At 44.5% G+C, this 121,896-nt stretch overlaps 2 protein-coding genes across 8 annotated transcripts; both read right to left on the reverse strand.

The window, feature by feature from the left end:
- Positions 1-4,865: 4,865 nt before the first annotated feature.
- On the reverse strand, positions 4,866-50,328 carry matk (megakaryocyte-associated tyrosine kinase). Of its 3 annotated transcripts, XM_033047239.1 has the most exons (14): positions 49,880-50,328; positions 40,867-40,988; positions 32,032-32,094; positions 28,149-28,262; positions 26,713-26,828; positions 22,007-22,226; positions 19,375-19,468; positions 18,221-18,286; positions 16,322-16,421; positions 14,055-14,139; positions 12,901-12,974; positions 11,149-11,344; positions 9,269-9,355; positions 4,867-5,377 (listed from the first exon to the last, which is right to left on the reverse strand). In XM_033047239.1, the coding sequence occupies exons 3-14, from the start codon at positions 32,038-32,040 to the stop codon at positions 5,195-5,197; spliced, it is 1,344 nt and encodes a 447-aa protein (XP_032903130.1). In that variant the 5' UTR covers positions 32,041-32,094; positions 40,867-40,988; positions 49,880-50,328; the 3' UTR covers positions 4,867-5,194. The 3 variants fall into 3 exon arrangements, with proteins under 3 accessions (XP_032903131.1, XP_032903132.1, XP_032903130.1); XM_033047240.1 differs by lacking the exon at positions 40,867-40,988 and having other exon boundaries at positions 4,866-5,377; XM_033047241.1 differs by lacking the exons at positions 32,032-32,094; positions 40,867-40,988; positions 49,880-50,328 and having other exon boundaries at positions 4,866-5,377; positions 28,145-28,259.
- A 6,332-nt stretch (positions 50,329-56,660) lies between these two features.
- On the reverse strand, positions 56,661-118,467 carry LOC116989659 (zinc finger RNA-binding protein-like). Of its 5 annotated transcripts, none has more exons than XM_033047244.1 (21): positions 118,332-118,467; positions 113,561-113,639; positions 96,968-97,223; positions 91,478-91,552; positions 90,199-90,322; positions 87,874-88,110; positions 87,140-87,384; positions 86,062-86,244; positions 82,538-82,772; positions 80,749-80,930; positions 78,532-78,651; positions 75,568-75,713; positions 74,958-75,099; positions 74,111-74,298; positions 68,231-68,402; positions 67,311-67,452; positions 66,897-66,994; positions 64,923-65,018; positions 63,832-63,943; positions 62,473-62,570; positions 56,661-58,851 (listed from the first exon to the last, which is right to left on the reverse strand). In XM_033047244.1, the coding sequence occupies exons 1-21, from the start codon at positions 118,450-118,452 to the stop codon at positions 58,669-58,671; spliced, it is 3,234 nt and encodes a 1,077-aa protein (XP_032903135.1). In that variant the 5' UTR covers positions 118,453-118,467; the 3' UTR covers positions 56,661-58,668. The 5 variants fall into 5 exon arrangements, 4 of the variants coding, with proteins under 4 accessions (XP_032903135.1, XP_032903133.1, XP_032903137.1 ...); XM_033047242.1 differs by having other exon boundaries at positions 91,478-91,555; XM_033047246.1 differs by lacking the exon at positions 113,561-113,639 and having other exon boundaries at positions 91,478-91,555; positions 118,332-118,434.
- Positions 118,468-121,896: the final 3,429 nt, after the last annotated feature.

Genomic DNA, 121,896 nt, shown 5'->3' on the forward strand with positions numbered 1-121,896 from the left:
CATTACAACCCTTGTCTGACAAGGGCCATTACAAGCCCACCCTGACCATAGCCATTACATACTATGACCACTATAAACCCAACATGTCCCTTCTAAACAACCTGAAACGTCACCCATTCCTTCTCTTCAGGGATGCTGCCTGTCCCACTGAGATGCTCCAGCTTTTTGTGTCTATCTTCATCTTAAACCAGCACCTACAATACCTACGACACAATCTAAATGCCGACCTGACCTGAGCAGATTTGAACCTGACCCCATTCAAGTACTTATAGTTTTTTCCAATACCTCACCTAAATCAATCATTGTTGCGAATGTAACAAACTCAGGCATTCGCACCTTAGGCTCCACATTTATCTGTTGATCTGTTTGACAATGAAAGACCAAGAGTGGATCAAGGATAGAGGTCGCACACTCGCATTAGCAAGTGAACCATGCTGACCTGGGTAAAACCCTGAACCAGCCAGTACAGCATGGCCTATCCCCATTCTGACAACACGGTGGCACAGTGGCGCAGCGATGGAGTTGCTGCCTTACGGCACCAGTCCCTGGTTCGATCCTGACCACGGGCGCCGTCTGTTAGGAGTTTGTACGTTCTCCCCGTGGGTTTTCTCCGGGTGCTCCGGTTTCCACCCACACTCCAAAGACGCACAGGTTTGCAGGTTAATTGGCTTGACAAAATTGTAAACTAACCCTAGTGTGTGTAGGATAGTGTTAGTGTGCGGGGGTCGCTGGTCGGCGTGGACACGGTGGGCTAAAGGGCCTGTTTCCACGATGTATCTCTAAACTAAGCTAAACTTTGGATAGGGTCTTGAGAATGGGAAAAGTTCAGGTTAGTGGCAAATCAATGAACCACGGCTGCATTTCCAAGAGGTACAGTCAAAAGCTTTTGTTGCGTGCTAACCAGTCAGCGGAAAGACAATACATGATTACAATCGATTTCATTAACTTCAGGTAGCATCGATATTCTCTCTCTCTCTCTATCCCTCCCCCACCCAAGTCGCACCAGAGAGCAATCCTGAACCACCATCTACCTGATCGGGGACCTTCAGACTATCTTTAATCAGACTTTACAGGCCTCTATCTTGCGTGTAATCAGACTTTACAGGACTGTAAACGTTATTCCCTTTATCCTGTATCTGTACACTGTGGACGGCTTGAGTATAATCCTGTATAGCCTTTCCACTGACTGGACAGCTAGCACCCAACAAAAAGCTTTTCACTGTACCTCTGTACACGTGACAATAAAATAAACTAAAACGAAAAAACTAAATGATCTCACAATGTCAGTGCCGAACATAATGCCAAGATGAACTCGTATCTGCCTGTACATGAATCATATTCCTCCAATCCCTGCATCTCCATGCACCCCTGTTAACTTACCCCTGACCCAATGATTAAACAACACACTGCTGTGCCAGCCTCATTTATATTGATGCCAAGACTGCAGCTCAGTTAGACAGTGCCACTCCATGAAAGGTTAGTGTTTCACATTCTGCACCACTCCTCCAATCTAACCGTGGCTCTCTCTGTGTATCCGTCGGACAGCTGACAGACTCACGATTAAATTAATATATATATATATATATTTACTTTCTAGATAGATGACTGCGGACGGGGCCAATGGTGGGGACAATATCACGTCCCTAATTTACCATTTAATTTGATAATAAAATAATTCCGCCGGTCCTGGCTCTCACATTGAAAACAATCTTGTATTCTTTACGTACAAGGATTAGCGCAGCTGGGGCTTAGATTCCAATCAGCACTTGTATTCATCTCAGCTATTCGAATGGTGATTGAGTTTGTGTCTAATCCCTGTATTACTCTTCTCCATTTACACAGTGTCTCCTGAAGTCTGCTACTTCCCCAGAACCACTCCTGGAATTCCTCTTTGCCTCAGCTGCTCCATGGGGTGGAAGATTGCAACCTTCACGTGGCCCGCCCTGTTTCGATGAATGCAATCAACCCGGCGTGCACAAATCAAATAAGAACAAATAGAACAAGTTGTCCAACAACTTTAGGCTGTGCACGGCACTGCACGCCATACGCAAGAAGAAGTAGCTGCTCCACAGCAGAACTCCAGCAGCTGGCCTGTTCACCAGACCCCGGCCGACATTAACACAGAGCAATGTCTAATGTGTATTTAATCTTAACTCTTCAAGCTTGTACTTTTTATACAATCTGTTTACAATCTATCGCACCTTGGTCACTCCCTCTTCTCCCCTCTCCCATCAGGCCAAAGGTACAGAAGTGTGAAAACGCACACCTCCAGATTCAGGGACAGTTTCTTCCCAGTTGCCATCAGGCGACTGAACCATCCTACCACAACCAGAGAGCGGTGCTATAGACAATAGACAATAGGTGCAGGAGGAGGCCATTCGGCCCTTCGAGCCAGAACCGCCATTCAATGTGATCATGGCTGATCATCCCCAACCAGTACCCCGTTCCTGCCTTCTCCCCATATCTCCTGATTCTGCAGTTTATGTTAAAATGTATTTTGTGTGTTTTGTTGCTTTTTATTGGCATGACTGTACGGCGAATCAAATTCCTCGTATGTTGCAAAACATACTTGGCTAATAAAGTATGATTATATGATGATGATTATCTTTGATTTAAACCAACATATACACTTCCTTCCATCACACGTTATCCCAGCCACAGGTTTGGTCATCAGGTTGTGTGAAGGTTGTCCATGTCCCAAGCTCCTCCTATCCCTGCGGCCAGAGTGTGGCTCCCATCATGTGCACTGTCCTTTAATTGTCACTAGCCTGGGCCTCAGCTGCCACCGTGTCCTGTCCCTTCTCCAACTGCGGCACAGTTCCTACACGGGAAATATTACGCACCGTGTTTTCATTTCTCCTGTGCCTTGTATCCAATTATTATTGCTTCCCGCAAAGTAGCGTTTCCTATGGACATAAGTGATAGGAGCAGAATTAGGCCATTCGGCCCATCAGGTCCACTCCACCATTCAATCACGGCTGATCTATCTCTCCCTCCTAACTCCATTCTCCTGCCTTCTCCCCATAACCCCTTACACACATACTAATCAAAAATCTATCAATCTCTGCTGTAAAAATGTCCATTGACCTGGCCTCCATGGCCATCTGTGGATTTAGACTGAGTTTACAAGTGACTGGTGGCTTCCAGATTATATAGATGGACACAGAGAGAGCTGCAAGATCATGTCAACATGCTTTATTGAACCAATCAACTCTGCAAATCACGTGTGTCTCACTGTGCATGTCATGCACATATATAAACACAAAATGCTGGAGTAACTCAGTGGGACAGGCAGCATCTCTGGAGAGAAGGAATGGGCGACGTTTTGGGTCGAAACCCTTCTTCAGACGTCTGAAGAAGGCTCTCAACCCGAAACACCACCCATTCCTTCTCTCCAGAGTTATTCCAGCATTTTGTGTCGATCTCTTTTGTTTTAAAGAATAATCTGCTCACTGGGCAGTGTGAGTCAATGTCACTTGCACACGTATTCAGCGAGCCTTGTGTTAGAACAGTCAGCTGGGTCAATGTGTAGGAAGAAACTGCAGATGCTGGTTCATACCAAAGATGAATGTGAAGGTAAATTTGCTGATTGCAGGGAGCAATGAAAAAACACCTTACTGGTGGGATAATGCAATTCTGTAATGAGTCCAGGATCATGTCCTGTTCAACTCACTCTATCCCCAAAACAGGACCAGTCCTGGGAGCAAAGTTTGCAAAAACAAATGAAGCTTCTAAAAAACAGATATTTCATTATAATTTGTTTAAGAAGGAACTGCAAATGCTGGAAAAATCGAAGAAAAAAAAGAATGAAATCGTAATGAAAGGTAGATATAAATGCTGGAGAAACTCAGCGGGTGAGGCAGCATCTATGGAGCGAAGGAATAGGTGACGTTTCGGGTCTCGATGCTGCCTCACCCGCTGAGTTTCTCCAGCATATTCATCTACCTTTCATTATGATTTCATAACTTTCAAATTTAGCTCCCCACGTCACAGGTCGGTTTCCTTATTTATGCAAACACCCAAATACAAATTTAAGAAAGAAAATATTAGGCTATCGTGAGGATGAACCTGGAATGATTGCTAAATGGCTCCTGCAGCTTTATCTGTCAATCCAGCCTGTGATTCATATGATACAATAGTCTCATCACAGTTTAATTATGACTTGAATTAGATGGATGATGAGATCACAAGTGGTGATGGAGTATAGCAACAAGTAGCCCAGACCCCACCAGATGATGACATGCTCTTCACACCAACTCATTGCAATTCAACAGCTTCAGGTAAATTACACTTAACACAATTGCTCTTCCATTGATACGGTTTGTAATGAAAACTATACAACGCCACAGTTTATGTTGCTTTTACAGAGCACCTACTACCCCACCATGGGGCGGCACAGTGGCGCAGCTGCCTCACAGCTCCACAGACCCGGGTTCGATCCCGACTACGGGTGCTGTCTGTATGGAGTTTGTACGTTCTCCCCGTGACCTGCACGGTTTTTCTCCGGGTGCTCCGGTTTCCTCCGATACTCCAAAGTCGTGCAGGTTTGTAGGTTAATTGGCTTCGGTAAAAATTGTAAATTTTCCCCAGTGTGTGTAGGATAGTGTTAGAGTACGGCTGATCACTCACAACAGTCATGTGTCGACACAAGGTGGAGGAAGGAACTGCAGACACTGGTTTACACCAATGATCGACACAAAATGCTGGTGTAACTCTGCGGGGCAGGCAGCATCTCTGGAGAGAAGGAATGGGTGACGTTTTTCGGGTCGAGACCCTTCTTCAGACTGATGTCAGGGGAGAGGGAGATAAGGAAGTGCAAGGTGTGAAAACAGGACAAAGGGGATGGAGATCAAGGAAAATGTAGAATATAAGATTGTTAGCTGGGAGAAGGTAACAACAAAACAAACAGATAAAATGTAGTCAGAGACAGAGAACTGGGAAGGGGAAGGGATGGAGAGAGGGGGTTGCTTGAAGTTAGGGAAGTCAATGTTCATAGCGCTGGGTTGTATGCTGCCTATTCCAGAATCTAGCAGGCACAAGGCATATTCCTGATCACTCTGTATAACATCAATGACCATTTATCCCGTATCGCTGCTCATTTTAATCTTAATTGCTGAAAATGATCCACCTGGAAATATTAGTCCAATAAAATCTATTAAGGCTATTCCAAATTGTCCTTCAAATAGTTTTTTCTTCAAACATATTCTGACTTCCGTCCTTCCTTTTCCATCTTCTCCTTGAGTTTTTTGAAGGTGGGCCGTTTGCCAGGGTCGTGTTCCCAGCAGTATCTCATCAGTTCGTAGACGGGGACCGGACACTTCTCAGGCGACTCCATGCGATAGCCTTTCTCCACTCGCTCCGACACGTCTGTCAGTGACTAGAGGGAAACAGAGAGAGAGCATTTTGTAATCCCGTTTTGTACCCAGGAGAGACAGTACAGGCAAGTTCACAAGTTATAGGAATGGAATTAGGCCATTCAGCCCATCACGTCTACTCTGCCATTCAATCATGCCTGTTCTATCTCTCCCTCCTAACCCCATTCCCCTGCCTTAGACAATAGACAATAGACAATAGGTGCAGGAGTAGGCCATTCGGCCCTTCAAGCCAGCACTGCCAATCAATGTGATCATGGCTGATCATCCCCAATCAGTACCCCGTTCCTGCCTTCTCCCCATATCCCCTGACACATGTGCTATTTAAGAATCTATCTATCTCTGCCTTAAAAATATCCATTGACTTGGCCTCCACAGGCTTCTGTGGCAAAGATTCACCACCCTCTGACGAAATAAATTTCTCCTCATCTCCTTTTATTGTCATATGTCCCAGATTGAACAATGAAATCCTTACTTGCAGCAGCACAACACAATATGTAAACTCACTGTGTTGGAAGGAACTGCAGATGACGGTTTAAAATGAAGATGGACACAAAATGCTGGAGTAACTCAGCGTGACAGGCAGCATCTCTGGAGAGAAGGAATGGGCGACGTTTCGGGTCGAGACTGAAGAAGGTCTCAACCCATTCCTTCTCTCCAGAGATGCTGCCTGTCCCGCTGGGTTACTCCAGCATTTTGTGGCTATCTTATCCAAACTGACTGTTCCATCTGACTGCTGGAAGGGGGAGGGTCAGTGACAAATGATGCAGTTGATGCAGGCTCCACTGGTGGTCAGCAGAGGGCAGAATGTGTGTTGGGGGGGGGGGCAGGATGTGACGTGCCTCGATATGCAATGGTACTAGTCTACATTGGAGCAAGTTGAAAAGCTGGAAAAGTTGAAAAACTTGCAGTTTGTTCTGAACTAACCAAGTAAAACAATTCACATTCAAGCTATTGAAACACTTCAAACTTCTCGTTTTTGCACCTGCAATGGGGACTGGCGGTTAGCATGAACGCCTTGGGCTGAAGGGCCTGTTTCTGTGCTGCATGACCCAAGAAGCTTGGAATTTTTTCAGGAAACAATGAGTTATGAGTTTGGTTTATTGTCACGTGTACCGTGGAAGAACTAAAAGAATAAGGAGTAAGCCATTTGGAACGGAGACAAGGAAACACTTTTTCACACAGAGAGTTGTGAGTCTGTGGAATACTCTGCCTCAGAGGGCGGTGGAGGCCAGTTCTCTGGATACTTTCAAGAGAGAGCTGGATAGGGCTCTTAAAGATAGCGGAGTCAGGGGATATGGGGAGAAGGCAGGAACGGGGTACTGATTGGGGATGATCAGCCATGATCACATTGAATGGCAGTGCTGGCTCGAAGGGCCAAATGCCTACTACTGCACCTATTGGCTATTGAAAAGCTTTTTGTTGCGTGCTATCCAGTCAGCGGAAAGGCAATACATGATTGCGGTGCTGGCTCAAAGGGCCGAATGGCCTCCTCCTGCACCTATTTTCTATGTTTCCTATGATTACAATCGAGCCATTCACAGTGTACAGATACATGATAAGGGAATAACATTTAGTGCAAGGTAAAGCCAGCAAAGTCCGATCAAGGATAGTCTGAGGATTGCCTGACTCAGCATATTTGAGCGGGAAGAGGCAGCGAGGATGGTTCCTGTCGAAAACGACAAGCGATGGGGGCTTTGTGTGAGGGACATTAGCAGGGCAGCCACAGAGCTGCAGTGTGATCCGACTTGTCCAACACACACACTAACCTCTCGTTGGGATTCTGCAAGGAGCGGCTCCCATTTAACAGGTAATTAAGTATCACATGGGGATAAAGGGAGGGGTCTGTGGGTGGGGGGGAGGATAATGGGAGATTACAGGCAGGAAGGTTTAATCCCACAGCAACAGGGCTGCCAAGAACATCGTGAGCCGAGAGAGTCGACAGGGCTGAGGAAACGCCAGCACATTCTACATGGCTTCTCTTTAACCCATTCACAGCACCATCTCCAGCGCCTCCAGAGATGTTGCCTGTCCTGCTGAGTTACTCCAGCATTTTGTTTCTATCCCTGGCTCTCTACTTGACTTCTTTGGGCAAAAGGTACAGAAGTGTGAAAACGCACACCTCCAGATTCAGGGACAGTTTCTTCCCAGCTGTTATCAGGCAACTGAATCATCCTACCACAACCAGAGAGCGGTGCTGAACTACTATCTACCTTATTGGTGACCCTCGGACTATCCTTGATCGGACTTTGCTGGCTTTACCTTGCACTAAACGTTATTCCCTTATCATGTATCCGTACACTGTAAATGGCTCGATTGTAATCATATAACCATATAACAACCATATAACAATTACAGCACGGAAACAGGCCATCTCGGCCCTTCACGCCGAACACTTGCTCTCACCTAGTCCCATCTACCTGCACTCAGACCATAACCCTCCATTCCTTTCCCGTCCATATACCTATCCAATTTATTTTTAAATGATAAAATCGAACCTGCCTCCACCACTTCCACTGGAAGCTCATTCCACACAGCTACCAATCTCTGAGTAAAGAGGTTCCCCCTCATGTTACCCCTAAACTTCTGTCCCTTAATTCTCAATCATGTCTTTCCCCAGACTGGATGGCACGCAACAGAATATTTTCACTGTATCTCGGTACACGTGACAATAAACTAAACTGAACAGTTTTATTGTCATATGCCCCTGAAACAGAACAATGAAATTCTTACTTGCAACGGCACAGTAGATATGTAAACATAGTGTGCAGGAATATAGACACAAAATGCTGGAGTAACTCAGCGGGACAGGCAGCATCTCTGGAGGAAAGGAATAGGTGATATTTCGGGTCGAGACCCTTCTTCAGAAGGGAACTGCTATGTAAACATAATACTCTGCAAACACCAACATAAACAACTAAATAAGTTCTGGAATTTCTGGAACGTAGTCGGTGATGGCGAAGGACATTGGCCAATGGGCCGTTTCCAAAATGGCGGCAGGCAGAGGAGACAATCGGTGTCGCCATGGCAACGGGCCTTTGCGGCCAAGATAAGGCTGCACTCTTACAAACTTTGAAACTATGCTGGCACCAGAAAAGCGTCTCGGTGAAGTCCACTATTACACTGCAACCGGTGCACGTTTGTACTTATCTATTCTTCATAAGTTCATAAGTGATAGGAGCAGAATTAGGCCATTCGGCCCATCAAGTCTACTCCACCATTCAATCATGGCTGATCTATCTTTCCCTCCCAACCCCATGTTCCTGCCTTCTCCACATAATCTCTGACACCCACACTGATTTTACCAGATTGTATTCAAAACAAAGAATCACTGTATCTAGGTTTGTGAAAATAAAGTTCCATTGCATCATTGATTTATAAGCAGACTACAAATTAGTAAAAGTTTTGTGTGATACTGCAAATATAATAATTACATTGACGTAGAAAGTGGGGAGAGACTTTGGGAGACAGTGCAAGCAGCCATTTGCCTTCCAATGGGCTCCAGTGTATGTTAGCAGCTGTTTTTAGAGAGGGTTGTGTCCTGTGGCACAGCGGTAGAGTTGCTGCCTCACAGGGCCAGAAGCCCGACGGGGTTCCATCCCGACTACGGGCGCTGTCTGAACGAAGTTTGTACGTTCTCCTCGTGACCTGCGTGGGTTTTCTCCGAGATCTTCGGTTTCCTCCCACATTCCAATGACGTGCAGATTTGTAGGTTAATTGGCATGGTATAAATGTAAATTGTCCCCATTGTGTGTAGGATAGTGTTAGTGTGCGGGGATCGCTGGTCAGCGCGGACTCGGTGGGCCGAAGGGCCTGTTTCCCCGCTGTATCTCTAAACTAAACTAAACTGCGGATACTAAAACGTGCCACAGTGCAGCCAGATTAACACCACTCACCAGTTTGGGGTAAGGTGCCCGGCCGTATGAGAACAGCTCCCAGAGGAGAATTCCATAACTCCAGACATCGGATTTTGTGGAAAATTTCTGTTGGAAGAAATCAGGCGACGTGTTACAGACATTCCCCCCCCCTGCGGGTAATTACACGCAGAATGTTCACAACATTATCACAAACACCAAGCCAGGAGGTTATTCTTAAATAGACACAAAGTAACTCAGCGCATCAGGCTGTATCTCTGTCGAGAAGGAATGGGTAACGTTTCGGGTCCAGACCCTTCTCTAGACTGAGATTCAGTGGGGGAGACACAGAGATATGGAAGGGTAAAACGTGAAAAAAAAACCAGATCAGAGGTGAAGCTGATCAAGGAAATGGAATATGGTTCACTGTTGGCTGAGGGGAAGGTGACAAGGAGGCGTGCAATCAGTAATATTCAATCAGAAGGACAGTGAAACTAGGGTGGGGGGGGATGGAGAGAGAGGGAAAGCAAGGGTTACTTGAAGTTAGAGAAATCAATATTTATACCGATGGATTGTACCCACAGCTAACAATGGCCTGTTTTCTTTATAAATTTTACTTTTTTGCATATCTTTCATTCATCTGTTCTATATTTCATTGGCCCATCCAGGACACATGACAATAAAATACACCTGACTCTTGACTTGACTCTATATCTCTACATCACCGTCGATATCTCTCGTTTCCCTCTCCCCCGACTCTCAGTCTGAAGAAGGGTCTCGACCCGAAACGTCACCTATTCCTTTTTCTCCAGAGATGCTGCCTGACCCGCTGAGTGACTCCAGGTTTTTGTGTCTACCTTCAGAGGATGGGATTGAGTTACCTCTGTCCCCACTGGCTCTCGTTCCCCAGTGACCCGGACAGTCCCGTCCACACACCACACAATGAATGGAGCAACGATCAGAAGCACCAGCACAGGAACCGAGCTAAAGCTAAGAGTGTTCCATGCCCCTCTGTAATTGGAGGAGATCCTAGATGAAGGGTTTTGAAAGGACACTGGCAGATTTGTATAGACTGAGGAGTGGTGATTGTGAGGTTAAGTGTCACCATTGTATCTCCCAGGTGCTGCTTTGTAGCAGGAATTGTCCCATTGATTATCGGAGAGTCTTGTCCTGTAACTCAATGTGTTCACAAGTTAAAATTAAAGTGAAACTTGATCATGTGTGTGGACCATGGACAAAACTATCTAATCTGACTGTCCCCTGTAGATAGATGGAGACATCAGTAAATATTGTGTGTCAGTATGTGTGTGTGTGTGTGTGTGTGTGTGTGTGTGTGTGTGTGCACGTGTGTGTGTGTGTGCGTGTGCGTGTGTGTGTCAGTGTGTGTGTGTGTGTGCACGTGTGTGTGTGTGTGCACGTGTGTGTGTGTGTGTGTGTGTGTGTGTGTGTGTGTGTCTCAGTGTGTGTGTGTGTGTCAGTGTGTGTGTGTGTGTGTGTGTGTGTCAGTGTGTGTGTGTGTGTGTGTGTGTGTGTGTGTGTGTGTGTGTGTGTGTGTGTGTGTGTGTGTGTGTGTGTGTGTGTGTGTCAGTGTGTGTGTGTCAGTGTGTGTGTATGTGTGTGTGTGTGTGTGTGTGTGCGCGTGTGTGTGTGTGTGTGTGTGTGTGTGTGTGTGTGTGTGTGTGTGTGTGTGTGTGTGTGTGTGTGTGTGTGTGTGTGTGTGTGTGTGTGTGTGTTAGAGCTGCCCTGTGATCCATTAATCTGCCGTTACTCACTGGCTGAGCCCACTTGTGTAAGGGTGGATGGTTTGAGTTGCGGGAGGCTGGTGCGTGGGGAGGAAGGAAAGCCTCCACTCCTGCACTGATCAGACAGCATGAGCCATGTGTAGGGGCGGCTCCATTCCACCCACCATGGCCTGGCCTTACCTGGTGTTTCAGCGCCTCTGGTGCTGTCCACTTCACCGGCAGCTTGGCTTGGTCCTGGCTGCTGGACACTCCTTTGGCCAGTCCAAAGTCACTGACCTTGGCCATGTTGTCATGTGAGACGAGGATGTTACGGGCCGCAAGGTCTCGGTGAACAAGCTTCTTGGATTCCAGGTACTCCATCCCTTCACAGACATCTCTGGCCACGAGGGGGGGGGGGGGGGGGGGGGAGAACACACAGTCAGTCTTTTTATTATTCTGAGATACAGCGCGGAAACAGGCCCTTCGGCCCAACAAGTCCACGCCGACCGGCGATCCCCGCACACTAACACTATCCTACACACAAGGTCCGTTTCTGCACACCTCTGTTTGATGTTTCCACCGGTGGGAGAGTCTAGGACCAGAGGGCACAGCCTCAGAATAAAGGAAGTAGCATTAGAATGGAGATGAGGGGGAATTTCTTTAGCCGGAAGGATGGTAAATTTGTGGAAATTGGAATAGACAATGGACAATAGACAACAGGTGCAGGAGTAGGTCATTCGGCCCTTTGAGCCAGCACCGCCATTCAATGTGACCATGGCTGATCATCCCCGTTCCTGCCTTCTCCCCATATCCACTGACTCCACTATTTTTAAGAAGCCCTATCTAGCTCTTTCTTGAAAGTATCCAGAGAACCGGCCTCCACCGCCCTCTGAGGCAGAGAATTCCACAGACTCAAAACTCTCTGTGAGAAAAAGTGTTTCCTCGTCTCCGTTCTAAATGGCTTACCCCTTATTCTTAAACTGTGGCCCCTGGTTCTGGACTCCCCCAACATCGGGTAATCTGGTACAGGCGTCAAAGTTTACGGGGAGAAGGCAGGGGAATGAGGTTCACAGGGAAAAGATAGATCAGCCATGAATGAATGGTGGAGTCGACTTGATGGGCCGAATGTTCTAATTCTACTCCTAGTCCTCGTGACCTTTCAATGACCTGAGACAAATCTCCATCAATGTCTTTTCACGTCACCTCCATCCTTGCGATGACGCTGGACTTTCTCCACAAACCTCAATGCCAGGCATGGGCCAACCATTGATTCCCACCCCTGGTTTGTCTCCACACATGCCCACCCATTCATCCGGTTATTCTGGGCCTTGCAACTTCATCAGTGAGTTGGAATGGTCCAAGCAAGAAACACGGGATTTAACGACATTTTGTTGGATCGTTATCTGCAGGAAAACATCAGTTTTCTCTGGACTCGGCACGGTGGCGCAGCGGTAGAGTTGCTGCCTCACAGCGCCAGAGACCCGGGCTCGATCCTGACATCGGGTGCTGTCTGTACGGAGTTTGCACGTTCTCCCTGTGGCAACGTGGGTTTGCTTCGGGTGCTCTGGTTTCCTCCCACACTCCAAAGTCGTACAGGTTTGTAGGTTACTTTAGTTATGGTAAAAATTGTAGATCGTCCCTAGTGTGTAGGATAGTGCTAGTGTATGGGGTGATCGCTGGTCAGCGCGGAATCGGTGGGTTGAATGGCCTGTTTCCGTGTTGTATCTCTAAAATCTAACAACTCGAATCAAAGCCACAAGCAGTGGGACGTTAGCCTGGCTCACTCTGCCTGCACTGTGGGTGTGGGTGTGGGTGTGAGTGTGGGTGTGGGTGTGGGGGGTGTGTGGGAGTTGGCATTTATGGAACTGGACCTGACATGCACCAACTCTGCAGCAGAGTAGGGAAGACAGTGCCGCTCGAGGATTGTGGATCGGAGTCGGATCTGGAACTCACAGCCCAAACTTGATCAGCTCTCTGGTTTTGATGACTGTTCTGCCTCTGGTTCTCAAGTAGTTGACAAGGTTCCCCTAGACAAAAGCAGAGACAACAATGTTTAGAGGCGATGCAACATTCCCACTGCCCATTCAGTTCACTGCTCCTCGAGTGTGTAGATCGCCACATTTCCTTCTATGGCAACATAGTCATTCAACGTGGAAACAGGCCATTCAGCCCAACTTGCCCACACCAACCAACATGTCCCATATATACTAGTCCCACCTGCCTGCGTTTGGTCCATATCCCTCTAAACCTGTCCAATCCATGTACCTGTCCTAATGTTTCTGAAACATTGCGATAGACCCTGCCTCAACTCATGTTCATAAATTACAGGAACAGAATTATGCCACTCGGCCCATCAAGTCTATTCCTCCAATGAATCATGGCTGATCTATCTTCCTCTCTCAACCCCATTCTTCTGCCTTCTCCCCATAACCCCTGCTACCCGTACTAATAAAAAAAATACTATCTCCTCCAGCAGCTCGTTCCATACACCCACCACACTTTGTGTAAAAATGTTACCCCTCAGGTTCCTAAACAGTGAGATACAAAATACTTCTCTGATGATGAAAATCCTTCGAGCCATGAATGTGAAATGAAAATGTAAGTGCTTTTTTATTTGTAAAAGACTGTGTGAACATTGCAGTTTAGGGGTTGGGTGGATGCAAGAAAAATATTCCCGATGTTGGGCGAGTCCAGAACCAGGCGTCACAGTTTAAGAATAAGGGGTCGGCCATTTAGGACTGAGATGAGGAAAAACTCTTTCACCCAGAGAGTTGTGAATCTGTGGAATTCTCTGCCACAGAAGGCAGTGGAGGCAGATTGACTGGATGTTTTCAAGAGAGAGTTAGATTTAGGTTGCAGGGCTAACAGAACCAAGGGATATGGGGAGAAAGCAGAAACGGGGTACTGATTTTAGATGATGAGCCATGATCATATTGAATGGAGGTGCTGGCTTGAAGGGCCGAATGGCCTACTCCTGCACATATTTTCTATGAGGTTTATTGGATTTTTTTTTCTAAAATGCACCATTACACGGGGCCCAGTCACTACACTGATCGATGGTGGACCAAATAGGAAGCAAAGGAGGGAATGGATTACAGAGTACATACCTTACTCATGAACTCAGTGACGATATACAGCCCCTTGTCCAGAATAACTCCCAGTAACTTCACCAGGTTCTTGTGCTGCAGTTTACTGTTTGAAAAGAAGCAAATGAGAGGGTCAGAACTTCCACTGTTGGCTCAGTTTGTTCTTTGACAAGTTTGGGTTTGAGTTTAGTTTATTGCTGGCCTTGCCGAGGCAGCGTGAGGTGTAGATGGAGTCAATGGAAGGGAGGTTGGCTTGTGTGATGGTCTGGGCTGCTACCATCACACAAACCAACCTCCCATCTGTTGACTCCATTCTGCCTCGGTCTCAGCTGGGTGTCAGGCAGACGGAAGAATATCCACATGGTGCCTGTTCCCATTCTCTACTTGATAATTCCATGCATCATGTACAAGATGGGATGGGAGAGAATTAGGGAACACTCCCAGGACCTGGTGATCCTCAGGCTAGGATATGGAGAGGATGTTTCCACTGGTGGGAAAGCCCAGGACTAGAAGTCACATCCTCAGAATTAAAGGGCGCTCTTTTAGAAAGGAGGTGAGGAGGAACTGCTTTAGTCAGAGGGTAGTTAATCTGTGGAACTCATTGCCACAGAGGGCTGTGGAGGCCATGCCAGTGGATATTTTTAAGGCAGAGATAGACAGATTCTTGATTAGAATGGGTGGCATGGGGAGGAGGCAGGAAAATGGGATTAGGAGGCAGAGATCAGCCATGATTGATGGCAGAGTAGACTTGATGGGCCGAATGGCCTAATTCTACTCCTATAAGTTGTGACTTGGTCGGACTTTACTGGTTTTAAATTGCACTAAACGTTATTCCCTTTATCCTGTATCTGTACATGATTACAAAAGGCTCATCTGTAATCATGCATCGTCTTTCCGCTGACTGGTTAGCACGCAACAGAAGCTTTTCACTGTACCTCGGTACACGGGACAATACTAACCTAACCTGCTTAGGGTGAAAATTGGGGCTGCTGCTCCACCTAGTGGCCACATCCAAAACTAAAACCCCACAGCACCTTCCATGACTTTGAGATTCAGCCTCTCATTAGATCTACTCCGCTTCGTACTTTTAATTCACACAGGAGAATAAGTTTACCAAGCAAGAACCTGCCAATCTCAACTTTAAAAATACCCAGTGACTTGGCCTCCACAGCCGTCTGTGTCAATGAATTCCACAGATTCACCTCCCTCTGACTAAAGAAATTCTTCCTCATCTCCATTCTAAAGATAGAGTCATAGAGTGTAGAAACAGGCCCTTCGGCCCAACTTGCCCACACCGGCCAACATGTCCCATCAACACTAGTCCCACCTACCTACCTTTGGTCCATATCCCTCCAAACCTGTCCTATCCATGTACCTGAGTAACTGTTTATTAAACGTTGGGATAGTCCCAGCCTCAACTACCTCCTGTGGCAGCTCGTTCCATACACCCACCACCCTTTGTGTGAAAAAGTTACCCATCAGATTCCTATTAAATCCTTTTCCCTTGAAGGGTTCACCTTGAAACTATGTCCTCTGGTCCTCGATTCCCCTATTCTGGGCAAAATATTCTGTGCATCTACCCGATCTATTCCTCTCATGATTTTATACACCTCTATAAGATGCCCCCTCATCCTCCTGCACTCCAAGTAATAGAGTCCCAGCCTGCTCAACCTCTCCCTATAGCTCACACCCTCTTGTCCAGAAAGGTGTATTGGCATGATAGGACTCTCTGTGACACTCTCTGTGTCTCAATGTCTCTGTGACTCTGTGACTCTGTGACTCTGTGTGTCTGTGTCTGTGTGACCCTGTGACTCTGTGACCCTGTGACCCTGTGACCCTGTGACTCTGTGACAGCATGAATGAGCATGCTGAGGAAGGAAGGGGGGAACTTCGAGGAACATATTTTATTTTATATTTATATTTAATTCTTTATTTCGAACAGAATAAAAGATTAAAAAGCAAGTGTGAAACAGCAAACAAAAAACAAGTGTTGTAAACAATATCTATAAATAAATGAAATAGTATGTGTCCGAAAAGGAGCAGGAAGAAGCCAAAGCTCATTAATTCCCACCCCTTATTCAACTGCTTATAATTATCTTATACAAATTTAGCAGCTATATGCACACCAAATTATTTACATTTATACACTAATCAAATATTTACAAAGCCATAAAAAAGAAGAGAGAAAAACCCTCATATACTATACAGTATCTCTTAGTCATATATACAGCCCATCACCCTATAATCACCCTTCCCAATACAATCAGTATAACAAATATCCCACTTACGTCATGACAGACGTTTCCTCCAGGAAGGACTGAGCCATGACATCGCATTTGATGTTCTTCACAGCCACTTCCTCCCCGATGTACTCAGCTTGAAACACAGCTACAAGCAGACAAAGTGCAGGTCAGACACAAACCAACCTCCCTTCCATTGACTCCATCTACACCTCACGCTGCCTCGGCAAGGCCAGCAGCATCATCAAGGACCAGTCTCACCCCGGTCACTCCCTCTTCTCCCCTCTCCCATCAGGCAAGAGGTACAGAAGTGTGAAAACGAACGCACACCTCCAGATCATCATCATAATAATAATCACACTTTATTAGCTAAGTATGTTTTGCAACATACGAGGAATTTCATTTGCCATACAGTCATACCAATAAAAAGCAACAAGACACACAAAATACATGTTGTTCCTGCTTTCTCCCCATATCCCTTGATTCCGTTAGCCCCAAGAGCTAAATCTAACTCTCTCTCTTGAAAACATCCAGTGAATTGGCCTCCACTGCCTTCCTGTAGCAGAGAATTCCACAGATTCACAACTCTCTGGGTGAAGAAGATTTTCCTCATCTCAGTCCTAAATGTCCGACCCCTTATTCTTACACTGTGACCCCTGGTTCTGGACTCCCCCAACATGGAGAGCACTTATTGAAGACTTTTGAGGACAAACATTTATCTGGAACTAGCTAGAACTGATGGTCTGCACCCCAGACTATTCAAGGAGTAGATTTAGCTCTTGGGGCTAAAGGAATCAAGGGATATGGGGAAAAAGCAGTAACGAGGTACCAATTTTAGATGATCAGCCATGATCATATTGAATGGCGGTGCTGGCTTGAAGGGCCGAATGGCCTACTCCTGCACCTATGTTTCTATGAACGAGTTGCTCAGCCTGTGAGTAATCTCGTTCAGAATGAGGTGGCAACCAAGGGGAATGAAGATATCAAGAAAGAGCTGTGACAGGAGCTAATGAAGATGACTTTGCACTTCCTGAAGTCCAGTGTTAGACTTCCAAGTGTACATATTGTACAAGGATTCTCATGGAGAAGTGATATGGGGCAGGACAATGTGAAGATATGAAGCCTTGTGTCACAATGCTGCCGAACGACTGCATGAAGTGGGGAAAGGGACCGGTACAGGAATGGATCCCGTGGATCAGGAAACTGAACGCTGCTTAGACACAACATGCTGGAGAAACTCAGCGGGTGGCAGCATCTATGGAGAGAAAAGAACCTTCTTCAGACCCAAAATGTTGATCCATTCCTTCTCTCCATAGATGTTGCCTCACCCGCTGAGTTACTCCAGCATTTTGTGTCTACCTTCGATTTTACCAGCATCTGCAGTTCTTTCTTACACAGAACGCTGCTCCAGCACTCTGTGAAACGTCACCTATCCATGTTCTCCACAGATGCTGCCTGACCCGCTGAGTTACTCCAGCACTCTGTGAAACGTCACCTATCCATGTTCTCCACAGATGCTGCCTGACCCACTGAGTTACTCCAGCACTCTGTGAAACGTCACCTATCCATGTTCTCCACAGATGCTGCCTGACCCGCTGAGTTACTCCAGCACTCTGTGAAACGTCACCTATCCATGTTCTCCACAGATGCTGCCTGACCGTTCATTGGGGACAAAATTAGGAATGTCAAGGCAAGAACTTCAAGGAGCAGCAGCAATACAGCACCTCAAAAACCAGCTGCCCACCCGCTCACTCCAGCAGACACTACCTGCCCCATTTATGGAGGTCTCTACGTCCACCTCATCAGTCACTCAGTGCCCACCACCAGACCATTTGAAGTGAGGCACCCTCAACCCTGGGCCACTAGCTCAGACCGAGTGTGGAACACAGATACACAACCCACCCACGGAACACTCAATGAGCAGGAAGCAAATCATTCAACACTCACCTCCAAACTCCCCCTCGCCAATCTGATCTCCTAATATCAGCTGTTGAATATCCAGTAGCCATCCAGCTGTAAGAAACAAGGGCCAGAGTCAAGGAAAGACAAGAGCATCTATTTAAATGTGACAATGAAGCTGGACACGGAGCAAAGTCTCACCGATCTGTGATTAGTTTACGTTCCAACAGGATTTGGGTTTACTGTGCAGTTTAGTTTACCTCAGTGCGTAAACAGGCCCTATGACCCATCGATTCCACGCTGACCAACGATCCCCGCGCTAGGAAGACCATTGACAACCAATACTCAACTCAAACTACCAGCAAAAAGTAGTTGAGAGTTGAGATAGTTGGGAGGCATCTTGTACACATCTCATATTTTATTTAATTCCCATGTTTAATCAATAATATTTTATTATTAATGTTCAATGTTTTATGTGTCATTCCTAACTGTCAGTGTATGTTGTTGTCACTTGCGGGCAGAGCACCGAGGCAAATTCCTTGTATGTGAATAGTTGGCCAATAAACTTATTCATTCATTCATTCATCTCTCTGTGAGGTCTCGGGAGTGGCGCTGGTTCCACTGGGGCAGCTCTCTGGGCAGTAGTGTCTTGGCTAACCTGCCTTTGGCCCAGCACGTGGATGTGATCGTGAAGAAGAGGTGCCAGCACCTCTACTCTCTGAGAAATATAAAGAGATTTGGCAAGTCGCCCAATACTCTAACACACTTCTGTCAGAAGTAACCTGACCGACTGCTTGGTCACCTGGTCCGGCAACTCCAATATGCAGACCCAGCCCAACCCTTCACGGCCACAGCCCTCCCCACCATCACAAACATCTAGCTTAGCTTAGACATATGCATGGAAACAGGCCCTTCGGCCCACCGAGTCAATGCTGATCATCGGTCACCCGTACACTAGTTCTATGGACAGCACACGGTGTCGAGGGTTATGGGGAGAAGGCAGGAAAATGGGATGAGGAGGCAGGGATCAGCCATGATTGAATGGAGGAGTGGCTCAGGCACTGCGCCACCGTGCCGCACTTAACCTCTATAATGTTTGAGGACCAAAGATGTAGTTTATTATAGACGAAACATGAAGCTTGTTTAAACGCGCCAGGCCCGTGCACAGTATTACAGCACCTTGTTCCCTTTCACTCGTTTACCTTTAGAGAACTCCTCTGCCGCTGACTTGGTGCCCTCCTTTAGTTTGGGTTTTGTTAGCCTGGTGATAAGCCCGCATGCATCTTTCATGTAATGCTAAATGAAATAAAATGAACAAACAAAACAACAACAGGTTAAACTGTTCAAAAAGGAACTGCAGATGCTGGAATATCGAAGGTACACAAAATTGCTGGAGAAACTCAGCGGGTGCAGCAGCATCTATGGAGCGAAGGAAATAGGCAAAGTTTCGGGCCGAAACCCGAAGGGTTCTATGGAGCGAAGGAAATAGGCAACGTTTCGGGCCGAAACCCAAAGGGTTTCGGCCCGAAACGTCGCCTATTTCCTTCGCTCCATAGATGCTGCTGCACCCGCTGAGTTTCTCCAGCAATTTTGTGTAACAGGTTAAACTATTTGGTTGCTTGCCGCTTGACGAGATAGCCGCCTGCCCAGTGAGGAGGGACAGTCACACGCTGCAGTGTGGCTGTGGAGAACACTGGTTGTGCCGGCAACACTGATGTCATGACAAACTTTGTGATGGCCTGTTCCTACACACATCTGCACCATACTCCAGGTGAGACCACACCTGAGGTAATGTGTGCAGTTCTGGTCCCCTAATTTGAGGATGGACATTCTTACTATTGAGGGAGTGCAGCGTAGGTTTACAAGGTTAATTCCCGGGATGGCGGGACTGTCATATGCTGAGGGAATAGAGCAGCTGGGCTTGTACACTCTGGAGTTTAGAAGGATGAGAGGTGATCTCATTGAAACATAAAAGGTTGTTAAGGATTTGGACACGCTAGAGGCAGGAAACATGTTCCCGATGTTGGGGGAGTCCAGAACCAGGGGCCACAGTTTAAGAATAAGGAGTAAGCCATTTAGAACGGAGACGAGGAAACACTTTTTCTCACAGAGAGTTGTGAGTCTGTGGAATTCTCAGCCTCAGAGGGCAGTGGAGGCAGGTTCTCTGGATGCTTTCAAGAGAGAGCTAGATAGGGCTCTTAAAAATAGCGGAGTCAGGGGATATGGGGAGAACGCAGGAACGGGGTACTGATTGGGGATGATCAGCCATGATCATATTGAATGGCGGTACTGGCTCGAAGGGCCGAATGGCCTACTCCTGCACCTATTGTCTATTGCCATCAGTGAAGGATCCCAAACATGAAATGTTAACCCGGCTTCTCTTCAACCAATACATAGTATTCAAAAGGGAACTGCAGATGCTGGAATATCGAAGGTACACAAAATTGCTGGGGAAACTCAGCGGGTGCAGCAGCATCTATGGAGCGAAGGAAATAGGCGACGTTTCGGGCCGAAACCCTTCTTCAGAACCTGCTGACTGCTGCTGCGGTTTTTGTTCTTATTAAAGACGGCAGCTTATTTGCCAAATTTAGCAAGTAAGATATCTTGCTCAATATTTCCCACGTACAAACTTCATTGTTTCTGTATACCAGCTCTAAAAAGACAATCTCACTTCCCTTTTCACAACCCACTACCCCGGAGACACTGTGTTTAAGAAAGAACTGCAGATGCTGGAAAAATCGAAGGTAGACAAAAATGTTGGAGAAACTCAGCGAGTGAGGCAGCATCTATGGAGAGAAGGAATAGGCGAGATTTCGGGTCGAGACCCTTCGCTCCATAGATGTTGCCTCACCCGCTGAGTTTCTCCAGCATCTTTGTCTATACCCTGCTCTTTTTATAGCTTCTGTATTTCAACTATTTTTAAACTTCCGCTATCTTACTTGCTTAACAATGTTTCACAAATACTTCCTACAAACACTCTGACCCGGGTAATATTTCCATTACACTCTGTGACAAAATTAAACTGATTAAGTCCAGGGGCAGGAGTTGATTACATGGTATTTATACCAGTGTTGGCTCGAATGTCCTAGTCCTGCACCTATTGTCTATTGTCTATTGTCAATCAACACCTATGATTAGGTGATGCTAACATTCTAATTATAGAGAGTGCTCCCCCACTGGCATCACCCACAATCACTTTAGTTTAGTTTAGAGATACAGCACGGAAACAGGCCCTTCGGCCCACCGAGTCCGTGCCGACCAGCGATCCCCGAACACTAACACTACCCTACACACACTAGGGACAATTTTACACTTAAAATTGCAGCGTAGGTTCACAAGGGATGGCGGGACTGTCATATGCCGGGAGAATGGAGCGGCTGGGCTTGTGTACTCTGGAATTAAGATGGATGAGAGGATATCTTATGGAAACATATAAGATTATTAAGGGTTTGGACACGCTAGAGGCAGGAAACACGTTTCCGATGTTGGGGGAGTCCAGAACCAGGAGCCACAGTTTAAGAATAAGGGGTAAGCCATTTAGAACGGAGATGAGGGGCGGTGGAGGCCGGTTCTCTGGATACTTTCAAGAGAGAGCTGGATAGGACACTTAAAGATAGCGGAGTCAGGGGATATGGGGAGAAGGCAGGAACGGGGTACTGATTGGGGATGATCAGCCATGATCACATTGAATGGCGGTGCTGGCTCGAAGGGCCGAATGGCCTACTCTGCACCTATTGTCTATTGTCTATTGACCTTATGATATCCTGCTATTCACACTCTTGCATTGAATAAAACTGGAAGTAAAGTAGCACGAACAGTCATTCGATGACCTACCTCGATGAGTTCAATCAGGTTGTAAAAATAGTTGCCTTCATCGATGGTGAGTTTATTATTTTGATAAATAACGCGGTAGTGACTGACTTCCTCGTTCGAGCTGACACACAGCACATAGTCTCCGGGATGGCGAATGGACTCTCGAACGAGGAAGAGTCCATCCTCCGGAGGGTGGAGCACCAGGACTGCCTCTTCACCACTGATCTTCCCGTGGAACCACCTCAGAGAAGGAAGAACACACAAACATGAGCAAGAAGTCCATGTCTTTTGACCCACGGAGTTACTGCGGCACTCTGTCTTTCCGCTGACTGGATGGCATGCAACAAAAGCTGTTCACTGTACCTCGGTACACGTGACAATAGACTGAACTGTTAACGGTGTTCTACACAAGAGAAATGTCTTGCTTGTTCTATCGTAACGTTTAAGAAACATTTAGACAGGTACATGGATAGGACAGGTATGGAGGGTTATGGGACAAACGCGGGCAGGTGGGACTGGTGTGGATGGGGGATGTCGGCCGGTTTGGGCAAGTCTGACTACGGGCGCTGTCTGTACGGACTTTGTACGATCTCCCCGTGACCTGCGTGGGTTTTCTCCGAGATCTTTGGTTTCCTCCCACACTCCAAAGACGTGCAGGTTTGTAGGTTAATTGGCTTGGTAAAATTGTAAATTGTCCCTAGTGTGTGTAGGATGGTGTCAGTTTTCAGGGATCGCTGGTCGGCGCGCACTCGGTGGGCCGTGGGGCCTGTTTCCGCGCTGTATCTTTACATTATAAACCAAAAGAGACACGAGTATGTCATATGTCATATGAGGCAGCAACTTCTGTAGATCCTTTCGATGGTGGGGGGGGGGGGTCAGTACTGTGATGGACCTTCAATGGTGGGGGGTCAGTACTGTGATGGACCTTCGATGGTGGGGGGTCAGTAGGCATGATGGACCTTCGATGGTGGGGGGTCAGTAGGCATGATGGACCTTCGATGGTGGGGGGGGTCAGTACTGTGATGAACCTTCGATGGTGGGGGGTCAGTACTGTGATGAACCTTCGATGGTGGGGGGGGTCAGTACTGTGATGGACCTTCGATGGTGGGGGGTCAGTAGGCATGATGGAGTTACAAGTTACACCTTGGTGTGTTACAATTCCAACTGCCCAGTGAAAAGTGGACAGGAGTGAGAGTGAGATTGTGGAGCGGCTGGGAGAATGCACACTCCGTGCAGGGAATGTCGAGGAATTGGACTCATGAATCACAGAGAGAACTCACTTGTCCCGCTGTGAATGGCCAGTTCTTTGAAAGAACCGTCTATTCTCACGCCCTTCACTGTAAAGCCCCTGTCCCACTGTACGAGGTAATTCAAGAGTTCTCCCGAGTTTAAAAAAAAATCGAACTCGTGGTAAGTACGCAGAATGTACGTAGCGGGTACGTCGGAGCTCGGGACGTATCTTAACGACTCGTAACGCTAACGGCAGGTACCCGGGAAACGCGGTAAACTCGTGAAGATTTTTCAACAGTGTGAAAAATGTCCACGATAGCCCCGAGTACCTACGAACGGCCATTACCATAATTCTCCGAGTTGGAATCAGGGGAAACTCGGGAGAACTCTTGAATTACCTCGCACAGTGGGACAGAGGCTTAACAACACAAACGTTATCTCCGAAACAATCACCTCCACCTCATTGATGATCCTCGGACTATCTTTGATTGGACTTTACTGGCTTTGCCTTGCAATTTCCATTATAATTTTATCTGTACACTGTAAATGCGTCGCTGGTCTTTCTGCTGACTGGACGCAACAAAAGCTTTACACTTCACCTCTGTACATGTGACGAACAATAAAACTAAACTCCCTCGTGTTTATTGGCGGCCCAATAATAACACACATTCATGATAAAGTCCAACTTTATATCATCAAATGCACTGGAGCATTTCAACAGCCAGTTGCTGCTTGCGTCTGGCTTTCTAACTAGTGCCCTAGCGAGCGAGACAGAGCCAGAGTCTTTGTGTGGAACCGTAATACCATGTAAAGGGCGGCATGCACATACATCTGTGTGGTGAAGGGTATAAATATGAATTAATAAGGGTTAACCTACATCCTTCTCCTCAAAGAAGCATATACAGTGGTTAGTGGAGTAAATATGAAAAACCAGTATAGGGTGGGGCATTTATTATTTTACTGCGTATGTGAGCACATAAACTAAACAGGTCATGCACAGTTCAGGTACAGCCAGTACATTTCCCAATTAGCGGGTTTGGCTTGCAGACACGACCTGCACGTGTACGATAATAACCTCCAGCAGACACCTCATCCTTCGCTGGGGAAACAAGTCCAGTCCATACTGGGAGGCATCACAACATTCAGATCGCAGTCTCCTTTGGAGGCGTGGGTTCGTATCCCACTTCTGACACCATGTTTATTGGCGGCCCTATAATAAAACCCATTCCTGATAAAGTCCAACTTAATTTCATCAAATACACTGGAGCATTTCAACAGCCAGTTGCTGCTTGCGTCTGGCTTTCTAACTAGAGCCCTAGCGAGCGAGAGAGAGAGTCTTTGTGTAGTACCGTAATACCATGTAAAGGGTGGCATGCATATTTGTGTGGTGAAGGTTATAAATGGCATGAATTAATAAGGGTTAATCTACACAAAGACTCACAGGTTTGTATCAATGTAAAAAAAAGTCCCTAGTGTGTGTAGGATAGTGTTAGTGTGCGGGGATCGCTGGTCAGTGCAGACACAGTGGGCCGAAGGGCCAGTTTCCACGCTGTATCTCTAAACTAAACTAAACTGAACTGAGACCTCTAGTTTGAAAGTTGTTACTAAGACCATTTCCATCAATATTTGATGCAGTGTATTCCAGGGCGATCGCTGGTCGGCACGGACTCAGTGGGCCGAAGGGCCTGTTTCAGCACTGTATCTCTAAAGTCTAAAGTACTTCCTTAATATCTGTTGCATCTTGTTCTTTCTCCAGCTGTGATTACAGATTTCCACGCAGTTTCTCTCGACTGACTTCATATAGCCAAGGCTGAATAGTTGGCAGGAAGCACCTTGGTGCCCTGAGCTACCAGGAGAAACGTTTCTGCTTGTGTAAGTCAAACTGTAACTCAGTGGGTCAGGCAGCATTTCTGGACAAAGAGGATGGGTGCCGTTTCGGGTCGAGACCCTTCTAGTTTTGGTCTAAAGAAGGGTCTCGACCCAACGCATCACTCGAAGAAAAAGACTCAGTTGAGAAAAGCAAGAGGATAATTCAACTGGAAAGTGAAACATATGATCATAATGTCAGAATCAGTCTGAAGAAGGGCCTTGACCCGAAACGTCACCTATCCATGTTCTCCACAGATGCTGCCTGACCCGCTGAGTTACTCCAGCACTCTGTGAAACGTCACCTATCCATGTTCTCCACAGATGCTGCCTGACCCGCTAAGTTACTCCAACACTCTGTGAAACGTCATCTATCCATGTTCTCCACAGATGCTGCCTGACCCACTGAGTTACTCCAGCACTCTGTGAAACGTCACCTATCCATGTTCTCCACAGATGCTGCCTGACCCGCTGAGTTACTCCAGCACTCTGTGAAATGTCACCTATCCATGTTCTCCACAGATGCTGCCTGACCCGCTGAGTTACTCCAGCACTCTGTGAAACGTCACCTATCCATGTTCTCCACAGATGCTGCCTGACTGTTCATTTGTTGCGTGCAAACCAGTCAGCGGAAAGACAAGACATGATTATAATCAAGTCATTCACAGTGTACAGAAACAGTAACGTTTTGTGCAAGATAAACCCAGCAATGTCCGATCAAGTGGATCTCTGCATGCTGGTCCCACAAGTGGATCTGCAATCACCTGTTACAATCTATTGATTTTATTGACTCCATCTACACCTCACGCTGCCTCGGCAAGGCCAGCAGCATCATCAAGGACCAGTCTCACCCCCGGTCACTCCCTCTTCTCCCCTCTCCCATCAGGCAAGAGGTACAGAAGTGTGAAAACGCACACCTCCAGATTCAGGGACAGTTTCTTCCCAGCTGTTATCAGGCAACTGAACCATCCTACCACAACCAGAGAGCGGTCCTGAACTACTATCTACCTCATTGGTGACCCTTGGACTGTCCTTAATCAGAGATAGACACAAAATGCTGGAGTAACTCAGCAGGACAGGCAGCATTTCTGGAGAGAAGGAATGGGTGACGTTTCGGGTCCAGACCCTTATTCCCTTATCTGCACACTGTAAAGGGATCGGTTGTAATCGTGTGTTGTCTTTCCGCTGACTGGTTATCACACAACAACAAGTTTTTCACTCAGTACACGTGACAATAAACTAAACTGAACTAGTGGTACGGTGGCGCAGCAGTAGAGTTTCTGCCTCACAGCGCCGGAGACCCGGGTTCGATCCTCACCACGGGTGCTGTCTGAACGGACTTTGTACGTTCTCCCCATGACCTGCGTGGGCTTTCACCGGTTTCCTCCCACACTCCAAAGACGCACAGTTTGTAGGTTAATTAGAAATGTAAACTTGTCCCTAGTGTACGTAGGATAGCGTTAGTGTGCGGGGATCACTGGTCGACACAGACTCAGTGGGCCGAACGGCCTGTTTCCGCGCTGTATCTCTAAATTAAACTAAACGGACTTTTACCCAGGTGGAGATCTCTCCTGAATCCCAGCCACTGTTTAAGCCGCCATGTCTGAGCTAGTAACTGGAACAGTACTCACGGCATGAGGCTGATGTTGGGGTCTACACGAATGGCCTCCCGCTCTCGTAATTTGCTCCTGGATACTAGCCCATCCTCCTGGGTCTTGTTATTCTTTGCCCTGTACAAACCTTTGTTCTGGTTCAAATAAATAGGATGCAGTCAGTTAACCGGTGAAATTAGACATCGCACAACTACATCTTTCATAGGAGCAGAATTAGTCCATTCAGCCTATCGAGTACACACCGTCATTCAATCATGGCTGATCTCTCTCTCCCTCTCAACACCATTCTCCTGCCTTCTCCCCATAACCCCTGACACCCGCACTAATCAATTATCTGTTAATCTCCACCTTAAAAATACCCAATGACTTGGCCTCCACAGATTCCACAGATTCACCACCCTCTGGCTAAAGAAATTCCTCTTCATCTCCTTTCTAAAGGTACGTCCTTTTATTCTGAGGCTGTGACCTCTAGTTCTAGACTCGCCCTTTACTGGAAATATCCTCTCCACATCCACTCCATATAAGCCTTTCAAATTTAAGTTTATAAAACTTACTAGACTAAGTGGGACCCGTTGGGTCCCAGCATCACACGGGAGGGCTGGTCCCCCAACGCAATATTCCACCTCTCCACCAATTCCAATATTGGTGGCCAGTGGGGGGAGGGGGCTTTCTGGAGCGCTAGTATGGGTGTTGAGGGCTGAAGGGACTGGTTTCCAGAGGGATAGTATGGACATTGTGGGCCGAATGGATTCTTGGGCTGGCGGCTCAGTCACTCAAGCCTGTTGTGCTGGCAGCTCACTCACTCACGGCTGGTGGGCTGGCAGTTGACTCACGGCTATTCCTTGAAATTCCATTTCTAGCAGGGTGCAAGGCCACCAAATTCAAGTGCAATTTCATACCATTTCAAGCAGGGTGCAAAGCCACTAAAGACAGCGAGTCGTGACCTTTCCCTCCACCATCTTGCAGAGAATGAGCCACGCCCACACTTCTGGGTTTTATAGTTCCTCCCCCCTCCCACCAGAAGGGGCGTGGCCTTCATGACATGATTGACAGGAGAGAGAATCTCAACATTTTTTAAACACTAATAACTCTTTTATTTTTCATCGATGGGAAAAATCCTCTTGTCCTGCGCAGCGGAGGGGGACTCTGAGTAAGATGGCCAAAAATCACGGCCGTAAGTGGCAGCGTTTTTCTAAAGTCACTATACAGAACAAGAGGAAGTGGTCAAGATCAGACTTTTAGTAATATATAGATAAAGGCTGATATACTGGCCGTTGTCTCATCTCTGGGTATGAAAGCAAAGGGAAGATTAACTGAGGATCCTGTCTGTGGAGGCCAATGATTAACTCTAGATTCTCTTTCCAGCATTTTCTGATTCTTTCTCAGAACTCCATCATCTGCGGTATATAGTTCAGGAATCGCGTAAGGATGTTTTTTGGCCAACACGTACTTACATTAACGACTTCTATAATGGTCAGGATGTCCCCTTTGTGAAACGGGAGCTCATCTTTCTTTGAGCATTTACAGTCACACTTGGCCACACATTGTGTTCCACGGTCCCAGCCTTGCTGCAGAAATAAACAAAAGAGGATTTTAAATATTAGAATTAGTTGCCGTATCAAAGAGGAACGATGAACAACAGTCGCTCATTCCGACTGGTTTCTGAGATGCTGACTGAGGAAGGACTCGCATCGAAGACCAGAACGTCACATTTCAACGTTTACCGTGATGTGGAGATATCTGAGATTTCCAGCTCCACAATTTGCTGACCTCCGCAAGAAAGGTCACCCATTTCCTGCAACACTGTGTCCATAAGGTCATGAGTTATAGGAGCAGAATAAGGCCAATTGGCCCATCAAGTCTACTCCGCCATTCAATCATGGCTGATCTATCTTTCCCTCTGTGCCTTCTCCCCATAACCCCTGACACCCGTACTAATCAAGAATCTATCTATCTCTGCCTTAAGAATATCCACTGACTTGGCCTCCACAGCCCTCTGTGGCAAAGAATCCCACAGATTCACCACCCTCTGACTAAAGAAATCCCTGAAGGAACGTCCTTTAATTCCGAGGCTGCGTCCTCTGGTCCTAGACTCTCCCACTAGTGAAAACATCCTCTCCACATCCACTCTATCCAAGCCTTTCACTATTCGGTAAGTTTCAATGAGGTCCCCCCTCATTCTTCTAAACTGCAGTGAGCACAGGCCCATTGCCGACAAATGCTCACCATATGTTAACCCACTCATCCCTGGGATCATGTAATAAATCTGCCCCAGTCTCACGCACCCGGGCATCTGCTGCGATGCTTCCTGTAGCTGCCAAGCCTGCAACCACTTAGCACTGAGGTTAAAGCCTGGCTGACCAGAGGTTCCTCCAACACTACAAACCCCGGCAGGAATTGACAATGTTGTGGGCTGGAGAAAGGTGGGTGGTGGGGAGAAGGGTGGTGGGAGAAGGGTGGTGGGATGGAGGGTGGTGCTGGTGGGCAGTGGTGGCGGTGGGAGGAGGCAAAGGAAGATGGTGCAGGGAGGGAGGGAGGTGGAGGACGGAGGATTGAGTTGAGTTGAGTTTATGGTCACGTGTAGCGAGGTACAGTGAAAAGCTTATGTTGCGTGCTAACCAGTCAACGGAAGGACAATACATGATTACAATTGATCCCTTTACAGTGTACAGATACATGATAAGGGAATAACATGAATAAAGTTTAGTGCAAGAAAATGTCCAGAAAAGTCCGATCAAAGATAGTCAGAGGGTCTCCAATGAGGTAGATAGGTCAGAATGATGGTTCAACGAATAAGCTCGGAGCTCTGAGCTGCAAAATACTATATTATTATTGCACTATATTTGTTATTCATTGAACTTTATTTTTCTCTTTCCCCATTATGTACTATGTTTACATATGCACATATTCTGTTGTGCTGCAACAAGTGAAGATTTCATGGTCCCATCCGGGACATATGACAATAAAACACTCTTGACTTGACTCTTGAAGATGGTGCAAGGGGAGAGATGGTGTGAGGAGAAATGAGACAATAGACAATAGGTGCAGGAGTCGGCCATTCGGCCCTTCGAGCCAGCACCGTCATTCAATGTGATCATGGCTGATCATCCACAATCAGTACCCCGTTCCTGCCTTCTCCCCATATCCCCTGACTCCGCTATCTTTAAGAGCCCTATCTAGCTCTCTCTTGAAAGCATCCAGAGAACCAGCCTCCACCGCCCTCTGAGGCAGAGAATTCCACAGACTCACAACTCTCTGTGAGAAAAAGTGTTTCCTCGTCTCCATTCTAAATGGCTTACCCCTTATTCTTAAACTGTGGCCCCTGGTTCTGGACTCCCCCAACATCGGGAACATGTTTCCTGCCTCTAGTGTGTCCAAGCCCTTAACAATCTTATATGTTTCAATGAGATGCCCTCTCATCCTTCTAAACTCCAGAGTGTACAAGCCCAGCTGCTCCATTCTACCAGCATATGACAGTCCCGCCATCCCGGGGCAGAGGGAGGTAGAAGTTGGAGGGAAGGAGATAGTGGAAAGGGGAAGATTGTGGGGCAGAGAGTGGTAGGAAGGGTCGATGGTGGAAGAGAATATTGGGTGAGGAGAGAGGGGGGGGGGGTTGAATGGTGGGATTTTTCTGATAGTTCATTGGGGAGATCAGATCAGAATGCTTTATTGTCATTGCATGTGTCACATACAATGAGATTACTGTGTCTCTCCATTTAAAAGAACTTCAACATTCGCATACTCATACTTTTTACCCTCCCTCCCTCCCCAAACCCACCCATGGATTCACGCTTACATAAATTAACACTGTCTCCCATAACCCGCTCCCGAGACAGAGTTCAGTTCCAAGATTGCTGATGGGTAAAAGCTGTTCTTGAGTCTGGCGGTGCGTGACTTTAGCGACCTGTACCTTTTTCCTGAGGGCAGCAGTGTGAAAAGGCGGTGACAAGGATGTGTAATGTCTTTCACGATATTACAGGTCCTGCTGCGGCATATGGAGTGGTAAATGTCCTCCAGAGGAGGCAGGGGGAGTCCAATGATACCCTGGGCAGTTTTTATCACCCTCTGGAGAGCTGCTCTGTCAGCTGCTGAACAGTTCCCAAACCAGGCAGTTATGCAGTAAGTCAGTATGCTTTCTACCAAACAGCGGTAGAAAGACTCCAGCAGTTTAGCAGACAGATGGGCCTTCCTCAGTGTTCTGAGGAAGTAAAGTCTCTGTTGCGCCTTTTTTACAACTACAGCAGAGTTCACAGACCATTTAAGATCCTCACTGATGTTGATCCCCAGAAATTTAAAACTAGGCACCCTCTCCACCTCCTCGCCCCCTATCTCCAGTGGACTGAGCTCTGCTCTATGTCGCCTGAAATCAGTGATGATCTCCTTTGTCTTTTTAGTGTTCAGAGAGAGATTTTTGTGAGCACACCACTCAGAAAGATGTAGATCAACCATGTTAACCTCTGTCAATATAGCCATCCCCACATATATTATGCATGATACACATTCCACCATGTAATCCAGCCCGGGATTTGGAATGCAGATACTGATAACAGCCTGCTGGTCCCTGAGCTCGGCAGTCTGTGAGATGATGCAACGAGTGCAACAGTATGTATTATTCTCTCTGCATAGATTATAATAAATGATTTGTGGTTCACGCAATACTTTGTAATGGTTTGATTTCAAGACAGGAGAAGTTAAGGGCCGGTCCCACGAGCATGCGACCTGCATGCGGCGAGCGCGACCAAACCGGAAGCGGGGGCCGCGCGGAGGTCGAGTGAGTGACGTGAAGTTCGAGCGAAGTCCGCGGGAAGTTCGCACGTGACGTACGGCGTCAAGACGCTGCGCGCGCCTGTCGAGGCGGCTGCGGGCCGGCAGGCCGTTGCCGTGCGGTATTTTTGAACACGGTCAGTTTTTCAGAGCCCCGCGCGATGTCGGGACCAGCTCCGCACAACTCCATACGGCTCCGGCGATCGAAGTGGGACCGGCCCCGCGAGGCCGTATGGCTCAAGCGACAACGTTAGGTCACGCTTGCCGCATGCAGTCGCATGCTCGTGGGACAGGACCTTTAAATAAACATTATACAAATGTGTGCTGGAAACAAAGGGATATTACTGCAGTCCTGTCCCGCTTTGTGTATATTTGTGTACACTTGTATATATCTGGAGAAAAGACCATTCTGTGACTTATTGCCGCAGAGTTCCGGCTGAGAGTCTGACTTTAACCCAACCTTTCACATGCACGTACTGCACATTCATGCCAAATGCTTCAGCTCAGTTGCGACCATGGGTTTATTGAGTTGCTTGACCACAGGGGCATTGTAGAACCCAAACTTTCACTCACCGTCGACATATCAGGCCTCCCCTCTCCTCATCGACACTCACCACACTCTGAAGGTCGATCAGCCTGAGCGAGGAAATGGGAATATAAATACAGGAAATGTACATAGATCTATAACTCGCACGTGTCAACTTTAAGAAGGAACTGCAGATGCTGGTAAAATCGAAGGTAGACACGAAATGCTGGAGAAACTCAGCGGGACAGGCAGCATCGATGGAGCGAAGGAATAGGCGACGTTTCAGGTCGAGAAACTCAGCGGGTGAGGTAGCATCTATGGAGCGAAGGAATAGGCGACGTTTCGGGTCGAGACCCTCTCGGGTCTCGACCCGAAACGGTGCCTATTCCTTCTCTCCATAGATGCTGCCTCACCCGCTGAGTTTCTCCAGCATTTTTATCCACCTTTGACTTTGGTACTGTTATTCTACGATATAACAACGTCCACCCCAGCTTGAGTCCCCACCCGGTCACTCTTCCCCTCCACTGTTGCCACACTCACTTTTCCTCTAAGAGTTGCCGCTGGTATTCCTCAAACTCGTCCCTGGTCATGCCAGCGACGTTTTGGGTCGTACAGGCTTGTAAGTTAATTTGCTCCGGTAAAATTGTAAATTGTCTCTAGTGCGTGAGTAGGATAGTGCCAGTGATCGCTGGTCAGCATGGAATCGATGGGCCGAAGGGCCTGTTTCCGCGCTGTATCTCTGAAATAAACTAAACTAAACTAGACTTGCAGCCCAGTCGAACAGGAGTATTAGATTATTGCAGTAGGAGTTTGCAGTCTAGGTCACTGCTTACTTCCTGTGTGTGTCTGCCGTGCTTCCTGATCTGCCGTGTAGTTTGACCTCTGCTAAAAATGTGCGCTTTTAGTGGTCTGAGAAACAACTACAGGAGTTTTCAACAGATCTTTATTCACAAGTTCGATATCGAGTATACAGGTTGTTCAGACACGTCTGGCCACAATGGTGGTCAGCGCTGAACTAATGCGCGCAAGTGAAAAAACGCGGGAAACTGCATATCTGCGTGCGCTAGCAGGCGCCGTTACACGCTCACAACGGCACTCAATACTGGGGGCAAATGGACAGCAGTAACTCGAAACTAAGTGTGCTACAGCTCGCATCCTGGGGATGGTTAAATAACATCCTTTCTTCTCAGCCAGTGAGAGAAACACACATTTCTTCAGGAGCCTTCCAGAACAAGGAAAGTGGAGGGGCTTGGATCAATTATACTGGACGTGTTTTGGTCAACTCCCATCTCCATGAGTTTAGGCTTTAGAGGCACAACGCGGAAACAGGCCACCCGAGACCGCACTGTCCAGCGATTGCCCCATTGCCCCTGTCCAGCGATTGCCCCATCCGCCAGCACTATCCCACACACTGTGATCAATTTTGGGGAAGTCAATTAACCTAAAAACCTACACGTCTTTGGAATGTGGGGGGGAAACCGGAGCACCCGGAGACAACCCACGCAGGTCACGGGGAGAGCGTACAAACTCCGTACAGACAGCACCCGTAGTCAGGATCGAACCCGGGTCCCTGGAGCTGTGAGGCAGCAACTCTACCCTGCGCCACCGGGCCGCCCATAATCGCCGTAGTTCTTGATAGTCTTCACCAGATCTCAAGATGGATAAAATGTTAAGTTCATTGCCCGACACACTACCATGTGCCCGACACACTACCATGTGCCCGACACACTACCATGTGCCCGACACACTACCATGTGCCTGACACACTACCACGTGCCCGACACACTACCACGTGCCCGACACACTACCACGTGCCCGACACACTACCACGTGCCCGACACACTACCATGTGCCCGACACACTACCACGTGCCCGACACACTACCACGTGCCCGACACACTACCATGTGCCCGACACACTACCATGTGCCCGACACTCTACCATGTGCCCGACACACTACCATGACCCGACACACTACCACGTGCCCGACACACTACCACGTGCCCGACACACTACCATGTGCCCGACACACTACCATGTGCCCGACACTCTACCATGTGCCCGACACACTACCATGTGCCTGACACACTACCACGTGCCCGACACACTACCTTCCCAAATCCATTGACGGGATTAAGGAATAAATAATCACAATATCAATCCTCTTTGCTTGCAGTAGTGTGCGGCTAAAGTAACCTTCTAATTGGTGCCCAAGCAAATTCTTCCCAATACAAATCTGGGGCATCTGGTATTGAGCTTTACCTGTAGATTATAAACTGCTGATATTTAGATTGTGGAGTTAATGCTTCTTAATGGATGGCCACCGCCTTTAGCTGGAATTATGTAGAAATACAAACACAACAGCGTTGGCGGCACGGTGGTGCAGCGGTAGAGTTGCTGCCTCCGTGTTCAACCCTGACTACGGGTGCTGTCTGTACGGAGTTTGCACGTTCTCCCCGTGACCTGCGTGGGCTTTCTCAGGGAGCTCCGGTTTCCGCCCACACTCCAAAGACGTGCAGGCTTGTAGGTTAATTGGCTTTGGTAAAATTGTAAACATTGTCCCTAGTGTGTGTAGGATAGTGTTAGTGTGCTGAAGAGCCTGCATCACTGTTTTTAGAACAGGAGGGACAAAGTTTCTATACCACAGGAACATTTACAGACTGTCTCCATTTCTGGCAACATCACATGGCGGGCACAGTGGCACTGTGGTAGGTTAAATGACTTCTGTAAATTATAAATTGTCCCTAGTGTGTAGGATAGTGTCAGTGTACGGGGTGACCACTGGTCAGCGTGGACTCAGCCGGCCGAAGGGTCAGTTTCCATGCTGTATCTCTAAACTAAAATGAAATCTACCATGAGAGTAGTTTAATTTTGCAAACTGGTCGGTAGCTGAAATCCTTCAAAGAAATTGAAAATTGTAATTGAAAAAATAATTCTAATTATGGGTGGATGAAGGAAGCTAGATTAACAATGTTAATCACTTCCTCCAATGCTGCCTAATGAGGCTTTCACACTTCCTGCACTTGGTGAAATCGACGTGCTTATTCACAGAGACGTTGGCACCACCCAACAAGCACATTGCTCCAATAGCTGATGTTATCTCTCCCCCCAAGACTGGACGCACTCAGTAAGACAAAGAAGATAGTGATCGACTTCAGGAAGTGAAGCGGTACACAGGCTCCAGTTTGCATTGGTGGTGCCGAAGTAGACATGGTTGAAAACTTCAAATTCCTGGCAGTCAATATCACCAACAACTTCTAGACCACCCATATTGAAGCGACGAGCAAGAAAGCACACCAATGCCTCTACTTCCTTAGAAGGCTTAGGAAGTTCGGCATGTCCCCAACAACTCTCACCAACTTCTACAGATGCACCATAGAAAGCATTCTATCAGGATGTATCACAGCTTGATTTGGGAACAGCTCCATCCAAGACCTCATGAAATTACAGAGAGATTACAAAGAAATGACGAGGGACTTGTTTCCGCGCTGTATTTCTAAACTAAACCAACCAATAGTAGGATTGTAGGAAACTCAAAGTAGAAAAATAATGAGATTGAAGATGAGAAAACAGCAGCAGGAATCTGCCATTCGGCCCCTCTAGCTTGCTCCGTCATCGCATATCTTTGTGGCTGCTCTGCTTCAAGCATTATCTTCCCTTCTCCGGCAGCTTTACCAAGACCTGATCTTTTATAAAGCTGCAACTTCCTCTTTAAAAACCCTGATGATTCAGATATCACAATCACAGTCCGGAAGTGGCGGCACTGCCCTGGCAGCAGCGGCTCACCTGCAGTCCGTTTGGTTTTGCTTTTTTGTGTTGTTTTTTTCGTTTTGGTTAGTCTAGTTTTTGGTTTTTAGTTTGTGTTTTGGTGGGGGGGGGGTTGAAACAGGGCTTGCTGTCTCTCCCTGCGGGGGGAATGCGACTTTTTTGTCGTATTCCCCTTCTCTGCCTCCGTCTGCGCTGAGGCCTAATGGCGGAGCTGGCGACCTCGAGGCTCAGGAGGCAGAGCCCGCCAGGACTCGCCCTGAGCTCGCTGACGTGACGATGGTCCCGGCTCGGGGCTGGAACAGGGCTTCCATGAGGGGCTGTGACGATCCCGGGAGGAGCGGGCCTAGGCACGAGGGAAGGAACGGTGCTCCCGTCGGAGTGGCCGAGCTCGGGGAGGTACGGCGGCTCCCAGCCCGAGGGAGGAGCGGTGCCCAGTCGGGGCGGCCCAGCCCGAGGGAGGAGCGGTGCCCATGTCGGGGCGGCCCAGCCCGAGGGAGAGCGGTTGCCCATTTGGGGCGGCCCAGCCTAGGAGAAGCGTGCCCATTTGGCTGCCAGCCGCTATGGAGATGCGTCGCCCATGTTGGGGCGGCCCAGCCCGAGGGAGGAGCGGCGCCCATGTCGGGGCGGCCTGGCGCGAGGCTGAGATGGTGGCGGTACTCACGTGAGGGCGATCCGGCTCGGGGCTGGAGCGGTGGTCCGGTGGCTGGGACGGCGTTCTGGTGGCGGTGGCCTGAGTCCGGGGTTCGGCCGCGGGCCAGCGGCTGCGTCGGCGGGACTGGTGGGCGGCAGCTTCGACCACCCCGGGCCGCGGTGATTGAGCCGCGGGACAGTTTTTAACATCGCCCGGTGGGGGATCGCCTCAGCGCAGAGGGAGAAGAGGAGGGAAGAGACTGCAGCCCTAAGACTTTTGCCTCCATCACAGTGAGGAGGTGCTGGGTGGACTCACTGTGGTGGATGTTAATATGTGTTTATTGCTGGTTTTTATTGTATTGTATTGTATGTATGACTGCAGGCACGAAATTTCATTCAGACTTCGGTCTGAATGACAATAAAGGAAACCCTGTAACCCTGTAACCTTAGTAGAGAATTCCCGGTTCATCTCCTCCTGCAGGAGGATCCAGCACACCACAGTTTTCATAAGATCATAATTGATAGGAGCAGAATTAGGCCATTCAGCCCATCAAGTCTACTCCGCCATACAATCATAGCTGATCTATCTCTCCCTCATAACCCCATTCTCCTGCCTTCTCCCCGTAACCCCCGACACCCGTACTAATCACACATCCAGTTATCTCTGCCTTAAACCTCTGTCTGTGGCAATGAGTTCCACATTGCCCCTCACCTCGTCACTAGGTCCCCCCCCCCCGAATGAGTTTTGTACAGGAGGAAACAAATGTCATCGTCTCATTTAAGATGTGCAGGGATCGCTGGTCGGCATGGACCTGGTGGGCCGAAGGGCCTGTTTCCGTGCTGTTTCTCTAAACTAAACTAAATCACAAGGTCACACCAAACTAAATCACTTTAAAAGGTCAGGCTACATAAACAGGTCAATATTAAGGATAACTTTACACAAAACAATTGTAGAAATCTCAAATGACAGGAAGTTGTTAAAACTCAAGCAGTTTGATTTCATGAAACAATACTTCTATTTTTCATTTATTGCCTCTATTATTTAGTGTTGTTCCTCTATTTGTACATTGTCTGAGTTGGTAGCAACTTGTATGTCTCTCAATTCATCCATTCATTTATCTTAAAAGCAGCGGATTGGTTTAATTTCACAAATCTATTCTCCGATGATGTTAGACATTTAAAATTCCACGTCGGCTGATTGCAACTTCAGCAGAGGGTGGGCTGGCTGCTCAGTGCAGTCGTGTCCTGCAAGTCTTGTCCTCACATCACCGGTTCCGTAACAGGACTCTCTTATTGAGGCAGCAGAAGGAAATCATGTTATTGAAAGCTCAACGGATGAGTTGCACCAGAATATGAAGGAGAAGAACAAAATTCATTTAAAATACCCAGGTATAAATAACTTAATTGGAAAGTGAAACATATGGTTTAATTAAGTCTGAATCAGTCTGAAGAAGGGTCCCGACCCAAAGCTCACTGATCATGTTCTCCAGAGCTGCTGCCTGACCCGCTGAGATTTTTAGTTTTGAGATACGGTGTGGAAAAAGGATCTTCGGCCCATCGAGTCCAGGCCAACCAACCATCAACTGGTACAATAATTCATTCCTACAATTTACAGAGACCAAGTAACCTACAAACCCGCACGTCTTTGTAATGTGGGAGGAAACCGGAGCAGCCGGAGGAAACCCACACAGGTCACGGGGAGGACGTGCAAACTCCGTACAGACAGCACCCGTAGTCAGGATCGAACCCGGGTCTCCGGCGCTGTGAGGCAGCAACTCTACCACTGGGTCACCCTGTGGCCCTTGAGTTACTCCAGCATTTTGTCTTTTTTTAATCAAAATAAGTCACACCGACATGGGACCGATCTCACGGGGTCAGGGTGGTTACATTTCAGTCACATGGCAACAAATAGTCAAAGAATCACAGGGTCGCACAGTGTGGCAACAGGCCCTTCAGCTCAACTTAACCACACCGGCCAACATGCCCCATCTACACTAGTCCCACCTGCCTGCGTTTGACCCATATCCCTCTAAACCTGTCCGATCCATGTACCTGTCTAATGCTTCTTAAACCTTTAGTTTAATTGGTTTATCTAGTTTAACTAAAAAATAGTAACTAATTTAAATTAGTTAAATTTGGATTTACAGTATTTGTCCCTCAGCAATAGAACATCAGGAAATATCCTCATTAGGACCAGCGCTAATGAGTTTAGAATGTGTTACTGTCATACATCCTAAACACCCTCTCTCTCCATGTATGTATGTATATATGTATGTATGTATGTATATATATGTATGTATGTATAATCTATATTACTAAAAGTATTTTCTTGACCGGTTTTGGCCATCTGTGCTGCGATTTACGAGAGAACGCCGCCACCTACGGCCGTAATTTTTGGCCACCTTGCTCAGAGCCCCCCTCCGCCGTATGTGTGCCGAGGATTTTTCCCGTCGATGAAAAATGACAGAGATATTAATGATTTTACAAAATATCCCCATTCTCTCTGCTGCCCCTGCTGGCGGCAGGGGGGAGGGACTACAAAACCAGAAAGTGGTGTGCCTCAATCAGTGTCTGCAAGCAGGAGGAAGGCAGAGGGTCACGTTTCTCTGAGCTGTGAATAATACTGAATGCATGTCTACTCAAATGTAAGTGTCCTTAGTGGTTCTAAAACGCTTGCAGAATGTGTCTATTGCTTCTAAAATGTTTGCAAAAAGTGTTTATTGGTTCTAAAATGTTTGCAGAATGTGTCTTTTTTGGTTCTACAATGTTTTTTTTAGGTTCTCCCCCCCCCCTTTCCTCTCCCCCCCCCTCACCTCTCCCCCCCCCCCCTCTCCTCTCCCCCCTCTCCTCTCCCCCCCTCTCCTCTCCCTCCCCCCCTCTCCTCTCCCCCCCTCCTCTCCCCTCTCCTCTCCTCTCCCCTCTCCTCTCCCCCCCCCTCTCCTCTCCCCTCCCCTCTCCTCTCCCCCCCTCTCCTCTTCCCCCTCTCCTCCCTCTCCTCTCCACCCCTCTCCTCTCCCCCCCTCTCCTCTCCCCCCCCACTCTCCCCCCCTCCTCTTTCTTGCCCCTCTCTCTGTGTCTCTGTCTCTCTCTCTGTCTCTGCCCCTTCTCTCTCTGCCCTCACTCTCTACCCCCGCCCCCCCCCCCCTCTCAAGGTGTCTGCAAGTTGGGGGCTATGCGTTAGTAGATAGGGTGTTTATGGGGTAAAAGGAGCAAATTAATAATATTAATATAATATCAAGGGGGGTAATTAGCGTGAGTGCAGGGGGGGAGGATAGTTAGTGTGTATGATGCTGCATGCCGCCTCCCCCCCCTCCCCCCCCACAACCGCACGTTGGGGGAACAGACCCAACGGGTCTGCACTTGGTCTAGTATATATATATATATATATATAGTGGACACAAAATGGAGAGAAGGAATGGGTGACGTTTCGGGTCGAGACGTCACCTGAAACGTCACACATTCCTTCCTTCCAGAGATGCTGCCTGTCCCGCTGAGTTACTCCAGCATTTTGTGTCTATCCTCGATTTAAACCAGCATCTGCAGATCTTTCCTATATATGTAAACACTCACACATATATATAACATTTAACGCAAGGTAAAACCCAGTAAAGTTCAATTAAAGATACTCTGAGTGTCTCCAGATGGGAGGTCAGGGCCGCTCTCCAGTTGGTGATAGGATGGTTCAGTTGCCTGATAATAGCTACTATCCCTGTAGGGTCATATGTTGATAGAATGGAGCGGCTGGGCTTGTACACTCTGGAATATATATGTGTGTGTGTGTGTATATGTGTGTACCATATATCTGGTACAGCTCCACCCAAGATCGCAAGAAATTGCAAAGAATTGTGGACGCAGCCCAGACCATCACACAAACCAACCTCCCTTCCATTGACTCCATCTACACCTCACGCTGCCTCGGCAAGGCCAGCAGCATCATCAAGGACCAGTCTCACCCTCCGGTCACTCCCTCTTCTCCCCTCTCCCATCTGGCAAGGGGACCAGAAGTGTGAAAATGAACGCACACACCTCCAGATTCCGGGACAGTTTCTTCCCAGCTGTTATCAGGCAACTGAACCATCCTATCAATAACTAGAAAGTGGTCCTGACCTCCCACCTGGAGACACTGGGACTATCCTGGATCAGACTTTACTGGGCTTTAATTTGCATTTACCATTATTCCCTTTATCCTGTATCTGTACACTGTGGACAGCTTGTTGGGAATCATGTATTGTCTTTCCGCTGACTGGTTAGCACGCAATGTGACAATACCTCAGTACACCTGACAATAAACTAAAACACTGCTAGCCTTTAGACGACAGATCTGATTTCATGCCCTTTGACTCTAAAGCATATTTGAATTTGCAGGAAGTGACTGTAATGAATTTACATCATGTTGCTTACAACATAAAAAGGTCTAGGCGTTTTCCAGCTACTCTTTAGCTCAGTACACCTGTTGGGAGGTAAAAATAGAAAACAGCTCTTACCTGCTGGGGTTGTAGTCGAGGGGTTTTGCTGCAGTGATGTTTCCTCACATTCCTCTCCGACAACCGGTGAAGCTCCCGCTAATCTGTGGCAGCAGAACGCACTCACCAAGTCCAACAGCAACCTAGTAACAAAGCAGGAAGTGCTTGAATGCAGACAGAATAGGCACATGACAACAACACACACACGCACACACACACATACACACACACACCCACACACACACACAACCCCCCACATACACACACCCCCCCACACACACACACACACACCCACCCCTACAAACACACACCCCCACACACACACCCACCCCTACAAACACACACACCCACACACACCCACACACACACACCCCTACAAACACACACACACCCCCACACACACACACACCCACCCCTACAAACACACACACCCACCCCTACAAACACACACACACCCATACGCACACACACACCCACCCCTACACACATGCCCACACACATCCATACACACACCCACACACACATACCCCCATACACACTACCGCACACACCCCCCCCCCCCACAAACACCCCCACCCACACACACACCTTAGTTTCCACACAGCCTCCAGCACATATTGCATACACTTCATTCCCAAACTCAAGATATTTTTTAATCCCTAAGCAGTTTAGTTTAGTTTATGGTTAAGTGTAGAGTTACAGTGAAAAGCTTTTGTTGTGTTTTAACCAGTCAGCGGAAAGACAACACATGATTACAATCGAGCCGTTCAGTGTACAGATACATGATAAGGAAATAACGTTTAGTGCAAGATAAAGCTAGCAACGTCCGATCAAAGATAGTCTGAGGGACAGCTGGGAAGAATCTGTCTCTGAATCTGGACCAGTTCATCTACAACAACATTTTTGCCCAACCATTTGCAGCTTTGATTAAAGGTGTCTTGATCCTGATGGAAGCTTCATATTTCCAAATCAGCTATAGACACAGATAAGGAATTTGATTCCGTTTTCCCAAATAGAAAGATGCCAGTGTATCTCCAACACAACATCCATTAATTAAAGACACAGAGTGCTGGAGTAATTCAATGGGTAAGGCAGCATCTCTGGAGAATGGGGTAGTGGAGGATGGAGTTAAAGGGAAAGGGTTTCTTAAATGTGTGAGCGTAGAGACAGAGGGGTGTAAAATGAGGGTAGAAGCAATAGGTAGCAAGGTGAAAAGTAAAAGTGGCAGGCAGACAAAACCAGGGCAAAAATCAGAAAGGGCCATTTTTCAACATAATTGTATAAGGGGTAAGAGTGTTGTAAAAACAAGCCTGAAGGCTTTGTGTCTCAATGCAAGGAGCATTCGTAATAAGGTGGATGAATTGAATGTGCAGATAGCTATTAATGACTATGATATAGTTGGGATCACGGAGACATGGCTCCAGGGTGACCAAGGCTGGGAGCTGAACATCCAGGGATATTCAATATTCAGGAGGGATAGAGAGAAAGGAAAAGGAGGTGGGGTAGCGTTGCTGATTAGAGAGGAGATTAACGCAATGGAAAGGAAGGACATAAGTTTGGAGGATGTGGAATCGGTATGGGTAGAGCTGCGAAACACTAAGGGGCAGAAAACGCTGGTGGGTGTTGTGTACAGGCCACCTAACAGTAGTAGTGAAGTTGGAGATGGTGTCAAACAGGAAATTAGAAATGCGTGCGACAAAGGCAAAACCGTTATAATGGGTGACTTCAATCTACATATAGATTGGGTGAATCAAATTGGCAGGGGTGCTGAGGAAGAGGATTTCTTGGAATGTATGCGGGATAGTTATCTAAATTAACATGTAGAGGAACCAACGAGAGAGCAGGCTATTTTAGACTGGGTATTGAGTAATGAGGAAGGGTTAGTTAGCAGTCTTGTTGTACGTGCCCACTTGGGCAAGAGTGACCATAATATGGTTGAGTTCTTCATTAGGATGGAGAGTGTCATTGTTAATTCAGAAACAATGGTTCTGAACTTAAATAAAGGTAACTTTGAGGGTATGAGACGTGAATTGGCCAAGATTGACTGGCAATTAATTCTAAAAGGGTTGACGGTGGATATGCAATGGAAGACATTTAAAGACTGCATGGATGAACTACAAAAATTGTTCATCCCAGTTTGGCAAAAGAATAAATCAGGGAAGGTAGTGCATCCGTGGATAACAAGGGAAATCAGGGATAGTATCAAAGCGAAGGATGATGCGTACAAATTAGCCAGAAAAAGCAGCATACCGGAGGACTGGGAGAAATTCAGAGACCAGCAGAGGAGGACAAAGGGCTTAATTAGGAAAGGAAAAATAGATTATGAAAGAAAACTGGCAGGGAACATAAAAACTGACTGCAAAAGTTTTTATAGATATGTGAAAAGAAAGAGATTAGTTAAAACAAACGTAGGTCCCTTGCAATCAGAAACAGGTGAGTTGATCATGGGGAACAAGGATATGGCGGACCAATTGAATAACTACTTTGGTTCCGTCTTCACTAAGGAAGACATAAATAATCTGCCGGAAATAGCAGGGGACCGCGGGTCAAAGGAGTTGGAGGACTTGAGTGAAATCCAGGTTAGCCGGGAAGTGGTGTTGGGTAAATTGAATGGATTAAAGGCCGATAAATCCCCAGGGCCAGATAGGCTGCATCCCAGAGTACTTAAGGAAGTAGCTCCAGAAATAGTGGATGCATTAGTAATAATCTTTCAAAACTCTTTAGATTCTGGAGTAGTTCCTGAGGATTGGCGGGTAGCAAACGTAACCCCACTTTTTAAGAAGGGAGGGAGAGAGAAAACGGGGAATTACAGACCAGTTAGTCTAACATCGGTGGTGGGGAAACTGCTAGAGTCAGTTATTAAAGATGGGATAGCAGCACATTTGGAAAGTGGTGAAATCATTGGACAAAGTCAGCATGGATTTACAAAAGGTAAATCATGTCTGACGAATCTTATAGAATTTTTCGAGGATGTAACTAGTAGCGTGGATAGGGGAGAACCAATGGATGTGGTGTATCTGGACTTCCAGAAGGCTTTCGACAAGGTCCCACATAAGAGATTAGTATACAAACTTAAAGCACACGGCATTGGGGGTTCAGTATTGATGTGGATAGAGAACTGGCTGGCAAACAGGAAGCAAAGAGTAGGAGTAAACGGGTCCTTTTCACAATGGCAGGCAGTGACTAGTGGGGTACCGCAAGGCTCAGTGCTGGGACCCCAGCTATTTACAATATATATTAATGATCTGGATGAGGGAATTGAAGGCAATATCTCCAAGTTTGCGGATGACACTAAGCTGGGGGGCAGTGTTAGCTGTGAGGAGGATGCTAGGAGACTGCAAGGTGACTTGGATAGGCTGGGTGGTGGGCAAATGTTTGGCAGATGCAGTATAATGTGGATAAATGTGAGGTTATCCATTTTGGTGGCAAAAACAGGAAAGCAGACTATTATCTAAATGGTGGCCGACTAGGAAAAGGGGAGATGCAGCGAGACCTGGGTGTCATGGTACACCAGTCATTGAAAGTGGGCATGCAGGTGCAGCAGGCAGTGAAGAAAGCGAATGGTATGTTAGCTTTCATAGCAAAAGGATTTGAGTATAGGAGCAGGGAGGTTCTACTGCAGTTGTACAGGGTCTTGGTGAGACCACACCTGGAGTATTGCGTACAGTTTTGGTCTCCAAATCTGAGGAAGGACATTATTGCCATAGAGGGAGTGCAGAGAAGGTTCACCAGACTGATTCCTGGGATGTCAGGACTGTCTTATGAAGAAAGACTGGATAGACTTGGTTTATACTCTCTAGAATTTAGGAGATTGAGAGGGGATCTTATAGAAACTTACAAAATTCTTAAGGGGTTGGACAGGTTAGATGCAGGAAGATTGCTCCCGATGTTGGGGAAGTCCAGGACAAGGGGTCACAGCTTAAGGATAAGGGGAAATCCTTTAAAACCGAGATGAGAAGAACTTTTTTCACACAGAGAGTGGTGAATCTCTGGAACTCTCTGCCACAGAGGGTAGTCGAGGCCAGTTCATTGGCTATATTTAAGAGGGAGTTAGATGTGGCCCTTGTGGCTAAGGGGATCAGAGGGTATGGAGAGAAGGCAGGTACGGGATACTGAGTTGGATGATCAGCCATGATCATATTGAATGGCGGTGCAGGCTCGAAGGGCCGAATGGCCTACTCCTGCACCTAATTTCTATGTTTCTATGTTTCTATGGAGAACAGTCTGATGAAGAGACCTGCAACATTACGTCACCTATCCATGTTCTCCACAGATGCTGCCTGACCCGCTGAGTTACTCCAGCACTCTGTGAAACGTCACCTATCCATGTTCTCCACAGATGCTGCCTGACCCGCTGAATTACTCCAGCACTCTGTGAAACGTCACCTATCCATGTTCTCCACAGATGCTGCCTGACCCGCTGAGTTACTCCAGCACTCTGTGAAACGTCACCTATCCATGTTCTCCACAGATGCTGCCTGACCCGCTGAGTTACTCCAGCATATTTGTGTCTATATCTTTGGTTTAAACCAGCTTTTGTACTAAATGTTGTATCCTTTATCCTCTATCTGTGCATTGTGGACGACTTGGTTGTAACCATGTATTCAAGAGAGAGTTAGATATAGCTCTTAGGGCTAACAGAATCAAGGGGAAAAAGCAGGAACGGGGTTACTGATTCTGGATGATCAGCCACGATCATATTGAATGGCGGTGCTGGCTCTAAGGGCCGAAGGGCCTACTCCCGCAACTACTTTCTATGTTTCTATGTTTCTATGTACAGTCTTTTCTTTCACAGGACAGCACACAGACAGAAGCTTTTCACTACACATTTGTACATGTGTCAATACTAGACTAAATTAAACGGCTAAAGAAAATTATTCTTTATTCAAAAAGATTTTTGAAAAGGGATAGATTTTGAATTGAAGATCAACGATCAAAGAGTCTTAATCAAAGAGGAGTTTAATTAAAGAACAGAAAATGTTGAAATTGTGAGCAGTTCAAGCAATAAATACAGAGGAAGGAATGAAGGTTGCAGCACTTTGTCAGAGCGGGAAAAGATTGAGGCATTAAACATGTGCTAAGATGTTGCAAAAGTAGGAATGGAATAAAGTACCAATGAGGCATAGAGTGAGACAGTCCCTCGTTTCTGTGTGAAAGTTTGCATTACAGAATGGAACATTTCCCAATTTGGTCATAGGATCACCATTCAATGTGATCATGGCTGATCATCCAGAATCAGTACCCCGTTCCTGTTTCCTTGCCATTATCCCATGATTCCGTTAGCTCTAAGTGCTATATCTAACTGTCTCTTGCCTGAACTCAGTGGGCCAGGCAGCATCTGTGGAGGAACTTGGAGATGACGATTCAGGTTCTTCACCTATCTTCAAATGGATAGAAGTGGGGGGGGGGGGGGGGTGTAAAAGTGAGGTGGGGTGGGGGTGGGACAAAGCCTGGCAAGTGATAGGTGGAGACAGGTAAGAGAGGTGATTGGGGGATGGGTGGAGTAGGTGACAGGGGCTGGAGGTGTCAAGGGCGTCAGGTAAGGGGAGAAGAGGCGTGAAATGTAAAGGAGAGGGGTGGATATGGGTGGAAGAGGCAGGTTGGGATGAGAGGGTGGGGGGGGGGGGGTTGTTAAATGGGAAATGGGGTCTCGGGGATAAGATGGATACAAAATGCTGGAGTAACTCAGCGGGACAGGCAGCATCTCTCGAGAGAAGGAATGGGTGACGTCTCGGGGATAAGAGATTAGCATATGAAGGGTTAAGGACCAGGATGGTGGGAGCACTGTGTGTATACGAGGGGATGATGGGGAATGATGGGGAATTTAATGTTGATCCCATTGGGTTATGCACTACTCAGCCGCTATCAGCTGCTATTCTCCCAGTTGTGAGTTGCCTCAGTCTGGCAGCCGCCGTTCATTTCCCTTACCTGCCTCCTATTCACCTTTGGCTCCATTTCACCTCCAGCCTCTGTCACTGACTCCAGCCAAACCCCCCCCTCACCTACACCCACCCATCACTCGCCAGGCTTTGTCCCATCCGACCCTCTCTATTCCACCTCTCTCACTCCTGCTCTCATCAGCCTGAAGAATGGTCCCGACCCCAAATGCTGTCTGGCCTCTTCCCTCCACAGATGCTGCCTGACCCGCCGAGTTCCTCCAGCACTTTGTGATTTGCCCAATACTCCAGCACCTGCAGTTCCTCTTGTATTAAATATTCGTATCTACCAGTGCTTCTCAGATAGTGCAAGTTTATCACAGATAATCTCATTACAGTAACATTATGTAAATCACAGGGCAACGGTTTGGTTCAGAGGGTAGTCTGCGGCATTCTTTATGAAGCTGAAACCCGTGGGTCATCGGTCAATATCCTCTGGTCAGGTTCAGTAACACCAAGCAGGCAGGAGTGACCACACCTCCCTGCTCAACTTCTGCAAACTTTGAGTGTGCAGTTTTTCTAAATATGGACTAAAGAGTTTGATTTGAACACAGTACTTCCATAAATTATATCAGCAATGCACCACGGATACCAGAAATGAATCAGAATACTATAAATATCCGATCAGATAGAACCGACAGAGAGAGAGAAACATGGGTAATTGTTCAGGTTTATGAAAGGTAGACAAAAATGCTGGAGAAACTCAGCGGGTGAGGCAGCATCTATGGAGCAAAGGAATATTCCTTCCTCACCCGCTGAGTTTCTCCAGCATTTTTGTCTACCTATTTTTCCAGTATCTGCACTTCTTTCTGAAACATTCAGATTTATGATGTCAGTTCTGATGAAAGATTCTCAACTTGAAATGTAAAGAAAATATTGAGAGTTATTACAAATACGTAAAAAAGAATTGTTGAAAGAAAATATCTCAATTTTTCGTGTTCATAAGTTCATAAATGATAGGAGCAGAATTAGACCATTTGGCCCATCAAGCCTACTCCACCATTCAATCAAGGTTGATCTATCTTTCCCTCCTAACCCCATTCTCCTGCCTTCATCCCATAACCCCTGAATCTATCTATCTCGGCCTTCAAAATATCAGTTGACGTGGCCTCCACAGCCGTCTGTGGCAAAGAATTCCACAGATTCACCACCCTCTGACTAAAGAAATTCCTCCTCATCTCCTTCCTAAAAGAACGTCCTTTAATTCTGAGTATGACCTCTGGTCCTAGACTCTCCCACTAGTGGAAACATCCTCTCCACATCCACTCTATCCAGGTATTTTTGAGATTCTTTGAATAAATTATAATGGCGAATAGCAAAGCAGCAGAAATGTTAGACAAATGGTTTCGGCTTTCTACAAATGAAACATAGAACCCGTGTAATACTCTGGGGGCCGTGGACCCAGCACAGAGATCAATAGAACTAAAAATGGACAAATCCACAACACCTTAAACAAAAATAGAAGATGCTGGCAATTCTCAGCAGGTGGGGCCTCGGCTGTGGGAAGAGAAACTGAATCGATGTTTCAGCTCCAAGACTCTTCATCAGAGAGGAGCAAGCTGATGAGTGGCATCAACTGAGACACTTGTGCGACGTCTGCCCACTCTTCCCCCTTATCTTCCCCCCATCTCTTTGTAGATCAAACTGATCACCTTCACTTCATGTACAGGTAGCTCAAGATTCTTTTTAGTTTAGTTTAGTGATACAGCCTGGAAACAGGCCCTTCGGCCCATCATGTCCATGCCGACCATTGATCCCGTACACTCTAGGGACAATTTACAGAAGCTAATGAACCTGCAAGTCTTTGGAGTGTGGGAGAAAACCTGAAGCACCCGGAGAAAACCCACGCGGTCACGGGGAGAACGAACAAACTCTGTACAGACAGCACCCGTAGTCAGGATCGAACCCGTGTCTCTGGCGCTGTGAGGCAGCAACCTTACCGCTGCGCCACCGTGACACTCCAATGGGGATGAATGGATCCCGGAGTATTTTACAGACTCCTGTCCTGATTCCCCTTAATCCTAATGCCAACATTTCAGTAACTAACAAACTTGAAGTTATACAACATGAAATGCTGCCCCTGTGTTATATTCCTCCAGGGCTGCTTGTATCAAAGCCCAGAAAATTAACTCTTTAATTCCTGGGGTTCTCTGGGACTGTGGTGGATCCCCAATCCTCAAAATAAACCCCCAGTTAAATATGTAGGAAGGAACTGCAGATGCTGGTTTACACCGAAGATAGATACAAAATGCTGGAGTAACTCAGTGGGTTAGGCAGCATCTCTGGAGAAGAGGATTAGGTCACCCTATTACTTTTGTCCAGAGATGCTGCCTGACCCGCCGAGTTACTCCAGCTTTGTGAGTCTATCTGCGCAAAGCATGTCTGGAAATTTTGAAAATTTCCAAACACTGAAATGGTTTTGGTTTTAAATTGGCAATCCATCAGGTAAGCGGACATTTAGGTCAACACCTCCGCACCAATCACTGGCAGACCAAGAGCTCAACCCTGTATCCACGTTAAACATTGGACGTGAGATGCTGAAACATGAATGAATTGTAATATTCACGCTGCCTGAGATTTCAGAAGAGTACAACTGCTAACGTCCTTAAACTTCTTCATCAATCCACCGTTATAACCACTTCACTTTTAAGAATGAACTGCAGATACTGGAAAATCGAACCCGAAACGTCACCTATTCCTTCGCTCCATAGATGCTGCCTCACCCGCTGAGTTTCTCCAGCATTTTTGTCTATAACGACTTAACAATAACTTTCCAGTTCACTTCAATACTAATTTAAAATGGTTTGCTGCCTTGGTTGACGGTGGAGCTTGGTTTGTGTTTCTCAATAATTTGATCAATTTCCCTCCTGGGGTAAATAAATTAGATCATATCGTATCGTGTTGTAATTAATTCACCCCCCCCCCCAGTCGCGATCGCACAACGGGAGGAGAACAACCAGAATCCTCATTCGCAGCATCGAAAGAAGGACAAGTTTACTAGGCATAAAACGTCTGTTTCCATCTCACCAAACGACACAGAGAGAGAGAGAGAGAGGGAGAAATCTTACAAGCAGCAATGGGTGCAGTTATTTACTTACAGCTTGAGGATTCTCGGGGAACTGGTGATGAGGAATGCCGGCATACAGAGGAAGCACACACTGTCACTGACCAATGATGCAGCAGCGCGGAAACTGTGCAGAAAGATTCCCCTTTCATTCACCAAGAACTCGCATCAATGGTTTGTAGGGGGCAGGCGGCCAATGAGCATTTCCACACCACATTTCACCACGTCGTGTTGGTTACTGCTCCACCAGATCACTCACCCCTGGTCTCAACTCCAGACTTGACAGCTTTGGAGGATGTTTCTCAACTTATCACAGGAATATTAGCTCAGATAAATAGTTGCCAATAAGATTCTGTCACTAGCACTGGTTTAGGGAAACTGATGTGAGATTACCGCATTTTCCCAACAACACAAAGTGCTGGTTTAACCCATCAGGTAAGGACATGGATAGAATCATAGCCCTGCTGTGGAAACAGGCCCTTCGGCCCAACCTGTCCATGCTGACCAAGATGCCCCATCGACGCCAGTCCCACCTGCCCCCATTTAGCCAATATCCCTGGAAGCCCTATCTGAATAAATGTCTACTGTCAGTCTGAAGAAGGGTTTCGGCCCGAAACGTCACCTATTTCCTTCGCTCAATAGATGCTGCTGCACCTGCTGAGTTTCTCCAGCATTTTTGTGTACCTTTAAATGTCTACTACCTCCTCTGGCAGCTCGTTCCATGTTCCCACTGCTCTCTGTGTGAAAACACTTCTACCTGTTAAAACTATTCCCCTCTCACCCTAAACCTTTGCCCCCTGGTTCTTGATTTACCTACTCTGCCTTCAGTCCCAACAGTTTACCTAACACCATTTTCTGACTAATGTGGATTCCCTTCAGTTCCTCCCTCCCACTAGATCCTCGACCCCCTAGTATCTCCAGGAGATTGTTTGTGTCTTTCTTAGTGAAGACAGAACCAAAGTACTTGTTTAACTGTTCTGCCATTTCCTTGTTTCCCATTATAAATTCACCCGTCTCTGACTGTAAGGGACCTACATTCGTCTTCACTAAACTTTTCCTTTTTACATACATAAATAATATTTTAGTTAATATTTATATTCCCCGCAAGCTTTCTTTCATGCTCTTTTTTCCCTCTTAATTAACCCTTTTAGAAACATAGAAATTAGGTGCAGGAGTAGGCCATTCGGCCCTTCGAGCCTGCACCGCCATTCAATATGATCATGGCTGATCATCCAACTCAGTATCCCGTACCTGCCTCCTCTCCATACCCTCTGATCCCCTTAGCCACAAGGCGATCTTTTTTGTCCTCCTCTGTTCTAAATTTCTCCTAGTCCTCTTGGTTTGTTGCTTCTTCTGGCCATTTGCCTCTTCCTTGGATTTAGCACTATCCTTGATTTCCCTCGTCAGCCACGGTTGAACCACCTTCCTAGTTTTATTTTTTTCGCCAGACAGGGATGAACAATTTCTGGAGTTCAACCATGCGGTCTTTAAATCTTCACCATTGCATCTCCACTGTCAACCCTTTAAGAGTAATTTGCCAGTCTATTCTAGCAATTCCAGTCTCATACCTTCTAAGTCTCCTTTCTTTAAGTTCAGGATGGTTAGTTCAGTCTCTGAATCAACTGTGACACTCTCCATCCTAACGCAGAATTCCACCATATTATGGTCACTGTTGCCCAAGGGGCCTTGCACAACAAGATCGCTAACTAATCCTTCCTCATTACCCAGTCTAGGATGGCCTGCCCTCTTGTCGGTTCCTCTACATATTGGTTTAAAAACCCATCCCGTATACATTCCAGGAAATCCTGCTCCTCAGCACTGTAACCAATTTGGTTGGCCCAATCCATATGTAGATTAAAGTCACCCATGATATCTGCAGACGTACAGATTTGTAGGTTAATTGGTTTGGTGTATGTGTAAATTGTCCTGTGTGAGTGTGTGAGTGTGTGTGTGTGTGTGTGTGTGTGTGTGTGTGTGTGTGTGTGTGTGTGTGTGTGTGGGGTAGGGTAGGTTAGTGTGCGGGGATGGCTGGTCGGCACAGACTCGGTGGGCTGAAGGGCCAGTTTCTGTGCTATATCTCTAAACTAACGGGCAGGTGCCTTAAGATGACAACTCTTGTGAAAACATTAACACTCCCTCACACTACACAGAAGTCAGAACACAGAAATAGCAGCATGATCAGTTCATGACAGTTTGTTAAGTCTCTTGCAGGGAGCCAGACCTCTCTGTACCAGAGAGAAGATGGTTCGTTAAGCAAGTGTGTCTACATCAGAAATAATTGTATTTTCTAAGTAACATTTTGAACCGCTCCAGCTGGCTTTCCCCTTACTCTACAGCACTTCCTCTGTGTGGCTATTGATCTGTGTAGGCTGATTGGTTAATCTTGCATAACTGCCCAACTGTGGGAAGTATTTACAGTTGACTCAGGTGCTGTGAATAGATGTAAACTTCCCAGCTGATGAAATGGCGTCAGCAGCAAAATAAAACAGGAACAAGCACTTTGGTGAATTATACGGAAGTAGGAGTCTGACTAACTGGTTGTTTAATTTAATAAAAGACTCAACACACTGAAGTAACAAACTCAGCCATGCTGTTGATCTGTTTGACAATGAAAGACCAAAGGTGGATCAAGGACAGAGGTCGCACACTCGCATTAGTAACTGAACCATGCTGACAATAGACAGTAGGTGCAGGAGGAGGCTATTCGGCCCCTCGATCCAGCACCGCCATTCAATATGATCATGGCTGATCATCCAAAATCAGTACCCCGTTCCTGCTTTTACCCCATATCCCATGATTCCGTTAGCCCTACGAGCTAAATCTAACTCTCTTGAAAACATCCAGAAAATTGGCCTCCGCTGCCTTCTGTGGCAGAGAATTCCACAGATTCACAACTCTCTGGGTGAAGATGTTTTTCCTCATCTCACTCCTAAATGGCCGACCCCTTATTCTTAAACTGTGACCCTCGGTTCTGGACGCCCCCAATATCGGGAACATTTTTCCTGCATCTAGCCTGTCCAATCCTTTAAGGATGTTATATGTTTCTATACGATATCCTCTCATCCTTCTAAATTCCTGTGAATACAACCCCAGACGACCCATTCATTTTACATATGTCAGTCCTTCCATCCTGGGAATTAACCTGGTGAACCTACACTGCACTCCCTCAATAGCAATAATGTCCTTCCTCAAATTAAGAAACCAAAATTGCACACAATACTCCAGGTGCTGTCTCACCAGGGCCCTGTACAACTGCAGTAGGACCTCCTTGCTCCTAAACTCAAATCCTCTCGCAATGAAGGCTAAAATGCCATTGGCTTTCTTCACTGCCTGCTGTACCTGTATGCTTACTTTCAGTGACTGATGTACAAGCACACCCAGGTCTCGTTGCACCTCCCCTTCTCCTAATCTGACACCATTCAGATAATAAATCTGCCTTCCTGTTCTTGCCACAATAGTGGATAACCTCACATGTATCCACATTATATTGCATCTGCCCACTCACCCAATCTATCCAAGTCACCCTGCAGCCTCATAGCATCCTCCTCGCAACTCACACTGCCCCCCAGCTTTGTGTCATCAATAAACTTGCAGATGTCACATTTAATTCCCTCATCTAAATCGTTAATTTAGGACCCTAGTCTCTGAATTAACCATGTCATTCTCCATCCTAATACAGAATTCCACCATATTATGGTCACTGTTGCCCAAGGGGCTTTGCACAACAAGATCGCTAACTAATCCTTCCTCATTACACAATACCCAGTCTAGGATGGCCTGCCCTCTAGTCGGTTCCTGTACATGTGGGTTTAAAAACCCATCCCGTATACATTCCAGGAAATCCTCCTCCTTGGCGCAGCTACCAATTTGGTTGGCCCAATCTATATGTAGATTAAAGTCACCCATGATAACAAGATTGCCGGCCAGCACGGACTTGGTGGGCTGAAGGGCCTGTTTCCACGCTGTATCTACAAAAGCTTAAAAATATCCTAATCCAAGCAGCATTCTGGTTTACAAAAAGACACAAAGTGCTGGGATAACTCAGCGGGTCAGGCAGCATCTCTGGAGAACACGGATAGGTGATATTTCAGGTTGGGACTGAAGGAGGGTCACTCACCCGCTGAGTTCCTCCAGCATTTTTGTCTACCTTCACTTTTTACTGTGAGCGCCCACTATCTTCATTAGTTCTTTCTTGGTCCCAAATGAACCCCATCACTCCACCTACCACTGTAACTGGCCTAAGGAACATTTGTAGATTTATTTTTCACCAGTCCTTTCTCATAATCTTACACCCTCATATTTTTGTGCAGACTTAACCTTGAAACGTTCTACAAGCAGCATAACTCTCCCCCCACACCCCACCAATCTTTGGCAGGCATTTGCTCAGATGCAGATTACTTGTGGAAATCCAGCAATAGACAATAGGTGCAGGAGATCTTGGATGGAGCTGTTCCCAAACCGTGCTGTGAAGCTTCCCTGTAAGTCAGCAGCTGTGGATCAGTTGCTCTGATATCTACTCCCTTCTCTTAACAATAGACAATAGGTGCAGGAGTAGGCCATTCGGCCCTTCAAGCCAGCACCGCCATTCAATGTGATCATGGCTGACCATCCCCAATCAGTACCCCGTTCCTGCCTTCTCTCTATATCCCTTGACAGGGCTATCTTTAAGAGCCCTATCTAGCTCTCTCTTGAAAGCATCCAGAGAACCGGCCTCTACCTCCCTTTGAGGCAGAGAATTCCACAGACTCACAACTCTCTGTGTCAAAAAGTTTTTCCTCATCTCCATTCTAAATGGCTTACCCCTTATTGTTAAACTGTGGCCCCTGGTTCTGGACTCCCCCAACATCAGGAACATGTTTCCTGCCTCTAGCGTGCCCAAACCCTTTCAATAAGATTCCCTCTCATCCTTCTAAACTCCAGAGTGTACAAGTCCAGCCGCTCCATTCTCTCAGCATATAAGTCCCGCCATCCCGGGAATTGTTAAATCAACAGGTCTTGACCTGAAACATTGCCTATCCATGTTCTCCAGATCAACTTGACATCCACCAAATGCTGCTTTTCCTGTGGTTTTCACCATGGATGTTGGCTTCGGTTTCCCCAGTCTTTTCACCTTGTGGAATTTACCATGTCTGTACATGGACCATCTTCTTCCTGAGGGTCGACTGTCATTCACTTTTACTTGGCATTCTGGTACTAACTCAACTCATTAAAGTCAGTTCTTCTGCAATTCTGTTCTCGTAGTGGTCCACCTACTTTCAGTTGCTATAATTATGTTCACTGCTTCCTAAATGTTCTACCAAAGCTTGCTTCACTAGTTTGCTTCCTTCCTCTTCTGGCAACAGATATACTAGTAACTCAGTCTTCTGCACGCTTCATCAATTGCTTCCTGTGCCTGCACCTTATTTTATTACAAGCTCTGTACATGTTTGTGACAGGTGAAAGTTTCTGGTTTTACGACTCAAGGGTTATTGCACATCTCCATAAGTTATGTTCAGGTTTAGTTTAAAATTGTCACAGATGCTTAGGTACAGTATAGAGCATTTTTGCTGTGTGGTATCCAGTTAAAGGAGTTGAGACCAGATCTGTAGTCTACGCCCAGCAGCAGTTCAGTTTAGTTTATTGTCACATGGACTGAGGTACAGTAAAGAGTTTTAATTTCTGGCTAAAGAACACAAAGTGCTGGAGTAACAGTGGGTCATGTAGCATCCCTGGAGAACATGGATGGGTAACATTTCGGGTCGGGACCCTTCCTCAGATGTGTGTGGGGGGGGGGGGGGGAGCTGGAAAAGGGGAGAGGCAAGACCTTCACAACAGGTAATATGTTGCCACAGGTGAGAGAGGAGGTTACAATAGGCAGATGATTGGACAAAGATATGAACAGAAAGTGTGAGTCAGGTTGAAGATTGTAAAGCAAGAGGGAGGAAACTGAGGCGGGGGGGGGGGGGGGGGGGGAATGAGTGGAGGGGAGAAATATTCTCTGAAACGTATGTGACCTGAATCATTACATATCCATGTTCTCCAGGGATGTTTGTGAACAGATGAGTTACTCCAGAACTTTGTACGCTTTTGTGTATTAACCAGCATCTGCAGTTCTATATATTCTACATTTCTTAATTTCTGATTACGTCAGATTAAAATATGCTTCAAATGGATATTAGAAATGATCAGAATGCCAACCCCAACACCCATACAAGAATGAGTTGCACCCCATTAGTAGATAATGCTTATACCCAAACGAAGTATGCCTAGCTACTTAGAACGGCTTCAAGTAGGTATTACTACTCAGCTATCAATGCCAAAGTACTGTTGTAACACCCTTGTAATAGTCGTTTCGAACTCCTACCTTCCGGCAGACGTTACAAGGCCTTCTACGCCCGCACCTCCAGACTCGGGAACAGCTTCATCCCCAGAGCTATAGCTGCTCTGAACCGGCCCTGCTGAGTGCCCCCCACCCCCATGTACTGTCTCTCTCGGATGGTCACGTCGCACATTGACCCGGCACAGACCGATTTGCACTTTAGACTGTTTTATTGTTCTTTTTTATAAATCATGTTTCTCAGGGTATCTACATTTTATTAGTTGTTTAAGTTATGACATCAGATGGAAGCTGCATACCAAATCTCGTTGCACCTATGTGCAATGACAATAAAATATATTATTATTGTTAAGTACACTCCCATCGATGGTGTTTGATTGTTAATGTTTGCTGCCAGTTGCAACTGACACCACCTCACTAGTTACCCCGGTATCTGGATTCATAAATATTTAATCCAGGAGTATCTGGAGAACAAAATGACCACACAAATAACCCTTTGTTAACGGGATATCACGTTGAAGTCACTTTATTAACTTACCAAAGTATGTCTTGCAAACAATTCCCGCATCTCACTGGCAAATAATCGGCCACTATGCATTCAAAAACATATTTACAGAAAATCTGAATGCAACAAAAGCACCGTCAGAACATGCAGTCATTGGATAAGGATTTTATTTCCCAGTTATCTTCATAGAGTTGCATTGTTTGAACAGCTACGTCCAAACATAAAAAGGATCCAAGTACAGAGATCCTCTACACTGCTCCTTCTCATTAGCACTTTTACACTATTTCAGTAATGTAATACATAGCCAACAAAAAAATTGAATACACTTGTTTTTTTAAATACCACAGAGCTGAGGACAAAGCCACATTTCAATAGAAATAACACTTCCATAGGTAAAACTGAGTCAGGTACACTTACAGTGGGAGGCATTTCCTACCTATACAAATGTCAATAGTGTAACCAGTTAAACTGTACATTTTATGCACAAGAGATTTTATAGTTATGAGTGCCAAGCAATTTTGGTGCACAAGCTGTCTTGAGTCATGATATCCACAGTGTCAGGACAATTGAGCACCTAACCAACTGCTGGGAAGATATATTCGAAAGGGTGAAAGGTGTCACAAGGCAGACATGGCCTTTGATAACATGAGCTGAAGATTACTTTAAAAAGATTCACCTTCCCCACTCCCAGTCTCACTACACCAACCTGTAGATAACCACATACAACCAGATTTTTGATTCCTGCCCTGCCCGACAACCCAATTCACATTGAACCCCTCCAATTAGTTGATTTTCCAGTTTCATTGTTTTACTAAAAACCAGATTAGTAAATAGTTTTGAATTAAGGAATCACTTGTGGGTTCTGCTGGATAATAAACATTCTAAGAATGTTTAAAAAAAAATAATCGTTTGAATTACCAAAGCTGGAGGAAAAAAAATGAATAGACTATTGAAACTCTTCCAAAAATCGAAAAGAGACCTGAAGCTTAAAAGGGTATTTTTGCAGACACACAGATGATAAACACTGCTGAAAAAGATACATGCAAAAAAAGGTTGAGAATGATAAGAATTCTCTTTTGTTTTCAAATAGAGCTACAAAAACACTTCAGTATCTAACCAAATATCAGGCCGAGTAGTTGGGATTTGTTAAAAGTGAACGAACCTAGGAGGAAAAGACCTGATTCTGGCATCAATAAATAGCAAAAGATATCTTCAAACCAAGCAGAAGAGCCACGTTAAGCCAGTCAAACCAATCTTGCCTGAAACATATTTCTGAAGTTGTAAACCTACCTCTCTGGTTTTGGCTAAATGGACGTGAGCGTGTCAGTAAAACAGCAATGTAGTGTACGTAATGGTTATTCCCAGCTGTGGACAGCTTCGGATTTGCTAGCTTGTTACTGTGCCACACATTTAATGAACACCAACCACATCCAATCAGTAAGTTTGCACAACTATTTAAACAAAGCCCATGTGCTTAAAAAGTGCTCTTGTAGAAGATAGCGATGAATAAAGCATAAGGTACCTTCAATAAGCTTCATTTAGCAGCTCTTGACACACAATGGGGAACACTTGCACTTCAATGTTGACATCTGCCAACATAGACACTCCATCTTTCATATCAATGCGTTTAAAACATCTCGGCTATTTCAATTAATTCATGAGAAGGAAGCAGCCTCATCTGATTCAGAGAAGCATGGAGTCAACTTTGGTTTTTGAAATTATGGAAAGGTGGGTTTCCAGACCAGGTCGACTCACTGGCCAAAGGTTTAATTTTGTCGAGAGTGGGGTAGGAAGAGAGGGAGTGAGGAAAGAGAAAGAGAGCTGTTGCCATAGGCAACGTGATCCTCATGGAATGATGCAATTTATTATTCAATAAGCAGTTTAAAACAAATCTACAGTACATTGTTATTCAAGTAAAACACTAAAATTGCAAATGTCTCAGACTAAACAGCAACATATAAAAAAAATTGCAATCTTGAAAACTCAGAATGACAGAGCAGTTCTAGACGTCACCCGCGTCACTGTCCTTTTTGTCCTTCTTCCCATCGCCTTCCCCCTCTGCTGTTTCACTGGTATCCCGTCTCCGCTTGCGGTTCCTCATGTTGAACCGTGGTTTGGGCTGGGGAAGCGGGTCCATCCCAAGAACTTTGTGAATCTGCCTGAATGCGAGCAACCTCAAGGCGTGCTGGTGGATAAAGGCAGAGCGAGGATAAATGGGCAAAGGCAAACTATCACCACCTCTCCACAACAGTCCCATTGATTGACCCTTTATTAAGACAAACAGTCAAAGTATTCAAACCAAAGCTGCCAAAAACTGTCATCAAATTGACAAAAATTGCAATCTCTAGCCACACGGTGTGGAAACAGGTCCTTCGGCCTAACATGCCCATGCCGGCTAACATGCCCCATCTACACTCGTCCCACCTGCCTGCGTTTGACCCATATCCATGTAAACCTGTCCTATCCGTGTAACTGTCTAAATGTATTCTACACGTTGTCATAGTACCTGCCTCACCTACCTCCTCTGGCAGCTCGTTCCATACACCGTAAAAAGATTGCCCTTCAGGTTATTTTTCAATTGCTTCCCCTTGACCGTAAACCTATGTCTTCTGGATCTTGATTGTGAACGACTGTGCATTTACTCATCTATTCCACTCATGATCTTATACATATCACCCATCGATTAGATCACCCCTCATTCTCCTGCGCTCCAAGGAATAAGGTCCTAGCCTGCTCAGCCTTTCCCTATAGCTCAGGCCTTCAATTCCTGGCAACATCCTCTTAAATTCTCTCTGCACATTTACCAGCTTAGAGTGCTCAGAGTTCTTACAGCACTTCTAGTTTTCACTTTATTTTTTCAACTTTATTTCACTTTCTTGAAATAATTGATTAGACAATTTCATGAAAATTATGTTACAATGTTATCTTGTGTACAGTTGGACAATAAGGACCTTTGCCAACACGGGATGCGGGATAGTTATCTAAATCAACATGTAGAGGAACCAACGAGAGAGCAGGCTATTTTAGACTGGGTATTGAGTAATGAGGAAGGGTTAGTTAGCAGTCTTGTTGTACGTGCCCCCTTGGGCAAGAGTGACCATAATATGGTTGAGTTCTTCATTAGGATGGAGAGTGACATTGTTAATTCAGAAACAATGGTTCTGAACTTAAAGAAAGGTAACTTTGAGGGTATGAGACGTGAATTGGCCAAGATTGACTGGCAATTAATTCTAAAAGGGTTGACGGTGGATATGCAATGGAAGACATTTAAAGACTGCATGGATGAACTACAAAAATTGTTCATCCCAGTTTGGCAAAAGAATAAATCAGGGAAGGTAGTGCATCCGTGGATAACAAGGGAAATCAGGGATAGTATCAAAGCGAAGGATGATGCGTACAAATTAACCAGAAAAAGCAGCATACCGAAGGACTGGGAGAAATTCAGAGACCAGCAGAGGAGGACAAAGGGCTTAATTAGGAAAGGAAAAATAGATTATGAAAGAAAACTGGCAGGGAACATAAAAACTGACTGCAAAAGTTTTTATAGATATGTGAAAAGAAAGAGATTAGTTAAAACAAATGTAGGTCCCTTGCAGTCAGAAACGGGTGAGTTGATCATGGGGAACAAGGATATGGCGGACCAATTGAATAACTACTTTGGTTCCGTCTTCACTAAGGAAGACATAAATAATCTGCCGGAAATAGCAGGGGACCGCGGGTCAAAGGAGTTGGAGGAATTGAGTGAAATCCAGGTTAGCCGGGAAGTGGTGTTGGGTAAATTGAATGGATTAAAGGCCGATAAATCCCCAGGGCCAGATAGGCTGCATCCCAGAGTACTTAAGGAAGTAGCTCCAGAAATAGTGGATGCATTAGTAATAATCTTTCAAAACTCTTTAGATTCTGGAGTAGTTCCTGAGGATTGGCGGGTAGCAAACGTAACCCCACTTTTTAAGAAGGGAGGGAGAGAGAAAACGGGGAATTACAGACCAGTTAGTCTAACATCGGTAGTGGGGAAACTGCTAGAGTCAGTTATTAAAGATGGGATAGCAGCACATTTGGAAAGTGGTGAAATCATTGGACAAAGTCAGCATGGATTTACAAAAGGTAAATCATGTCTGACGAATCTTATAGAATTTTTCGAGGATGTAACTAGTAGCGTGGATAGGGGAGAACCAGTGGATGTGGTGTATCTGGACTTCCAGAAGGCTTTCGACAAGGTCCCACATAAGAGCTTAGTTTACAAACTTAAAGCACACGGCATTGGGGGTTCAGTATTGATGTGGATAGAGAACTGGCTGGCAAACAGGAAGCAAAGAGTAGGAGTAAACGGGTCCTTTTCACAATGGCAGGCAGTGACTAGTGGGGTACCGCAAGGCTCAGTGCTGGGACCCCAGCTATTTACAATATATATTAATGATCTGGATGAGGGAATTGAAGGCAATATCTCCAAGTTTACGGATGACACTAAGCTGGGGGGCAGTGTTAGCTGTGAGGAGGATGCTAGGAGACTGCAAGGTGACTTGGATAGGCTGGGTGAGTGGGCAAATGTTTGGCAGATGCAGTATAATGTGGATAAATGTGAGGTTATCCATTTTGGTGGCAAAAACAGGAAAGCAGACTATTATCTAAATGGTGGCCGACTAGGAAAAGGGGAGATGCAGCGAGACCTGGGTGTCATGATACACCAGTCATTGAAAGTGGGCATGCAGGTGCAGCAGGCAGTGAAGAAAGCGAATGGTATGTTAGCTTTCATAGCAAAAGGATTTGAGTATAGGAGCAGGGAGGTTCTACTGCAGTTGTACAGGGTCTTGGTGAGACCACACCTGGAGTATTGCGTACAGTTTTGGTCTCCAAATCTGAGGAAGGACATTATTGCCATAGAGGGAGTGCAGAGAAGGTTCACCAGACTGATTCCTGGGATGTCAGGACTGTCTTATGAAGAAAGACTAGATAGACTTGGTTTATACTCTCTAGAATTTAGGAGATTGAGAGGGGATCTTATAGAAACTTACAAAATTCTTAAGGGGTTGGACAGGCTAGATGCAGGAAGATTGCTCCCGATGTTGGGGAAGTCCAGGACAAGGGGTCACAGCTTAAGGATAAGGGGGAAATCCTTTAAAACCGAGATGAGAAGAACTTTTTTCACACAGAGAGTGGTGAATCTCTGGAACTCCCTGCCACAGAGGGTAGTCGAGGCCAGTTCATTGGCTATATTTAAGAGGGAGTTAGATGTGGCCCTTGTGGCTAAGGGGATCAGAGGGTATGGAGAGAAGGCAGGTACGGGATACTGAGTTGGATGATCAGCCATGATCATATTGAATGGCGGTGCAGGCTCGAAGGGCCGAATGGCCTACTCCTGCACCTAATTTCTATGTTTCTAACACCATCTTTTACACATCTAGAAGCTTGACATTGTAGCTGGTTTGCATGAAAATGATGCTGGCCCCGCTGTGGGAAGAGAAACCAGGCTAATGCTTCAGCTCATAGACCCTTCAACAAAATCTTCGTGGGACCATTACATACCAGAGGACTGACCCTCAGCACCAGCAGCCATTGCATTTCTGTAGAGAATGTACCACATGCAAATAACCCTGAAGACACTAAAGAACACAGTGCTGGAGTAACTCAGGGGGTCAGGCAGCATCCCTGGAGAAGATGGATCCGTGGCATTTTGGGTTGGGACCCTTCTTTGGACCCGAAACATCAGCTATCCATGTTCTCCAGAGATGCCCCTTGACCTGCTGAGTTACTCCAGCACTTTGTGTCTTCTGGTGTAAACTAGCAACTGCAGTTCCTTGTTCCTTACTTGTGCACTGGCTGTAATGTCCTCTCTTTGCTGGTGGCTCATGTAAGACAGGGCATCAGACTGGTCTTTTTCACAGGGATCTAGAAGTCCAGGGCCATCTGTCACAAGGAAATACAAACACTGTAATCAAATGTGAATTAAAATAAAATGCAACTAACCTCAACACGCATAAAACTGGTTGATGTAACAGAGATAAAACCTATCATTTCTGTGGCATAAAAAACCTTGCTGCGCACTTGTTAATCTTGGGGAATTTACACATGATTCAAGAATAATTTGCCAATGATTGAATTAGCATCCAAATATACCCCAGATGACCTATTTTGTGACAGTGGTTATTCTACATCCTGGACAACCTGCAGAGCAAGGAGGCAGCAACACCATCTCTCGGCTGCAGTGAAGGCCATTCATCAGCAGGCTGCAGTGAAGGCCATTCATCAGCAGGCTGCAGTTTCAGCCTTGGGTGCTTGATAGCAGCTGATAATAATATTACACGTACAGGCCAATAGATGGCGTTTGTGAGAGAATGGATGTAGGAACAACAGGTGCATAACACCCACCTCTAGCTTTATTCAGACTTAATACAAAAATCCGACCTTTCTTCATTCTGTTTTTTAAATAAAGTAGTGAATATAAAGGTTGGAAGGAGATCTAATGTTGCTAAAGTACATAGTGAAGTCAACAAGCATACACACAGAATAGTACAAGAAGTCAGAGTGATACAATGACATGCTGGGGTCTATTGCTTGATTTTCTGAAATAAACTATTGGGACTTCTGGCAACAAAGCCTTCAAAGTGATCTTAAAAAAAAATTAAGATTCACTCAGGAATGATAAATAATTCAATCCATTTCTCATCTCATTACCCCTTCTAAACCATCTATCAGAAATGCAGTGGAAGGCAGCCACATGGATGTACAGTGGGCAAGATCTTATCCTTTTTATCTCCTGCACCTGGACTCTTATCCAGGCCGCAAAAATTCTGCATGAAATTAGCAAAACTACTTTCCTGATAATGTCTATAATTTGGCTTAATATTGACAATCTTGTTCAGAATGGCCACAGAATAAATGGCCGTAGAAAAGCTATCGCAGTCCCTCGCAAGGGAAAGTCAGAGATAATCCCATGGTTGGGGCAGTCAACTGACTTTGGACTGCTTTGAGACAACTCAAAGAACTTTAAATAGCAATATAGTTATCCTTATATAGTTACTGCCACTGGATGCCCCAAACACAAGATGGTCCATTCCTAACGTGCAAAAAATGTGTAGAATTTTGGGGGAAAAAAGGATAGGAAATGCCTTGCACAAGATATAGGCCAAAAGACGATTCACTCCTAAAACAAGCAAGAGACACCAACCTGGAAGAAGAACGCCAGAGGCAATAGATTCCAATACCCTCCGCATTGCATCACCAGGACTCAATGGGCCTGAAGAACTGCTAATGGCTTTCTCCACAAGCAGCTCCATAGCCTGTTATTTTCAAAAAAGCAATGTGGAATTAAAATTGATCTGAACCCATGTTCACAGTTGTGAAATACAGTATACACCCAGTAAGTTGACTGCTTTTCAGAACAGCAGTCAGTACCAATACATAAACTCATTTTAAAATATCGTGGAATAGAACGACTGAACTGAAAAAGCAAATCTGGATTTATAAAGACAAGTTCAATCTCTGCATCAGAAAGTCAACTCAGTCTAAAGTGGAGGAGTGCTGGAGGGCGGGGAGAAGGAATTAAAGGCACCGGCAGCCAATGAGATAAATCAACAAGGTAACAGCCCATTTACAAGGTCAACCATATAAAGAAGAGGCGAGAATTAGAATGAAGTCTCCGTGTACAAAATAATATATAGGCAAAAACAATTAAAGGGGAGAATAAAGGATAGGGCCAACAGCAAGAGCAGATGGCTGCTATTTAGAGCTGATTGGTGAAGGAATTACATCCTTGAGATATTGAAAGAAACCAGATTGATACTAAGCCCTCAAATATCCAATAATTGATGAGGTCATAATCATACAGGATGGAAACAAATTGTCATGTTGATCAAGATGCCCCCTTTAAGCCAGTCCTATTTGCCCATAGTGGGCTAGGATAGTGGGCTACGATGAATGGGCAGTCCCACCTGGATGTGGCTGAAAGCCTTGTTTGTAAAACAACCTTTGAACGTACCTTAGTACAGAGAAAAGCAGAAACCACCAGGGTTTCCACGCTTGCACGAATATCTAGTGGTTTGCCCAAAACTACTCAAAAAAGAGGTGAATAATCTTAGCCATATTGATCTGTGTGAATAATTGCTCAAAATTCAAGTAAATAGCCTTGTATAAATAAGTTAGGCGAGTACTTGGGTGCTGCCATATCCATGGCAAAAAGCAAATATTGGGGGGGGTGGAAGAAATAAAAAAACCTTATGCTTTTACTAGTATCACCTCAGATAGCTTTTGCATACACACCCAGTCAGGTAGGGCTCCCCAAGTTGGGACACGCTGGCACAAGTCTCGGAGTATTCGTATGATGATCACACAGGATTGCAAGCCATTAGCCCTCGCCTTCCATTTGCAAAGGAAATGATAGATTATTCATTAATATCAAATGCACAATGCACAGATAAGACTGAGTGCTTGTACATTCACAACTATATGAGAGATATATATATATATATTAAGTTTTTAAAAGCACACAGTTAACTATGCAAGAGAATTAACAAATAATTCTAGAGGTATTCAGCAGGTCAGTTGGTATCTGCGAATGAAAGACAGAGACACAAATGCTGGAGTAACTCAGCGTGACAGGCAGCATCTCTGGAGAGAAGGAATGGGTGACGTTTCGGGTCGAGACCCTTCTTCAGACTGAAAGATGGACAGAGTTAACAGTTCAGATGGAGGGGGTTTCAGTACAATTTGAGAAAGATCATCCACCTGTAATATTAATTCTGTATCATTCTCCTCAAATGCTGTCTGACCCACTGAGTATTTCTAGATTTCCAACAGGCGAAAGTTGTTTTGCTCTTCACTTTAATGTTCACCATAGTAGAAAGATGGTCCATACAGGAGACATTGGCAGTGGGTAGGTATTTATGGAAAATTGGTTACAGAGGTCCTGAGTATTTTCAGCAAAAAAAACAAAAAAACAATACAATTCCTCGTCCTGTTCATATCCTGAGCAGAGCAAGAGCTCCGTGAGCAACAGAGGTCCGCAGGGCTTGGTGCTGGGGCTGCTACTCTTCACCTTGTATATTAATGATTTGGACGAAGGGATTGAAGGCTTTGTGGCAAAGTTTGCGGATGATACGATAATAGGTGGAGGGGGCAGGTAGTGTAGAGAAAGCAGGGACTCTGCAGAAGGACTTGGACAGGTTAGGAGAGTGGGCAGAGAAGCGGCAGATGGAAAATAGTGTGGCAAAGCGTGAAGTCATGCATTTTGGTCGTAGGAATAAAGGCGTAGACTATTTTCTCAATGAGAAAATCTCCAGAATCCAGAAAATCTCCAGAAATCGGAGGTGCAAAGGGACTTGGGAGTGTTGGTGCCGGTAGTAAAGAAAGCAAACTCAATGCTAGCATTGATTTCACAAGGGCTTGTATACAAAAAGAGGGATGTCTTCTTGATGTCTATAAGACACCTACAAATTGCAGGAGGAAAGTTTCAATGAAAGAATTCCAGTTCTATAGATTGGATGAACACCTCTTAACTACTAAGGTTTATGCTCAATGCTTGACTTTTAAAATATATTTTAATTTTCTGGTATTCCCAGGTGATTAAACCATTGGTACAAAACACCATCAACAGCTATAGAGATAAAATGGCAAGTTAATGACTGTATTGCCAACATTGCTGTAGGAAGAGCAGCTTCTCTCTCTTCCTTTTCACATTCTGGGGGAATTTGTGCATCTCCTGAATTTTCTGTTTGATTTCCAGCAATCTCCTTTACCATCTTCCAGAAAGTGAACAGATTTCATTGAGTCACTCAATATAAATTCATGGACCTGTTCATAATAGGATCAGGTCAAGTCACGCTACTCCAAAGTCAGATTTGAAGGGGAAAACAAAAATTCATAGATTCGCTAATGAAGATAAAAAATTGACAATCATAAAATCATCGTCCTGCCTAAAGCTCATGCAGCCATAAGTGATAGGGGTAGAATTTGGCCTTTTGGCCCATCAAGTCTATTCCACCATTCAATCATGGCTGATCTATCTCTCCCTCCTAGCCCCATTCTCCTGCCTTGTCCCCATAACCTCTGACACCTGTACTAATCAAAAATCTACCTCTGCCTTATAAATATCCACGGACTTGGCCTCCACAGCCTTCTGTGTCAAATAATTCCACAGATTCACCAGCCTCTGACTAAAGACATTTCTCCTCATCTCCTTCCTAAAAGAAAGCCTAAAGATATTGACACACAAAGTGCTAGACAGTACATATTTACCTGGAACCACTTGGCGTGTCGAAGGGCAGCTAGACTCTCCAGGCATTTTTGTTTGTTCAATACATCTGATGGATCCTGCATCGGGTCAGGTGTTGCATCTTAAAAATAAAGAGTGAATAGTCCCAAAGCGACAATTAGTTGATCGTAAGCGCGAGCTAAAATACTGAACAAACCACCACTCAACAAGCAGAGCTTTAAGGGAATAGAATTACATTTTTGTTTAAATACAAGGGAAATGTTGTTTGTGTTCTTTTTTTAGAGCTAGGTTGTGGTACTTCTATAATAACTATGACTCCATGCCATTGGGAAATGTTGTGGCCAGACCACATCCAGCCCAGTGATTCAGGTAAACATCAACGACACACAGATTTCCACCCACTGCAATGGTGTTCAAAATTCGTGCTTGAATCTCACCCATGTCTTTCACAACATCATCTCGTATTACAGGAGAGGTCAGCGAAATTTTGACCTGCATCTTGGGCTCTTTATTCGTAGAAAGGACGATGCACGATTCCTCTGGGCAGGTTTTCAATTCATACAATTCTTCTGTTATGGTCTGTGGATCAAAAATGTATACCTTGCATGAAAAGACCTGAAGATTATTAATATTCTCTTGTAAATTGTCGCATATGGTGAAACTTCAATGCAGCAAGACCAGTAACAATACAGCAATAATTCTGAGGTGAGCCAGGATAGCTCCCTAGTGTTCAAAGTCAGATGATTTCAGCTATGGGGCCTGTGAAATCTGTAATAGCCCTCAGTGCCCCAAGATTAGGGAAGAGGACAAAATGTCACGACCCCTGACCATTACTCAAGTGTTGAGAGTTAACGGGCAGTGGGTGAATGATGACAGGGCTTTGCAGCGATGTTGCACACAGTCAGAACAATTTGCCTCGACTTGGCCGAGGCACTAGAGGGTGCCTGTGGAACAACATCCAAACAGAAGTCAGCACCTTCAGAAGACGCATAAAAACAGCTTCCTATCAGGTCATGTGGCTGTGTTTCCCCAATTTGTGTAACTTACAGAATGAAAACAATTGGGTTTGGATTTTTAATCTGTTTAAAAATGGAAGGGGCTTCGGTAGAAAATGCTTTCAAATCTGCACATGATAAGTGCAATGATTCTCATAACATGAACTGAGCCATAATACACTATGTGTATAAAGGATTATACACCATTATAGCATTATACACTATGCCTTGCACACTTATTTGAAATTGTAAAATAAGCATATTTGACAAACTAACTAAGACATTCAGATTTTCCCCAATGTCCGTTAAACACAGAAAACAATTTCAATTAAAAGTTCAATTAAATTGATAAACATGGTTACCATGAGCTGTTTAGGCAGGTTGTCTGAAATTTTCTCCAGTAGGGATTTTGTGGGTTTGTGGGCAGAGAGCAGGATAAGATTAACATTCCGATCTCCACGCAGAAGCAATCCTTTTGCCAACACGCCAACACGCATGACTCCTTTCAACACACGTGCTCCAAGGTCAGTTTTTCTGTGAAAATATTGTAGGAAGATATTTAAGTGCATTTACAATCTGACATAACAGGCCACACAATGGGCCGTTAGAGGTGTTGCTGTCTTACAGTTCAGCAACCCAGTTTCATTTCTGACCTCTTGTACAGCGTGTAATTTGCACTCTCCTCGTGACCACCGGGTGGCGCCGCACGATGGCAGCCTCGCCAACAGTCTGCCTCGTGCCTTTCCCTCTTTGCTGTTTTTTAGTCTGTAGTTAAATATTGGTTTACTGTATCTTTAGTTTTATATTAGGCGGGGGTTGGGAAACTTTTTAAAATCTCTTTCCTCGACGGAGATGCCACTTTTCCCTTATCGTATCTCCATCTGCACTGCAGCCTAGCATCGTGGAGCTGGTGGCCTCTTGCCAGGGATCGACCTTGGGAGCTCCAACCGCAGGGGCCTGCGGGCTTTAACATCATGGAGCTGGCGGCCCCTTTGCCAGGGATCGACCTCGGGAGCTCCAACTGCGGGAGCCTGCGGGCTTTAACATCGTGGAGCTCGCGGTCTCTGGATAGGGACCGGCTTTGGGAGCTCCAAGCCCTAGGACCTCCGACCGCCCCGATCACAGGAGCTTCAACCGCCCCTGGACTATCTAAACCTCTTGTAACCTCTTCCATCAGGCAAAATATATAGAAGTGTGAAAAGGCACAACTCCGGACTCAGTAACAGTTTCGTCCCAGCTGGTTATCAGGCCATTGAACCATCCTACTAACAACTAGAGAGTGATCCTGAGCTACTATCTACCTCATCAGAGATCCTCGCTCGGACTATCTTTGATTGCACTCTACTGGACTTGCACTAAACGTTATTCATGTTATCATGTATCTGTACACTGCGGACGGATCGATTGTAATCATGTATGATCTTTCCTATGACTGGTTAGCATGTAACAAAAGCTTCTCACTGTACCACGGTACACGTGACAGTAAACTGAAGGTAGACAAAAGTGCTGGAGAAACTCAGCGGGTGCAGCAGCATCTATGGAGCGAAGGAAATAGGCAATGGGTTTCGGCCGAAACGTTGTCTATTTCCTTCGCTCCATAGATGCTGCTGCACCCGCTGAGTTTCATCAGCACTTTTGTCTACCTTCGGTTTTCCAGCATCTGCAGTTCCTTCTTAAACACAATAAACTGAACTCAAATCAATAAGCATTACCACTTATTTCCAAGATCACTTATCAGTTTCCTCTGGCAAAGAGCAACAACCAGTCCCACAATGCACACAGTGCCTCATTTGTATTCATACATTCGGAATTTATTTTCAAGAAAGAAGTCTTTAGTTATGTTAGCAAAGTTAATCGTCCATGCTTTGGACAGGAAGATATGTAAAATTAGTTAACTGCGGTTTTGATCAAATTGGGCAACTATTTCCTTTGTTGATGTTATAACATGCACGCCAACGAGAAGAACTAAGTGTAAAACTCCCGATAATCTGGCACACTTGCGACTTTGGTGGTGCTAAACTGGCAGGCTACATTTTCCAGACAACTGGTTACAATTTCATTTAATAATCCAATACACTGACAACCCTTTTAATTTGTATTATTTTACAATTTCACTATTTTAATATATTTTCCAATGAAACCCAATAAAAATCAAGGAATGGTTCAATACAAAAACAGGCCTATTCAACCTACCTCGTCCATGCTGACTGATCCAATCTGCCTGAATTAAGCCCATGCCCGCTTGTACCTTTCCTGTACAAATGCCTGTCCAAATGTCCAACACCTCCTCTGGCAGCTTGTTCCAGAAAACCGTCAGACCCATGTGAAAAACATATCCCTGGTTTTAATACGTTTTAAGAGATTGCAGGAACTGGGATAACACTGCCATCTATCTGACAAACTGGAACATTGAGCTGGTAGGTCCTGTCCAAAATAAGGAGCTAATGTGTTCTATCAGCAAATAATGTTCTGTTGCGTTACACTCGACCATCAGCACAATAATGGAAGAGGCTGCCAACATATTTATCAAGCACAACTTAATCATCTTCTCACCATGCAGCTTCAGACTTTGTTGCAGCCTTTGGTCCAAACTTAGTCAAACACTATCTTGATATCACTCTTACTAACCCCCTGGAATGCAGCGGTTTTCGTCTAAGGAGACCCAATAAAACTTAAGTTAAATGCAATGCAGCAGAAATGTGTTTAATGGTTGGATTCATACTGGTAGTATTTACCAACCCCTGAAGGTTGATAACCCAAGTCCCAAGACGTTGCTTCTCAGGATAATGTCACCATTCATTTCAATAACTTTCCTGCCATCATAATGTCAAAAACGACAATATTCTCTGATGACTGTGATGTTCCGTTTCATATGGAATTTTGATAATGACACATCCGTGCCCACACACAGCAATAATTGGAGAACATTCAAGTTTGGGCCAATGCGCACGGAAATTCCATCCCCAACAATAACATGTAGCATCTATCTGCCATAACCAACAGTGAATCCCGTGCCTGCCAACAACACAGCGGTGTGTCACCACTGGACACATAAACACCATGGTTACCAAAGGAATAATGGGCTTGCCTCCACTGTGCTAAAGTCTTTTCAACATCTACAAGTCGCATGTTAGCAGTGTGACGCAATATTCTCTACTTGTTGGGATAGTATAGCCCCAACAATAATCAAACTTACTACCACCCAGGGCAGAGTAACCAACTGCATTCGCACCCAATCCTTCACTGTGAGCATTCAATGTACACGTCTGCCGTAATTGCTGGAGTTACTGCAGTAACGAAAGTCTTTGTCGAAAATTGCAATTTCTACCACCCAGAACAAGGGAAGCAGGAATTTCTGAAAATAATCAATCGTTCCCTTCAACATGTACGTAAATTTGATTAGGAAAGATTCCCTTGTGTTGGATTAAAACACACAATATATAGCAAGACCTACAGTCTTGTGCATGGTGCATTAGATGGTCTGGGACACCTGAACATATTTTGCTTGGTGCTACTGTATTTCGTTCACTAACGCTGAGATTGCTAACTTACAAATTGGCAATATGCTTCTTGACTAATCAAGTTTTTTGTCTGCGAACTACAATCAAGTACTATGCGGAGAACATGGACAGTAAGAAATTAAACTGAGGATGCAGTTGGCCATTCAGGTGGTTATATTTCAGCGTATCATCTAACAAGGTGTATTCTAGTGTCTCCATTAAAATGTTCTTACACAAAATCTACTCATTTTAATGTTGGTGGTGGGATTTTACAACGTGGAAAATGTTACAGATTATATATCAATTGCTGCATTTCATTTTTACCCCAGTGTGATGCTGCAAACTTGTGTATTGTTTCCTGCTATATGGTGTTCATTGCAGTCATCACAACAATGAGTTAATGTGATTTCCTTTCATTTAAAAGATACGATCACATCTTCCTTGTCCAGTATTATTTTTCTGTGGTATGAAACTGTCCGTGTATTTCTTGGGAAGTCTAGTCCAGATACAAGTTCCATTGAGTCCGGCTTTCCTACAGGATGCTTTGGTTATTCCACTGAGATCTCAACGCTTCCTTGCCAGTAGAACACTTAACTCAAGTACCCCTAAGTGTTTTCCAAAATAATAATTCCATTACCAAATGCGAGTGCAGAAGAATTGTCTGAAACATTCAGAGCCAAATTCATTCAGTAATAAGTGCCAAACAGATGACCCATCTGTGCTTCCTGCCAATAAAGCAAATACTATGGGATAAGGAGACATCCAAGTAATGATATTAAAGATCTGTGCTCTAAAACAAGCTGCAGATCCAGTCATACACACAAAGCGCTGGAGTAACTCAGCGGGTCAGGCAGCATTTCTGGAGAAAAAGGATAGGTGATATTTCGGGTTCGGACCTGAAAAGTCACATATCCTTTTTCTCCAGAGATGCTATCTGACCCACTGAGTCACTCCAGCAATTTGTTTCTCTCTTTGGTATAAACCAGCATCTGCAGTTCTTTGTTTCTGCAGCTCCAGTTGCATTGTTTGCTGTACAGATACAGGTACACAACCTTTTATCCGAAAGCCTTGGGACCAGACACTTCTCGGATTTTGGAATTTTTCCGATTTCGGAATGGAAGATTTTTAGCGTAGATTAGGTAGGTAGCGCGGGCGGCTTGAAAAGTCTGGAGTGGCTGCCTCCTCCCCGGAGACCGGGGAATCATTGTAAATCATTGCTTAAATGTTAGTCAATTAGTTTGGAGGGATTTTATGTGGTGGGGGTGGGTGAAGGGGGAAACTTTAATTCTTAGTCCCCCTACCTGGTCGGGGAGGCGGGGAGCGGGCAATGCCTTACCAGGTCGCCGTGCAGTAAGCTCCGGAGCGCTGTGGCCACCGACTCCCAACATCGCGGAGCTGGGGCTGCGGGCGTCCGGCCGGGGGCGGCGCTGGTTGGAGCGCCGCGCAGCCAGGGATAGAGTTGCCGGGGTCGGAGCTACAACCGGCGCCGCCCGCAGCCCCAGCTCCGCGATGTTGGGAGTCGGCGGCCACAGCGCTCCGGAGCTTACTGCACGGCGACCCGGTAAGGCATTGCCCGCTCCCCGCCTCTCCGACCAGGTAGGGGACTAAGAATTAAAGAATTAAAGTTTCCCCCTTCACCCCCCCCCCTTGACATAAAAGCCCTCCAAACTAACTGACTAACATTTAAGCAATGATTTACAGATGTTTAAGTGGAGGAGGAGGAGGCAGCCGCTACAGTAGTACAGACCTGGGTTGACCGTGGATCGTTTCGGGTCAAGTTTGGCACCAAACGCGAGCTTTGGTGTGCAGACGACATCCTGGAAAAAATGTCCGGTTTTCGGAGCTTTTCGGTTTCCGGAACTCCGGATAAAAGGTTGTGCACCTGTACTACATTACTGTCCACCCAACAATGTGGAACGTTGACCAGGTACGTCCTCTTCACAGAAAGCAGAACAAACTCAGCCTGGCTGGTTGTTGACTAGTCTATTATCAATCACCAGCACCCTGATGTAAACCATCTTTGACAGTTTCGCACTCATCAAGAATCTACTCCCACTTGCCTGGCTTGAGCTTTGCCAGGACCACACAAGTCCAGATATCAATGCACCCTTGTTCCAAACATGGACCAAAGAACTGAACTCCCCAGAAGAGGTGAGAGTGACTGCCTTTGACATTAAAGGTAGACACAAATGCTGGAGAAACTTAGCTGGTGAGGCAGCATCTATGGAGCCAAGGAATAGGCTACGTTTCGGGACGAGGCCCAAAGGGCCTCTACACTGGTACAATGGCCGCTGAATGTACCACCTACAAAATGTCCAGTAGCTCCTCACTCAGAACCTCCCAAACCAACAGCTACTAGCACCAAGGACGATGCATGGGAAGACCACGACCAAGTCCAAGTCTCCATCCAAGTCATGCACCATCCTGAGCTAGAAATATATCATGTGTCCTTCATTGTCACTGGGTGGAAATCCTAATCCAAATCCTGGTACTCCATGCCCATAAATCATTGTGGGAATACCTTCACCAGAAGAACTACCGTATCTCAAGGAGGCGGCACACCACATCCTTCTAAAGGATTATTAGGGAAGGGAAATAAACGCTGGCCTTTTCAGTAACACACAGGTCCCGTGACATGAAAATATTAAAAAGTACCAGCAGTCTTATGTACTAATTGAATAACAATTGCACATGATGGGTGTGTCTAGAAGGCTCATTGGATTCACAACTCATATTTCTTACCCCTTCTCCTTATTCTCTCCATCTTTAAGGCCTTCCTGTTCAGAAATAACATCAGACACCAGTTTGAGAGCGCGCTCTGTTTGAGATACGATCCGTTGCACGGCCTGCAGTTCTTCCTCTGTGGGATATATGTTAGCGTGTTTGGCCATGATGTAGCGATCGTCTGAGGAATCCGGACGACGAGGTGGCTGAAATATTTAAAACAAGATTCAATGTTTAGCCACTTACACGTGTCACAAGTGCACCGTCCCTGTGTCTTTTGAAAAATGGCAAAACTAGGAGCCAGAGATACCTGACAGGAACTTCAGTTCTCTGTCAATCTACAGCATATGTTTCTTTCAGTGTATTACTGAGTCATGAAGGGTTACATATATTAATAATGTTCCATGTGCATTAGTAATGTGTTCCTTTACTGTCATATCTTGGGATTCTAGGGATTGTGAAACAAAGATGACAATGTTTCAGTAGCATTTTTAATATTATAGATGGAAGGCTAAATTTAATTGCGCTCTCCATAAATTATCTATGTTTAGCGAATTCAATGCTTGAATGCAATCATTGCTACGGGTTATATATTGAGTATATTTTTGGGATAGAAGACAATTATGATTAAACTAATTCCACATGATAACAGCATTTGCGATTCCAAAGACCTACAAGTATGTAGGTAAATTGGTTTGATAAATGTGTAAATTGTCCCTAGTGTGTGTAGGATAGTGTTAATGTGCGGGGATCGCTGGTCAGCGCGGACCCGGTGGGCCAAAGGGGCTGTTTATGCACTGTATCTCTAAACTAAACTACGGAGGGCCGCTTGAACGAATGTGATATACCATGAGATCAAACATACCATGGGTGCAGGTGCTTGCGGCATGCCCAATCGTCCCATGAGTGGTGGCGGATGCCAGTCTGGCGCTAACCTGCGACGCTGCTCTTCCCAATAAATATGTTCTTCCTCCACCCTCCTCCAATACAGCTCTTCTTCGTAACGTCTGCAACAAAGTACAGAAGACATTTAAAGCAGGAACGTGTAGGAAGGAACTGCAGATGCCTGTTTAAACCGAACATAGACACAAAAAGCGGCTAACTCAACAAAAGTCATTCAGCGGGTCAAAGGAATAGGCGACGTTTCGGGTCGAGACCCTTTTTCAGACTGAGAGTCAGGGGAAAGGAAAAGGAGGGATATAGACGGTAATGTAGAGAGAGATACAGAACAAATGAATGAATGCAAGACATGCAAACTGTAACAATGATCAAGGAAAGGTGGAGCCCACAAAGGCCCGTTGTTGGCTGCGGGTAGCTGATGACAAGTTAGACAGTGAAGCTCAACAGGACGAGAGTGAAACTAGCATGACCAGGGCGGGGGAGAAACAGAGAGAGAGGGGATGCAAGGGTTACTTGGATAAATCAATAGAGGAGGGCCAGCTGCGCTGTATTTCTGTTTGTTTTGCTGCATTAACCTCATTTCCATTCGCCAGCGTTCTTCCTCTTCTCTCCTTCTCCAGTATTCCTCCTTCTGCATTTGCTTTCTCATCTTCTCCTCGTGGATTTTCCTAGCACGGATACTTGGTTTAATTTCAACCTGAAGGTCTGGATTCACTTTTTTCTTTAAATCAAAAAGAGAGATTTCATTTCATTAAAATCGTTAAAATAGGCTTTTCATGTTTACTAGCTGGGCTCGACCGACATTTTATTATTATTTTAAATTGCAGCACATGAGAATCCAGAATTCACATTTATACAATTCAGCAGGAACAGGAGTTTGATTTTATGTTAATCTTGTTTGATTTTTAAGGATCGCTTAAACTAAACCAGTTAACCTAAATCCATTCCTAAAACAGTATTTCCTCTGCTTACAATGAAGGAAAAATTATAAAATGTTAAAACTGCCAGAGCAGATCAGATGTCTGAAATGGAAAGACAAGGTTAATGTTTCAGGTGCGATTTACAAAAATCCACCCAAAAGCTTAACCTGCTTTGTTTTTTCAGAAGATAAGACACAAAATGTTGGAGCAACTCAGTGGGACAGGCAACATCTCTGGCGAGAAGGAATGGGTGACGTTTTGGGTCGAGCCCCTTCTTCAGACTGTTTTTTCAGACGTTAATGGCCAGCTTTTGTTTTTCCACCAGTCTTAGTTTTGTTTCCTGGACCTACTGATATTTATGACTTCAACCTAAAAAATTTAAAATATCTAAATCTTCACCTGAATTTGACATCAGTGCAAAAAGCCATTATTCCCCAAAAATACTTTCATCTTTAACTGATGGAAAATTCAAGAGCAAAGGTTGACGATGGTGTAAACACAATGAAAATCACCGCCGTACTAAGAACAAGATGATGATGAACGTGTGACTGGCAGTGGTTAATCCCTGTCATTAATCACCAATAAAGGAACGTTTACAGAAGTCGCATGATTTGAGAGGTCAAGGTTGGTCTCAAATGCCTGCCAAAAGCCCAGTAAATGTTTAGACAGAAGCAGAGGACTTAAATATCCAAACAAATAGACCTCAAGCACCGGTGGATGAGTAGATACGGAATTCCCAGCATGGAGCAGCTCCATGGAATGGAATGGCCTTATAGCTTGGATTACTCTGATTTTTTAAAAAAGAGAGAGAGGTTGCTGGCACTTAATTTAGAACTCTGTACTTAATCCTGAAGTACCATTTTAAGAACTGCTTTAAGTATTTCACATATTTATACCGAGCTAATGCAGATGAGCTTGAGTTTTGGATGTTATGAGGAAATTAGCTGCACCAATCACTGCTGGGCAAACTGAGATTTTATTCGTGTCACCGCTGTCATTTGCTAATTTTAAAGCTAAGCTAGATGCTGGTTGTAGAAAAAGCCCAGACTGACATTGGTTATTTGATGCAGTATTTTAGCCTGGCCAACTAAATGTGGACACAGAAAGCGCTGGACATACTTAGCATTGGTGGAGAGAGAAATTGTGTTCTAGTTTCAGGTAATGATTACCTTTCTGATCATCACCCACTCAAAATGTCCAGCATTTTCCCTCCGTTAGATTCCTGATTCATCTCATCCCACAGGAATCTCCAGATGTGCCAGCTGCAACTCAAGGCCTTCACATTTCTCTCTCAGCCAGCACCACATCATCCAATCTCTCTTGATCTCCTCCCTATTACAGATATTCCCTTCATTATATTTATCCTCTAGCCTCCCATCTACTCAAAACATGTTTGATTTCAAACTTTTTATTGTTCCTTTGACAGGTCATTGACCTTAAACATTACTATTTCTCTTTCTCTGCAGACACCAACGTGAATATTACTAACATTTCCTCTTTGTATTTCAGATTTCTATTTCAGTTTTATTTTTGAGTGAGCACACCCAGATTTGTGGGCCAATGTTTGTGTCAAAATAAAAGAGCACCTTAGTTTTTTCTAAAACATGCCCAGAATGATTTGGCATTGTAGGCAATGGCAAGTCACAATCTACAGGTACAGTCATTAGAAAGAAATACACCCATTAATTTAGTTTAAATATCTAGTCAGCTCTTTTATATATTCCAGACTGAACTACAGGCAGCACCTAATTACACATGCTCACAATGAGACATTGTCCTCATGCCATAGCAATCATGTTAACAATTCATCGCATGTCTGTTTGTGGGAAACGCACAAGCCTGAGAGAGGCAGGAAAACAATTCAAACTAATACTATAGTGGAAAATAGTCATTAACTGTAAGCAGACTCTAATTAAAATAGTGAGCCACTTACTAATTTACACAAGCTTTTCTTTCTGCTAGGTACAAGTGAGTGATTTACTAAATTTAAATGTAACAAATAAAATATTATGAAAATTTGTGCTTTTATGCTCCATCTTTCGTGCTGAGAAACGTTTGGAGACCAGACATATGGGTCCATAAAACAAGGATTTTTGAAACTAGAAATATAGCATATTGCAGAAGTCATGGATTATATGCAATATGCGGAGATATTCGGAAACTTGCAGCGACAAAGTAAGTAAGTAACAGAGCAAAGAATGGCCCACTCTAGACTGCACTGTCTTCATCCTATATCAACTCCAAACAAAAATAGTCAATAAGGCTTATTCCATGCATCCAAAACAAGGCTGTTTGGGGTCATATGTATCCTAAACAGACATACTACAAACATTATGCCCTGTATAACAATATTCAATTTACAAAATTACATTATTCAACAAAACAAACAATAAAGGGCCTGTCCCACTTACGCGATTTTTTCGGTGACTTGCCAGCACCCATCATAGAGCACACCTGTATGATCGTCAGCCCAAAGAATCATAGCTTTTTCTGGTCGCCGCTGGATTTTCAGCCACCTGCTGCGACTATGACGGGTGCCGGCAGTCACCAAAAACATTGCGTAAGTGGGACAGGCCCTTAAGCAAGAGTACTGAAGTTATACCATAATGAGACTCTTACCTTATACTGCAACCTATGCCTGCGACCTTTCAAATGCATATCTTTTGCATTAGGATCATTGAAGCTACATTCACAAAGCTTGCAATGAAATCTGATCACTTTTCCTTCATCATTACGGACCTATGTCCAAATACAATTAATAAACCATGAACAAAGTAGAAACATAATAAAGGCTGCAAAATAAATCAAATATACAGTTCTCCTGGGATGCAGCCTGATTTACTGAATTACTCCAGAACTTTATGTCCTCTTGTCTATTAACCAGCATCGATATGTTGAAACATATAAGATTCTGAAAAGGCTTTAGAAGTTCGGCAATAAGTGGGAGAACTCAAACTTGAGAGGTGCATAGCAATATATGGGACCATCCATTCAAAGAAATTGAGGAATCTCTACTTTCATCATTGCAAATTGTTAGCATTCTGTAATCCAGGAATAGAGGAGGGTGAATTATTGAATGTATCCAAGACTGACGCAGATTGTTGGTTGATGTGGAATTTTGGGAAACAGATCAGAAAGCTAGGTATATGATCATGACAGCCACGATGTTAGGCAAGGTTTGTGGATTCACCTGGATTGCTCTTGTTCCATTTCTGATATTCTAATGGCCAGTTCTTTTACCACCTGTCACTGAAACACTTTTTTTTTAAGTTTAAAAAAAAATCTGCTTCTTTGTACTAAATGAAACATCACATTGTTAACAATACTTTAATCATAGCTGTGTAAAAATCCAGTTATTCATGAGGTGACACATCTGAACGCCACGTTCTCTTTGATTTACTTTAGTTTCTTTACAAGAGGCTACATCCTTCTCCATGAGAACAAGTGCTATTATGCAGGTAAGAATTTAAAGTGTGTTTGATTTTCTTCATTAATAATACTTTTTAATTAAAACAATAGTTAAATGATGTCCCTTCAGCTTTCAACAGCATGTCAAAATCCTTGACACCGTACTTGGTCAAGTGCTACATCGACATGAAGAGCAATCATTCACCCCACCTCCACATTTCAGCCCTTTTGCCCATGTTTGGATTAAGACTGTAATGAGAACTGAAGTTGCCCAGAACCCGACCGAGTAACAGTTTGGATGTTATTAGCTGAGTAAATAGGAACTGAAAGTGTTCCCAAAATCTTGGTCATGAAAGCCAAGGATCATGAATAAGCTTCAAAGGAGATAATTGGCCAGGTGATGTCAGCTGCATACTTGTAGACAGGAGTTACCATGGACAAGTTTCTATATTGGTAGATAGATGGCAGTGTTGTCACTAGAGTCTAGTTTGTCTGGAAACTCGGCTAGTCCCGAAGCACACATTGACTAGGGAGATGGAGAGGGTGAATTCTACATGAAGCAAGCTGCACAATATACATTTTGGAGAGTCAAAGATATTCTCAGCTCTCTACTGGCTCTCACTCAGTTGTAGTTTAGTTTAGTTTAGCCTGGAAACAGGCCCTTCAGCCCACCGAGTCCGTGCAGACCATCAATCCCCACACACGAGGGACAAGTTACAATTTTACCAAGCCAATTAGCCTACAAACCTGTGCGTCTTAGGAGTGTGGGAGGAAACTGAAGCACCTGGAGAAAACCCATGCAGGTCACAGACAGAACGTACAAACGCCGTACAGACAGCACCCCTGGTCAGGATGGAAGCCGGGTGTCTGGTGCTGTAAGGCAGCAACTTTACTGCTGCGCTCAGTTGTAACTCCTGTTATTTCTAACACCTCACTATTGAACTCTTCAGATGACAATATTGATCGCACTATCTTTCAAAAAACAAACACTAAGTGCTGGAGTAACTCTGCGGGTCAGTTAGCATTTCTGGAGACAAAGGATAGGTGAGGTTACGGGTCGGGACCCTTCCATTGGGCTGGGCAACAAACTCCTACAAATCCAACCACCATGCGACCTACAGGAGGTCTGCGGATACCGGATTTCACTTATTCTTTTACAACACGGTGAAATCTTATCAGTTTCTTCAATTGAGAACTTTAGTTACAAATAACACATTTAAGAAAATATTGGTTTTGGTTACAAGAAAGTAGTTTTCATAATAAACGGGTGAAACAAATGGGAGATTCTTTATGAATTAATAAATTATTCTCAAACTTCATTTTGTACATTTAAAAAAAAACTAAACATTTTCCAATCGTGATTCAAATTTCCCCTTCTCTAGAGCGTTGAAGAATACATATTCAAGATATAATTTGTAGAAAAGGTACCTCTTCTACATAGTCGTGGCCTACTGGCTGTACGTCATTCTGAAGCTGCGCTGGGATAGTGGAAGCTGGTACTGTTGCTGCCATCTGGTCACTCTTGAATTCCTGCATCTGGGACTCTGGCTTTGCATTTGGGACTTTAATATCTTCCACTTTGTTTCCCATCGACTGCAATTTGCTTCCTCCTTTGAATTGGGAAGAGAAGTTTTGGAAACTTATTCAAACATAAATCAGAATGCAGTGTGTATTTTCCACTACGTGTAATTCTTATGCTGAAACTAGAAATTAAGAATCAAACACACAACGAGACCTGGAACTTCTCAATAGGCGCAGGCTCACCCTTCAGTACTACGGCATCGGCACGCACAGTGTAAAGCTGAAGTCTAAGCCAATATTATTCCAGAGTGGAGTAAAAAGCTCCTATTCCATTGCCCTGAAATCTGTGTCTTTTCTCTTCATTAATCAATCAGGATATAAAAATTCTTCCATTACACCGTAGGAATTTGGATTCCCCCAAAAATGTATACCCAATGCAGTTTCACATATTTACTCGATTTTATTATGAATAAAATGTTATAATATTGCAGAACAAGTAAAACACCATTGATTTGACAATATAGAGGGATTATCGTGTGATAGCTACTTATAATGAACAGAAAACTCCAGACTATCGGACATGTCTAATTCAAAGGTATAATCCAGATTCCCGTTAATTTTCGTACAACAGAAATCCCACTTCGGAAAAAAAAAGGTGTTTCTTAAAATAACAGTACACAATCCTCTGAGAATATATAGCACAAAAACATGTAGATAATTCCACTAGGTTACACAGCTCAGTTCCTCCCAGGTCACATTCATTCTACTGAAAAGATGCTCTTTGCACAAGTACCCAAAACAGTGAGGGAATTCAGCGAGAGGTGAAACATCACCAACACGTGGCAGATACAAAATAACATCGTTTAATAGGAAGGTATCCACTGATATAGAACAGAAGAGCAGAGGATTATTTAAGTGATGATACATTGGGAAATATATCCTTAAACCCGAGTTACTCAGAAAACATGCAGATGCAGCCTACAGTTGATGAGGCAAATGGTATATTAGCCTTTAGTGCAAGTAGCTTTGAGTATGTGGGCAAGAATGTCACACCACATTTATACAGCAGCTTAGACCACATCTGGAATATTCTATTCAGTTGTTTTCTATTCTTTACCGAGAAAGAAAACACTTGCCTTAGAAGAAGTACAACAAAGGCTCACCAATTCAGATTCTTGATTTGTGTTGGAAGAGAATGGATCGATCACTATATTTTAGAAGTACGAGCGATGTCAAAGAGCTACAAAACTCTAGCAAACTGGACGCAGTGCACAACGTCCCCGAGTTAGGATTTGGTTGGCCTTCGACCACATATCAGTCACAGGATTTGCACTGAGACAAGGAGAAACATCTTCACTCAGTTTGGCGAACCTACTGCGTTCTCTACCCGAGAAGATGATGAATAAATTTGAGAAAGATAGAATTCCAGACACAAAAGGCGTCAATGTATGGGGATAGAGTGAGGGTATGGTATCTGGATAGACTAGTTTAAGCCTATTGAATAATGGAGCAGACACAAACAGTCAAATGGCCTACTGCTACCTTTCTGTTTCGATGCATGCAGACTGAACTATCATTCTTGTTCTCAACAGAGTAACAATCTGGCTATACAGAGTAACTCTGACTATCTTCAGATTTAGAATAGGCCAAAGCAGCAGAAAAGCACATTTAAAACAATGCAAAATGTTTAACGTACCAACAAATGTTATTTTGGGCGTTACCGGTTTCTTCACAGCTACTGTAGGTGGCTTGCTTGTACTGTTAGTGAAGGCAACAGCTGGCTTTGGAGGTATTTGGCTGGCTGCTGGTACTGGGGGTGTGGTGGTAGCAGCATTGCTCACTGTTTTATTCACAGCAGTTGATGTTGAATTCACTACCACCGGCTCTGTAGAGGGAATTGGCTTACCCAATTTGGTGTGCAATTTAACAACCTGCAGCAGAGGAGCACAAAACAGTGAAAACACATTTAACCTCTGCACTAGAATGGGACTCTTGGAGAACGAAGGGTGCAATTTGTTCTGAAGAAACTTACTCTCACAAAGCATTTCAATTCAGCAAAGCAAGCGCTTTACTGAGAACTTGAGTTTTCACATCTAGAGGGGGATTTGGGGAAAAAGGTACAAGTATATACAAGTATATACCGCAATATGTCCTAGATCGAAGAAAGGGATGTTTTATATTCAATTTAATAGCGAGCCAGATTGAACATTCCTGATTATAGCATGTAATAGAGGCAATGCAAAATGCTCAATATGGGAAACATCGAACAAACGCGCGACACAAATTGCTGTTCTTGAGTTTCAGGTTCACCAGCATTCATCCTGCTGTGTACCATAAATACAAAACACATTTCCAAAACAACTGCTTTTCCCCATTAGAATTAGCCCAAGTGGCTCTGAGCCCTTCCCTGTCATACAATGTTATTATTAATTTTAATGTGAAATTCCCCACCCCACCCATCCCCTTATGTTTGATGTTTAATCTTTTCAAAAATACACACCAACCAAACACAACTTTCAGTGGTGAAAATATCCAAATATTTATAATGCTTCAATCAGTGATGTGATTAATTCCTTATCATAAGACTAGGATCCGGAATTCTGCATTAATGAACTTTTTTTTTAACAAATGAAATAAAAGAGTATATTAAGCTTTCAAAATCCTTAAACAATGGTATCAATTAACAAAGATTCTTGAACTGGGGTCTCAAGCTCTGGAGTATGAGCTGAAGATCAGGAGAGTGGATTAAGCCTCACATTTACTCATTTTGGTAAATCATTTTGCTTCTTCCTGCCTACAGGCAGCAATTAAAGAGCGCACCCCCAGAGGTGAGGACAGAGCTGGTCAGGGGGGGGCAGGGCAGAGGAACAACTCCAGGACTGTTTAGAGTCTGTAGACTGGGAAATGTTCAAGGACTCGGCAACGGACTTGAACGAATACGCCACAGTCGTTACAGACTTCATTAAGAAATGTGTGGAGGACTGCATCCCCATCAAAACCTTCCGAGTATTTCCCATTAAAAACCTTGGATGAACTTTGAGATCCGCACTCTTCTGAAGACCAGACACCGGGCATTCATGTCTGATGATACAGTGGTCTACAAGAAGTCCAGATACGACCTTGGAAAGGCCATCAAAAAGGCTAAAAGGGACTTCTGCTCCAAGCTGGAGGATGAGACAGATGTTCGGCAGCTGTGGCGGGGCCTGAATGCAATCACCTCCTACAAGGCGAAACCAGGAGGCAGCTCGAATGTCGGCGAAACATCACTCGCTGACGAGCTCAATGCGTTTTACGCACGCTTTGATAGGGAGAATACTGATGTGCCTTCCCAAGCCCCCATTCGCTGTGATGGTATATCAGTCTCAGTCACAGAGGCCGACGTCAGGAAATCCTTCAGAGGGGTGAACCCCCGAAAAGCACCTGGTCCTGATGGGATACCCGGTCGTGTTCTAAAAACCTGTGCGGACCAACTGGCTGGAGTTTTTACGGACATTTTCAACCTGTCACTACTGAGGTCTGAGGTCCCCACCTGCTTCAAAAGGGCATCAATTATACCAGTGCCCAAGAAGAGTAAGGTAACGTGCCTCAATGACTATCGACCAGTGGCACTAACGCCTGTGGTGATGAAGTGCTTCGAGAGGTTGATCATGGCGAAAATCCACTCCTACCTCGACAAAAACCTGGACCCACTGCAGTTTGCTTACCGCCACAACAGATCAACGGTGGATGCAATCTCGCTGGCCCTCCACTCCACTCTGGACCACTTGGACAACAAAAATCTCATATGTCAGGCTGTTATTCATCGATTACAGCTCGACATTTAATACTATCATCCCCTCCAAGCTGGTTACCAAACTCGCAGAACTGGGTCTCTGCGCATCCCTCTGCAATTGGATCCTCGGCTTCCGCATCCACAGACCACAGTCTGTTTGTATTGGTGGAAATGTGTCAGACTCGATAACAATCAGCACGGGAGCACCTCAAGGCTGCGTGCTCAGCCCCCTGCTGTACTCACTCTATACTCATGACTGCGTAGCCGGTCATAGTGCGAACTCCATCATCAAGTTCGCTGACGACACCACTGTTGTGGGACGTATCACTGATGGGGATGAGTCCGAGTATAGAAGAGAGATTGAGCAACTGTCCATATGATGCCAGCACAATAACCTGGCCCTCAACACCAGCAAAACCAAGGAACTGATTGTGGACTTTGGAAGGAGTAGGATGGGGAACCCACAGTCCCATTTATATCAACGGGTCAATGGTTGAACGGGTCAAGAGCTTCAAATTCCTGGGCGTGCACATCTCTGAAGATCTTTCCTGGTCCGAGAACACTGATGCAATTATCAAGAAAGCACATTAGCGCCTCTACTTCCTGAGAAGATTACGGAGAGTCGGTTTGTCAAGGAGGACTCTCTCTAACTTCTACAGGTGCACAGTAGAGAGCATGCTGACTGGTTGCATCGTGGCTTGGTTCGGCAACTTGAGCGCCCTGTAGAGGAAGAGACTACAAAAAGTAGTAAACACTGCCCAGTCCATCATCGGCTCTGACCTTCCTTCCATCGAGGGGATTTATCGAAGTCGCTGCCTCAAAAAGGCTGGCAGTATCATCAAAGACCCACACCATCCTGCCCACACACTCATCTCCCTGCTACCTTCACGTAGAAGGTACAGGAGCCTGAAGACTTCAACAACCAGGTTCAGGAACAGCTACTTCTCCACAGCCATCAGGCTATTAAACCTGGCTCGGCCAAACTCTGAACATTAATAACCCATTATTTGTTATTTGCACTTTATCAGTTTATTTATTCATGTGTTTTGGAGTAAATGCCTATTATGCTATTATGTTCTATGTGCTGAAGCAAAGCAAGAATGTCATTGTCCTATCAGGGACACATGACAATAAACCTGAACTTGAACATACTCAACAAGAAAGCTGCTTGCATTAGCTGTTATGATTACCTAGCAATCTTACTTCAACCTGAACCTTTTCCAATTGCCCAGTGATGAATCAATCCCAATCAAGTTATTAGCATTGAACAAGATTATTAGCAGTAGAATTACTCAGCAAGCACCTATGGCATCTAAAATGAAACGTAAACAAATTAACAACCTGGGGTTAAAGCAGTGATCAGATTTGGGAGACTAGATGTGTTAACCTGTCGTTTTAACTGTTGATAAATGTGCCGTGTACTTTCAGCATTTTCTACGCTCAAGTACCTTTTGGTGCTTGGCACCTCGTATGTGTGCAGCGTAGGCATCTGCCCCTGTACAGGACACGTCACACAGTTCACACCGCAACTGGCCTTGAGCACCCCGTGGTCCGCTGGTCGTCTGACTGCCACCCTTTAATGCTGCTTCTTTCTTCTTGTGCTTCTGGCCTTCCAAATGTTCTCTGTAAGTCTTGGGGAGGGAAATGGGATTTGGTGGTTGAGGGTGGAGGGGAGAGAGAAGGAGAGACACAAATCAGAAAACACAAACCTCTTAAAATATTGAGGACTTCAATGATAGGTTCAGATGAGTGAGCAGCAATAAGGCAAATAGAGAACAAAGTTGAAAAGTATGAAGTCACTCATTTTGGTAGATCATAGCGAAAGAATTAGGCCATTCGGCCCATCAAGTCTACTCCACCATTCAATCATGGCTGATCTACGTCTCCCTCCTAACTCCATTCTCCTGCCTTCTCCCCATAACCTCTGACGCCCGCACTAATCAAGATAAAACAAGATTCTGAGTATTTCTCAAATACCTAGAGCCTGAAAACATTAATGATCAAATATACCTTGGCATTCCTATACACAAGTCAACGAAAGCTAACTAACACAGATGCTCGAGACAAATAGTACATTGGCATTTAATGTGAGATGATTTTGAGTACAAGAGTAAATATGAGTGAAGCTTTTTAAATGGATAAATTGGGTCGGAAGATACCAGAATCATTTTGAATAGAGTTTAATTAAAGAAAGACAGATGCTCAAATCTTTTGAAGATAGACTAAGGTTAAGGGCCTGTCCCACTTATGCAATGTTTTCGGCGACTTGCCGGCACCCGTCATAGTCGCAGCAGGTGGCCGAAATTTTTCAACATGTTGAAAATCTAGCGGCGACCAGAAAAAGGTACGACTCTTCACGACCATACAGTCGTACCGTTTTCTGGTCGCCGAAAAAAATCACATGTGGGACAGGCCCTTCAGTGTTGGTTGTAGGACCTAAACTAATCACATGGATTTAGAGGGAGGAACCGTTCTTTCCTATAATAACTATATAGTCAGTAACAAGGTTCTTTCCAAAGCAATTACCTGTGGACCAGCACAGCTAATTTTACAGACATCACAATAATGCAGCTGTGGTTGTTTAGGTGGTGGTTTTGGTTTTTGTTGTTTGTTCTGGAAGGCAGGTTTTTTGATGAAAGTGCTTCCTGTGTTCGCACTGGTAGTCCCGGTTCCAGTGGTTGTCCAGATGGTGGCAGGGGGCTTCTGTGGTTGCTGATAATATGATGTAACGGCAGGGTAGACAGCAGCTTCATAACCAGAGTAACTTGACCCTAAGAAAGAGGGTAATGGTGACTATAAACTACTTCACGGTACGAATATTGGCAATTCTAGTTTAATCAGCAACGTCCAAAGTGATAGAGCAACATCGGTTAGATACTGCAACCGTGCAATTATTATTATAGTGTTCATTTCCCAACAAGAGAACACTTCCTGATGTTGTTCTGCTCTGCATTGGGGAACGAAAACCTGGAAAACCTATTACATGCCGACTAAAGTCAGTAACAACTGGTGATATGCCACTTTGCATTCATGAAACATCAGCTTGTGTTCACAGAAAGTGTTGAGATATAGCGTATAATGACATAGGAGCTGTAACGTTTTCAGGAAATAGGCAGGAATGCATCAAATATACATTGCATGAGAACTACAGAAATAAATCTACACACATGGGGCATATTGATTTTGCTCGAGTTCTAAAGACATAGATAATGGTCGTGCCAAAACGATAATGGGCAAATTCAAGTAGGAGGTTGACTTACCTGAATAGCTAACGGGTGTAGTGTTGTACGAGGGTGTCTGTGTGTAAGATACAGCAGCCGTGGCCACTGCTGCAGTGGGCTGCACGCTGGGTTGCACTGTTGTCACCACGGGATACACTGTGTAGCTGGTTGTAACTGGGATTGGAGCAGGCGCTGGCTTTATTGCAGTAACTTGCCTCGACTGTTGCGTTTGTGTGTACGGTGTTGTGGTCTGGCTGAAACTGGTTTTTGGAGCTACTGAAAGACAAAAATAAAAAAGGGGAAAACATTGACTGATTGACATAACTTGATTACGCAGAGACACGGAGGGATTTCATTTCAGGTTTGACTATAATAATGCACTCAAATGCATTTGCTCAAAACCATTCTTTGCACAAACGTGAATATAAAGCATGAAGGTAGACAAAAGTGCTGGAGAAACTCAGCGGGTGCAGCAACAGCTATGGAGCGAAGGAAATAGGCAACGTTTCAGGCCGAAACCCTAGGGTTTCGGCCCGAAACGTTGCCTATTTCCTTCGCTCCATAGATGCTGCTGCACCCGCTGAGTTTCTCCAGCACTTTTGTCTACCTTCAATTTTTCAGCATCTGCAGTTCCTTCTTAAACAATATAAAGCATGTCAGATTATCAGCAAAATATGAACTGGTATATGTAAATATTGTTCTTGTCCTTGCCTAAGGACACTCATTTTCATTGGTACATACATGAGCTCACTGTCCCTTGCCCCTCTTTCACACAAATAATTGAGTGCATTGGGCCAAATGCTTTGACAGCTCACTGGCATGTCTACAGGGAAATGCCAGTTCACAGCAGTGTCCACAGCAGTGTGTTCCAGACTTCTGTGCTGATAGATGGTGTGTCAACATGATCTCACTGGCATGACTTAGTTGATGAACTGAGATCACCATCATCATATATCAGAATATAAGATAGACACAAAATGCTGGAGTAACTCAGCGTGCCTCTGGGGAAAAGGTATAGGAGACATCCTGGGCCGGGACCCTTCTTCAGACACCTTCCTCTTCTCTCCTACTCAGAATATACATTTAAACCAGCTATATCTAATTGATGAGCAACTGCAGAGGGCAGGTGGATTGCACGCAACAACAAAAATTATCACTGTACCTCGGTACACGTGACAATAGATTAAACTGCTAAAAAACTGCTGTGTGTCAGTAATAAATTTAAACATCTAAAGTGCATTAACCTTTGTAGATCCAAAGTTGCAAACAACTTTTATTATGTTGCACTTTTTAAGTCACAGGATGTACTGGAACTTAAGGAGAGGAGCATTATACCACTTATTAATATCACTATGTTGCCTTCAGAAAAAGTGTGAAATGTAATTGTTATTCAGAACTATGAGGTTATTTTTATTTATATTTTGCATTTGATGTTCCCATGGAACATTGTTTCTTCATATTTTTTTGGGTGAAAAATTAATCATGATTTAAAAAATATTATGTTCAGAAAATGTAAAATTGATATGCAATAGCTGCAAATGTTAACGCAATTTTCAATGATTTAAATAAAAATGTCAACTATATATACAAATATTATATTGTATGACTTTATAAATACATTTAGGTAATATCAAATATGATTTTAATATTATTATTTACAATTAACAAATGTATCAGAAATGCAACAATTTTTTTTAAAAAGCCTAAACAATTACAGCAGCTAAGGAACAACTCGTATAGGCTACCGCTTGTATGCCCACGTTACCCTGCTTTCTGCAGTATTAAGTAGCCAAGTACCGATGGTACGAACACTGGTTATCCTCATCAATGGTCATAAGGAAGGTTGACAAAAATGCTGGAGAAACTCAGTGGGTCGAGACCCGAAACGTCACCTATTCCTTTGCTCCATAGATGCTGCCTCTCCAGCATTTTTGTCTACCTTCAATTTTTCCAGCATCTGCAGTTCTTTCTTAAACAATGGTCATAAGGAACTCTTTGCAGCAGTCTGATAAGATGCAAGGTGTTTTGACTATCTTCTGAATTTTGGAGAACTGAGGTAAATTTCGATTCCCCATCACCTTCTCCTGCAGAGGAGGCGGGTTGCGCAGCCGGATGCAGAAGACCCCGCGGGCCACGGCCTGTGGGGGGCGGGGGGGAGCCGCCAAGCTGGTCCCTGCCCGTCCGCCAAAGACCAGAGACCATGAGAAAGGAGCCGGCAACGTCGCTCAGCACTGGCCAGCATGCAACATGAAACCTTTTCGGGCAATAAGTCTCCAGCTCATCTAGCTAGATCGTCACTAAACCAAGGTCTGAATTTTAGTTATTGCTCACTGTAATGCTAAATGTAGGAAACAAGTCACTTACTTGTCTGATAGTAAGAATCAGTGGCCGTGTGCTGGGGTTGAGCAGCAGCTGAGACAGGTTGCTGATAATATTGTTTATCGTAGCCCGGTGCTGTCGCTGTGGAGCGTGCGTAACTGTAACTGTCCTACATTACAGACAAGGAAAATACATTAATGACCACAGCACGAAACCTGCAGGGTGCCACACATTCAACTATCCTCCACCATAAAGAATCATACTTGTGTTGACATTTTGCAAAGACCTTTCACACTCTGCACTAAACTCTGAGCATCTGGCATTGGAACCACGTGCGTTCAGTCACCCATTGAAGGTGGCGTTTTGCCATGGCCATCACTAAGGAAGGATGACATCTTATAGCACAACTCGCACCTTTTTATCATCAGGGAGAGGGTGGACTATTTCCTTACTCAACTGTTTTAATTAAAGTTAAACACCATTTGAACTGAGTGCATATTCCTTTTTGCAATGCAAGGGTGCACTACTCATGAACCAGACCAGCATGGTTCAAGTGTTAGTAAGAAAGTGTAATAGTATGCTCTGTGTAAAAATATAATTATTTATTTGAACTGTGGGTGATGGATTGGAGATGTGGCGATTTGGGGATGCGAAAAGAAATAATCCAGTGAATTTAAACATCTTAGCCTAACAAACACAGTGAGCAGAAGGGGGTTTTGATCTGAATTACTGAATTAACTATGGCAGACATGACAAGCAAAGTATTGGCTTGGATTAAGAACATCACGTACCATTGAGGATTGAGGCATGTGTGATATTTCTTACAGAGCATATGGATTTGATTATAGTAAATATAGCTACAGACAACACTGACCAGCTATTAACTGTTTACACGCCCAGTATGATATTAAAACGCTGGGTAGTCTATGGCCGCCAAAATAACATGTCAAAGTTATGAAAAGTGTGGCCAGGTACAGATGCACACCTGTCAGGTGTAATTGTCATACCACTCGTGACCTGGAGCAGCACCATCAGCTTTGTTGCCGATTACTTAGATGATCAAGGTCACCACTGGTACTATAAAAGCACACATCATACAGAAGCCAGTTGTGTGCCTTATGTCCATTTTATATAAACATATATTTCTCTTAAAATAAAGACAGTAGTTTTGCAAATGAACAAAATCCAATTCAAACTTTATTTGCTACATTCTTTACACTAATTTGTTTAAAACTGCATTAAAAAGATACGCGATGTTCTGTGCTGACAGTTTAGCAGCTATCTACCTTACATACAAAGTTAATTAAGCTTTCTCCACAAGCACCTTAGGTGAACCATAGATCAAGTCTGTCATCCAACCCCACTCTGTCTTGTCCGAATTTCCTCCTTGTGCGTAGTACTGCTGCAGAAAGAAACTTTGTGATTCATCGCGGCAAAATCAATGCCAAAATATATATACGGTAGATATAAACACACAAACTAAGATTCAGTAAGATCTTGATGTGGGTTAAAAGATTTTTCTTCAGTGCCTTTAATACAATTCCTCTCTGGCTACACTTGTGTAAACAAAGTGTGCTATTGTGATAAAAATCTAAAATAGCACAATTAAGCAAAATGCATATCTGTTCAGACTAATTCATCGGATTTCAATTTATAAGGCAGAAGACAATTTTCATATACTTGATTGTTTAGATTGGGGGGGGGGGGGTTGAAGAATGGATGGTGGTTGGGATAGATTGGTTTTTTATCGTTTAAATATTATTTTTGAACAAATAAAAAATAGCAGAGTTTGCAATCCTTATGTGGTTGAAACATTAAGATAAATGATTTTCTGTCATAGGTCTACACTATTAGACATTAGATGAGTGTCTGATAGTCAATGTAACACTCATTCAATTATAAGAAAATCAGATGATAACACATGCCGTGTTACACCTGACAACATTGAAGAACCACTGTGACATTCATATTAAATATTCCATTTATTAGCACACAGAGAATAGGTTCAATCTACCACCACTTTTCACAATATGCATCCAGATATACAACTCTAACATTAGCATTGTGGATGGTCGCTAGGCAAAGTGATCATTACAGCTGATATATTCATGCTGGGATACTGGTACACTGTTGTCGTGATGCTGTTAAGATATTGCTTGCTTCCAAGATAGGTAACCACATCTACAAGGTGAAACATTTGGCGCCGTGCAATGGCAGCCTCGCCAACAGTCTGTCTCGTCGTTTTCTTCTTTTGTTGTTTTTAGTCTGTTGTTAAATGTATGTTTTAGTGTATCTTTAGTTTTGTATTATGTAAGGGGCGGGGAAAAATATCCTCGAAGGAGATGCGACTTTTCCGTATCGTATCTCCGTCCGCACTGCGGCCTAAAATCGTGGAGCTGGCAGTCCATTTGCTGAGGATCGACTTTAGGAACTCCAACGGTGGGAACCTGTGGACTTAGCATTGAGGAGCTTGCAATCCCTTAGTTAGGGATAGACCTGGAGACTGTGGACTTAACATTGTGGAGCTGATGGTCCCTTGTTTAGTAATGGACTTTGGGAGCTCCAACCACAGGAACTTCGACTGCCCCGATCGCGGGAGCTTCGATCGCCCAGACTGCAGATGATTCGACTGCTCCGACCGCGGGAGAAAAGGAGAGAAGATGATAATATGTTATTGCCTTCCATCACAGTGCGCTGTGGTGGATGTTTATGTTAATTTTTATGTAGTTGTGTGTCTTGGTGTTTTTTTGGTATGACTATGGCAAATCAAATTCCTTGTATGTTTTTACATCCTTGGCTAATAAATGAATTACAATACAATATTCTAACAAGATCCATTTTGGTTAGTGATGTTGAGGTATTCTCATATTGGAATAAAATTGTTCAGAGATTAAGTAGTCATCTGCAACATTGTGGTCTTCTCAATGTGTCAGATCAGAGTTTTGATGAGGACCGCACTATTTGACTATTTATCCCCTTTGTCCACGTCATTCTGTAGCATCAATAGGATCGACAAACAGATGTTGAACTAGAAAGTATGAATACTACATGAAAACATTTCACATAGGAACCTGAACTCTCAAGGTACCAAAATAGTGAACAATTTTAGGGGTAGCTTGATCCATCAATAAGTAAAAAGAAACAAGAACAATATACTTATTTTCCAGAGACCACAGCTAATGCTGGTCTCAACGTGTGCACAAGCTAACAACAGCCACCCTGGTTAAAAATTATGAATCCATCGACTGACACAACTAAACACATACACACCAAATAATGTTAAAATGAATACCAGTCCCCAGGGTGCAAGGCTCAGGCATAAACGCTCACCCCAGGCTCCCCATCACGTCAAAGTATCATGTGCAGTGCAGCACAGCATCCGATTCTTGATTCACCTTTCTCAACTAAAAGCTCAACACTCATCACACAGGTACACACTAGAATAGCTGCTTGCACACGATAACAGCTGTAGAAGCAGGAGGAGGAGGAAGTAAAAACTTTTTTTTTTCTGGAACAAGAATACTGGAGTAAGAATTTACAACTTTTGCTTATTAATTGTTGCATAAAATATTGAAAGGTTCTTCAAATTGGAATTTCTTTAAAACCACACATTTTTGAATAGTTTTCTATTTTTTGCAAATGAATTTCCACAAATTCAGTCACCAGCATTCTAACTCTTAAGGCATGGTCGGTCGGGACAGATTACCACAAAGATGTTTGCAAACAATTGGCCAATCTGACCAGCTTCATTTTCTACTCTTCCAAGGCAAATGCCTTTCTGACTAGATGTACTTTCAAATGTTTTTCTTTCCATAACATTTCCACTTGGTGCAATTTGAGTTTTGACCAAACTAAGTCTCCAATAACTTTTGCACGTCATGATGCACTTGCCTTACAGTTTCTTGCAAGTTTTAGAAATATACTGTTGTGTCAAGATGTTAATTGAATGTTACATATATTAAACTAAAGACCACTATCTAAATTTTTTTATCTGAACGGCACCATTTCTATGTCATGAAATTAAAAAGTGCCATTCCCATGCTCCTTGAGAAAGTCTCTGTGATTTATCTTATTATGTGTTGAAAATCAGAAAGATGATGTCAGCTCTACGCAACATTTAGCTTTTAGTGTCAAGCTTTTAGTTACATTTGATGAACTTAATCGGCTCCACATGGCTTCAACAATTTTGGATCAACTCTTCATTTCCTTATTTTTTGGATAAAATAGTTCCTGAAGTTCCTATACTTCACCTGGAATCAACAGTGGCTAAGTGATTAAGAAATTAGGGATTGGAAAATTTAAAGGATTGATGACTAAAAGATTAATAGGGCCTATTAGTCTGCATTCCAATAAGTGGCCCTAAAAATAGTGAATGCCTTGGTACCATTTTTCTACATTTCCTAGATCAGTTCTTATGTATTGGAGAGTAACTAAATTAACCTCACTATTTAAAAGAATGAGAAAGGAAATCAGGAATTGCAGACTGGTTAGCCAGACATTTGTGGGGAAAATGTAAGCATTCATTACTAAAGATGTTACAGCAGAGTATTTGAAAATTAATAACATAACCAGTTCTAGTCATTCATGAGAGAAATCATGCCAAACAAATTTACTATTTTTTTGAGAACATAACTAACAGAGTTAATGGGAGAGAACCTGAAAGCTTCAGAAAGCTTTTAATATGATTACAAATAGGTGATTAGTGTGCGTAGTTAAAGCAATGGGTCTGGGGGATAATGCAGTAACATGGACAGAGAACTGCATGCAGTTGAGAATCAGAGGTTCTTTTCTGAGTGGCAGGTAGTGACTAGTTTTGTAATGTAGGGTGCAGTGTTAGGACTCCACAATGATGATTTAAACAAGAAAACTATTACCTCCACTTCTGTGAACAACAAAGCTCGATGGCAGTGTGAGCAGTGAGTAGGATACAAAGGTTCCAGTGCGATTTGGATAGGTTAACGGACAAATTCATGGCAAATGCAATATAAATGGAAACATGAGGAATAATCCACTTTGGCGGCAAAAACAGGAAGGCCATGTACTATCTGAGTGGCCAGAGTTTAGGAAGAGATGAGGTGCCACAAGCTTGGGGTGTTTTTGCACACCTGTTGAAAATAAACATGCAAGTACATACATCTGCAATATGTATTACAGACTTACCCATAGTAACCATTGAAACAGAGCAGATTGCTTTCCCAAAACAAAGAAAGAGTACTTAATCTAACAATGCACTGAGACAGTATTTTTTGCATGAGAAGAAATTAATTCAATTTTACAATAAAGCATGTTGGCCAATTACATCCTATAAATATCAAAACTAATATAGGCAGGGCATATGTCATGCTACCTATGCATCCAATTCCCACCTGTCAGCCGCAAGACATTTCATCAAGACAATTCCACAGGTTTTAAATCAGCTGCTGCTACGTAACCTGCTAGTTACTAATTCTAGTGAATTGGGTAGCCATGCAATTTTTGTTGGAACCAGCATATTATTCAAAAGATTGAAATTACTCTTACTATTATTACATTAGACAATAGATAATAGGTGCAGGAGTAGGCCATTTGGCCCTACGAGCCAGCACCATTCTTCATGAAGGTAAAGAAAAACCCGTATCAACTTTGATTAGAGCCAAACACTGCTTTATTGTAGAATTAAAAGGTTATTTAAAATCGAGCAAACAAGTTTTCTATTTGTACTGAAGGAAGCAACATACACCAATTGTATATTCCGGATTACACTCTGGTTATCACACAAGCATCAATTCTACTTACTGCCAAAACTAGAATCAGAAACTATATGAATGCAAGAAATAAAATCTACATTAGGTGACAAACTTTTATTTTTTAATTGCTCTTTACAACAAACAATAAAATATAGCAACAAATATATTTTGACACCAAACTCTTCATAAAAACTTTGTTAAGGCATTGCACAATTGCCACTTCAGGGCCACAAATATGAACATTGCAGATTTCAGTTCTTTAATTGGTCTGAGGAAACAATTCATAAATGAGACTTGCAAAACTGACAGAACAGAAGGGATCTATAAGAGTGATCCATCCAGGCTCTTAACGCACTCCATCATTCAGTTAGATCACAGCTAATCTGTAACTCCATGGAACTATCTTCCTTCCAGTCCCCTCCCCTGATAAATGCTCATTGTTCAGTTTCAAAATTTCTAATTGACACAGCACCCATAGAGATTTGTAAAAATAATTCCAGATTTGAAATAATCTTTGCAGGTCAAATTGCTTTCCAATTTTATTCATAAATGGTTGGTCTCTGCTTTAAATGATAAGACTTTAATTGAAATCGTAACGCCTCCTGGGTGAGATCTTCACATGTAATATTATTTCACCTAAAGCCTTTACATCTCCACCCCCCCCCCCCACCTTAAGCAAGTAACCATTATTTAAATTAGCAAAAATATCCATATAACAGTAACCCCCAAAACACAGCAATTTGTTGCATAATTTCCCTTAGACAGTGGACGATTTCAACGTTTGCGTTTACCTGTACAGTACTGACAAGGTATGCAGCCATTTTAGTGGGTACCAAAATGCAATAGCTTTATTTCAATTAGTAAACCCCATAATGATGTTAGCAAGTCTCATGCCATTACCAAATTATTTCAAGTGGTCCAATCAAAATGACTGCATTGGGACACAGGCAAAATAGTTTAGCATTTCCCATTACAGAGCAGAATACAATGGAAGAACCTACCTCCAAAACACAGGACCCCCGAACACAGGGTGCCCGGCAGGTAAACTGCTGACTTTACTCTGGAGCAGGAAATGCTATATTGGTTACCTGGTAGTTTTGTGTTGCAGCCGGTGTTTGTTGTGGTGCAGCTTCCGGTTGCCTCTGCCCATAGCTGTAGTCTGCCACAGAATGTGCTGTTGGATAGCTTCCATATGCTGCCGAGGTCACTGGTCTCACTGCTTGTGTGGCAGGCACAGGAGCATAAGCTGCAGTGACTGTGTGGGCCGTTGGTGGAGCTTGCTGTACGGTGTAAGTGGCCGGCGTGGATGGGTGGGAATATGCAATGCCAGTGGCAGGCTGAGCACTAATGAAAACAAAGTCAGAAGAAACAGTCAGTCTAAACAAAAGGAAATAATTTAGAAATTAAAAGACTTTGTGTTCAAAGGACAGCACGATAGTCCAGCTATTGTGGAGCTGCTGCCTCATTGTACTAACATGAGGTTTTAATCCTGACCTTGTGTACCGTCTGTGTCGATTTTACAGTTTTCCCTGTGACAATATAGTTTTCCTCTGAGTGCTTCAGTGTCCACCCACAGCTCAAAGATGGGCTTGTTGGTGGGTTAATTGGCAGTGTATCGGTGGGAGATAGAATATGAGCAAAGTTTATGAGAATAACATGGAATTAGACAAGATTTGTAGAAATGGGATTTCTTCCTTCCAGGCCAAAATCCCCTGACAAAACAGCATCAATAGGTTCAAATTAGTTATTTAAAAAATAAGCTCATTTATTTATCCAATTCAGGCTCTGTGGCCCAGGAAGCTTGAAAAAATACTTAGCATTATTTCCTCACTGGTGAATTAATATCAAATGTTAAATTATATTGATAACATCAATTCTATGGTAATTAATAGATAAACTGAGGTGTGGGCTTTGCTGCAGCATTAGCGAGAGCAATAGTAATCAATGATGGTAGACAAAAGTGCTGGAGAAACTCAGCGGGTGGAGCAGCATCTATGGAGCGAAGGAAATAGGCAACGTTTCGGGCCGAAACCAAAGAAAATAGGCAACGTCTCGGGTCGAAACCCGAAACGTTGCCATTTCCTTCAAGGGTTTCGTCCCGAAACATTGCCTATTTCCTTCACTCCATAGATGCTGCTGCACCCGCTGAGTTTCTCCAGCACTTTTGTCTACCTTCGATTTTCCAGCATCTGCAGTTCCTCCTTAAACACAGTAATCAATGCTGCCCCGGTCTTTCACTGCTTCGCCCCCAACTTAACAAAAAGAGTAAAGTTCATAAAGTTATGGCATCAGATTCCATGGGGAAATTGACCAGTCGGTAAAAGGCAAAACCAGTTTCAGAACAAAGCCTCAATAACCAGATGCAAAATAACTGGCACCAAAAAGATGTTGTTGTTTTTGATGTCGGGACTTATGGAGAGTTGATGAGCTCTGGCTGAAAAGGGATAGTGAAAGATAATTCCCTAATATTTGACGTGAATTTATTAAATGCTCGGAAGCAACAGTCCTTTGGTCAAATGTTTAATTTAATTTTTGTTTATTTTATTATTGTCACATGTACTGAGGTATAGCGAAAAGATTTTTTGTTGCATGCTATCCAGTCATGATGAATGGATTAATTAGTTGTTGCTTTGACAAGAACTAACATTAGCAGAATTGGTAGGAAAGAACTGCAGATGCTGATTTAAATCGAAGGTGGGCACAAAATGCTGGAGTCACTCAGCGGGGCCGGCAGCATCTCTGGAGAGAAGGAATGGGTGACGTTTCGGTTCGAGCCTGAAGAAGGGTCACGACCCGAAACGTCACCCAGTTCTTTCCTACACAGTTTAGCACTGTTCTGTGGCTGTGGTAGGATGATTCAGTTGCCTGATAAAAGCTGGGAAGAAACTATATCTGAACCTGCAGGTGTGTTTTCACACTTCTATGCCTTTTGCCTGATGGGAGAGGGGAGAAGAGGGAGTGGCCAGGGTGCGACTTGTCCTTGATTATGCTGCTGGCGTTTCCAAGGCAGCATGAGGTATAAAATAGGTCAATAGAAGAGAGGCTGGTTTGTGTGATGGTCTGGGGTGCATCCGCTGCAATTTCTTGAGGTCTTGGATGGAGCTGTTCACAAATCAAGCTATGATACATCCTGATAGAATGCTTTCTATGGTGCTTCTGTAGAAGTTGGTGAGAGTTGTAGGGGACATGCCGAACTTCCTAAGCCTTCTAAGGAAGTAGAGGCATTGGTGTGCTTTCTTGCTCGTCGCTTCAATATGGGTGGTCTAGAAGTTGTTGGTGATATTGACTGCCAGGAATTTGAAGTTTTCAACCATATCTACTTCGGCACCACCAATGCAAACTGGAGCCTGTGTACCGCTTCACTTCCTGAAGTCGATCACTATCTTCTTTGTCTTGCTGACATTGAGATAGTTGAGGTAGATACTAAAACATTTAAAACACATTTGGACAGGCACATGAATACGAACTGTTTAGAGGGATATGGGCCAAACACAGGCAAGTGGGACTAGCAAAGATGGGGCAGCCAGGCTGGAATGGATTTGTTGGGCCAAATGGCCTGTTTCCGTGCTGCATGACTCATCAGCATATTGCAAGTAAGAATAAAAACAGAAAATGATAGAAGGAGAAACAGTTAATATTTTAAAACAATGATCCATCATCTGAAAGAGGAAAAGTTATTAATGAAACAGGTTTGAAGTTGCGGAGATGTAAGTATGGTGGAAAGAACAAAGGTAAAATCTATGTGATGATGAAGAAGAATCAACTTGAGACCAGTTGTGAATTAAATTAAATTAAATGTCTTTATTTATATAGCACATTTTTAGTCAACTTGCATTGACCCCAAAGTGCTTCACATAATTACATTCACACACACAGGCAAAGGTGGGTGAAGTGTCTTGCCCAAGGACACACACAGGCAAAGGTGGGTGAAGTGTCTTGCCCAAGGACACAACGACAGTATGCACTCCAAGCGGGATTCGAACCAGCTACCTTCCGGTTGCCAGCCGAACACTTAGCCCATTGTGCCATCTGGGCTTTGGTTGCAGTTCATATGCCTATTCATGGAGTACAGCAGACAGCAAGGCCATCCATTTATGCTAGCAACTTTCAAAGAGGCATCAAATTTCCAATGAGATTCCTCCCCTCCTCTTCAGCATTTTGTAGGGATGCAAATGTACTACAAGATTCACAGAAAGTGAACGTTTAATTGTTAGACTCTTTATTCTTAATACTGGTAGAGAAATGATAAAATTGGCTTCAGCATGACCTCACTTTTACACACCAACAGCTGCTCTTGAAGACAAGTTGGAAAAATGAAGATTAGACTTTAGACTTTCTTGACGACGTTCAATGGAGGTATACGTGGCCGACGTCTCCAGCTGGCACTGTGGCCCAACAGGAACTCCATCCCTTTTCTATACAAAGCTAACAAGCTTTTTATGGATAGTGCCAAAGTACATTTCACTAGCAGTTCTAGCTCACTGAAACCTTTGATTGGCAAGCAGTGTGGAAAATACAGGTTTGAAGCATAAATACCAAAGCTTTAACTGACTTGATTATTTTAATTCCTTTTTTGGGAATTGACAATCCCTGGCAAAGCCAAGATGCTTAGTATTTTGAACTGTTGCAATCATTGTGGTGAGGGTGCTTCCAGTGGCATGATAGGAGTTCCACAATTAATAGGGGGGTTGCACGTAAGGTCACTGGGTCATAGGGCTTGACGCACGGAGCTGCTCAATCCATCTGGAGGACATCCGTAACTTCCGGTATATGTTATTAATGCAAGAAACGCGTACTTTCCTACCTGTTAAAAACCGCCAAAATGTTGATTTTTGCGCTGTAAAAAATTGTGGAAGTCGGGGTAAGTGTGAGAGACATGTACCCAACTTCAGAATTCTAAACGTGAAGCGAAATGAAGGTAAAAAGAGAAGCGAGAGCTGAAGGGACAACAGCAGCTAAAGTGCTTGGCGAACATTGGCCGTGCAGATATCGAAATTGAAAATATTGGGAATTATCGCGTTTGCTCACTGCATTTCATCAACAGTAAGGCATTATTTGTATTTTTTCTTAATTCCTTTGGTATCTAAAAAGCCTCAGAAGTGATCAATCTGGCTGTAAATTTTGCTTCAGAGGCGTTTTCTTTTTGTATGTAAAAACCCACTTGAGAACCATGGGCCATTTAAAAATTTTACAGCCAGATTTATCACTCTGAGACTTTTTAGATGCCAAAGGAATCAAGAAAAAACACAAATAATGCCTTAGTTGATGAAATGCAGTGAGCAAACGGCCAATGTTCGCCAAGCACTCTGGCTGTTGTTGTCCCTTCAGCTCTCGCTTCTATCTACCGTCATTTCTCCTCACTTTTGGAATTCTGAAGTAGGCTAAATGTCTCACACGCTTATCCCGATTTCCATAATTATTTACAGCGCAAAAATTGTCAATTTCGGCGGTTTTTAACGGGCCCGCTACGCTGGAAACAATGGTCAGTGCCTACCTGCAGTTCATCGCGTGTATTACACTTGGCGTAGCGTAGCAACAATACGGGTCATGGGTCGTGACCCAACTGCTGTGAAACTCTATACCCAGCAATAAAAAAGGACTAATACATTTCCATCAGGACATTATGGCACTGAGGAAACACAAATGTGATGCATGTTCTAACACACTTGCCTAAAGATCTGAGGGAATGGATATTTACGTTTGTGAATGGGTTACCAATCAAGCAAACTACTTTGCTCTGGATGACAATGAACCTCTGGAGCATTATTGCACATGCATTCCTCTACGTTAGATCATTAATGAAGAAGGCTCGGCATAGGATGTTGCCTTAAGATACTTGTGAAGTGATGATTAGGAATTGAGATGACTGATCTCTAATAACAACAGCCCTTCATTACGTGGGGCTGGATTCCAAACATTGAGGAGCTTTCCCCGGTGAGTATAATTTTACCAAGACTACTTGATGCCACACCTGATTCAAAACTCTCTTAAAACAAGTGTGATCACTCTCAGATTACTTTTGCATTTCAGCTCTTTAGTCCATGTTTGGACCAAGGCTGTTTTGAGGATCTGAACCCAGGTCGTCCTTGTGTAACCAAAATGGGCCATTACCTAATTTCAGTCCCAAATATTAACCATATATTCTGAAATTATGCTCCAAATTCCAGATCTTAGGCTCCTGGCACCTCCTGCTAAACTTTTACAAAACTGATGGAATACAAGGACAAAAGCAAATTGTGAGAGCGCAAATAAATCATTAAGGAATACAGACGGGTTGAGAAAATGGGCCAAAGATGGGAGATGGAGCATAACAGTGAAATGCAAGATTACATGTAATGTTAGGAAGAACAGGAAAACCATATTGGCCAAGATCTTCCATTTAATAAGTTATCCTAACTCCTAACAGAATCAACAAAAAGGTGCAAACTTCAGGAGATATCTCAGGACTTATATTGAGAAATCTGTTTGTTCAAACTGTTGCCCTATTAGTTTGAAAGTACTTGTTTTATTTAAAAAACATTTAAAATCCAATTATAATTTTTATTTGTTTATATGTTTGAGATCGAATGCCTTTAACATTCAGAATGAGCTGCTTACAACTTGTAAAGAGGAGATTTGGCATTACTAGCCAACATGGGTATCCACAGAAGCTTCCAAATACAAGTGACTAGCTAGGCGGGTGGCATAGCTGCTGCTTCATTGCTCCAATGATCATGTTCAGTTCTGACCTCCAATGCTACTCAGCTTGCACAGTGACTAGGTGGGTCTCCTCCAGATGCTAAACTTTCCTTCAACTAAGACATGCAGGTGGGTGGGTTAAATAGACATCTACCATTTAAATTGCCTCATCTAGGAGCATGGCAGAATCTCATGGGAGTTAATAGGAATGCGAGGAGAATAAAAAGAACATTGGATCTGTGTAAATGGCTGTGTGATGGTAGATTCAAGTTGCTACGGGTAAATACGATTCAATGAATAAGTGACGTTAGTGCATTTTGATAGTAGGAGTAGCAAGGAATTTGGACGGTACCTGGAATGTCAGGCTTTGAGAAACAAGATATGGTGCACAACTTTTGTTGCATTCGTACAATGTATTTGTGAAACAGCAGCTCGAATATGGTATATGGTTTTAGTTTTCTTATTTAAAAGGAGTGAAAGAGAAGGTTCACCAATTCATGGAATCAAAGGGTCACCTTACAAAGGTGAGCAGGTACGGCCTACATTCATTTGAGTTTAGTGGGAATGCTGATGTTTTCCTTCTGGTAAAATCTAGAACTAAGGGACAGTTTTGGAATAAGCAGATATTAATTAATGGCAGAAATGACGTGAAGTTACTCCTCGGTCTTATGAATCACCCACACAGCAATGAATGCTTAGTCTTTAATATTCAAGTATGAGAAAAAATTGTGCTGTTACAACGGAATCAATGGTTATGGTCATCAAGCGGTGAGAGTGGAGTTGAGGCCAGCAATCAGATCAATCATCTAATTGAATGAATGGTATGTTCAAGGGGCTACGTCACCTACTGTTGCTCTTCATGTTCATACAAATAAATCTAGTGAACCTTTACTGCAATGCGTTTAGTGAAGTGCATCCTGAAGCACGAAAATCACGTTTTTTTATTCATAGGACGAGGGCAAGAGTTTACCAGAATTTACATTCATAGGCAGGGAGTTCCAGGACTTGTTCCTTCATTTAAAGATAATACTGGACCATAGTCACGAGGGAGCACAAATTGAAGGAGAACATGCAAGTGATGATATTCCCATATGCGTTGCCCTTTTGAAGGCTGAGCTCACAGATGTGGGAGTTGCTTTTAATATATTCTTGAGCTTGACCTGAAATACTGGCCGAAGCACAGACAATATTTACCAGTGGGTCAGAGAATATATTTTAGGATTGTGGATAATCTACCATCAATAGGGCTGCATTGTTCTGGGAGATATTGAGCTTCCCGATTATTGTTAGAACAGCACTGAGCCAAAAACAACAAAGAACATTCCATCGCAGTCCGGCCTTTCAACAAATAAGCATCAAACCACTTGGGGTGATGGAAGATAAGGCATGTGCCATTGGCCATCCAGCCTTTGACCTGCTCACACCTTATTTAGCCTAAGTATCCACACTAGTTATGTGCCTTTGCCAGATTGAGTCACTGTGCAAGCTGTGTCGCATTGTAGGTCAGAACCGCCGTGGTGGGGTGGGGGTGGGACACAAAAGGGGGAGCTGGCGTGCTTTGTAACTTTGTCAGTGCTGTACGTGGCTGCTATTTGTATACATTGTTTATGCAAGCAAATAATCTCACTGTGCCTAGTCACATGTGACAATAAAGTATTCTTATTCCTAAACCACATCCAAGATGATGGAGAGCTGATTAAACTCTCAATGGGTCTCCAAATTATTGTTCACACTCCAATATATTCTTAATGATAACAGCATCATACATACGGTCTCATCATAGCACACTAACAAAGAGCACTTGTCACCATTCAATAAAGCTCAACATATCGTTCTGTTCCTTACTGTTTAATCTACCTGCATTTAATTTACAAATTAGCCGAATCCTCAAAACTAATAATGATTCAGAACAGCCCGGCAATCTGAACATGATCCATTTATCCTTACTCGGTTCCTGTTCTTCTTTATCATACAAATACACTACAAACTCTATGAACTATTATTTTCTATATAGCTTCACAAATAGCATCTTCAATACCTTCAACCCTAGCACCTTTGAAAGGATAGACGCAAAATGCTGGAGTAACTCAGCGGGCAGCACCTCTGGAGAACATGGATAGGTGACGTTTCGGGTCGAGACCCTTCTTCAGACTGGTCCTTTGAAAGGACATTCATTATAAAAGTACAGAGGGAGATTAATAATCTGAATAGTGCCAGAACATATCTTGCCCTCAACATTAGCAAATCCAAGGAGCCTATTGTTGACTTCAGGAAGGGAAAGCCGAGGATCCATGAATCTGTCTATACAAAAGAACGCCGGTGAAGTCAACAGCTTCACGTTCTTGGGTGTGCACATCTCGGAAGATTAGTACCGGGCTTATCACTCTGTTACAGTCACAACAGAAGCTCATCAACGCCTCTAATTCTTTAGAAGATTGAAGAGATTCAGTATGTCACCAAATAGTCTATAAACCATCTACGGTAAAAAGCATACCGGTTGGTGCATCATGGACTGGTTAAGTAACTCAAAATACCCAAGAACAAGAGGCAGCAGACACTGGAGAACATGACCCGCTCCATTACATGTATTGAACTCCCCACTACTGATGGGATCTAGATGGTGGCCTCAAAAAGGCAGCAAATATCAAAGACCCACAACATCCTGGCCATGTTAAGTCCTGGATGGCCTTAAACTTTCTGGGACTTAATGAAAAAAAGACAGAGGTGATTTTGTTTGGCCCCAATGGCTGCCGTGAACCTCCCTTTGTTGACTTGGGTCCACTGGCATTGTCCGTAAAGCCAACAGTTTTAAACCTGGGTTTTAGGATGGACGGTGATTTTAGACTAGATAAACAAATAGGCGCGGTGGTTAAGTCCAGCTTCTTTCACCTAAGGAAGCTGGCAAAGGTGAAGCCCATCCTCGAGCGGCAGCATTTTGAAACAGTAATCCATGCCTTTATTACATCTAGGCTGGATTACTGTAACGCACTCTACTCTGGAGTCGCACGAGCTTCATTGGCTCGTCTCCAGCTGGTTCAGAATGCTGCCGCTCGCCTTTTAACCGGAACTCGAAAGAGGGAACACATTACGCCAATTTTGGCCTCCCTTCACTGGCTCACAGTGCACTTTCGAGTTCATTTTAAAATTCTTTTATTTGTTTTCAAATCGTTGAATGGGCTCGCCCCGCCTTACCTCTCTGAGCTGCTCCACCTATATGCTCCTGCCCGGTGCCTCAGGTCAGCTGATCAGCTGCTCCTTGAGGTACCAAGGTCTAAGCGGAAACTCAGAGGGGATAGAGCCTTTTCTGTTGCTGCTCCGGCACTCTGGAACACCTTGCCGTTGCACATCAGACAGGCCCCCTCACTGTCCATCTTCAAATCCTCCCTAAAAACTCATTTTTATTCTCTGGCTTTCGACACTGGCTGAGACATTGCTCCTGTTCTTAGTGCTTTTAATGTCTTTTAATTTTTACTGTTTTTTAGTCCTTCGTTTTACGGTTTTTAATGGTTTGTAATAACTTTTTGTCCATGAGTTCTCATGTACAGCACTTTGTGGCAACTGCGGTTGTTTAAAGTGCTTTATAAATAAAGTTATTATTATTATTATAGTTATTATGTTCACATATCACTGCTCCCAAAGGGGAGGAGCTACAGTAGAACCATGACCGCCAGTTTGAAGACAGCTTCTTCCAAGCAACCACTTGAACCGCACAACACAAGCCTAACCACAACCCTACTATAATGACTTTGTTTAGGTTTCAGTAAGTATTTCAGTTTGCATTATTATGGTCGGGTTACCTCATATTACAGATAATTTATTATGAATTATTGTCTGCTTATTTGTTGTGTTGCTGCGTTAATGTGCCTGTAAAGCTGCAACAAGTACGAATCTCATGGTTCTATTCACTGTGCACATGGCAATTAAACTTTGATTCATTGTGAAGGCCGACTCCTGATTAAGGTACAGACAATCTTAGCTTGCGTGTTTCTTGTATGTATTCCAATATCACGGGCGAGATTCCAACATTTTCCTCAAAACAAGAATACAACAAGCATCTTTGAGCTCAGACATGCAAGCAACCAGTTGCACATTCGTTGTCCTTTCATTTCTCAGCTTTGAGTTTCTGATTCTATCTCCTCTCACATTACATCTTGTCAGCTGCCACATCCAAAAGTCCGTCATTAGATATGTTCTAACTCATATTCAATGCAATCTTCAATTCCAAATCCAGTATTAACACAAAATCCCATTTTCTGCATGTTAATGTTATTTTATGAACTCATAACCCACACACGGTCAAAATGAAACAATGCCAACTCTACACAATTGATTCACATTTTGCACACACCACTCTTTCATGATGCTTGATGATTTGAATTTAAGCCTAAACAATTCCTCCATTTGACGGTCTCTCTCTCTCTCTCTCCCCCCCTCTCTCGCACAACTGTAAATAGAAGCAGAAACCCAGGTCGACTCGCCAACGGTGAATGGATGTGCAATGTTATACTGCAATACCAAAATATAACTTTCACTAACCTCCATTCAGTTTCTATTATGCACAAAATATTTCAATGGGTACAGCAGAAACCAAAATTTCTGAACAAATGTTATTGTGCATCCCTTGTCATTCACAATAGTACCAATATTGTAAACTACTTAAAGGTTGGACAAAATGCTGAAGTAGCTCAGCATGTCAGGCAGCATCCCTGGAGAAGGTGGATAGGTGATGTTTTGTTCGAGGGTCTTCTTCAGTCTGAAGAAGGTTCTCGATCCGAAACTTCACCTATCCATGTTCTCCAGGAATACAGCCTGACCCACTGAGTTACTCCAGCACTTTGTCTTTCCCTGGTAAACTGCAGTTCCTTGTTACTATGCCTTAACATAACGGTTTCTCATTAAATTCCATTTTGATCAGTAATGCAAATGTGACACGAGGAAAAAATGTGTAAACGGTTGGAACTAAATGGGCTGGTGAAATAAAATTGGAAAATAATTAGCAGAATATTTTTATCAAACAAGGCAATGCACTAAAACACAAATTATGGAATAGTAGCATCAATGGCATAGATGACCATTAGGCCTATCGTTAGCTTGGCCTCTCAAAACAATAATTCAACACATTATTGTCCTTGGACTAGTAGATACCTTTTGTATGTACTGACAGATTCTGCTTTTACCGCCAATTCAGGTAGCAGGATTCAAACTACATTACCTATTAAATGAAAAAAAACTCTGTTCTATTATAATATTTGAACACGCATTCGGAATGTCTTGCTTCAACTGAACCTCTTTTCATCCAAAGAAAGCAAAAAACACTCAATTTAACAATCTTTTCTCAGAAGCCTGGGTTAACAATCTCACTGTATCTCTGTACACGTGACCATGAACTAAACTAAACTAATTGTTTAGACTCCAAGTCTGAAGAAGGATCTTGACCCGAAACATCACCCATTCCTTCTCTCCACAAATGCTGCCTGTCCCGCTGAGTTACTCCAGCATTTTATGTCTATCTTCGGTTTAAACCAGCATCTGCAGTTCCTTCCTACACACTAAACTAATTGTGAGATGTCGTGCAAAATAAATCATGACCATGTGGGAATGATAAATTTCCTCTAAGTTATGTTCCCAATACAAAAGGGTGGACGTAACAGGTTTACAATTACGTCTGAAACCAATGACGATTTTTGTCTGCCAAGAAATCTTTGAACTAAAGGCAGACTATGCTCTACAATTACATCCAGACATTTGTATTATCAGTCATGATCTGTTACCCAGTTGGAAACTTTGGGGATTTATAATTGGTTAATTAAATCAGGCAAGAATAGAGTTCACCATAATGTGTAACGTTATATAATCAAATTAAAATTGTACTCCTAAAAGTGAAAAATTAAAACAATCCTTGATTTAAGATGAGCAGTCCTTTTCATTCCATAGGGATTAGTATTGAATTTATTGTTCAGACAATCAGAGGTCATTCATAATTATAGAAACTAGTTTTACAGTGTGATTGAACGGGACAGGTTAGGGAGGGGATATTTTGCATAATTCAAAAGGACATCCTAGATCACAAGGAATAATATACACATTTAAAATTATAGTTTGTGGAAAATTTTATCTTCCTTCTCATTGTCAGCATCTTTCTTGTGAAAACACAAAAATTGAATCTTGATACTTTCTCAAGTGGATTTATAAGCTTTAAGGCAATACAATTTTTGAAGATTGGGAGAATCCTCAAAATCTATTCCCCAAATCACAATTTTAAATTTAGGATATTTGTGGCTTTTGCAGTCAACATTCCCTTAGAATGACACGACACTGCCTGAACTAGTGTACTATACAATTGGAATCTATTCTTTTCCAGCCCCCCCCCCCCACACACACATTCTCAGCTGGCATGAAGTATGCTTAAAAAGGTATGGTGTGTAAGTATGTTGTGTCCATTAAGATTGAATATTTTTATCACCCAGATAGATATAAAAGTTCTCAGAGAAAATTAATATTAAACTGGATAAAGACCAGTCACTACATTGCCTGAGATCCGTATACTTGGTTAATTAATTGTAACATAGCAATATACTGAAAAGGATCACAGAAATGCTTGAGCAACAAGTCTTGTTAAAAAAGGTTCCATGAAAACCACTGTTAAAGATTGGATACAGCTAGTCACCAACTCTTATAAAGAGGTACCAATCATGGATCACTCGGTGCTATTCTAACACTAGTTGGCTTTGGATGCAAATCCACAAATGAAAAAATGCAGTTCGATATAAGAGATTGTTGAACCTTCAGAGGTACTGATTTTTGCATTTTGCGGAACCAAAGATGGTTCTTCCTGCTCAGGCAGATTCAATTCAATTCAACTTTATTGTCATTGCACAGATACAAGTATGGGTACAACGAAATGCAGTTTAGCGTCTGTTCGTAGTAATAGTGCAATATAGAAATAAAAATACAGAATAAGCAAACAATGTGGACGGAGAGACTGGAGAAATCTATGGGCGGGACTCCGAGTTCAGCAATGTGATAGTGTTGTTGAAGAAGCTGTTCCTCATCCTACTTGTACGAGACCCGAGGCTTCTGTACCGCCTCCCTGATGGGAGGAGGGCAAACAGTCCATGGTTAGGGTGGGAGGGGTCCTTGATGATCTTCCCGGCCCGTCTCAGACACCGTTTTCGGTGGAGGGCATCCATGGCAGGGAGCGGGGCACCGATGATGTACTGAGCAGTTTTCACCACCTGTTGTAGTGCCTTCTTGTCAGCTACGATGCAACTGCTGTACCATACCGTGAAGCAGGTGGTCAAGATGCTTTCGATGGTACAGCGGTAAAAGTTGGTCAGGATCTGGGGGGACAGATGAGCTTTCTTGAGCCTCCTCAGGAAGTAAAGGCGCTGCTGTGCCTTTTTGATCAGTTTGGAGGTATTGATGCAATGGAACATGTGATAATAAAAGCTGGATTCCCCATGGCAATTAATTATCCCTAAGCAAAGATCACTGAAGCCCATCGTCAGTCATTGCCACATTGCTATTTTTGGAACTTTCCATCTACAATTTGCTAACAACATTTCCTACTCATTGGCCGTTAATCACTTTGGGATGTCCCACAGTCAAGGTGCTATTTACATGATTTTTTTTTAAATTAGGAAGATATAAATTATAACGGAAATAAGGTATTAGGGTTCAATGCTGCAGATTTAGCTACCTGTAATTATTTCCACTGTGCGCCATTTTAACATAATTTCTTAATTCTCCCCATTAAAGAATCCACATGAGAATCATGAAGAATTTTACATAAATATTAATTGCCTCACGATCATAAAAATAGCAGAAATTTCTGTTTGACTGCAATCTACCTTTCTGTATTGACTGCAATTTACCTCGCTGTTAAGCCAGCAGCCTAGGTACGAATGGGCATGTCATTAAATTTGAAAGGTGTGTTAATTGTGAATTTGTGGAGAATTGTGGTTTATCCACACAGAAAACTGAATGTATATTTCTGGTCTCCAGATTTCATTAAAGGTATTGACGCTATGGAGTAAAGCTAGGAAGATTTACAAAGAAATTGGCAAAATTGAAAGAATATAGCTTTCATATGAGCTAAAACGAGCTGGATTTTTTTAAAATCTGGAAAAGAAATGAATTGTCGAGTGACGTCAATCACAAAAATTGATTATGGTAAAACTCTGAAAAGCAAAACACATATCCGTCTCTATTTACAGTTCAGAACTATCTGAATAAGGGTCTCGACCTGAAACGTTACCCATTCCTTCTCTCTAGAGATGCTGCCTGTCCCGCTGAGTTACTCCAGCATTTTGTGTCTACCTCAGAACTATCAACATTTGGCTGTGGGGCCACAACACACTTGTCAAATGTTCAATATTCTGCCCATTTGTATCAATGAAGAGCAGCTATTTTGGATCAGTTGATAGCTGGAATGAACACTGAACTAAGTAACCTTGAAAATGTACGTGAAATATTGATGTTTTTTCACAAACTCTGGCATGCCAAAGTGGATACTGCAAAGGTGTATTTCTCATGAAACATTAGGGGAGTTGTCACACTTCATTTCACATTCACACTCATGGAACAACATACAATTCCAGGTGTCAAATATAACTAATATATCAAAAGCAGGAAACTTTACAAATTAATCTTAAATTTATCATGACTGAATAGAACTAAAAACAAGGTGAGTGGTGGCTAATAAAATTAATCTGACTGCATATTTATAAAAATATCAATTACATAGGAATGATTTACACATGATAATTGCACCAATTTACGGAGAAGTTGGGATTAAAGGCTTGATTCTGTGCCGTACAGCTCTGTTGCATTAATGCAGAAGCTCTTATAGAAAACCTTGAAAACTTGATGACTATCGCAATGCATCCATAATTCTCAATTTAAATTAAAAACATACCTACAACAATTGTGAAAGTAGTAAATTTCTCACATCACTATGACTTCTTGTATCTCATTAGGATAACCGTGCACCTAAATAACATCAAATGTTGGAGTGACTCAGCGGGACAGGCAGCATATCTGGTGAGAAGGAATGGGTGACATTTTGGGTCGAGACCCTTCTTCAGGCTCGTCATGAGGAAAGAGAAACAAGAGATAGACAGTGATGTGGAGATATTAAGAACAAATGAATGAAAGATATGCAAAAAAAGTAACAGTGATAAAGGAAACAGGCCATAGTTAGCAGTTTGCTAGGTGAGAACGGGAACCTGGTGCGACTTGGGTGGGGGAGAGAGGGAGAGGGAGAGAGAGAGAGAGTGAACAACATCTCTTGGCACACTGGCTATGTGACACAATTTAACAATAAAATGGGGGGGGGGGGGGGGGGGGGGGAGACAATCCTATATAATTCTGATCTGCAAAGTTAAGTTTAAGACAAGAGATGTCAGATATAGGAGCCCAATTCAGATTGGGCATGGTAAAAACAGCTGAGATATGCAGATTAGTGGAAAAGATTGGCAACCTTTTGTGTCCAAATTTCATTAAAATAAACCATCATCAGATAGTGAAAACCTTCAATTAAACTTTAATGTAACACTGTTCACTTACAACATAGCCACAGGTAACAGAATGTTGTGGGATAATAAAAGTAGGCTGTGGAATTCCTACTCAAAAACACTGCTCTCTTCAACTAATAATTACATTCTCTGAATATTATGTGTTGTAACAAAGCTCACAATTGAATCAGTCACAATATCACAAATCAATAACAAGATCTATATTCGTACAAGAGAAATGGGGACAAAGAAACTGAGAATTACAAGTCACGTTGCTAAACAGCTTTTCATTCAAACAAGTTTCCTTCAGCATTTTTAAAATATCCCATTGCCCTTCGTAATAATTAAAGGCAAACTGTAGCCCACTCGAACAGAGGACATTCTGACATGGACCTTTGTATCTCGAGATTAAGTTATATTTTCAAAGTTAAGGTGCAACCTGAACACCTTTAACAACTCAGCATCTTTTAACTCAAAATCGCACAGTACCATGAATACCTCTGGTGAGAAAATCTAAATTGTCGATCCTTGGGTAAACAACAAAACACTATAACTAAATGCCCAGTGTACTAGAGAAACGGGTTTCATTCAAGAGAGAGAGAGAGGGAAAAAAAACAAACGTTATGCCCCTCCCTTGAAGCAGTAACGGTGCATTCTCGGGGCAGCAATGTCTACGGTAAACGGGGAACGAGTCTGTAGCGGGAATAAAGGCCTGGCCAGACCCCCTTCCCTCCCTGGTTCATCCCCACCCGGCCTCAGAGCTGCCCAGCGGGTGCAGGTGCAGTCCGGGGGCCGGGAGCTGCTTCTGCCCCAGCGTGGAGCAGGGGATGGGGAATATGCCCAGTGTTTCTGCACACCTGGCGGGGGGAGCGGATCCCAGGGCCATCGCCTCCTCCATTTTATACACACACACACACAGTCACAGAGTTCCCCCCCCCAGGATGGGGAGGGGGAGGGGGAGATGAGAGGGAGGTACCGGTGGTCGCCGCGTATTGAAGGATCCGGTGAAGAGGGAGGGAATGAGGGGATAGGGAGGGGTGGGAAAGAGAGGGGATGAGGGAGGGGGAGGGAATGAGAGGGAGGGGGATGAGGATGGAGGAGGGGAGATGAGGAGAGGGAGGGGATGAGGGGATGAGGGAGGGGGATGAGGAGGGAGGAGGGGATGAGGGGGGAGTAGGGGGTAGGGAGGGAATGAGAGGGAGGGGGATGAGGAGGGGGTGAGGAGGGAGGAGGGGATGAGGGGGATGAGGAGAGGGAGGGGATGACGGGGATGAGGGGGGGGGGATGAGGAGATGAGGAGGGAGGGAGATGAGGAGGGAGGAGGGGATGAGGAGGGAGGAGGGGATGAGGAGGGAGGGAGGGAGATGAGGAGGGAGGGAGGGAGATGAGGAGAGGGAGGGGATGAGGAGGGAGGAGGGGATGAGGGGGATGAGGAGAGGGAGGGGATAAGGAGGCTCACTCTTGCCCCGCCCGCCCCGCTGCCCGTACCTGTACTGGGCGCCGCCATGCGCGAAGCCGTAGTAGTTACTCGCCGCCATCTTGGCGTCTTCGCCCAACCGGCCGGGCACTGGTCACGTGGGGGAGAGGAAACTTTATTAGCACCGAGCCGGCGGACAACGTACAATGTGGAGACAAGACACAAACACACACACACAGTGCTGGGGTAACTCAGTGGGTCGGGCAGACAGACAGCATCTTGGACAACATGGTTAAGGTCATAAGTGACAGGAGCAGAATCTTAGCTCAGGGGATTTGGGGAAAAAGCAGGAAGGGGGTACTGATTTCACACTTTATCTGTTTCATTTATTGATGTGTGTATATATATTTATACAATGGTATATGGACGCACATCTGTTCTGTATTCATGCCTTCTATATTCTGTTGTGCTGAAGCAAAGCAAGAATTTCATTGTCCTATCTGCGACACATGACAATAAACTCTCTTGAATTTTGGATGATCAACCATGATCACATTGAACGGGGGTGCTGGCTCGAAGGGCCGAATCCTGCACCTATTTTACTATGTTTCTAATTAGGCCATTCGGCCCATCAAATCTGCTCCACCATTTAATCGTGGCTGATCTATCCTTCCTGCCATCTCCCCATAACCTCAAGAATCTATCCATCTATTTCTACCCTTAAAAATATCCATTGACATGGCCTCCACATCCCTTCTGTGGCAAATAATTCGACTGGTGACTCGGTGACGTTTCGGGTCAAACCCCTTCTTCAGACAGAGTCAGGGGAAAGGGAAATGAGAGATATAGATGGTGATGTAGAGAGATATAGAATAAATGAATGAAAGATAGTACAGGTGCCAGGGGTTATGGGGGTTGAGAGGGAAAGATAAATCAGCCATGATCGAATTGTGGTGTAGACTTGATGGACTAAATGGTCTAATTATATTCCTATTCCTTAGAGAAACATAGAAAATAGGTGCAGGAATAGGCCATTCAGCCCTTCCAGCCTGCACCGCCATTCAATATGATCATGGCTGATCATCCAACTCAGTATCCCATCCCTGCCTTCTCTCCATACCCCCTGATCCCTTTAGCCACAAGGGCCACATTTAACTCCCTCTTAAATATAGCCAATGAACTGGCCTCAACTACCTTCTGTGGCAGAGAATTCCACAGATTCACCACTCTCTGGGTGAAATTTATTTTTCTCATCTCGGTCTCTGTGTGAAAAATGTTTTTCTCATCTCGGTCTCTGTGTGAAAAATGTTTTTCTCATCAATGTTTCTATGACATTAGGAAAATAGATGGACTTTTATAATAATCTATATTCTCAAGGTGTCTTACTAATAGCTGCATCTTATACCATGTTTACTCAACGTGATATAAATGACTAGGCTGCTGTTTTGGGATTTATACGTGACTGGGGTATTAGGTCGGGCCTTGGCATAAACCAGAATTAAGCTGCAATACTCACTTGATGGGCCAAATGGCCTAATCTGCTATCACTTATGAACTTGTATGCAAAAAGTAACAGTGATCAAGGAAAGTCCATTGTCGGTTGTGGGCTTGGTGAAAACGAGTTATACAATGAAACTCGCCAGGACAACATTGAAACTAGTACAACAGCGAGGGTGGGGGAGGGACGGAGAGATGCAAAGGTTACTTGAATGAAGGGTTACATTCTACATTTCCTTATCATCGTCTGCTTTGATCTGTGGTTTTCACACCATACCCTTCCATATATCTAGACTTCCTTCCCTCTGACTCTCAGTCTGAAGAAGGGTCTCAACCCAAAACGTCACCCCTCCCTTCTCTCCAGACGCTGCCTGTCACGCTGAGTTACTCCAGCATTTTGTGTCTATCTTCAATGAACAATGACAATCCACACACAACCCCAGTAACCCCACAGGCCAGGCACCACCTCTGGAGGACATGCACCGGTGACCTCTTGGGTTGGGACACTTCCTCGGACAGAGAAGCGTTCCACCACAAAAAAAAACCAAATAGACACAGAGTGCTGGAGTAACTCAGCGGGTCAGGAGAAAATGGGTGGGTGACATTTTGGGTCGGGATCCCGGTCTGAAAATCAAGGCATGATACGTGTATCTGAAGAGTCCCAACCCAAAACATCATCCATCCTTTTTCTCCAGAAATGCCCGACATAACTGAATTACTCCAGCATTTGGTGTCCATCTTTGCTAAGTCAACAGTTAAATTCTGACATGTACCGATAATGGAACAATGACATTCTTACATGCAGGCCTGTAAACGTAATACACTACTATACACATAGATAATAATAAAAATCCAATCAATTAATAGCCATTATACCGGTGTGTAAAAAGATAGACACAAAGTGCTGGGGTAACTCAGCGGGTCGAGCAGCATCTTTGGAGAAAAAGGATAGCTGACGTTTCGGGTCGAGACCCTTCTTCAGATGAACTCTTTGTGCAATCAAAGATATCCTATAGAAGTTCATAGTTGAGTTTAGTGTTGTACAGTGTTCATGAGTCTGATTGTTGTTGGGAAGAAGCTATTTTTGAACCTGGTGAAGCCAGGAGCCTGAAGTCACTCCCTCTTCTCCCCTCTCCCATCAGGCAAGAGGTATAGAAGTATGAAAACGCACACCTCCAGATTCAGGGACAGTTTCTTCCCAGCTGTTATCAGGCAACTGAACCGTCCTTTCACCAACTAGAGAGTGGTCCTGAGCTACCATCTACCTCATTGGAGTCCCTCGGACTATCTTTAATCAGACTTTATCTTGCCCTAAATATTATTCCCTTTACACTGTATCTGTACACTGCGAACAGCTTGATTATATTCATGCAGACTTTCTACTAACCGAATAGCACACAACAAAAAGCTTTTCACTGTACCTCGGTACACGTGAAAATAAACAAAACTAGTGTTTGACCCGATGAGTTGCTCCAGCACTTTGTGTCCTTTTTTTTGTAAACTGGCATCTTTCTTTCTGCATTGTTTTGGTGCAGAATTTATTTTTAAATGCATGTGTACCAGTTTCCCATGCAGTTTAGTCTTTTCAACCTACATCCCCTCCCCTCCCTTGTCCCCTTCCTCCACCCTAGTCGTTTAGCTAGTTCCACAATTTACCATAGATGCAGGAGTAACTCAGAAGATCAGATAGCATCTCTGGAGAAAAAGGATAGGCGACATTTCAGGTCGGGACTCTTCTTCAACATGTTACCTATCCATGTTCTCCCGAGATGCTGCCTGACCCACAGAGTTACTCCAGCACTTTGTACCTATCCTTGTCCTCCAGAGATAGACACAAAATGCTGGAGTACCTAAGCGGGACAGGCAGTACCTCTGGAGAAAAGGAATGGGTGATGTTTCGGATCGAAACACTTCTTCAAACTGAGAGTCAGGGGTGAGGGAGTCTAGAGATGTGGAGGGGTAAGGTATGAAAATGACAGATGGAAATGTGGAATGGTTCATTGTTAGCGGAGGGGAAGGTGACAAGGAGACATACAATCAGTAAAATTAATCGGACAGTGAAACTAGTCAGAGAATTAGGATGGGGGAGGGACGGAGAGAGAAGGAAAGCACGGATTTCGTGAAGGTAGGGAAATCAAAATTCATACCACTGGGTTGCAAGCTGCCCAATCAAAGCATGAGGTTCTGTTCCTCCAATTTGCATTAAGCCTCACTCTGACAGTAGAGGCCCAGGACAGACAGGTCCATTTGGGAATGGGAGGGGGAGTTAAAGTGTTTAGCAACCAGGTGATCAGGTAGGTTTAGGCGGACTGAGTGGAGGTGTTCAGGGCCTGCGCTTGATCTTGCCAATAAAGAGGACTCTACACCTGGAACTGTGGATACAGCAGACGAGGTGCCTCACCTGAAAAGACCGTTGGGGTCCTTGGATGGAGTCGAGGGGGGGAGGTGAAGGGACAGGTGTTGCATCTCCTGCGGTTGCAGGGGCAAGTACCTGGGGAGGGGGTGGGAAGTGCCTGCGGAGCAAGCAGAGATGCTGCCTGGCCCACTGAGTTTCCCCACAGATGCTGCCTGGCCCAATGAGTTTCTCCACAGATGCTGCTGCACCCACTGAGTTTCTCCACAGATGCTGCTGCACCCACTGAGTTTCTCCACAGATGCTGCTGCACCCACTGAGTTTCTCCACAGATGCTGCTGCACCCACTGAGTTTCTCCACAGATGCTGCTGCACGCACTGAGTTTCTCCACAGATGCTGCCTGACCCAGTGAGTTTCTCCACAGATGCTGCCTGACCCAGTGAGTTTCTCCACAGATGCTGCCTGGCCCACTGAGTTTCTCCACAGATGCTGCCTGACCCAATGAGTTTCTCCAGCATTTTGTGCCTATTCTTTGCAACAGGCTTCCCAATAACCCTTTCTGGCTTAAGCCCTCCCTTCACCACCTCCAGTTTAAATTCCATTTGGAATATTTTGGAGGACCAAGAAACCAAGAACCAGTGAAGCCCGGAACCGGAAGTGTCGGCCGCCATGGTCCGTGTTTCCGGTGGGTGGGTGGGGGACCGTCGATCACGGACACTTCCGGCGGGAGGGAGCGGAAGGAGGGGGAAGCGACGGCGGTACCGGGACAAGGCTGCGGCCCAGCCCCGCTCCTCACCCCGGCCCCAGGCCCAACCCCGGCCCCAGGCCCAACCCCAGCTCCAGGCCCAACCCCAGCTCCAGCCCCACCCGGCCCGGCCTCCGCCAGCGCTCACCGCCCAGCAGCGGGCCCCCACCCCCCGCGCCCGGCTCCCCACTGACGGGAAGACAGGAGGCGGCGCGGGCGGGCGGCCCCGAGGCCCCGGTAACTCACCGTAGGCGAACGAGACTATCGGACATATGGGAATCATGGGCGTCCCTGCGTCTGTCTGCCCGCGACCTCTCACCCCGCGCCCGCCGCCCTGCGTGGTGACGTCACCGGCAACGCCGCGCATGCGCGCGCGCTCAGGGGGCGGGGCCTCGCCTGCTCAACCAACCAGTGCCCTGCAGTGAGCATTGGTCCCAATAGACCAACCCCACCCCCATCACACCAACCCCAATAGACCAACCCCACCCCCATCACACCAACCCCAATAGACCAACCCCACCCCCATCACACCAACCCCAATAGACCAACCCCACCCCCATCACACCAACCCCAATAGACCAACCCCACCCCCATCACACCAACCCCAATAGACCAACCCCACCCCCATCACACCAACCCCAATAGACCAACCCCACCCCCATCACACCAACCCCAATAGACCAACCCCACCCCCATCACACCAACCCCAATAGACCAACCCCACCCCCATCACACCAACCCCAATAGACCAACCCCACCCCCATCACACCAACCCCAATAGACCAACCCCACCCCCATCACACCAACCCCAATAGACCAACCCCACCCCCATCACACCAACCCCAATAGACCAACCCATCCCATCACACCAACCCCAATAGACCAACCCCACCCCCATCACACCAACCCCAATAGATCAACCCCACCCCATCACACAAACCCCAATAGACCAACCCATCCCATCACACCAACCCCAATAGACCAACCCCACCCCCATCACACCAACCCCAATAGATCAACCCCACCCCATCACACAAACCCCAATAGACCAACCCATCCCATCACACCAACCCCAATAGACCAACCCCACCCCCATCACACCAACCCCAATAGACCAACCCATCCCATCACACCAACCTGTCCCATCACACCAACCAGTCCCATCACACCAACCCCAATAGACCAACCCCACCCCCACCACACAAACCCCAATAGACCAACCCCATCCCCATCACACCAACCCCAATAGACCAACCCATCCCATCACACCAACCCCACCCCCATCACACCAACCCCAATAGACCAACCCCATCCCCATCACACCAACCCGTCCCATCAGACCAACCCCAATAGACCATCCCATCTCGTTCGCTTACGGTGAGTTAGCAGGGGCTCTGAGCCACCCCCATAGCCCGACCCGTCCCTTCAGACCAACCCCATTAGACCAATCCAACCCATCCCATCAGACCAACCCCATCCTATCAGACCAACCCATCCCAACAGTGAGCATTGGCTCCAATAGACAACCCCATCCCAACAGACCAACCCATTCCAATAGACCAACCTGTTCCAATTGGCCAACCCATAACAATAGACCATCAGACCAACCTGTCCCAACAGTGAGCATTGATCCCAACAGTGCAATGAGTATTTGCCCCAAATAGATAGACCAGCCCATCCCATCAGGCCATGCATCCCAACATACCAACCCATCCCAGCAGACCACTCATCGCAATATATCAACCCACCACATTAGACTAACTCATCCCATCAGATCAACCCACCTCAACAGTGAGCATTCGCTCCAACAGACCAATCCATTCCAACAAAAAGGCTTGAATATTTGCCCCAATGGACCAACCCACCTCAACAAACTTGCTCCAATAGATTAACCCATCCCAAAAGAGAACACTGAGGGTTTTTTTTCTAATAGACCAACCTATCCCAACAGGGAGCAGTGGGGATTTGCCAGCACATGGGATCATGTGGTAGCCAATACATTTAATTAAGGGGCCTTCCAGCAAATGGAGTGTAACTCTGATAATCAGGTATGCTCAGGACCTTGTCCCAGATTGGCAGATATTCTGGAATATTGGATGTTATACCACAACATACTTTTAATTAATCTTGTACACAATGTAATATCTCCCAGTGAATTTAAAGGCTGTGATGGAGATGGGGCCCTGGACGGTATAAAAGGAGCGTGTAAACAGGGACTGGGGTCAGTTTAAAGGAAGTGAGGGGACTGGTGCTCTGGTAAGTTTGAAGGTAGTGTGAGCACTGGAGCCCCAGTGGGTTTACAAGGATCAAGAGAATTTTGGAAGGGAACATGCATGGGAATTTGGTGAGTTGAAAGGGAACATTCAAACATTGGTAATCAAACATTGGTAATGCCAAATTAGGATTTTGAAATATTTATATATTGGATTATCTGAATTTTACTATACACATAGAACTGCACTTCCAAGCCTTTGATATCTGGATAATTATCTGTTTTAGCTGGAATGACAAATATCCGTCAGAGTGACTGAACGATTATTAGGAGTAATTATTTTTATCCTCTATCTTCCCTCCACTACGCTCTTGCCCCCACCCCCCCACCCCAACACTCACCAACCCTATGCTGGAGTCTGAGGAGCTGTGGTGTTTACACAGCAGAGCTGTGTGGCTTTGAGCATTGTATGTGGTAACAATTGGGGGATATTTCTAGCATGCATCTATTATCCAAACACCAAAATCAATATGTCGATTTTTGATCCTTCCCAATATTGCTGGTGCTCTTGAAAAAGCTACAGTGAGAGGGTTGACAAAAAATGCTGAGAAACTCAGCGGGTGAGGCAGCATCTATGGAGCGAAGGAAATCTGCCTTCCATCAAAGTGAGGAGATGTTGAAGATCCACTGTGATGGATGTTTATGTAAACTGTGTTAAGTGTGGGTCTTGGGGTTTTTTGTAATGTAAGTAGAAAATGCAATTTCGTTCAAACCAAGCTGTTTGAATGACAATAAAAGGCATTCTTTTCTATTCTAAATAGGCAACGTTTCGGGCCTATTTACAGAGTTCACAGTTTATACTATTTTAGGTGGAGCTTAGCTTGGATCATGGGGGATATATATAGTTACTAGACCAAGTGCAGACCCATTGGGTCTGTTCCCCCAACGTGCGGTTGTGAGGGGGGAGGCAGCATGCAGCGTCACACACTAACTATCCCCCCTCCCCCCCCCCCTGCACTCACGCTAATCACCCCCCCTTGATATTATATTAATATTATTGATTTGCTCCTTTTACCCCATAACCACCCTATCTACTGACGCATAGCCCCCAACTTGCAGTCACATCTAGAGAGGGGGGGGGGGGGGGGGGGGCGGGGGTAGAGAGTGAGGGCAGAGAGAGATGGGGCAGAGGCAGAGAGAGAGACAGAGACACAGAGAGAGGGGCAAGAGGGATAGGGGGGTGGAGAGGAGAATAAGAGGGAGGGTGGGTGGGGGGGGGAAAGGTGGGGGAGGAGGGGAGGGGAGAGAGAGGGTGAGAGTGAGGGGTGCTGAGAGGGGGGTGAGGTGGGGAGCAGGGGAGGGGGGAGGGTGGAGGGTAGGGGGTGTGGAGGGGAGGGGGTTTAGGGGAGGGAGGGTGGGGGAGGGGGGAGAGAGGGGAGGGGAAAGAGGAGGAGAGAGGGTGTGCTGAGAGGGGGGGGAGAGGTGGGGAGCAGGGAGGGGGGTAGGGGTGTGTGATGGGGAGGGGGTTTAGGGGAGGAATGGTGGGGAGGGGATGGAGGGAGGGGGGAAAGAGGGGAGAGAGGGGGGGAGAGGGGGGGA

Source organism: Amblyraja radiata, chromosome 29 (genome assembly GCF_010909765.2).
Source record: "Amblyraja radiata isolate CabotCenter1 chromosome 29, sAmbRad1.1.pri, whole genome shotgun sequence".
Taxonomy (NCBI): domain Eukaryota; kingdom Metazoa; phylum Chordata; class Chondrichthyes; order Rajiformes; family Rajidae; genus Amblyraja; species Amblyraja radiata.

Excerpts from the sequence above, each read along its gene's own strand:
- LOC116989659 (XM_033047242.1), bottom strand. The coding sequence starts at position 118,452 with ATGCGCGGCGTTGCCGGTGACGTCACCACGCAGGGCGGCGGGCGCGGG. Across the intron at positions 86,245-87,139 it reads TTAGCTGTGCTGGTCCACAG|ACTTACAGAGAACATTTGGA; the intron begins GTAATTGCTTTG and ends TCCCTCCCCAAG. Across the intron at positions 75,714-78,531 it reads GGCATAGGTTGCAGTATAAG|AAAAAAGTGAATCCAGACCT; the intron begins GTAAGAGTCTCA and ends TTTGATTTAAAG.
- matk (XM_033047240.1), bottom strand. Across the intron at positions 26,829-28,148 it reads CCATTATAGAAGTCGTTAAT|AACAAAGGTTTGTACAGGGC; the intron begins GTAAGTACGTGT and ends TATTTGAACCAG. Across the intron at positions 22,227-26,712 it reads CCCAACATCAGCCTCATGCC|GTGGTTCCACGGGAAGATCA; the intron begins GTGAGTACTGTT and ends TCCTTCTCTGAG.